This window comes from Hyperoodon ampullatus (genome assembly GCF_949752795.1).
Source record: "Hyperoodon ampullatus genome assembly, chromosome: 14".
NCBI classification, from domain to species: domain Eukaryota; kingdom Metazoa; phylum Chordata; class Mammalia; order Artiodactyla; family Ziphiidae; genus Hyperoodon; species Hyperoodon ampullatus.
The window spans coordinates 78,973,839-79,118,017 of NC_136927.1; the positions used below are offsets into that span (position 1 = coordinate 78,973,839).

The 144,179-nt window shown below is 42.7% G+C and overlaps 1 protein-coding gene and 1 pseudogene across 7 annotated transcripts; both read right to left on the reverse strand.

Moving 5' to 3' along the window:
* Positions 1-11,730: 11,730 nt before the first annotated feature.
* Positions 11,731-12,259, reverse strand: LOC307062897 (large ribosomal subunit protein uL30-like; annotated as a pseudogene). The gene has a single exon. The product of its transcript is annotated as a large ribosomal subunit protein uL30-like (transcript).
* A 28,660-nt stretch (positions 12,260-40,919) lies between these two features.
* Positions 40,920-114,679, reverse strand: ZFP64 (ZFP64 zinc finger protein; the record flags this gene model as incomplete). Of its 6 annotated transcripts, XM_079719337.1 has the most annotated exons (9): positions 40,920-41,629; positions 44,725-44,976; positions 55,974-56,036; positions 56,208-56,357; positions 93,416-93,667; positions 96,710-96,772; positions 97,756-97,917; positions 111,528-111,767; positions 114,634-114,679. In XM_079719337.1, 9 exons carry the CDS (start codon positions 114,677-114,679, stop codon positions 40,920-40,922), a joined length of 1,938 nt encoding a protein of 645 aa, XP_079575463.1. The 6 variants fall into 6 exon arrangements, 5 of the variants coding, with proteins under 5 accessions (XP_079575463.1, XP_079575465.1, XP_079575462.1 ...); XM_079719336.1 differs by lacking the exons at positions 40,920-41,629; positions 44,725-44,976; positions 55,974-56,036; positions 56,208-56,357 and adding an exon at positions 85,351-86,779 and having other exon boundaries at positions 111,528-111,761; XM_079719335.1 differs by lacking the exons at positions 40,920-41,629; positions 44,725-44,976; positions 55,974-56,036; positions 56,208-56,357 and adding an exon at positions 85,351-86,779.
* Positions 114,680-144,179: the final 29,500 nt, after the last annotated feature.

A 144,179-nucleotide genomic window follows, 5' to 3' on the forward strand; every position in this document is an offset into this window, starting at 1 on the left:
CTTGGAACTCTCTGCTCTTTCCGGTGTGAATGTCAACAAAACTAAACATATTTATGGCTTTATTTCTCGGAGGGGATCACAGACAGAAGGGAATTTGAGGTGATTGAGTGTCATTTTCTCCAGAGTCCTGGACAAAAGCAGAGGAAATCGCTTGATTTTATGGGGTCTTTGATAACACAAGTACAGTAAGTAAACGGCAGGTCTTTGAACAGTTGGAGTACACATCTTGGATTTCCAAAAAGTGCCAAGAAGCCATCCCCTCCCCTTGAAATGGGGAAGGATGAAGACATTGCCTGTGAACACACGTCCTGGTGCAGCTTCGGAAGGTGATCCTCGTTAGGCATTAGCAACAACAGCTCCATTCTGGTCAGAGACGCAGCTTTGCAGATCATTCTACATAAGACATTTGTGGGGGTGTATTTGTAATGTTTCCAGCTTCCAGGACAGGAGGAGATGAAGAGGTGGGACAGGCAGATGGACCAATCGGTCCAAGAGGAAGCGAGTCTGTGAGTAGGGCCCCAAGCCTCCATCAGAGGGGGGATTCACTGTGGTGGAAGGTCTGAGTTTGGGGAACCCTACCCCCTCTCCAAGTCTCCCTAAAATGGACCAGAAAGCCTCTTGGACTGCTTTCTGTATTTTTTGGTGGTATAATACACATAACATAAAATTTACCACTTGATTTTAAAGTGTAAAATTCGGTGGCATTTAGTCCATTCACAATGTTGTGCAACCAGTAACATGATTTAGTTCCAGAACATTTTCATTAAATGAAAAGGAAACTCCCGTGCCCATTAAGCAGCCCCTCAGGCCTTTTTTTAAATAACAATTTTACTCCTGGTGGGCACAATGCAATAAGCCCATCAAAGATGGTGGGAAATTGCTTACTGGATTTATTTATGGTTCTATTTCTCATGATAGGATATAAAGTCAGGCATGAAATAAATAAATACAGATGCATACGTATATATTTAGGTAGCTGTGTGTGTATATGAGAGAGAGAGAGAGAGACAGAGAGAGAGAGAGAGAGAATAGATCAGGAGCTGGAGAAGGGAAGAACCATTTCACCACTGCCTGGTCACATGCAATTTTATGTTCCGCTGACAGTGAGAGCCACACATGTCATTCTGGCTATTTCACCACATGTCATATTAAAACATCACCTTGTAGGCCGCAGTTTCTCAAGGAACCAAAAGTTTATGAGAATGATTGTGACTTAGAACATGAATAAAAGTTAAAAAAATAAAATAAAAAAAGGAGAGAATTAATGGCAACTACTAACTATGTGTCAGGAATGGTACTAGGTGCTCTTGTACTTTATCTCTTTAACCCACCAGAAGAGTGAATTTGCAAAAATGATAAGAGTGGTCCATTATCCCATTTTACAGATTAGGATAGTGAGGCTCCTAGAGGTGAAGGCACCGTTGAAGGTTATATAACTAATTAGTGCTGGAACCATTGGGTCTAAACTCTTAAATATGAAACTCAGTGCCATGAAGTATAAATTTAATATAAACCATATATTCAAATAACAACAAAAAAATAGATACAAGTACTTAACAATACACATCTAATTGTAATGTGAACTCAGATATATAATCTGAGTTCTTGGAAAGTGTGGCAGACATTCTTGCTTGTCTCCTGGACAACCATTTTCCTCTCATTCCTTATAACAAGACCTTGATTTTGTGCAGACCAAATGGTGTCTATCTCTTGGATTCATCTAAATTAGCAATTCTCAAATTGATTTATCTCAATATACCAACTTAGAAATGAAAACTGAGAAAATTTAAAATATTTGTTTATTACAATCGGCCCTCTGCATGGGTGAGTCCTGCATCTGCGGATATTGAGGGCTGACCCTACTACACCATTTTACAATATATAAGGGACTTGAGCATCCATAGATTTTGGTGTCTGTGGGGGCCCTGGAACAAATCCCCAGAGGATACCGAGGTACAACTCTAATTCATTTAAAACAATAATAATCCCATTACATGGTAATAAAAAAATTTATGAAATATGAATATTTTTCAAAATTAAAAAAATTTACTGAGAAGAGTGGCACTCAGTCTTTTACATTTTATGCAAATCTCTTCAATGACTGGCTTTAATAGAAGACAGCAGGATTCTCATATCTGCTTTTGCGCCATTTGTGCAAATGTCCACACAATGAAAACAGGCAAGTATCTTTTTACTGTTATTATGAAAATCATTTTGACTTCACAACTCCCCTGACTCAGAGGGTCTCAGAGACCGCAGGATTCTGTGGACTACACTCTGAGGACCAGCTGGTCTGTATCAATCAGAGCAATTCTGTCACCTTTCCAGTGATTACTATGGAGGAGGTCACGTGACCCAGTCTGGCCAAAGAGATGGACACCAGCTGGGGGGCCTCTGGAAAAGATTTCCCTCCCTGACAAAAAGAGGAAGCCACAGGAGGAACAAGCACTGTTGCGCCCACTCCCATTTCCCTTTGCTCTGTGAGAATATGATATTGCTTGTGGTGGCAGCCATCTTGGGACTATGAGGTAAGACGTCAGTAAAATGCTGAGAAAGGGGAAACAGACTGTAGGAAAAGCCTGTGTCCTGGATGACATCATTGAATCATTATGTCAAATGGAGATGCAAGACTTTTGTTTTCTGAGATAATTAAATGTCTTTGTCTAAACCAAACTGAGTGACCTTTGTATACAGATGCATCCTACATGATACATCACATTATAGAAATACCAGAGACTAGCAGTAGATTTTGGAAGATACAAGGTTGGAAACTTAATTTAGCACTTTTACCAAATTAAACAAAGCTTGAGAAAATGCTTTGCCAAATGCAAACCCAGGAACGTAGGTACAAACTTTCTATTCATTTAGTCAAGAAATATTTATCGAGCTCTGAATGAGTTAGGATTAGGTCTGGCTGTGCAGGATAGAAAACCTAAAGTAACAGTAGTTTAAACAAAAAGACACGTTTACTTCTCTCAAGTACATACAGGCAGTAGAGTGCCAGTATGGTGATTTCATGATTGTCAGGAATTGAAGCTCATTCCATCTAGCTGTCCTACTATTCTCAAATTGTGATTCCCATTGTCCAATAAGGAAGCAAGAGCTCCAGGAACCATATCAACATTTACCTAATAGAAAAGAGGAAGGAGAGAGACCACGTTCCTTCTCTAAGGCCATTTCTGGGAAGTTCTGACTATGCCAGAACATAGTCACATGAGCACATCTAGCTGCAAGGGAGGCTGGGAAATGAGTCTTTATTCTGGACACCAATGTGTCCTACCATCAATCAGGGTTTCTGCTTTTATGGAAGAGAAGAATGACTACTTGAGGACAAGGGCAGTCTCTGCCACAGGTACCTACCATGTGCCATTTCTGAAACGCAAATGTGCAGTTTACTAATGTGTCAGCTTGTATTAGGAAAAGTATATTTTTTATTCACTTAAATATTCATTTATTCAACAATGATTGCTTGAGGGCTATTTGTGCAACCTATGAGATATAAGACACTGGTGATAGAAGAACAATCAAAAGGAATTGTTATCCAGCAAGAAATAGCCTGGTTGGGGAGAGCAGTTATGTGGAAAAAGAAAGCTATCACGAATATTTTTTCTTAAAGAAATAATTAGGAGCATGTGCAAAGTTCTAGCTATAAGGAGGCTCACTGTACTTTTCTGTAAGCCCATGAAAAATGGAAAGCAACTAAATATCCAGCTATTGTTAAAATCAATCATGGTACATAATTAACAGCAATGTTATAAAACAATACTGTGGTTAGCATTTGCTTACCATTTACTTTATGCCAGACATTGCACCAGCTCTTTACATGCATTAACTAAGGTAATCTTTAGCTAAGGTAACTAAATCCTGTGAGATAGATAATTATTGTTCCCCTATTTTACAAATGAGGAAACTGAGGCACAGAAAAGTAACTTGCTCCAGGTCACGCAGCTACGTGGCAGAGCTGGGATTCAAACACAGAATCCAAGCTCTTAATCACTATTAATTTGTATGTCAGTGAATATTTCACTGAACTCTTATTAGGTATATAGCTGTTCATACAATAAATAGATATAACAATCAATTGTATGCCTGAGGAAAAGCATACAGGCAGAGGGAACAGCCAGTGCAAAGGCCCTGGGGCAGGAGCACATCTGAGATGGTGGACAAAGCAAAGAGGCCAGCATGGCCGATGCACAGTGAGTCAGGGGGAAGAGTGGTAAAAGTGACCAGACTTTAAGAGGGTTGGGGGTGGGAGACTGGTGCCATCATCATGGCCTCCTAGTTCACTGTGAACTCTGAGTGAGGTGAGATCCCCTTGGGAATTTTGAGTAAAGGAGGGCTGCCATCCCCCTTAGATTTTAACTGAATCCCTCTGGCTGCAGCGTGAAAACTAGACCGCAGAGGCCAAGCGTGGCACCTGGGAGAACAGAGAGTAACACACAGAAAGATGTTCGCATCAGAGTAGTAATTTTCTTAAAAAGCTACACAATAGTATGTACAGACATTGTACTATGGTCATGTGCACCGTGACCACTGGGGGAAGCTGGGTGAAAGGAACATGGGGCCTCTCTATGCTCTTTGCAATGTGCTGGGAGTTTACAATTATTTCCAAAAAAAAAAAAAAAAAAAAGTATATACAGAAAAATCCCATTTTGTTTAAAAAGTATCTGTGCAAAGAAATGACACTGAAATCTTTATCTTAAAAACTGAACACAATTTTTTCTTGTGTGTATATTTTATAAGTTTTTTTCAATGTTCCCTTACTACTTTTGTAATTTCAAGAAAAAGCTTTTATAAAACCATCTAGACTCATCCAAACTTAAGGGATCACAGACAGTAAGGAAATGAAGTATGAGGGCAGTTCAGGAAAACAATTCTTTCTACAAAGGCTGACCCGGGGCCAAGAGTAAGTGGTTTGACAGATTTGGAGACTGACCTGACCCAATGATGGCACATTTGAACATCGTCCGATTTACGGCCACGGCTTTAACACTCTGCATCCAACTCCCAGTCATCACATGCCATGCTTGCTTTGGAGGAGGCTGTCACCCCCCTGGTGGTTCCATTTGTCACCGGAAACTGACATGTTTGGATAACACACCAGCCCTCACCATGTTGTCTAGCGCTCCTGGGCACTCTGCCCCCCGTCCCCCGCTCCCCCGCCCCGACAGCTCTGTAACGACCTGTCTCTGAGTCTGAGCCGCCCTCCAGCATGTGAGCTGCTTGAGGGCAGGACCAGGGACTTGCTGGGCCCAGAGTAGGAACTGTGATGCCACCTGTCAGAAGAATGACTCCGAACTTTGCTCGTACAGAAAGTGGCCACTCACTTTTGTCGATTCTGCTTGGTCTCTTAAAGCAGGAACCGCTTTCCAAAAATTCCCCTCAAGGGAATAAATAATAAACATATAAGCTAGCAAAATAGGAGACATAGCGCTTTACAGTGAACCTACCAGGTGTCCCTCCAAACCCCAAAAGGAGCCTCAATGCATTATTTAATATCTTTTCAAAAAACAAAGCTCTGGATATAATTTTTTCCTCTCTCCCTCCCTCCCTTCCTCTGTCCGTTCTCTTTTATCTAACAAATATATACAGGTCATCTCCTGGGTTCTAGAACACATGCCAAGCAATGCAGTACAGTGAAGAATAAGAAAGACAGGGTTCTTGCTCTCAGGAAGCTTGCAGGGTAGGGGGCAGTCAGATGTTAAACAAAGGTACAGATAAAACAATTTAACTACCGTGGCAATGAGCTCCAGGAAAGACACATTCTCAGCACAGAGACAGGGTTGAGGAGGATGGGGGGTGGGGGGCAGTGAAGGCTTCCCAGTAGAGGTAACTTTTTGTTTTCTAGACAAAAATGTTAATATTTATTTCCATATGGAAGTGCTTGGGATACTAGGCTAGGAGACATTTGAAAGAAGCCTGACAATTATTCCAACCAATAATGGCCAAGTTTGGATTTAGGAGCCAATCAGAATAGGAAAAGAAAGAGCAAAGGGCATGCATGGTCATCATTACAACAAGAATGCATAGGTCAGGCTTATTTGTATCAGATAAGAGAAAATGGAAGTTGACCTTAATTAACACCATGATAACAGGCCAAGGCCAATTACAGATAAGCACAGAGGACAAAAGAGCAAGAGTGATGTTCTTACAGGTGAATATCTTACAGATGTTCCTACAGGTCCTACATGAATGCTCCACAACAGAAAGCTGGAGAGGGTAGTATCTCTTTGTGGTGTGGGGCTATCCCACATACTGAGGACATCTGTCATCCCTGGCCCCGTCCACTAAATGCCAGGGGACAGTCCCTAGTTAGTGTAACAGCCACAAACACCCCACCAATGTCCAGTGCACCCTTGCTTCCTGCCTAATGTCTTTGGGTTAGCTTAAATGTCACTGCCTTGCCTCCTTAGGGGGCTCCTTCTGTAGACCAGGGCTGGGTAGTGGCCCAAGGATGGGGTCGGGCGGAGGAGCTTAGGGAGGAGAATGGATGAAATGGGGGTGCAAAGACTTGCTAAGGTGTGGGGCATTCTGAGGAGACAGCAAGCACATTTCACAGTGGGGAGGGGGTTCACAATGATCCCACAGGACAGCCTCCTCTTAGAATATGTGTGCCACAGCCATCCTCCCTGGGACCCTGGGCTGTGAACCCCAAGCAGTGGACACTGGGTCTGCAGAGGGAGAACCTGAAGGGGGGGCCCACGATGGGTGAAGGGCACATGGTCGAAAAGACTGTAGTCAGGAGGTCAGTACAAGAAGGGAGGAGGTCCCCATCCAAAAGGGGCCACCGTTTCCTAGGGCAGGGTCTCTCAATCTTGGCACTATTGACATTTGGGGCTGGACTGTTCTCTGTGGTAGGAGCTGTCCTGAGCCCTGTAGGATGTTGAGCAGTATCCCTGACTTCTACCCACTAGATGCTGTTAGCACGTCCCAGGTGTGACAATCAAAAATGTCTCCAGACATTGCCAAAGGCCCCTTGGGGGGCAAAACTGCCCCCAGTTGAGAACTGCAGTGAAGGCTTCCCAGTAGAGGTAACTTTTTGTTTTCTAGACAAAAATGTTAATATTTGGACCAAATAATGTTTTGGCTGAAAGATGAGTTTGTCTTCCCAGAGGCCAGTAGACTTGCTTATGGGCAACGGACTCCACAAAGCGATGTAATCACGCCCTCATCCTTCAGCTAGCGGATGTAGGACCCAAGCTGCTCCAGTGCCCCTTTCAGAGATCTCCAGGATTAAAAGGACACTGGGGTGAAGGCTGGGCTGGGGGAGGGTGTCAGAAAATGGATTTGTGGAGGTGAGCTGGGCCCAGGTCATTGGACTTTATTCAAGGGACGTGGTTAGGTTTTTTATTTTAAATAAATAAATTTATTTATTTATGGCTGCTTTGGGTCTTTGTTGCTGCGCGCGGGCTTTCTCTAGTTGCGGTGAGGGGGGTCTACTCTTTGTTGCGGTGCGAGGGCTTCTCTCGTTGCAGAGCACAGGCTCTAGGCACGCGGGCTTCAGTAGTTGTGGCTCACAGGCTCTAAAGCACAGGTTCGGTAGTTGTGGCGCATGGGCTTAGTTGCTCCGCAGCATGTGGGATCTTCCCGGACCGGGGATCAAACCCGTGTGCCCTGCACTGGCAGGCGGATTCTCAACCACTGCGCCACCAGGGAAGTCCCATGGTTAGGGTTTTATTTGTTTGTTTGTTTGTAATTCTGCTGTGATGGAAATCCTCTGACTTCATTTTAAAAGCTTGCTCTGGCTGTTGGGTAGAGAACACAACGTTTGAGTCAGAAATAGAAGCAGAGACCAGTGAGGATCGCCTGCTGGTTGCCAGGTGGGAGATGACGGGGACCGGGGCTTGGATTCAGCTGTGGTGGTAGAGGTGGAGAGAGGCAGATGGGTTTAGAGTCCAGGATGATGGCTGTGACGTTGGACCAGGTGGACTGGGTGAGGAGAAGAGAAGAATCACTTCTAGCAGCTTGGTTTTAGCCTCGATTGGTGATACCCTAACATGAGATGGGGAAGACTGAGAGGAACAGGGCTGGAGTGAGGGAGGCAATGTGGAAAGCAACAGGACCATTTTCTTTCATTTATTTTTAAAAATTTTGTTCTCAGCCAGAACCCTAATCTCTCTGAGCATCAGTTTCGTCAACTGTAAAATGAAAAGAAGAAAGCCTATCTCACAGGGATGCTGTGCCCATTAGGATCTTTTCAGCTACAAGTAACCATGGCTTAAATACTAAGGATATTTAATGATCTCACATAACAAGATGTCTTGGAGGTAGGTGGTTCCGGGTGAGTTTGGTGGCTCATCAAAGCCACCAGGATTCAGGGTCTCTCCATCCTTTTGCTGTCTCTCCTCTTGCACTGGTTTTCCATCTTCGGACTTGTTGCCACATGCTTGCCAGAAGCTGCCATAGCCATCACATTCTCACTCAGTCCCACACAAAGATAGGAACAAGTAGAATAAACAGGGAGGCTCTCTTCCAGTATTGAATGTCCCTGGCCACACTGACTGTATCAAAGGTGGGCCCATGACCCATCCCAGGCCATTCAGAAAAAGCAAAATGGAATTCTTATTTAGAACTCCTGATCTAACCCTGAGGATATACCCTCTTGGTGTTGGACTGGAAGCTGGGAGGATGTAAGCCTGGAGCTCCTTAGGATCCCGCACATAGAGCCTGCCTAAGAGGAAGGCAGGCCCTGTGGGACAGTATCTGAGCACCTGGATGCGGCCATGCCTGAAGCGAGCCCAGACAGCAATTGCCTTTTCAGTTACGTAATCCAGTATATTTCCTATTTTGTTTAAGCCAATGTGAGCTAGGTTTCTCTCACAGTTGAAGGAGACTTGACTGATGTAGCTTGCAATAAGAGTTTTTTCCTTCAATTCTAGGGTCTCTAGAGATAAACAAGTGTATGAAAGTCTTAGTCAATGCAGGCTACTACAACAAAAATACCATACGCTGAGTGGCTTAAAAAATAAACATTTCTCACAGTTCTAGAGGCTGGAAATCTGAGATCCAGGTGCTGGCTGATGTGGTGTCTGGTGAGGGCCCACTTCCTGGTTTGCAGATGGCTGTCTGTCTTCTCACTGTATCCGCACATGCTCTCTTTGGACCACAGCGAGAGGAAGCAAGCTCTCTGGTGTCTCTTCTTACTAGGGATTGAACCCGCACCCTTGGTGGTGAAAGATCCTAACCACTGGACGGCCAGGGAATTCCCTGCCCTACCTCCTAATACCATCACATCGGGGGTGAGGATTTCAACATACGAATTTTGCAGGGGACACAAACATTCAGTCTGTAACAATGACTTATCTTAGTAAATACAAAGCTTTCCACAAAAGTTAGTTTAAAATAATAATAATAATAAAAAATTCTAGAGCAGCTTTTTAATCTGGGGTGCAGTGCAGAGGGGTCTTTCTTAATTCAGATGGTGCGGGTGGTATTCAGGTAGTTGCTACATTATGCTTTTGTATTTACAAATAACCATTGTGGCATTGTTGTTATAGAAAAGAGTAGAACCATGTAAATGGCAGTAAGTAGGTCAATGGTTAAAAACATTAAGTACAGCTGCATACTGAAATACTAGGCAGCTATTTTTAAAAATGTGGTAGGTAGCTTTCTCTAATACTGATGATAGGGGTCGATGTCCAAGATGCATATATAAGTGGAAAAAGCAGATAAAAATCAGTGTGTCTAATATGCTTCATTTGTAGCAACCAATAAAAAAGACAGTGTGAAAACCTTTGCTTGTGAATGTATACAAATCTCCAGGAAGATAAACAAGAAACTCACAGTGGTGCCTGAGATGGGATGGGAATCGGTGCTTGCAGAAAAAGAGAAGCAAATGTTTTTATTGCACAGCCCTTTGTACCTTTTGAATATTCAATCCCGTGAATGGACTACCTCTTTTAAATAAATAAATCACATACATGCAAATGACAAAAGCCGACAAGCAGAAATCGCAGACACCAAAACAACACAGGATTATCTAAGGTATTCTGACCCAACAAAATTGAAACATTGGCTTGGAATTTGGCTCAGACTTTAAGTCATGTTAGGGAATTAGGCCTTCCTAACAGAATCCACTTAAGGAATATAATGCCTTCCACGGATTTGGTGTTGGCCCCGATGTTCCAGAATCAATTCTGAGCCCTGCTCTGAGTTTCACCATCATAAAGGTGTGCAAAAGACAGACACATCCCAATGTCTATGTGGCTTTCCCTGTGTGTTGGTAGTCACAATGATTTGTTTTGTTCCTTTGTGCCTTTTTAAAAAAAATAACATTTTTGTGCTGCCTATTTGGTAATGAAGAGTGGGAAAAATGAACGTTGTTTAGAATTAATGTAATGACGAATAAATCCCCATAAGAAAACCCAGAAAAGGTCTTTAAACTCAACGAAAAAATAAAAAATAAAAAGAGACTTCCGCCTGGCTCTTGAGACTGTAAGACGTCTTTTCTTTCTTAGAAATATTAAGCTCCCAAGAAGTAGATTAAAAACTTTACCCTCCATTAAATCCGAAAACAGTGAAAGTGAATGATCCATCTCCCCAGTGTCATATTTCCGGAGGGGACAATGATTATGAATGTCTCTTGGATCTGTGCGCTCCATTAAGTCCTGTTAGGAAGAATACTTTCCAGCTCCCAGACACAATTAATATCTTACTGGCAATGGCATTCTTGAATAGATGACTGGGATTTTAATTACACTCAAGCAGAAAGTAATACTTTCTAGGGCTGGGTAAAAACACTCTTCGGAAGTAAAGTTGGGGGCCATAAAGACTGGGGATTACTTTAGCTAGTCATTTGTAACAGGTAAATGGTTGTGTTTTAACTTCCTGGAGCTAGGGCTGGAGAAGCAGAAGAGGATATTTTAGGAGGAGGAAGGAGAGTCCAGTTGAGGGAGGTGAAGGTCTTTAAGAATTTTTCCATGGTTGAGAATTCATAAAAAACAATAGTATTGATTATAAAAAGGACAGGGCTTCCCTGGTGGCGCAGTGGTTGAGAGTCCGCCTGCCGATGCAGGGGACACGGGTTTGTGCCCTGGTCTGGGAAGATCCCACATGCCGCGGAGTGGCTGGGCCCGTGAGCCACGGCCACTGAGCCTGCACGTCCAGAGCCTGTGCTCCGCAACAGGAGAGGCCACAGCAGTGAAGGGCCCGTGTACCGCAAAAAAAAAAAAAAAAAAAAAAAAAAGACAGAACTTCAGGATTAACATTTCTACAAATGTGTAAGTTATCCATTCATGTTGTTTACCCAGTGCATTAATCGTTACTATAGGAAATGCAAGCATCTCCCCAAAAGTTGGTGAGATGAAAAACTGGAAAACAGTCACCAAATCTTCAGATGACCTGCACAGTCTAGCACAGTGGTTCTTTTTTTTCTGGCCTCACCATGCAGCTTACAAGATCTCAGTTCCCCGACCAGGGACTGAACCCGTGCCCAGGGCAGTAAAAGCGTGGAGTCCTAACCACTGGACTGCCAGGGAATTCCCTAGCCCAGTGGTTCTTAAGCAGGGATGATCTTAAGCAGGGGATATCTCACACTGTCTGGAAATATTTTTGGTTATCACAGCTGGCGGGGTACCGCTGGCATTTAGTGGTCCAGGGATGCTGCTAAACCTATATGCTTTTTGTTATACTATGTACACCATTTTATTTTATTTACTTATTTCATTTTAATTTGAAAGCAGTCACTGTTTATTAACTGACCAGATTACAAAAATAATCATGGTAGATACCTTAGTTCATCCTTCTAATAAGCCTGTTGATCTGGTCTTCCCTGTTGGGAGCATCTCCACCTTCTACAAAATGAGTTGTCTTTTTCTTAATTCCACCTCGTGGAGAAGACAATTTGAAGGGCCACAGGAAGTTGTTTGCTTCTTTGAAACGTTTTCCAACAGTACAGATCTCATGAATCAGATCCTCCACGCAGATAATACCATATTTGCCAAGAGGTGGAGCAATCAACGCGTTATCTGTTAGAGCAATTCGCTTCTGGCTGATTTTGCCATAATCACGCTTGTAGATCAGTTCATTTACTGACTTCAGGTTTGGGTGCTCCCACGCAACGTACAATTCTCAGCATGTTAAATGAAGCCTTGTTGAGCTTCACAAAGGTGCCACTGAAGATCTGATGGAGGCGAAGAAGCTGTAACACCTTTCGAACCTTTGGGCTCACACCACTGATACCTCTGATCCTGATGACAAATGCCAATTTGGGTTCAGTGGGTACATAGAAGTTGCTGTCTTTTCTTGCCATCCTAGCCATTCAAATTTCAGTTCTTATGTACACCATTTTATACCTGGATTGGACTTCCTTATTTACTATATCTTCAAGTTTGTTCCATATCAGAATGGACCACACTATATTATTTAAGTATGTTATAAATACATACTTTGTATGTTACAATTATGCAAGAAAACCCACTTATTGTCTTCTCTTTTAATGTATCGATCTCACTAATTGCCTTATATAATTAAACTTCTTTCCGTAAAGCACCACCTTTTCCTTGAAAATCCATTTCTCAAACACCGGAAGCTACGTTTGTTTGCCAGGTCACATGATACAAAAAGAAATCTTGGAAGAACTATACTTAATTAGTTCTCTATTTTAAAAACGTGCACGCCTCCTTTCCTACCTCACTGGGATTGGTAACGTATCTAGAAATGGCTGGATGGACCTGGCGAGACCCCCAGGTAAACTGAGTGTCCTAGAGGGCACATTGGCCTCCTCAAGTTACTGGTCACTGCTAATTAGTTTAGAGAGTATAAACCCTTCATATTCTCAAATTCCTTTTTCAAAGAAACAGGAGGCTTAAGTCGCCACAGATGTGAATGATGTCACGGAGAGGGACTTCAGGAGGTGCAGTCGAAACCGTCTGAAGCTCGCAAGGCAATGCAAAGCCACTGGCGTGGCCCACCGCTAATATAATTTAGCCAGGACAAGAGCCATCCAGCTTGTTCCACCAGGAGCTCAGTGCCTCTAATAGATTCTGAAAAAAAACATGCCTTTTGTTGTTTCAGTTCGAGCTTAAGAAAAAAGAAAGTGAAAAATAAAGTTGGAAATACATCTTTTGTTGGAAATTTGACCAGTATATTATCATAGGGTATTTTCCTTACCGCGTTAAAAGCGGTGATTTCGTAAAACTTATTTTGTGTAATTCCCTTCATTGCTTTCCTGGTTACATATTTGCTATATACATTCATTCCACAAAAAATGTATGGAGGGTCTACTTTGTGCCTGGCATGCTTCCAGGACTGGTGATATAGGATGAAGAAGGCAAACAAACAAAAAATCAAGCGTTACAAAATACATTCCATGGAAAGGAAAGACCATGAGCCCACTCACTCCAGAGACCATGGGTTTCTCCAGCGTTTTTCCTTCCATGCCTATGCTAACGTATAATATTTTACAGTGATGGGGATTTCTTGTATGGATATGTATATACTTATACAGACATACAGATATTCACAGTAACATCTGTGAGGGGAATAAAAATCTCCCAAATAAGTGATTTTAAAAATATTCCTGTTTATCTTTAATCTGTACACAGATCAAAATTGCTGATGACCTGAACCATATTCTACATTGAAAAGAATTCTCTGCCTCTGATTGTGGGTCAATGTTGTCACATTTATAGGCATAAAAATGACAGCGATTATAACCATCATCATAGAAGTGAAAATGCTCCATTACTGAGGTCTGGCTGCATGACAGATACACTGTAAAGCATGTTTATAATGTACTGCATTTGGGCTGGCTCTGGTAATCACACAGCAGCCCTGGGAGGCTGGGTGAGATCCAGCCCCAGGTGGAGATGAGCACAGGAGGGGGGTGCCGGTGGGGAGGAGGAGGGGCTCAGAGCAAGTACTTAGCAGCTCCCAGCACAGATCTGCTTGGCTTCTAAGCGCCACATTTCCCACTCTCATACCATCTAAGCAAGCAAACAAGCATCCACAAAACCTGTAAATCGACACGTAGAAAACTAGGCTGTTGTTTGTCATTCTGATGGAGCAAGCGCAGTAGAGAAAAGCAGGATTTCTAAGTCTCTCGTTCTGTGCTGTCACTAGAGGGTGACTCTAGGTGAGTCGAGTCCCCTCACCTGGATAGAAATGAGATGAATATTCAAAACATGGATCCCAAAGGGGTCCTATCCTATGAGGATTAAGCCAGACAGTGCATGTTAAAAAATAGAAGAAAAAAAATCTGTAAATTGTAAAGTGCTTTCCAAATCTTAATTATCCTGTTGTTTTTTTTTTTTTGGTGAGATTGTCTCATTTTATTTTTTATTGACATGCAATTCACCTAACATGAAATTAACTGTTTTAAAGTGTATAATTAAGAGGCATAGCTCACTTGTGATGTTGTGCAACCATCAAACTATACTATCTTCATGAACATAAATATATACGTATGTCGCACGTGACAATGTTGGGCATCATTCTTTGATCATTTAGTAATTTAGTGTCCCTCAACGACACTAGGCTCCTGAAAGAGTCTCCCAACCCCTAGGCCTCTAGCTCACACAGGGTTTCCTGCCTCTTCTCAATCCTGTCATTGAATTTCAAAGCCTTACAATTGCACCCAACAAATTGCTATGGGTATTTATTCATGGTCTTTGTGATATTTGCTGTTTTACAAAGCCAAGTGAATGTCTGGGTCTCTGATTGGCTACAAAGCCAAAAATAGATCCAGGTAACACGATAAAATTTTAATTATAACCATCCTTGGTTTTCAAGACACCCAAATACTGGGTAATTGTACACAAACGGAAAACAACACCCCTCCACTCCCAACCCTGTCTGGTTGCTGGAAAATTCTAGAAATAAAGGTAGGGCTCAACAACATTTAAGACCTTTGTACAGAAATACAGAAGCCAGTTCAAAGCCTTTTCCATATCTGATAACTGGAGCTATCATTTCTTTTTAAATGCAAATAAGTTACTTCGGGTATTATTAGAAAAAAATTAAACTAGATTATTTGCAGCATAGTGCAAGAAGATTACTTTTAGCAGTGATGCATGTTTCCACAGGGATCAGTCCTGTTTTAATTTCTAGACTGGCAGTTCTATAGATTCACAAATAAAGAGAGGCCCTGGCAATTTCTATAAAGCCACAAACAAGCCCTATGTTTCTGTTTCTTCTGATGAAATGCTCTGGGTCAGGCAGTGTGTTTGTGATCACACCAAAGTAGCAGCATCCAGTTCAAAGTGGAGGAAAAACAATCTTAACAATGTAAGAATTTCCAAAAGTCCAAACATCCCTGGCCTCACCACTCCCACAAATGGAAATGGTGTCAGATCTGCATCATAATTGATCCTCCAGATTTCCATCCACAAAAGAAGGATGTGGTCAAATAGAACAAACAACACCAGGGACAACAGAGGAGCCTTCTTGCTAACGTTCCCCTCCCCTCCGCCCACTAAAGTTTAGCAACCGACATCAATTTCAGCATAATGCTCAAGATACAATCACGGTAGAGGCTTATGGCACGTTAGGAAGAGCAGGGGACAAGCACATCTGCGCTATTTTCCTCCTTGAGATGTGAGCTGCTGATAAATATTCACTGTAGAGGTTTTTCCATAATTCTTTGATTCTTCAAAAGCAAAGCCATTTTGGGAGTCTAAGCTTTTTGCTCCTGACCCCACAAACGCGAGGGGGAGGGGAAAAAGAGTGAAAATGAGGGAGAGTAAGAGAAAAAAAGAACAAAAATTTTTGATACAGATAAAAGAAATTAAGCGAGCCATAAAGTCTGGGCTTTGTTTTAACTGGGTTGTAAGGTCCTGCTGTGCTGCCCATAATCCAGCTGGGAGAGAGGCCCCTGCTGGGTGGCTAATTAAAACAATTATAAATACAAAGAAGGTATCAATGGCATTCCGAGACTCAAACAAAGAGATAAAGCATTGAAGATTTAAATTGTCAATGGTCAATCTCTCTTCAGGGGATTCTGAAGAGGAGTCAGTGTCCCCAAGACCCCCCAACTCCTTTTTTATACTGACTTACATCTGGTTACTGGGGACCCTTCCTTCTGTTGGGTTTACAGACATCAAAATATGTCAATGATGGAATTAAGGGAAAGTATAGGCACGAAAAGACTCCGATGTCTTAGCATGTCCGAACAGTGGATCTGAGTTTAAAAAATAAAATCCGATATGGGGAAAAAGGCCCCTGTCCCTCCTTTGGAATCGCTATTTTTCAAAAACAAGAAAACAGAAAAGATCTTGAGACTTTTTGCCCCAATTCAAAGTGACAAAATGAAAGTCAACGTGAAATGTGATTAGAGGGTTTTTTTTTTTTTTTTTAAAGTACTGTGGGCAATTTTAGGAATGTTGAAAATGTAGCAAATGTGCTAGAATACTACTTCAATGTATTTTTTGAAAGTGAGTTACAGAATTAAACGTACTCCCCAGCAAAAGTGAAAATCTTTCTTAATTTCTTAGACCAAACATTTTTTTTTTCCTTTCTGGCTTTTATAGGTTGAACCCTAAAAGGAACACTCAGAAGTATAATAACCCAGAGTTGCATAAATTAGTTCTCTGATTATGGTAAAGATCCTAAAAAGGTGTGAAACTGAAAGCCACAGGCAAGAACTAATTTATGCAACTGTAGGAAAATGTCTGAGTAGTTACAACGCAGGACAAAATAAGCGTCAGATGTAGATTCAAATGTGGGATGAGCAACGTTCCTGATTCCTTTAAGGAACAGGATCCAGATACGGCTCTGCACGCGTCTGTAGTGCTGAGACAGTCCCTCACTGCACTTTCAGAACCTCTCGGGACTCAATCCCAGAGCAGAACAGGTCGCAAACGTTTTCAGGGGCGTCCCTCGGGGAGGGTGGTCTGTTTGCTCTCATGAGTGGGGTCTGACCACTGACAGCCTGCACTTGGGGGTCGGTCAGCGGGGCTTCAGGAGAAAGACCCCAAAGCTCCGATTCGCTAAGGCTCACCCTTAAAAGGAGCAATACCTCTTTCCACCCTGAAAGAAAGTAACCGGTGTAGCTGGTGAAAGCGTTAAGGAGGAAGCAGTTAAGGTAGAGGCAGCTGATAAGGACCCAGTGGGGGTCGGAGCCCAGAGGCATCCTCTCTCACTCTCCCTTCCCAGCTCCTCCCCTACCATCCCTCTCCGCGTCCCCCTTCTCCGTCTGTCTTATTTTGCCTCCAGTGGCGAGGGGACTGAGTCTTTCTTTGGGGTTATCAATGCCCTCCCATCCTTTGACTTAGTGTTATTTCTTCCATCACTTAACCGGAAGATGTGTCTCTTTCCTGGTGTCAAAATAATATCAATAAAAAGGTCTGAGAGACTGAATGGAAACATTGGCCCAAAGCATTTGCAGCACATGATGATGATTAGTAAAAAGAAAGATAGGATTTGACCAAAATGACTTTTTTTCTGGGATAAGAATGTTGCCTCAAAAAAAAAATGTTGCCTTATAAAGCACTTTTGCTGCTTCAAGTATTTTGAACTTATTATGTAACCAGGATATTAATACAAAGCACGGAAACTCCTCTAGTTATGTGTTCAACTCCGAGCTTTTCTGGATTTGAACACAACTCCACGCGGAAGCAAAAGTGTGACAACTCTGCTCAATGCCAACAGAGGGCGATAGGTACTGGGATCTGTCACTTGAGTTCTGGTCAAAATTTTTAGGCTAAGGCAATACTGAAACTCACATGCACTCAGGGGGCAGAGGAAAACAGACAGGCAGATCTGCCAACAACATTTGTGGGTCATGGCCCGCACACCGTATGCCAGGAGGCGTGCAAGTCATTAAACAAATCTCAAAACATTTAATCTTCCTGCTTTGACACGTATACATTCATAATGACAAAAGAAAAACATATGTGTCAAGTTATTGTTTATATATGATTCAAAGTCTGCAAACAACCACAGAGCAGAGAATTTACTTATTACTGCACATGTCTGGGTGTTCTGTTGATGGGCCTGTGATATTCATATGAGTAACAAACATAATTCATAAGTTATTATTTATCCCATTTCTTTTTGCTGTTTCCATTTCAGTAGACTCATAAAATGTATAGTTACAGTCAGGGTTTTACATAATTTATATTCTATTGACCAAAGACTAAAATATTTTTGTAAAGATTCAGATAATAAATGTTTTAGGTTTTGTGGTCTGCATATGGTCTCTCTCCTATATTCTTCCTAGTTTGTTGTACAAACCTTTAAAAATATCAAAACCATTCTTAGTTCATGGGGTAAATATAGCCCTTAGGCTGTTTGAAATAAAATCCTGTCATTTTTTGACCCCTGATTTTGTCAAAAATCATCTAAAAAAATGGAAAAAAAATCAAATACAATTATCAAAGTATAAAAAATGTGAATACTCATTAAAAAATTAGATGTTATAAATACTTCACAAATGTTTTAAAATATTTTTCTACCAAAACGTTCAAAATTATTTAAGATAGAAAGGTAAAATACAAATGATAATTGAGATCAAGCTTTACATAAAAATTATTTAAACATAGCTGAAATATATATATATATATAGTTAAAAGAATTTGTTAAATCCCATTAAATATTTATTATAAAAATAAAACTACTTTCAATTTTAGCATTCAGTGTTCGTCTAGCTGCCAATGTTGAGAATCTAAGCCTGTTACATCAGGACCAAGGTATAAGCAAATTGAAGAGTTATATGAATTAATATTACAAAATGTCCTCTGCTGCCATGTGTAACTGGTACAAATACTGTGCTCTTTGTAAGAACCTCTAGAATAATGAATTGGGACAATGAGAAACAAGAAAGGGGTTGCTCTGGTATTGCTATGGAGATGGGCTATACAAGTATCTGATGCATTTATGGCATGGGAGAAGGCTTCGACAGTTAATTCAGTCGTCTTTTCTCTTTCCTAAGTGCTTTCCGTGCTCAAATCCTCCATGCACCGTGAAGCAGTGTTGTCTGATGTTGGCAGCAGTATGACAACAAACCTTCAAGGCATTCAGAGGCAAGTGCCTTTTGCTTTGCAGAATAGGACCAGAGATGTGAAGTGTTTCCCGGGGTCTGAACGGTGTCAGTCACAAGCGTGCCTGTTTAATGCCATGGGTTGCACAATGCCATCGCTGAATACCAGATGTGGAGGGGCAGACTTGCCCATGACTTTTAGCAAATATTTTTTTTGTGTGTTTTATATTCAGAGCCACAAAAGTGAGGAGTCCAGGGCAGAGGTTCCTCTTGCCCAAGTCTAAAGGGAGACTGCAGGCTAGATTAAACAAACAACGCCAAGTGGGAAGATGAAGGGCCGCTGACACTAAGGGGCAGAATCAGAGAGATGACAGGACATGGTGGAGATGCAGTGATCTGGGGAGCCCATGCCATGTCTAAAGAGAACTGTCAACATTTGCCTTTACCAATTACTGACGTGTAGGAAAGTGGACCTGCTGTTGCTGGACGGTCTGATTTCTCAAGAGAATGCTAAATTCTGGGTTGTTTTTTTTTTTTGCAGTACGCGGGCCTCTCACTGCTGTGTCCTCTCCCGTTGCGGAGCACAGGCTCCGGACGCGCAGGCTCAGTGGCCATGGCTCACGGGCCCAGCCGCTCCGCAGCATGTGGGATCCTCCCAGACCGGGGCACGAACCCGTGTCCCCTGCATCGGCAGGCGGACTCTCAACCACTGCGCCACCAGGGAAGCCCAATTCTGGGTTTTTATATGAAAAAAAAATCGATATTACAAATAATCCAAGTTAAAAAACTAAAAGGCACATTTGGAAGGATTAAATCTTTAGGCTGGATTGATTACTAAAGCCAGCATGATCAGCCTTCTGGTCTACCGCATTTTCCTATTTGTGCTTACTTTTGAAGGGTTTATGATCATTCATTCTTCATTTTTGATAAATACTAAAGCAATGACAGAGTCACATGTGGGGAAGAAGAGGTATGTGATTAGGTTAGAAAAGAAAGTGAAGGTTATAGTTACACCTTCACTTCACACCTTAACAAGGGTTACCTGTGTTCCATCACTTAGACTTTGCATAATATGGACTCAGCAACGTCCTGTTTACAAGTAGAGAAGCCTCCATACCTGGACATGTTACTTTGTTTCTGGTTCTGTCACTAAGTTCAGATAATTTTTGAGAGATCTTCACTGTACTTCATTTTTAGTAATAGGAGAGTGAGTGGCAAAAAAAATGCGAGATAAGAGAGTAAAAGGATGAAGTTAGAGATCTGCAGGGAATATTTCCAGATGTGAAGACTCAGGACATGGGGTTACATCCTGTGGTTCTGGAAGGGCAAACAGAAGATATCTGGCCTAGGAGTTGGGGAGGGAGAATGCAAAGGGAAGGTACCAAGTTCTGTGTCAGGCATTTTGGAACAAAGGTGAGGTATCCACAGAGAGGTTAAGAGGTCAAACTGTCCCAAGTTCAAAACCCAGTTTTAATTGCTACAAGCTGGAAAAAGTTGCTTCTCCCTCTGAGCTTCTGTTTTATCATTTGTAAGAGGGTGATAATGATGACCTATCTCAAAGGGCTACTCTGGGCAATATATGAGCTAATCAAAGTCAAGGTCTAGTGCACATTCCTCAGTAAGTACTCAGTAAAGCTGGCCACTGTTAGGAGAATCATTGGGATTAGTGATGGGAACTTGGGAATCATCAGCAGAAAGGCAGGCAACCGAAATCTGAAGAGAACGGGGCAGGAGGCATATGTATTGGGGAGCATAGGGATTTGGGGGAATATAGGAAGGAAGTGAAACCCTCAAAGGGATCAGAGGAGGAACAGTCAGGTAGCAGAAAGGCCAAGACAGGGTTTAGGGAAGGCCCCAGTGTGGAAATAAAATAGAGACTTTATTTTCTGAACAGCGTGAAGAGTGAAAGTGAGTTAGAATGGCATTTTATAAACTTTAGGGTACCGGGGAGAGGGGAGATGTTTAAAGCACAGATTCCCAGAAAGCCTGACTCAGTGGTTCTGAGCTGGGGCCCAGGAATCTACAGGGATTCCAACTGCAGGTAGAAAAACCACTCTTGGAAGAACACTGTGTTAAGACGGAATATGCAGCCAGGGAGGAGAGACAGAGAGTGGCCACCATTCCTTCAAGGTAGTTGGTTAGAGTACACATGTGTTTCACCCTCCACTATCCATGCATTGAAGAAAGTAAAAAGTTTTCAAGAGAAAACAGGTTGCTTTCAACAGGTTGCTTGATAAGTAAAGGAAGGGATGGTGGCTAGTGGTGTTTATTTCTATATATATACAATGGCCAAGGAGACTTAAACATCTGTGACCCTAGGCTTGGATGGGGGAATTAAATTGGTTGATTTTCAAGTGTTAAACCAACCTTGCATTCCTGAAATAACCCAACCCAGTCATGATGGATAGTGGGAAAGAGACACATTGATCAGACCTCAATCTCAGGTTCCAGGTTCCCTTTGCTGTCTCAGGGTTCAGGCAGGCATGAACTTCTATCCCATCGACACAACAGCTCCCTGAGACTTGGAAATAAACATCAGGTCTTCTAGAGCTGAGATCTTCAAACTGTTTTTCTCTCATACTCTATAAAATAATTTTTTAAAAGTATGTACTCCCTTACATGTTTTAAAGTTCATATCTAAATCTTCCTATGTTTAAACAGCTTAAAAGGATTCTGGCACTATAATTATTTGTTACATAATTTCTTTAAATGTATTGAAAATAATCTAAATATCATGTATCCTTGACCTCCACTGTCACCCACTTAAATCATACATGAATAAGCTGTTCTTTAATAGCTGAAATTTTATGTCATTATTTAAGGAGTTTTCTCCTTAAATTTGCACTTCAATTCCACATCCTCATGGAATTTTATATTAATGTAATAAATATTTTTTGCTTAGAAGTCTTTTATTGATCACCTTATCAAAATTCTCAGCAAGGAAATTTATACATAAGTTTAAAAAATTTAACTTCCTTTGGTCAGAACTGAGTCACTATTACAATTATTAATTTTTGTGTAACTGATGAAAACAATGTGACTATACTACAAAATCAGAGCAACAGAAGTTATATCATTGTTGAAGCTGGGTCATGGGTGCAGGGAGGATCATTATGATTCTCACTCCTCTGTATATGTTTGAAATTTTTCACAATAAAAAGTTAAAAAATATATTGAAGAAGTAAGTATGTTATAAATTCTTATATGTTATAAGTATGTTAAACATTCCTAAACAAAAAATGTAAAATTTTATTGGCAGCAACATTTTAACAAGATGAATGTTACTTTGAACAAGATAGATGGTCCCTTTCTTTGGTGCAGATCAAGTAGCAACCACTATTACCAGGTTCTTGCATATCTTTCCAGAGATACTGGATGCATATACGAAATAAATACATATACTCTTTTTGATATATAAATGATAGCATATTGTGTGCACATTCTACACCCTATTCTTTTTTGTCAATGTATCTTTGTGTGTGACTATGTCATTTAAATATATATGTATATATACAGACACTTGCTTTTTATTTTTAAAAATGTCTTCAGAGAATTCCATGAAATGGATGAACCATAAGTTATTTAGCCAGACTCTTCCCTACTTGGTGGCATTTACGTGGTTTCCAATCTTTTGCATTTATAGTCGGTGCTGCAGTGAATAACCTTCACAAGTACTGCTTTGTTCATCTCTAATTTTATCTTTGAAAAAAATCACAAGTTTTTAAGACCAGTTTTAATAGAAAAATGCCTTTCAACAGCTTAAGAGATACTTTTCATAGATTTAGAAACTGACTAAATGTGATTCTTTTGGCTCAATTTCAGGTGGGGCACTCATCCCCCTCCTGTTTTTCTAATACAAAAGAGCCAACCTTGGTGACCGAATACAAATCTCACCTCTTGTTATTTATTTTCCAAATATTTAAGCACAGCTGATTGCTCTTTTTTTTTTTTTTTTCTGAAATGCCAGAGAAAGGAGAGCTAGCATTTATTGAGAATTTATGATGTGCATGTACCATACTAGGAGATATTATCTCATGGAGCCCTCACAACAACCCAATGACATGGACATTGTTTAAAAATAAGAAAACTAAAACTCTGAGAGGTTAAGTCACTTGCTTAAGGTCACACAGCTGGTAAGTGGTAGAGGTAAAGATTCATCCCAGGTCTGTTCGATTTCAGGAATTCACTCACTGCCTCAGGAGCCTACAAAATATATCCCTGCTATCCAAGCCAACACTGCCTTGTACACTTCTAAAACTACTTTTAGGTTTATGGAAATATTTCAAAGATAGTACAGATATGCTTTATCTAGCTTCCCCTAGTTAACAAACTAAGAAATTAACATTGGTACAAAACTATTAACTAAACTAGACATTCTGTTTGTATTTAACCAATTTTCCCCACTCACGTTCTTTTTCGCTGCTTTGGGATCCAATCCAGAATACCACTTTGCTTTTAGGATTTTTCTGTTACTTTTAGTTCTTTCTTTCCTGTATTTATCAGCTCCCCCACTACTTCCTGAAAGCAGAAATATTACTGAACATGTGAGTCCATCCTAGTGGCCTAGGAACAGGTATGGACCCACGACCATGGAGTCAGTGGTGACATGACATGATTTATCTGGCTTGGCCTGATTTATTAAAGTTCTGGCTGTAGAAGAAAACAGGTTTCCAGGGCTCTGGAATATCAGGTGTGCTAATGAATGCCCCGTAAAGCAGGAGGGACACATCAGCACATCGTCACCTTGTCTGCCAGGACCCGGAGGAAGTGGGAGATTTGCTCATGACACCAGGTCACTTCCTCCCTCCCTGGCCTGACCTCCCAGCTCTTCCAGCAACAGCCAGTGGAAGCCACGGCCAAGTCACTTAGTGACATCTTAAGGTGAGGCAAAGAACTGACAGGGCACGCTGGTCCCACGCTTGGAGGGGACCTTCCAAATCCAGAGTTCCCCTCCTTGGATGGGTTGCCACATGAAAACATGAGAAGTCTAGACACTGAATGGACATCAGAACATACTTAATAAAAAGAAAATTTTGCTATGTAATTTTACCTGATCTCCATGATTATCTAGTATTTACTATCCACAGTAAGGTTTTTTAAATGTGTGAGATTCATCCAACAAATATTTACCTAATACCAACTATGTTCCAGGCACTATTTTAGGGGCTAGGTATAAGCAATAAATGCTAGAGTCCTAACCTCTGCCCTAAAAGAGCTTATATGGATATAGAAAACAGATCAACAATCAATCAACATAGTATATAATAAGGCAAGTGAAATGTTAGCCGTTCATGCTAAGTGTTACATTCATTTAGTATGTATCTGAGCACCTGTGTGTGCCAGGCACTGTTCTAAATCTTGGGGAGGTGACAAGGAACAAAACTAAGGTGCTAAGGTCCCTTAGCTTTGAGATAAGACAGATTCTACTAAAAGGGGAGGTGATTTTAAATAGAAGGGTCAGGGAAGGCCTCTCCAAGAGAGTACCCTTTCATCTGAGATCTAAAAGATAAAAAAGATCAAAAAGCTGGTGGAAAGAGCATTCCAAGCAAATGGGACAGCATGTGCAAAGGTCCTGAGGTGGAAAAGAGACTGGCAGTTTTGAAGAACTGAGAGAGAAGAACATAGTGGAGTGTGTGCAGTGAGCAAGGGGAGAAAGCAGCCACGGTATGGAGGGAATTTCAGTCCATGGGAACGTGAAAGCCACTGGGCTAATCTGTCTGTTGCCATTTTGACATTTCCCAGAATCCCCTTCCCCATGGGTTCCAGGTTCTGCCAGTCTTCATTGCTGTGTGTGGGCTTTCTCTAGTTGCAGCGAGCAGGGGCTATTCTTTGTTGCAGTGCGTGGGCTTCTCATTGCAGTGGCTTCTCTTGTTGCAGAGCACGGGCTCCAGGTGTGTGGGCTTCAGTAGTTGTGGCATGCGGGCTCAGGAGTTGTGGCTCATGGGCTCTAGAGCGCAGGCTCAGTAGTTGTGGCGCATGGGCTTAGTTGCTCCGTGGCATGGGGGATGCCCCTGGACCAGGGCTCGAATCCATGTCCCCTACACTGGCAGGTGGATTCTTAACCACTGTGCCACTAGGGAAGCCCTCTATGCCTGCTTTTGTGGTACAACAGCAGAGCTGAGTGGACTGCAAAACCTAAAACATTTTCTTTCTGGTCCTTTACAAAAGAAGTTTGCCAACCCTGTGCTAAGACATGGCGGGCCTTGAGCAAGGCTTCAATTCCCCCTGTGTCTGAAGACAGAGTGATTTCAGTTATTCTGACCTAATCTTGACACCCAGCAAAGGTTTTATGCAAGGAAATGATGGTGTCCAGCTAATGTCTGAAGATTCTATTTTTGCTACTGTTTGGAGGATGGCTTGGAGGAAGGCAAGACTGGAAGTAGGGGGATCCATAAAGAGGCAGTTATCCAGGTGAAATACGATGATGACTTGTACCAGGGGGATGGTGGTGGGGATGGAGAGAGGAGGGAAGATGCAAGCTAGATACAGTCTAGAGACACCCAGTGGCAATGGATACACTAGTGTGCAGATCACGATTAAATACTATTCTCCAATAAAAAGAACCAGAGCTCCTTTGAGAAACAGTTAATCTCAGAGCTGGGGCAGGTAATACACAAGATGCACCTGGAACATCTTGTGATAGCAGAAAGGAAGGAAGTGCTTTAAAAACTATGGGGCCATGTTGAAAGGACACAGGAGCCAACTTGAAGGACCTTCGAATGGCCAAATCTAGAGTGATTTGAACAAACTAAATAAGCAATGAGAATAATAAATGATATAAGTCAATAAACAAATGGGGGGAAAGGACAGAGCCTTCTTACAGAAATTCCAGGTAACAAATGTGAAAGGAATGATAGAATTTGACAATCACCATTTAGCAAACACCACAGGGATAATTGTTACAGCCAAGAACGGCGGATGGATGCTAAAGTCAGTGAGCAAAAGAATGATGAGAAATGGAATATTTGCAGAGTCTCAAAGAATCTCCCCACCAGGGCTCTTATGAAGGACAAAGGGAAGAAGAGTCACTTCAGAATGAAGAAACCCTATGGACACCAACTTCACCAAGTGACCACGGTTACCATCATCAGTAATGAGACATATTGACTTCAGGTAAGTCCTGATATGACGCACTGAAAAAAGCCACGGGTGGCATTCCTGAAAAAAAAAAGTTGCATAACTGCAACCTAATCGTGGGAAACATCAAAGAATTTCCAATTCAGGAACATTCTACACAACACTGGTCAGTACTCTTTAAACGTGTCAAGGTCATGAAAGACAAAGGAAGACTGAGGATCTGTTAGAGGACAACTAAAGGAACGTGGGATGCGGAACGGGATCCTGGACCAGAAAAGGAACCTGAGTGGGACAACTGGCAGATGTTGAATAAGGTCCGGAGATCAGGCTGCCGCAGTATTGTAGCAAGGTTATTCTCCTCATTTCCATAGTTGTACTGGGCTCATGTAAGATGCTAACATTTGGGGAAGTTCAGTGAAGGGTATTTCTGGGAACTACTATTTCTGCAACTCTTGTCTAAATCTAAAATCATTTCAAAATAAAAACGTTTAAAGCTCCGGGGAAAAAAAGATCTGGTTTGGAGAAATGATGAACAGGATTGTTGATCAACAGGTGTGTTGGGAGGAAGAAAAGGGAAAAAAAAGTTACATTCTGCTTTGCATTGTTATCAAGTAAGATATAGATACAAGTAAAAATGCCTAATACTTAAGATGAACTGTATAATCATCCCTGAGCAATCTGTCTATACACCCATTTATTTGTACACAGTAAAAATCTATTTTATATGTCCAGTAGGAGTTGTATTATTGGGCATCACTTCACTCCTGAATTTCCAGAAGGGAGCAGGGGACATTCCAGCAGGGGAGGCCACGTTTATGAATGTATACCAATGTATACATCTTGAATTGCATACAAGATATATAAATGTGTATCTTGATTTCATTATTATCTAAAATGAGAATCTCTAGTGAATATTTGAGGCAAAACACTAGAATTAGCTAGTATTTATTTTGTGCCTGTCCCAGAGTCTATTGTCACAGGTATTGTACAATGTATGGGGGATCGAATACAAAGTTCCAATTATAGCTGTCATTAAGTGAGTACCTACCCTGTGTCAGGATCTGGGCCAGGGGCCAAATGCCTTATCTCACTTCATCCTCCCACTAACCCTGCGCCCATCATTTAGATGCGGATGTTGAGTTTCTGGGAAATTAATGAACCTGCTCAAGATCTTACAGTGTGAGGATGAAGTGAAGGTATTTGGGGGTCGCTGCCCCCAGCCTCTCAGCCAGTAAGTGGCAGAGCTGGCCTGAGATGTGAGTCTAGGCTTCTAACCGCAGTTGCAGGGCCTCTGCTTTATACTCTGCTCTTTCCACAATTAGCAGAGGGCAGGACCAGGCATGGAGGGCTTACAGTTTTGTCCAAGTCAGTGTGTTTGCTTAAGGCAGCAACATACAAGTCGTATATTACAAGGACTGGCCCCTCAAGTCCCATATTTTATAGTTTAGCCACTCTTACCAACACTTGGTATCACCAACTGTAAAGGTCTGCCGGTCTTACAGTTGGAGACTAGCTCACCTATCCCTTTCAAGTCCATTTTCTTGAGTCAGCCCCTTGCAAATGGTCTGACCACATGTCTGTGCTTTCCCACCATCTTTCTGTCCTTAGCCCTTGCCATATTCTCCTCTGTTGGATTGTCTTTTTCTTAGTGATTTGAAAGAGAGCTTTGTGCATGCTGGATGTTAGTGATTTGTCTAAAATAGGTGGCAAGCATCCTGCTTGCCTTTAAATTTGCTATTTGGTGCCTTATTGCTATTACTATTATCGGTGTTTTAAATTTGGAGCTGTCGAATCTCTTTTCTTTCAGGGTATTTGTGTCTTTTGAATAAACTAAAAATGTATTCCTCCGTATTTTCTTCCACAACTTTTTTGTTCAGGTTTTGTTAATCAAGGGGATTTATTTTTGTAACTACAGCAGGGAATCTAACTTTATTTCTTCTAGCTTGATAGTAAATTTCCCCAGCCACATTTATTGAATTGCCCTCCATCTTTCTTTTTAAATTACATGTAAGATTTAAATCTATTTCAGATGATCATGTATTACTTTTATAATAGCAATAGTTGAAATACAATTACTTGAAAGGAATAAAGTCATATATTGATGTCCTTCTCTCGTGTCTCTCCATGGCTCACACAATGCCAGGAACATAGTATGTGTTCAGTAAATATTTCTGAACTGAAGGTGTCAACTTTTCTGTTTTCTCCTGACAGTATTATGGTATATAATCTGTGATATAATCTTCACGTTAGATATGGCATCATTACAGGCATTTGGGGGTAAGATCATATTATTAAAGATTTTGTTCTTTTGGTGCCAGTTTTTCAGTTAGATTTTACAGAATCCCATTCTACAGGTATAAAAACAGGAATGTGGGGTACCAGGATTTTCTGCTTTAAAAATGAAATCAACATAGCGAGTGGGAAGCAGCCACATAGCACAGGGAGATCAGCTCCGTGCTTTGTGACCACCTAGAGGGGTGGGAATAGGGAGGGTGGGAGGGAGACGCAAGAGGGAGGAGATAGGTGGATATATGTATATGTATAGCTGATTCACTTTGTTATACAGCAGAAACTAACACACCATTGTAAAGCAATTATACTCCAATAAAGATGTTAAAAAAATGAAATCAACAAATGGTATATAATCTTCATGCCCTCTTAAACCCTTAATCACTGAAGGATTATTCATATCACCCATTTTTGGCTATTCTTACACTAAGCTACTTTGCAGCAATCCTGAATCTTTTCCCAAATGACTAAGTGATATAGCAATGAGGGCACAAGGAGTAGCCCTTAAGAGACACTGGATAAGCATTTCTTTTTCCTTCCTTTTAAATATGTCCAATTTTAAGGAGTTGCTCCACCTCCCCACCCCATCCCAAGGCTCCCATTCATTTTCTGACGTGGGCTTTTCAACTGCAGCATTTCCAGTTTTTAGGTTGTCCTCAGTTACTGAAAATCCGGCAAAGCTCTGCATTTATTTTTTTTGTGGTGCCCGCCCCATCCCCTTCCTTGATCACGGCTATGTTCAGCTTTCAAGAGTTACATTTAAATACAGGAACAGAAACAGTCTGTGAGGCTATTAGCAGTGAAAGATAATCCATTGGAAATGGTTCCCTGCCCGGCAGTTTTCAAGCAGACTCATCACCAAAAACTAATTATGCTGGGAGCTTTGGTCATCACAAACATCATTGTCCAATTAGAAGTAACAGCATTTGCTGAGTCCTACGATTTATATACAACTGGTATTTCATATTGATTACACTAATCAAGGCACATGGTATAAATTCCTAACACCCCTGGGCAAACAGTCCAGATTTTTAATAATTCTCCTTTTTGCTGGTTACTGCACTAATTATGTGCTAAATAATGACATTATTATTATATATATTATTATTAGTGGTGAAATTTCAAGTGATTTTATGTCTATACAGGGCCTACTCTGATGTTGGATTAAGGGGTTGGTGGATTTTATGCTTGCAAATTGATACCTGGTCATCAGGACACTTGTGATATTTTTTGCCATTTTAAAATTTAATACACATCACTTAACTAATGCAAAAATACGATCATGGATGGATTTTTAAAAAGTCCTCCACTAATGCGATAATGATAATCAGCTTATCTAAATTAGCATTGTACTTAACAAAATAACACACAGTTTTGGAGAAGGAGAAAGTCAACTTGGCCTTTCAGCATTGCTGATGAGGGTAAACTGGTACAACCTTTGTGGAAAGCAATTTGGTAACATTTAGCAAGAGCCTTTATACTGTTCATGACTTCTGACCACGTAATTCAATTTCTGTGAATCTAGCTGAATAATGCTATATATGGAAAGAGCTTTATGCATTATGATAAAAGTAGCATTATTTTTAAGAATAAAAAAATGAAAAGAAACCCAAATGTCCATCAAGAGAGTAATAGTAAGTAACATTTATACGTAGTTTTGACAACGTGGAGAAATGCCATGTTAGGTTACAAAGAGGGGAAAATAAAAATTTTGAATTGTGCAGACATTAGCATGTATTACACAATGATGTAAAAACATACTAAGCAGAGCAAAAGACTAAGAAAATAGAGTACAATGTTAGCAACTGTTGCCTATGGATTTGGGACTAGATTATAGGTAATTTTCTGTATTATTTTGTATTTTCCAAATTTTCTATAAGCATGAATTTAATATGATAAAAATGATTGACTGTATTGCAATAGTTTTAAATTAAAACATTAAGGTCAATATATTCTTTTGGAGTGAAATATCAATAGTGCGTTGTATTACCCCCAGCACAATATTCCCTGTTCTTCAGAGGTGTGGTCACGTTCTCTGAGAATATTTTGTTAAAGGAAAGCACAGGTGTGCAAAGTGAGTTACAGATGAAATCAGGGAATAGATCTACTCTGTGACTGAATTTTTTGGGCAGAAACAAGGTCAGCTGCTGAAATGACTACTGCTCTAACTGGGTAAATAAAAAAAATATTTTATCCTGAAGTTAGAATGCCAGAAAATAACAAAGAAACCCATGAAGGTGATCAATTCTTCCATGCTCACGTTTTGAAAGACGTTCTGTGCAATTCACAAACTGCATTTAAAGAACTCTTTTCAGTTGGTTACCCAAGTATTTTCCAGAAAATGAGGTTAAAAAGTGTCCAAAGGTGGGTAGGAGGCTAGAGGTGCGGAGGAAGAGTGTAGAAGAAGCAAAACACAAGAGATGAGATGCTCATAGAATGTTTAAATTCCAAAGGACTTTACACATTTAATGTATCATTTTTTTTTTTTTTTTTTTTTGTGGTACGCGGGCCTCTCACTGTTGTGGCCTCTCCCGTTGCGGAGCACAGGCTCCGGACGTGCAGGCTCAGCGGCCATGGCTCACGGGCTCAGACGCTCCGCGGCATGTGGGATCTTCCCAGACTGGGGCACGAACCCATGTCCCCTGCATCGGCAGGCGGACTCTCAACCACTGTGCTACCAGGGAAGCCCTCACATTTAATGTATCATTTATATTTAGAACTGGGCATCAAAGTGAATAAACTGGCAAAGTGGATGAGAACCTCTAAGATAAATTTAAAAGTTATTTTTATTTGTAATACTTGCTTGTTGTAAAAAGCCTAACAGAATAGATTTTATTAAAGTAATAAAAGCTCTCCTCTCTTTCCCACGCCTGCTTCACTTACCAGAGACGCCACCATTAAAGTTATTTCATATCCTTTAAGACAATATTCATGTATATAACTTTTTTAAAAAAACACCAATGGAGATTACACTGTACAGAGTACTCTGCAACTTAATTTTACTTAATAATTAAACTTCAACCACTTGTATCTCAACACACATGGGTCAACCACATTTTTTTTTTTTTTTTTTTTAGTGATGCGTGGTCAGGACTGCATGGCTGTATCATCATTTGACCAGCCCTATTCTCATGGACATTTGGTTGTATCCTGCTAACTGTTCTTGTGGACAATGCTGCTCTGAACATCCTTGAACATACTCATTTGCATACTTGAATTAATTCCACAGGAGAAATTCCTATAAGAATAATCGCTGGGTCAAAGGGAACTCACATTTTAATATTTTGGTAGATATCACCAAATTGGTCCCCCTCAAAATCTCCCCCTAGCAAGGCATAAGAATACTCCTTCCCACTATCTGGCTGTAGAATTAAATTTTGTTTACAACGAATAGGTGATTTCTATTCCATTGTGTTCACTTATTATGTCCATTTATTTTCAAAGTACAGGCATTTTTTTACTTGACCAAAGAGAAGAGGATAAACGGCAAGGTCTGTGTAGGTTTGTCCTGATTCAAGTAGGTGCATCAGAAATTACTATTAAGGAAGTAAATCCAATTCATAAAATATGTAATTAATTCCAAAGTCACACATACCAATTTGAGGATTAAGGAAACTCCTGGGTAATTGAGAATTGTTGGCAGTATTAACTACTCATTAAAAACTATAAATTATGATTAGCTAGTCCAATCTGGCGCTTAGCATGTTCCAGGCACCGTTCTAGCTCTTTACATAGATTAACTTATTTAACCTTCATGACAACTCTATGAGGTAGGTACTACGATTATTTTATAGATTTAAAAAAATGAGGCACAGAGGGTCTTAATATGACCAAGGTCATGCAACTAATGAAATGACAGAGCCAGAATTCCAACCAGGTACTCCGAGTGCAGCCTCTGGGCTCTTAACTACCATGCTACATTCAAAGCTCATCTTCAGGAAATAAGGAGGCATTCAACAGTTCTCCACAAAGCTTTTCATCATAGCACTGACGAAGGAAAACTTCCTTACCTGCCTTGGGTTGGAGGTGTCCCCAACGGCAAGATGCTGTGATGGCTAAAGTACAGGTTAATTTATTTTTTTAAATAAATTATTTATTTATTTATTTATTTTTGGCTGTGTTGGGTCTTCGTTGCTGTGTGCAGGCTTTCTCTAGTTGCGGCGAGCAGGGGCTACTCTTCGTTTTCAGTGCGCTGGCTTCTCACTGCAATGGCTTCTCTTGTTGCACAGCATGGGCTCTAGGTGCATGGGCTTCAGTAGTTGTGGCACGCGGGCTCAGTAGTTGTGGCTCGCGGGCTCTAGAGCACAGGCTCAGTAGTTGTGGCGCACTGGCTTAGTTGCTCCGTGGCGTGTGGGATCTTTCTGGACCAAGGCTTGAACCCGTGTTCCCTGCATTGGCAGGCAGATTCTTAACCACTGCGCCACCAGGAAAGCCCCTACAGGTTAATTTTTAGTTTGCTTTTCTACATTTCCTCCAGTGACCACATGTTGCTTTTGTAATAAGAAGACAAAGTCACTTTACAATAGTGACAGTTCTTAAGAACTGAACGCTTTCAATACCGGAAGGTAGCTTATCTTTCTGATGTCTCATCCAACCTCCATACCAACAGCCACTCAGCATCAGGAGGGTTTTGTTTCATCAAAGCACAAAACCATGCAAACACCATGACCCACTTGTGTCCGATGACTCTGCCCTTCAAGAGCTCAATCTGTAAAATGGGGCCAGCGTCACCTACTCTGGAGAGTTGCTGTATGGAGTCAAGGTGTTTGTGAGGTTCAGGCACCATTTGGCACTGGCAGCTACTATCATTATGATTTTGGGGAGCCAACCCCAAAAGACAGCCATGATGACAAATTTTAAACCAAAACGTTTATAGATATAGACACCGACTGCTAATGGTGACTGCCTGTTGAAAGGGAAAATGAGGGGTTGTGAAAGGAGAGAGACTTTTCACTGCACATCCCCTGGTATTGCTTGATTTTTTTTTTAAAAAGTCAAGATTATTATTTTAAAAGAAAACATTTTAGGACTGAGGACTTCTTATAAATGACTTTCATATTTCAGAGAGAGGATATGCTGAGCTTTTTAGTTAAGTGAACATTTGACAAATGTAAATTTACTTAGTATCACTTAGATACTTAAGCCACACTAGAATCTTTAATTACAACAGCTACATGGCTAAGGTTTTTGTATTTGAACTGTAATATAAAACCAATATTTGGAGACAGCACACGTCAGAAAAAAATCCTATTCAAACATTCCATTCACGTCAAAAACAATCAAGAAATAGGAGAGCAGTTTAAAATTATGTATCATATTTTCATAAGCTGTTCTGGCTGGCAGCGGTAGTAAACTACAGCCTGGGGGCTAAATCTAGCCAACTACCTGTTGGTTTATTTTTCTAAGTGAAATTTCTACTGAGATAATTGTAGATCCACATGTAGTTATAAAAGTAACAGAGATCCCTTGTATACTTTGCCCTGTGTTTCTCATGTAACCTATCACCTGTTTTTGTATAATCCACGAGCTAAGGTTTTTTAGATTTTTAAACGGTTGAGAAAATTAAAAATATTTTGTGATGTGAAATTACATGAGATTCCAATTTCGGTGTCCGTAAAGATTTGCGGGAGCACATGCACATTCCTTTATGTACCATTTCCAGCTGCTTTTGTGCTGTGAGGCCAGAGCTGAGCAGTTGCAAGTGACCGTACGACTCGCAAAGCCTAAAATATTTCCTACTAGCTTTACAGAAAAGTTTGCTGGCCTTTGGGCTGGAGACTGGGCTAGGGTCAGGAGAGAAATGAGTATCTGGAATAAAGATTTTTCTTTTAAAGACAATTTCTAAACGATGTCTGTACCATTGATTCCCTCAGATATCGATGTTAGAAATGTCTTCTTGCAATGAGGGACAAATGGACAATTAAATAAGAGGCAAATATGTCCAGTTTTTTTCTCAAAATCTAGAGATGTCTATGTGTTTTGAAAGAATTACACACAGGACGTGAATTTCTCTTAAATATAAAGGGATCATTTATCACAACTAAAAGTAATGAAGGTAGATTGTTTCAAATCCACAAGTAACCACCAATACAATTGAAATAACCATTTCCCTCCCAGGATGCTTAAAATGAACAAGAGCAGATAACCCTGCACTGAATACTAGAATTATCTGCTGTTATTCATGTGTTACTCTCTCAGCCTTGGGTAAAAACCCTACCCTTAGCTTTAGGCTGAAGCCAGTCCGTTGTGACCTTTCCAGAAATAGGTGGTGCAGTGTGAGAGCACGTGAGTATGTGTAATGCCTCGAGAATTTCAGAATTGTTTGACAAACATACACTGTCTATTTTCTATAGGCCAAAGTCCCTCAAACTAACAGGTGAGAATTGAGCCATCTTAAGAACAGTTTATCAGAGAAGGGCTGTACGTAGGCATTACAAAGAGCCTTGTTTGGTGAATCCTTCCTAATGCAAGGTCTTTTGGGGGGTGGGTGAGGGAAGGCAGGGGTAAACATTTAAGTGCTGGTGCTACTAGATCTAGTTATGATGGAAAGAACTGCAAGTTCAAATTCTACCAAGAAAACCAGACCCCAGAAATACCATTAGCATCAGAGGTCCTAACCTAGCAGCAAAGGGACCATGGATAGAATTTAGAGGGTCCAGGGATTTGGATGGGAAAGAAGATGAATCTTATTTCACTCGCCTCTAACTGAAATTGAGCATTTGTCAGTTTGGGATGCAGGTACCAAACCACAGAAGCATTAACAGGACCAGTGATTCAGTCAGCAAAAGAAATCAGTTATTTTCATATAACATTCTGGTTGCTGTAGCTATCTTGAAATAACATTTATGCGCATGTCTCCTTCAAAATTAAGAGTATGGCTGACCCTTGAACAACACAGGTTTGAACTGCCCTGGTCCACTTACACGCAGATATTTTTTTTTTCAAAAGTAAATACTACAGTACTACATGTCGTGGCTGGTTGGATCCACGAACATGGAGGAACTGCGGACATGGAAGGCCAAAGGCCGACTATAAATTAGACTAAGATTAAGCCCCGCATTGTTCAAGGGTCAACTATGGTTACTAACTAGGTCTGCTGCTACAGCCTTCATTTGATATTATGCTAATAAAAATGCCCATAATCCAAGAAATATTTTGATAATTATTTCAATATAACTGTTTTCCTTGGCAAACCTATACATTTTGTTTTATTCTTTTAAACATCGTGCAGAGAAGGGATTCAGAGATTCCACTAGACTGACAAAGGGGTCCGTGACTCAAAAAGCAATGAAGAAAACTGGCCTCAAGGCAGGTCTCCCAAGCAGGTGGCGCTGGGTATGAGAAGGAGCTCCACTTGGAGGACGCAGACACTGGTTCTAATCCTGACCAACTGCTGGACTTGGGTTCTTTACCATCATTTCCTTCTCTATTAAAACAGAAACGTCTCAAGGTGGGGCATATACGAGATCCTAACCACGTGGCCCCTGAGAGTGGCTGAGCACAGGCTCAGGTGGCCGCTCATACTCTTGGGAGTTCAAGTGTGGTTATCACCAACGATCAGTATCGAAGCAAAATTTGCTCAACCATTTTGTAACCTGCCTGTTGGGGGAATGTAACATGGGTCATTCCAGCAATACTTGCCCCCAGCATGTGGGCAGACAGCCTAGGGACATTTTCCGATCATCCAACAACACCCATATTCAAAATTTTTTCCAATCCAACTATTGACCTCACCATTCGTGCAAAAGATCTTGTCCTTTTCCTGCCTCGACACTTAGAACTCAAATTGCTCCGTCCCCGATTCCCCTACTTTTGCCAGTGGAAGACACCCTAGTCTAAGTGGAGAGTCAGGCTGCAAATAACACACAGGCACGGGAGTCCAGCACACGTGGGTCTGACTTTCCTGTGTTAGCTGCACTGAGCAGGTTAACTTTTCTGAAGATTAGCTTTCTCTTGCAACAGCAAATATAAATGTCATTCATTGTAAGGTTTGAATGGAATCCGGCAGGGAAATGTTTGAACTTCATGGTTCACGGCGCTCCTTCCTCCCACCCAGAGCCCTGGCTGGCCAGCCCCAGCCAGTAAGTAGTCTTGTTTTCAAAATTTGAGACCTTTTCTGTACCAGTGATGCACACAGGCTCCCTTCTTAGGCATGTTTTCTTTCCTCAGAGGACTGGCTGCGTAATTTGCAGGGCTTGATGCAAAATGCAAATGCAGGAGCCCTTGTTCAAAAATTAAGAATTCCCAGACAGCAAAAGCAGAGCATGCGCCCGAGTGTGAGGCCCTTCGTGACTGCATAGACGGCAAGCACCCGTGAAGACAGCTCTGCTCCTACACTGGAGCAGCTCCTCCCACCTGGCTGCACAACAGAATCACCTACAGAATTTTACAAAGTACTGATGTCCAGGCCCTTCCCCACAGAGACAGATTCCAAATACCTCAGAGCTTTCCAGGTACTGCAGCCCAGAGCCACAGTTGAGACCCACCGGACTAGAGTGACAGGAAGCCTTGGAAGAACGCCATGGGCCAATATGCACAAAGAACAGACAGAGGGTGCCCCAACAAAGCCCTGATAAAACAGAAACGTTCATGTACAGAATACCCTGGGTGTTCAGGACCCGTGCCAGGTGTTTCACAACAAACTCATCTCCAGCCTTCAAGAGCCTGCATTATTGCTCAGGGGCAGAGAATACTCATGACTCAGCATCTCCTTGCGGGGGTGGTGGGGTGGTGGGAGGGGTGGTTAACTCAGCAAGGCTACTCCAGAGCCACGATTTCCCAGCACCCTTTGCAACAGCCATGGCATGTGACCAGCCATGTAGCCAGGAGAGGTGAGCATAAGTTTATGTGCAACCTTCCAGCAGTGCTAAGAAGAGGGAGGATGGCCTCCCCCTCCTATCTTGGCTGGAGCTTAAGTTGCCACCACCTTGGACCATGTGTTGAAGATGCGGGGCGGGGCTGAGAAGTAAGATAGAAACCACGATGCCCAGTGTCATAAGGTCACAGTACTAGTTCTTGGTTGTCCCCATCCCCTGGCCCCAAACAAAATAAACAAGAAAAAGACACACAGGTGAGCCAATTTCTGTTTTGGTGTTTTAAACCAGTCGACTTTATCATTAAGCCAAATGCCTGAAATGGCCCATTTTACAGACGAGCAAACTGAGAATCTGAGGTAAAATCTCTAGCTGGACGTCAGCCAGACAGTAGTGCCAGAGGCAGGGTTGTTCTTACCTCCTTCCTCCTCAACCCTGTTACCTTTTAACAAAAGAAGGCTCCTTTTGGATGGTTGTGTCATCACCTTACTCAGATCAACTTATTACTCTAACAAAATAACAGAAGTTTCTTCACCTTCGTATCTGAACAAGAGGCAGAGACCAGGGTGAGGTGGTTGAGGCAATCCCCTCTGATGCAAATAGAAAGTGGCACCAAAAATCTCACTGATCAAGGTGACTATTTTAATGCAATTTTCCTAAAAACCAAACATAACGCGGAAGAATCCACAACGAACAAAAACATCACACTCGGGCTTCCCTGGTGGCGCAGTGGTTGAGAGTCCGCCTGCCAATGCAGGGGACACGGGTTTGTGCCCCAGTCCGGGAGGATCCCACATGCCGCAGGGCGACTGGGCCCGTGAGCCATGGCCGCTGAGCCTGCGCGTCCGGAGCCTGTGCTCCGCAACGGGAGAGGCCACGGCAGTGAGAGGCCCGCGTACCGCAAAAAAAACCCAAAACCAAAACCAAAAAATCACACTCTTAAAGATAGGCCCAAGTCTGCCCCTGCATGGTCCTGCCTTAATTCCCAGGCCAACTTCTAATAAAACTCCATTTACAAAAACAAAGCAGCTGACCTGTGGGCCACAGTTTGCCAGTTAAAAAAATATTGCTTCAAAACGAGTGATTACTGAGTTTTGAGTGCCCTAGGCACGTGCCTCCCTTGTCTCACCCTAGTTCCAGCTCTGGATGGCACCCGGGAGAAGTAGGTGTGTTGACACAGGTCACGTTCTCAGCACAGTGTCTGGCTCAGAGTAAGGACTCACAACAACATAGCAACAGGAATTGAGGCGCATACTTTTTAAGAAATTAAACCCAGGAACAAACAAAAAATTCATGTTCTACAATGTTTAGAAGGCAGCAAGAAACCTTAATCAGAGGAGAGCAAGAGGGTAACATCTTGATTCCTGGACTCTTCCCTGGAGATTTTATAGCTACACTGACTAAGGATCAAAAGGACGCAGCTTGTCCCCGTGCCTAAGCTGGAACTTGCCTATCTCTTGCATGAAGCTGTACCTTGCTTAAAGGGATCCCAGGAAACTTGGCATTCTCAGTATTTCTCCTGTGTTTTCACCCATCATCAATTACCCAGTTGCTTGCACTCAATAGCCCAGCTCAGGGGTCAGCAAAAGATGGCCCTCCAAATCATGGCCTGCTTTTGGTAAATAAAGTTTTATTGGCACACAGCTATATCCATTCACTTACCTGTTATCTACAGCTGCTTCAGTGACAATGGCAGAGCTGAGCGATTGTGCCACAGAGGTGAACAGAGTTGAGTAGTTTCAACAGAGACTAAGGCCAGCAAAGCCCCCCAAATTTACTATCTGACCTTTTACTGAAAAAGTTCGCCAACCCCTGGTCCAGGTGATGTCAAACTGCAAACATATTCATTAATCAATTTCCCCTTTCAGATCCATATTGACCTTGCGCAACAGACCTGGGTGCAGAAACCATGTCAGCGGCCTCTTACCTACTATGGCTGCTTCCCAGCTTTATTTGGTGATTAGCTGTATATTTTAAGTCTCATCCTCATTTTATAAAGTTTTGTTGGAACACAGACATGTTCTTTTTCTTATAGTCTGGCTGCTTTTGTGCAGAGAGTTTAGTCACAAAGGCTCCATAATGCCTCAAATATTTACTATTTATATTAAATATTATCTGATCCCAAACTTCTTGCTGACCTCCGCTCTACTGGGCAACCAAATTTGCTAGGTGATACCAGCGTGGATCCAAGACCCTTCATGCCCATACAGCTATGAAAAAATGTCTTCTAAAGAGGCTGATATTTTTCCTGTGTATCTGAAGAGCTATAACACCAGAAGTACAAGCAACGTCTATACGATTTCGATCTATCGGTTCCCACTTGAAAGGTCAACAGCCCTTCTGTTACTAGAACAGAAACACAGATAAGACTCTTTGACAAACGGCAGAAAGGTGACAAAAGAATCTGTACAATGCACCAGCATTCAGTAACAAAACACTTCTGAACAACCAAAAATAGCTCTAAAGCAAAGAAATGATTAATTCTCTCTGCTATCATTTCCATCTCTTCTTCTCACAGAAAGATCCAACAGTGCGTTATAACTCGCCTGAAGTCAGACTTAAATGGAATCAGATTCGTTCAAACAAAATTTCTAAAATAAGTTCTGTATCTCTGTTTCATAAGTGACATAGTCCCCTGCATACAATCTATAAAAAAAATGTTTTCACATCCTTGTTTCTAGTTTATCAAAAACAATGGATCTATTCAATGTTTTAAAAGCACAGATGTTTAGCTTGATGAGGGCACGCAAGAATTTGTATTAAACAAAGACTGTATTTGAAGAAAAGAACAAAGCAACTTTGGATAAATTATATATCCACTGGCATTCCATGGCCTCCTAAGTTTCCGTCAAGTGAAACGTCCATTTACAAGAAGTTTGGGGTTTCTCATTTGTTGGTTCAGCAAACACCAAGGGCTTACCGTGATGAAAGACACTAGTCTCAGGCTTTCCCACGCATCATATGTCCCAGAACCAAGCCCAGGACCCACTGGGCCCCTCATCTCTTTTTATAAACACAAGTAGGCCAAGGTTGAATTTCACAACACACACAATTACAGGCTGAGCTAGCGTCAGCTTGATCTTTGGCGCCACCTACAGATCAAACTGCATTTCGCTTCACTACAGCACTAAGACACAGACCTCCTACGTGCATTTATAGAGAAATTACTACGGGGCCGGGGCAGCACCGCAGAACCCCACACCATAACCTGTCTATGGGAGACCATAAAAATGGAGTGGCCCTCTGACACCATTCTACAGAGGAGCTTGCCTTTTTATTATAAGACAACAGATAAAAGGAACCACACAAAAAACGCAGAAGGCGAATACTCATAAACCACCACCCAGGTTAAGAAATAGAACTTTTCCGGCCACCCCAGGCCCTCCAGGTACCCCGCCATCTCCTTCACCTTTCCCGCCCTACAGATGAGTGTAGTATTAGTTTTTCCATGTGGTCTAATTAGTTTCATAATTCCATCGGAGATGGATGGATTTTAGAACTGGAATCCATCGCGAAGAAACTATCCCTATGGGAGGTAGCAGTGCTCGATGGACGCCCACCACCTTGGAACCGAGACCACCTCTTGGACGATTCTTGGAGGGAAGACAGGGACACGGATGGGGGAGGGTCTCCACAGCGTTGCCTTGGTGCCTGCCTGCCCTCAGGCCACGGTGACTGGGGCCATGGCCTCTGCGGGCCTATTAAGCTGGAGCAGGTGTCCCCGCAGCTGGTGACTCAAGTCTGGCTCAACGGCCTGAGTGCAGAGGGCCGGGCAGGGGTGCGTGTCTGGCATTCCGGATGGCCGCCCACCCTCTCCGGTGGAACTAGAGGCACTGGCTAGGCTCCAGGGACGTCTCGAGCTGCCCCACGGAGACCAGGGTGCCCAGCTGCCCCGAGGCACTGCTCTCGGGCGGGAAGGTGACCAAGCCCGAGCTCTTGTTCTCACTGTGGTCACTGTGCTGCTTCTTGTGGCACCGCAGAGAGTCGCCCCTGACAAAGGAGGCGCCGCAGGTCTCGCAGCGGAAGGCCCGCTGGGTCACTATCTGGGCCACATGCTGGCCACCGCTCTCTCGGGGCCCTTCCCTGCCCGGCGGGGCCCGGTTCTCGGTTTTGGCCTCGTCCCTGTGCACCTTGTCGATGTGCTTGGCCAGGCTGCTGGGCCGCTTGGTGTCAAAGCTGCAGAAGTCGCACTTGAAGGGGCGGTCCTTGCAGTGGACCCGGCTGTGCACGCGCAGGGCGGCGGCGCTGGAACAGGAGTAGCTGCACTCGGGGCACTTCTCGGGGTGGTCGGCCTGGTGGAGCCGGCTGTGCTCCAGGAGGTCGGCCCGGTCCCGGCCCTGGAAGGCGCAGTGCAGGCACTTGAAGGTGTGCTTGATGCGGATGTGCGACTTGAGGTTCGCCTTCATGGTGCAGCGGACGTCGCAGAACTCGCACTTGAAAGGCTTCTCCCCCGAGTGCACGATCATGTGCCTTTTCAAGTCCGAGCTGATTTTGAACTTGGCGCTACAGAGCCAGCACTGGAAGGGGGTGTCCCCTAGCAACGGAAGGTGTGTTTCCATTAGAGCAGGCAGGCAACACAGAATTCCCCCCAAACACACCTCAGAACACCTGGCCGCAGAGAGGTAGCTGGGTCTTTGAACTCCAATGACTTGTCACCTCGTAACACCACCACTTACCACGTATATTAACTTGCTTAATCCTCACGACAATCCTACGTGTGGGTACTACTACCCCCATTTTAATAGATGGGGTAACAGAGGCTCAGAGAGGTCAAGTTATTTGACTGTGGCCAAACAGCAGGGATTTGAAGCCAGGCATCATGGCATCCAAGTCCACACTCTTCATGATACTTCCGTTTCAGATCTAAACTCACTTAACTTGACATCCCAAATTTGGACATGGAAGGAAGAGGTGTGGTTTATGTTACACACAACTGTTCCAAATCAAGCTAAGACTTATAAACGTGCTCACGTTAGTGTTTAACCTGTATTATTACATCAGTTAACTGGCTTGTATTATTAAAGTTTTGTAGTTTCACAATGGCAGAATGAATTTTATTTATAAAATTAACCCATGAATATGGCAGCAGGAGAAGACCAATCATGAGATGCCACAGCCTCCTCTGTACTCCCTGGAGGCACTGCTAAGGGTTTAGTTCTTTTGGAGGTTGTTACTTTAAATATCATTGTCAGTTGACTATATGCAAAGATGAGATTCTTGCTTATCCTACATATCCATCCTTTCCCCAAACTTCTCCTGCATTGTTGGTTGTGATTTTGACTCTTCTAGCCTTACTTTCTAAAATGAGTAATAGCTTCAACTTTTAGTCCATCAGCTTGAGAGGTTTAAGGATTCCTTTCTCTTTGTCACACTACCTTCTTCCTGCTTGAGAAATAGCTTTATTTTTACATTTAAGTTCGGTTTGCATTCTGACTTAATTCCCATGCTTTAACTAGTTGCTTTAAACTTTAGACACAAACCACAGGTAATGTATATTATGACTGGGTATGTGATATTCACCTGAGCCAAATTCTGCACTGGGATTACGTCCACTTCCACCTGGGCCAGTTGATCATGTGGCTAGTATCAAGTTCACCTCGATTCTCTTTTTACATTGAAGTATTTTGATTTACAATATTATCTTAGTTTCAAGTATACAGCATAGTGATTCAATATTTTTATAGATTATACTCCATTTAAAGTTATTACAAAATAATGGCTATATTTCCTCATGCTGGACAGTACATCTTTGTTGCTTATTTTATACATAGTAGTCTGTATCTCTTAATCCCATACCCCTATCTTGCCCTTCCCTTGATTCTCTTTTCTTACATGCTCACTTGGGGGTCACATTTTATCCTGCTTCTTGGCTTGTGCATCGAGGGAAAAAGAATCTCACCATCACCTCAAAAGCCATCCAGTCTCTTAATTATGTAACATTTTACATGGAATTTCTTATGGATTTTGAGTTTCTGATTTGCTGAATTTCCTCTTAACCTTCTATATAAGTATCATCCTGATATTTCCCTTTATTACAAGCCCAGTCAGCTTCATTCAGATCTTCACATATCAAATATCTCATGCCAAATTTTGTTTCCTCCCTTGTTTTGCTAGAGTTTATCTTCCAGTAACTTCCACTAGCCTGGTGGCTGTGAGTGAAGTCTCAAGTCCTTGCGCATTGTTGTCTAGTCTATGGTCACACTTGAGATAGTTTGGCTGGGTATAGAAGTCTACATACCAAATCATTTCTCAATTTTGTGGGCACTGTTCCTCTATCTCCGAGAAGCCAGTATTACTGAAAAGTCTTTCTAGGTATGGATCTCTCCAGCCATTCCCTTTGTCCTGTGTGGCATCTTGTAAGCCCTTTCATCTCTCATGGCCCCTGAGAATTGAAAATTTTTTCTCATTTGATTTTCTCACTTCTCTTTTCTTCCTAGACCTAGTCAGAAACCAGACTTCTATCTTCTTATCATTAGTTCTCCAACTTTTTTCCTGGTCTCTGGAAAGTTTAACTTTATAGCCAGCAACCCTAGTTTCATTTCATACCTCTTTGTTCTGACTACCTTTGCTCATAAAACTCTTCTTGGATGCAACATTTCTGCCGGTGGGTAGATACCAAAGAAAACTGAAAAATTCTTGTAAGTTACCCAAGTACTCTGTTATCTCCAGAATTTGTTATTTGTTAGATTTGGCATATTTCATACCACTCATTTTCTGCAGATGATGAGATAATCCATAGTTGACATTTTACAGTTAGGAAGAGTAGACTGGTTTAAGGATTAGACATAGGTGTCATGGGTTTTACCTGTTACTGGATAGTTTAGACCATTTTGCTAATAGGCTTCAGCTTATCCTCTGAACTCTGACCTTTGCAGCCTACACACCAGTTCCAAGTCCAGAAAGCTCAACGCAGACAGAAATTGGCTGGAAAGATTGGCTCCCAACACTATAGCTACCTCCCATTTGTCTGCTGGGACACAGTTTTCTTTACTCAATTTTAGATGTCAGTATATGCCTGTCTGCTTACCATTTTCCATGAATTCACTGGAAATTCTCATTTTACGACTCTCCTTATGAGCCTCCCAATCCCCATTTTTCTGTGTCATGTTGGGTTGGTTGGTTCTATCTTGTTATTTCAACAGAGTCTCACAAAGAAGGGAGGGAAAAGCTTTTCTGCAAAGTCTAACTTCTAGAACTAGAAGTTTGTGACTTGCAGTTACATTCAGGTGATTTTGCTACATGTTTCTGAATTAAGCCACGCAATCAGAGTTTAAGTTAAATGACAGAAACACCTAGTTTATACATCAGACTTTTATTGAGATACATCCTTTGCTTCCTGACTGCTGAATTGGATTATCATCCCCAGTGGTATTCTATGTAGTCAAGTTAGAGAACCCAGCTGTCAGACTTTCATGTTTTACTGAAAGCTGTTGTCCCGGTAGAAGAAACCACAAACTTCACAATCAACACAGAAGTTCCAAATTTCTTTACTTATACCCTGAAGTCATTTAAGTTGCTTGTGCTTTCTTTTTTTTTTTTTTTTTTTTAAGTTGCTTGTGCTTTAACTAAATGAACGCTAAGGAATTAGAGAACAAGGGAGACACCAAGGTTTCGAGGTGTGGGACTTACCTGTGTGGGACCGGAGGTGTACGGTGAGCTGGCTGGAGTTGCGGCTGGCGTAGGGGCAGAGCTGGCACTTGTACGGCCGCTCGTCGGAATGTATCCGCAGGTGCTTCTTGAGGCTGCTGCTGTCCACGGCAGCGTAGTCACACAGGTGACACTTGTGGGGCTTCACGCTGGTGTGGCACCGCATGTGCATAGTCAGGTTGTCCTTCCGGCTGAAGCACTTGTCACAGAACTCACACTTGTGGGGTTTGTCTCCTTCAAACACATAAGGAAGAGTCAAGGTTTTAAGGGTTTTCTCTACCAAGATGACTGCAAAGGGATGTGACCAAGGTGGTAGCCTGAGCATAGCGTCTGCTTCTTCCTTCTCACCAAATGCCCAGAGATAGGAAGACACTGAGGTCTAGATTAGCACATTGGGAAACAAGTCGGTGTGCTATTTATTCATGGCTCAGGCTTTTGAAGGCTCCTAAGGAACAGAGATAATATCAGACTGAAAGAAAATCATAGGCCAAACCTTGTTTGGGAAAACAAGAGTGGTCATAGAAGTATTCAAGATCAGAGGGGGCAGGTGGAAGAGTATTAGAACAGCTTCCTGGCTCACTAGTTGATAAACCACATGGAGAATGGTGAGGTTGACCCTTCCCTTACTTGTACTAAACCACAAGCAGCAATGGTATCTACTTCCCAGGCTGTTAGGAAGTGAGCGTGCTTAGGCTGGAGAAACAATGTTAAAGGCCCCAAGTACCTAGAGGTACCCTGGAGAGCAGAGAACCCCAAGCCCAGAACATTGCCACCACATAACCACTCCAGACTGATCACATCCAAATAAAAATCTACCCAATAACCAAATGCTTGGGGAAAGCCAGAACAGAAAGACATGCCCAACTCAAGAACCTGAAGTTAGAGAAAATAATTATTTCAACACTAAAAACAGACATGCATTTTTTTTTTTTTTTAATTAAAAAAAATTTTTTTGGCCGTACCACCCAGCTTGTGGGATCTTAGTTCCCCAACCAGGGATCGAACCTGGGCCCCCAGCAGGGAAAGGGTCACATCCTAACCACTGTATCTCCAGGGAATTCCCCAGACATGTGTCTTAAGATGGCTTATGTAGAGCCATGGTGGTACAGTGTCAGAAGCCTAGGAATGACGAGATCTTAAAGCTTTCAGAAAAAAAAAATGCCCAGATGAGCACACAACTCCTCAGACAACACTGGATGGTAGCAATATGGGAACAGTATCTGCAAAGTTCCACAGAAATTATATCCTGTACTTGAAATAGCATTCCATGGAAGAAAAAATAAAGCCAGTTGACAGATGACGCAGGGTATCACACATGAACCGTGTACGTCAGAACAACAAAAAGGTAAGTGGATAAGATGTGGGATATAAGTAATGAAATGGAAAATACTGCTTCCAAACCACCAAAGAGAACCAATCATAAAAAAAGGGATACAACAGAACACAAAATGAGGTAAAAATCAAACTAAACATCACTTAGTACAAGAAACAAATGGATTAAATTTCCTATTAAAAATGTCAGTTACTTTTTTTTTTTTTTGCGGTATGTGGGCCCCTCACTGTTGTGGCCTCTCCCGTTGCGGAGCACAGGCTCCGGACGCGCAGGCCCAACGGCCATGGCTCATGGGCCCAGCCGCTCCGCGGCATGTAGGATCTTCCCGGACTGGGGCACGAACCCGTGTCCCCTGCATCGGCAGGTGGACTCTCAACCACTGCGCCACCAGGGAAGCCCTGTCAGTTACATTTTTTTAAAAAAGTCAGCTTAATGCTCTTAAGATACCCAAATAAAAATGGCAGAGAAGTAGAAAACGATAGAAAACTTCTCTAGGAAAATCTAAAAGACATCAGAAATATCAATATTAGGCAAAACAAATCATGGTGAAAGCCACTTAAAATTTTATACTGAGGAGACAGAACTCACTAAGTAGATGTGAATCAAACTTATGAATCTAACACGGTTTCACAAAAGGTTTTTCAAAGAAAAGCTTGCAAATTGTAGGACACGTTTTAAAACAACTTTTGCTCAAGAATCAAAATCCAATTACAAACTCCCAAGAGATGAACAGGGGGAGCTCCATGTATCAAAGCCCAGAGCCTAGCCACTTCTCAGAAGAATGTCTGTGAACTTCAGTTCATTTTAAACAAAAGGCTGAAAGCAAGCGAACCATATGCAACTCAAGAAACCAGAAGAAATGAAGATGAACAGCACTTGATCAATAAAAACAAAAAATGGCTGTTAAAAAGGGAGGTTTGCTCAAAGAAAAGGTACCAATAGGCCAGGGTTTTCAATCTCGCCACTACAACCATTTGGGGCCAGGTGATTCTGTGCTGTGCCCTGTCCCGTGCACTAAGATGTTTAGCAGCATCCCTGACCCTTTCCACTAGATGCCAGTAGCACCTTCCTCCCCAGTTCTGAGAATCAAAAATGTCTTCAGATATTACCAAATGCCCTGGGGGGAGGGGTACAAAATTGTACCTGGTTGAGAACCATTTTAATAGACATTGGAAAGGAGAAAGGGGGCAACAAATAGACAAACTCAATCATGATTATCAAGCGGGACTTTACCCCAATCGGTTTAGAAGGCTCAATAAAATGGCGATCGTCCAAGACGACATGAAATCACAGTCTGAATCAAGAAAGAAAACGGAGCACTATCAATGTAGAAAAACCGCTATGTCAGAGATGTACCCCCAAGGTAAACTGTGTATTGTTCAAATAGTCACTGTCCTTTCCAGGAGAATTATGCTGCATGGTCCCATCACTGCAGGCTTGGACATGTGACTGGCTCTGCCCAATGGAAGAGGAGCAAAACTGATGAGTCACTGTTAGGCAAATGATTTTAAGAGCCTTGGGAATTCCCTGGTGGTCCAATGGTTAGGACCCCTGTTTGATCCCTGCTACAGGAACTAAGATCCTGCAAGCCACTCGGTGTGGCCAAAATAAAACAAAAACAAACAACAACAACAAAAAAGAGCCAGTGTCTGGTTGGCTACCCTCGCTTCTCTTGCCCAAGATGACCTGTAACATTTCAGATCGGGGTTGTTTGGTTTTTTTTTTTTTTTGGTAGTATAGTTGATGTACTATATATTTCAGGTGTACTACATAGTGATTCACAATTTTTTTTTGTTTTTTTGGCGGTATGCGGGCCTCTCACTGCCGTGGCCTCTCCTGCTGCGGAGCCTGTGCTCCGGACCGCAGGCCCAGCGACCATGGCTCACGGGCCCAGCCGCTCCGCGGCATGTGGGATCCTCCCGGACGAGGGCACGAACCCATGTCCCCTGCATCGGCAGGCAGACTCCCAACCACTGCGCCACCAGGGAAGCCCTGATTCACAATTTTTAAAGGTTATATTCCACTTATAGTTATTATAAAATATTGGCTTTATTCCCTGTGAAGAGCAGGGGTTCCTTTTTTTTTTTTTTTTTTTTTTTTTGCGGTACACAGGCCTCTCACTGTTGCGGCCTCTCCCGTTGCGGAGCACAGGCTCCGGACGCGCAGACTCATCGGCCATGGCTCACGGGCCCAGCCACTCTGCGGCATGTGGGATCTTCCCAGACTGGGGCACGAACCCACGTCCCCTGCATCGGCAGGCAGACTCTCAACCACTGCATCACCAGGGAAGCCCGGGTTCCTTTTTTTTTTTTTTTTTTTTAAATAAATTTACTTTATTTATTTTTGGCTCTGTTGGGTTTTCGTTGCTGCGCGCATGCTTTCTCTAGTTGTGGCGAGCGGGAGCTACTCTTCATTGCAGTGTGCGGGCTTCTCATTGCGATGGCTTCTCTCGTTGTGGAGCATGGGCTCTAGGTGCGCGGGCTTCAGTAGTTGCAGCATGTGGGCTCAGTAGTTGTGGCTCACAGGCTCTAGAGCACAGGCTCAGTAGTTGTGGCGTATGGGCTTAGTTGCTCCGCGGCATGTGGGATATTCCTGGACCAGGGATCAAACCTGTGTTCCCTCCATTGGCAGGCGGATTCTCAACCAGAGCAGGGGTTCTTATTTTGGGCCTCATGGATACAATTTAGGGGATCCAAGACCTTACATGAGAAAGGATTGAATTTTTATCTCCATTACCTCTAACTGGAATTTAGCATTTCCTCCAATTATGGATGGAGTCAACAAACCATAATAATGGTACCCGAGACCCCCATTAATAGACATGAGCCATGTTCAGACCACATTCTACTTGCTGTAGTTCTCAGTATCCTTTATGCTCATCACTACTTCACAATTAAGATAGTAGACCAGCCACTGGATCTGAAAATTAACTGCAGAGCTTCAGTGCTTCTGTGCCAACGAATCATCTGGGGGTGAGGAGGTCTCATTAAAATGCAGATTTTTTCACAGCTTTGAGATATAATTGATACATGAAATTGTGTAGGTTTAAGTTATATGATGTGATGGTTTAATACATGTATATCATGAGAAATGATTATCACAATAAGGTTACTTAACACCTCCATCACCTCAGTTACCATTTTGTGGTAAGAACATTTAAGATCTAGTCCTAGCAACTTGCAAGTATATAATACAGAATTGTTAACTAGTCACTATGCTGTACATTTGATCCCTAGGACTCATTCCTCTAATAACTACAAGTTTGTACCCTCTGACCAACATCTCCCCATTTCTCAAGCAGAACTCATAGAAACAAAGTAGAATGCAGTTTCAGATTCAGTGGGCCTGGGTGGGGACTAAGATTCTGTGTTTCTAACGAGCTCCCAGGTGGTGGTGACCTTTCTGGTCTGTATCACACTTCAGAAAAGCGAGGGTTTAGTGTATTAAAATACCACACAATGAACACTTTGATAGCAATTGTACTTAGATATAGTTTAATGTGCTTTTATTATGTTTAAAACTACTGTTCTGCGAAGGGTCCCGTAAGCTTCACAAAATTGCCAGGAGTCCACAGCAAGAAAAAAGGTCAAGGGCTTCCCTGGGGGCGCAGTGGTTGAGAGTCCGCCTGCCGATGCGGGGGACATGGGTTCGTGCCCCGGTCCGGGAAGATCCCACGTGCTGCGGAGTGGCTGGGCCCGTGAGCCATGGCCGCTGAGCCTGCGCTCCGCAACGGGAGAGGCCACAGCAGTGAGAGGCCTGCGTACCGCAAAAAAAAAAAAAAAAAAAAAAGTCAAGAAAGCCTTTATCTGGCGCATTCCAGACCGGTCGCTCCAGCAGCCAGGTCCCAGAGAGAAAACCACAAGCAGCAGAGCTGCCACTGACTCTGGGGACACAGGGCTGAGCAGAGCAGGCTTCAGTGGCCACTGAGATGGACACTGTCATCACAGCCTAATCTACACCCTCTCCAGCCTCTGGAAAAAAGTCATAAATGGAGTACTGTGGGCGCGTTCTAGCCAATTTTCCAGCAAAAGTGTTTTCATGTTCAATTGTTTAATCACAGAGGGAAAGAAAAAAATGCCTCAACTCACTTCATGATAGATTAATCCTGATATCAATACCAAGTGAAGAAATATAGAGTGGGATAAAAACACAAACATTGGAAGTCACTCTCTTTTATGAAGCTAAATGCCAGAGAACCATCTTAAGTGCAGAACATTTGAAATTCAATCATCATTCTTGACGAAAAAACCCAAACCCAAACAAAACAAAACATGCCCCCAAATCAACTTCAGAAGGCTTGGAATAAAAAAAAAAAACTTCTTTAACATGCCAAATGATCTCGAGAGAATTCTAAGGACTCGAACCACAAATGGTGGTTAAGAAAATAAATAAAAATAAGGGAATTCCCTGGCAGTCCAGTGGTTAAGACTCAGTACTTTCACTGCCGAGAGCCCGGGGTTCAATCCCTGGTCAGGGAACTAAGATCCCATAAGCTGCGCAGCACAGCCCCTCCCCCACCCCCCAGAAAAAAAGAAATCAAGATATTTCATTAGAGTAAGTGGTAAGATATGGATGGTTTACCTTCACCACTACTCTTCAACTCTGACCCAGAGCACCAAGGCCAAGGCACTCCAGATCAAGTAGAAAGAGAGGAAAACTCACTCTTTGCATATGATAATCTACCTGGACAATTCAAAAGAATCAACTTGAACTATTAGAATAACTAAGACAGCAAGGGGCCTGGAGAGAACACACAAAATTCTTCTGAAACTAGTCCTGCTCCTTTCAGCACTCTATCCAGTTCCTACGCCCCGCCCCCCGCTCCCCCATCCTTAATCCCAGTTTCCTCCCCAAAGATAAGCACATCCCCACTTGGAAGGTGGGGACGCAGGGTGTGGTGATGACTGAATTAAGTGCCAGGTGATACATGATGCTCTGTGACTCACAGTCTTAATTTAGAACTTTCCAGCTAGCCGACTGAGGAAAATACAGTACTTGTTTCTTTTGGACTTTACTCCTTGTGGGCTTTTCATGTGAATATTGGCACTTCTATTTCTTAAGTGATTGCTTGTTCAAATCCTTTTCCGTTGGAGTGATCTTTGATGTGCAGGCATCCTGTGTGTTCTGAAGATGAACTCTGCCCCAGGTTGCAAATTTCTTGTAGGCCACTTGTCTTAACTCCTTAATGGCATCTGATTGTAAGTTTTAACTTTAGTCATATTTAATCTGCCTTCTTTGTGGTCTTTGCTAATTGTTTTTGCCTGTCTATCTCCCCCCATAAATTTGTCCTCCTATATTTGCTAGTAAGTCATATACTTTAGTATTTAACTTATTTAGTATATTTGAAATTTGAATGGTAAATTTCCCTATTAAAAATGTCAATTATGGGGGCTTCCCTGGTGGCGCAGTGGTTGAGAGTCTGCCTGCCGATGCAGGGGACACGGGATCGTGCCCCGGTCCGGGAAGATCCCACATGCCACGGAGCAGCTGGGCCCGTGAGCCATGGCCGCTGAGCCTGCACGTCTGGAGCCTGTGCTCCGCAACGGGAGAGGCCACAACAGTGAGAGGCCCACGTACCGCAAAACAAAACAAAAAACCCCATAAAAATGTCAATTATATTTTTTTAAAAAGTCTGCTGTAAACCAAAATACGCTAGTTGGCTTGAGAACAAGCACTTGTGGGACGATTGCACTGAAAACTGGGTGCTTGTCTCATGCTGCACCATTTTGACTTGAAAGAACTGAAAAACCATGATTATTTTCAGATTTGGTATTTGGCAGATGTTTTCTAAAATATGAACTAAGTGAGGCTGTCATGTCAAGGAACGTTACTGATGATACTGGGAGGTTAACTTTTGGATTCTAAAAGAAAAGTTCGGATTTTAGAACATATATCCCCATTAACCTGGGCCCACAGCATCCTAGTTCTTAGATACTTCTGATGAGATTGGTAATATTAAATGTGATTTTCTCCTATGGTTACAATGAAATGGGTCAACGTTTAGAACAATTATAAAAGTTAGTAAAACCTACATTTTCCCAAATGTCCAGTGTATGACTGTCAAATCAAGCCTGGGAAGGAGCCATTTAAAGTGGAAAACAAACTAATGAATGGATTTTAACTTAAGAGTTTGAAAATTTTATGGATATGACTGCAAATTCTATACAGCAACTAGTCTTTAACAAACTATCATTTGTTGTATTTTGGTGTAGTATTATCTGAAAAGGTTATCAAAATACTCCTCCATTTCCAATTACATTATATGAGAGGCCAGATTTTCTTCATATCCTCCAAAGAACACATGGCAATAGACTGTATACTGGAATAGAGGGATGAGAATCCAGCTATTAAGACAGGTTTGCAAATGTGTATACAATGTTACTTATCACATTTTGTTTTGGAAAATAGTTACTTTTCATAGAAGTGTTTATATATAATGAGCTTACTGGTTTTTTTTTTTTTTTTTTTTTTTTTTTTTAGTTTTACTTATTTTTTTGGCCACGTGGTTCAGCATGTGGAATCTTAGTTCCCTGACCAGGGATCGAACCCGCGTCCCCTGCACTGGAAGCGTGGAGTCTTAACCACTGGACCACCAGGGAACTCGTCCACTGTTATTTTTAAATGAATAATGTTTTAAAGTTTTCGTTCTAACTTTTAATGCAGTAACTGTCGATAAAAAAAAAAACTCTTTGGGGATCTTCAGTTTTGAAGTGTAAAAGATCTCAAACAGTGGCTGGGAAATCAATGTTCTACCCATTTGGCAAAGGTCCTTAAGTGATCAGCCACACATATACTGCCATCCTTGCCTCCCACTAACAGCTGGGTCAGAGATGTCATTTGGTCTATATTAGTTCTTTTTCTTGGTAATAGAACCTTCTCTTTGTAGCTGGGCACTTGTCACACAGATTGAAGATTTCAAGCTCCCGGCCTTCATTTCCACAGCTAAGAGTGGCCATGTGACTTAAGTTCTGGCCAAATGGGTGTCAACTTAAATGATGTGTGTAACTTCTAGGATGTGCCTTTAAGGCGCAGTAAGCCATCTCAGACCACACCAATGAGAGCTACATCACTGGGATATCAAAGCAACAAAAGAAGAGCCCGAGTACCTGAAACCATGGGGCCCGGCCACCATGCTTGGACTGTCACAGGACCGAAATACTTTTTTTTTTTTTTTTTCTTCTGCGGTACGCGGGCCTCTCACTGTTGTGGCCTCTCCCGTTGCAGAGCACAGGCTCCGGACGCGCAGGCTCAGCGGCCATGGCTCACGGGCCCAGCTGCTCCGCGGCATGTGGGATCTTCCCGGACCGGGGCACAAACCCATGTCCCCTGCATCGGCAAGCGGACTCTCAACCACTGTGCCACCAGGGAAGCCCAATACTTTGGTTTTATGCAACCTTTAGTTGCTTACTCACTATTCCATGAGTCACAAGGGATACTACTTCTGGGTCATGCCCAGAGGGAAAGATGCTGTGAGCCGCCCAGGCCCCACTCCTATCTTCCACTGGGTAAGAGATTCAGAGAAGTAGAGCAATTGCCTTGGATCCAGAGAAGCAGCTCAAGTGTACACCTACCAGAGAAGCACGGGTCTGCCCTACATATGCACCCCTGACTCAGTGAACCCCACCAAGGACAGGGCCTTGCCTTATACGTTCTGTATCCCCATCATGCTCTGTATCACCTCAATAAAACATTAATCCAGCCCCTGCCTAACTCTCTAGGTCCACCTGGTACTGTTGACATTGGGGCCTGACAGTTCTTTGTACGGCCTATCCTGTGCACTGCAGGATTTCGGCAGCACCTCTGGCCCCCACCCACTAGATGGCAGTAGCACCGCCCCAATGGAGGATGGCTCAGTTATCCTCAGGGCAGAGTCACCCACTTTGAAGTTGCCTAGCCAGGCCACCCTGCTGCGAAGGAAGCGGGGGTCATCTTTGTTCAAATGGCTCCCACAGTCTGCATGGTCTTACCGACAACATCCTGGCAGCCTTGTCTTTCAAGGCTTCACTAGGAGGCCTTTCATGATCCACCCTTCCCAGGCAAAGTTGACCCTTTGTTCTCTAGTTTCATAGCACGATGCCCATTTCCAGTAGAGACTGGTGGTCCAGAAAGCTGTCTATTTTTTTTTTTTTTTGGTGGTACGCGGGCCTCTCACCGTTGTGGCCTCTCCCGTTGCGGAGCACAGGCTGCGGACGCGCAGGCTCAGCGGCCATGGCTCACGGGCCCAGCCACTCCGCGGCATGTGGGATCTTCCCGGACCAGGGGCACGAACCCGTGTCCCCTGCATCGGCAGGCGGGCTCTCAACCACTGCGCCACCAGGGAAGCCCCAGAAAGCTGCCTTCATAACGATGGAGCTTCAGGGCTTTAGCTGGGCGTCTGGCGGCCCTTCTTGAAGCCATTTTCCAGCCCCCTTCATGCCTGATGTGGCCATGACTAAGTTCTGCTCATTATCCCCCTAAGTCACAGGGGATGCTGCTTCTGGGGCATGACCTGAGGGGAGGCATGCTGTGAGCCCTTCCTCCTGCTTCTTTCTTCCACTGGTTGAGAGACTGAGTTCTAGAGCAGCTGCCTTGGACCAGGAGACGAAGCTGTATGTTTAGGCCGCCAGTTATTCCACCAGCTGTGGACTATTTACTTCTTAAATTGTACTTGAGAAATAAATCTGATTGTGTTTCAGTCACTTAGTTTGGCTTCTGAGAGCAAAGCCATCAGTATCCCAACTCACACAGGCTACTACAGAGTCTACACTGGAGACCAGAGGTTGGCGAAGTTTTTGTAAAGAACCAGAGAGTGTAATACATCTTAGGCTTTGTGCAGTCTCCGTCTCCAGCAACTACTCAATAACCCCACTGTAGGGCCAGAAAAGTTATTTTTCATAAAATTGTTAATATGGGGCTTCCCTGGTGGCGCAGTGGTTGAAAGTCCGCCTGCCGATGCAGGGGACGCGGGTTCGTGCCCTGGTCCGGGAAGATCCCACATGCCGCAGAGCGGCTGGGCCCGTGAGCCATGGCCGCTGAGCCTGCGCATCCGGAGCCTGTGCTCCGCAACGGGAGAGCCACAACAGTGAGAGGCCTGCGTACCGCAAAAAAAAAAAAAAAAAATTGTTAATATGTAATGGACTTACTGTTACATTATTGGTAACAAAGCAGCCACAGATAACAGTTAGACAAGTGGGCATGACAACAGGCCGTACGCAGTGTGCAGAGCCTGGTTCGTGATCACGCGTTCCTTTGCTCCAGCATGTGTGGTTTCTCTGTATTCTTAGCAGCTGGTTGCTCTGAAGGCACCTTCGAGAAGCAACTTCACTGCTCTTATCTAAGGTTCCTATGGCCACAGGGCCTCTGTGCCCCCCTCCCCTCCCTCTACCCGCCTCCCCAACTTCACCTCACACCCATCCTGCTTCTGCTCCCTCCAAGCCTTTGCACCGCGGTTCCCTCTGCCTGGAACCCTTGTTTCTCCTCATCTGGTTACTCAGCCATCTTTCTGTTTTTCTCTTTTTTCTTTTCCCCATGCGGCACGCAGGATCTAAGTCCTGGATCAGGGATCGAACCCGTGCCCCCTGCAGTGGAAGCACAGAATCTTAACCACTGGACCGCCCGGCAAGTCCCTTAGCCACCTCTCATCATAGTTTAACCTGAGAGTCTCTTCCTCCGAAAAGCCCATCATGACCAGCCTGGATCAAATCCCCTATGACAGTCCCGGTACTTTCTCCCTCGCCTGTTAGTTACCGTTATTGCCTTCATGAGTTTTTAGGTCCCAGACCCTCCCACTAGACTACGTTTCATGAGGCAGAGAGACTGTTTCTGTCCTGCTCGCCACTATACGCCCAGCACTTCGTTCATATCCACATCCTTGGGTTTTTTCAACACTCAAGTTGTGAACAAATGAATGGATACCTACCAGTGTGGATTCTTAGATGGCGGTCCAAATCTTTCATGCCATGAACGGTTTTGAAGTGGCAACCTAGAAAAGAAAAACAGGTTCCCTTCATATAGATAACCTCAAAGAGGAAAGCTACCAGCAATCTGAAATTCTGGCCAGTCACATGCTGAGTCAGTGAGCGAACTGATGCTGAGCTCCTGTGACCGAGCCCCGTACAGAGAAGGGGCTCAGTGCCTCGAGTTTACGCTTTACCTGGATAGCAGCAGTTGAAGGTCCTCTCCCCAAGGGTCGCTGTTTGCTCCTTTGACTCAGAGGGAAGAGCTGTGACAGGGGCTTTCTGGGTATCACTGCTGTCAGCGGAGGGACAGGTTGGTTTTGGCACATCATTATCTAGTTCTGAAGCTGAAATTGAGACAATAATAAGTGTTACTTAATTTCTCAAATATGAGCACCACGGTAAGTCTTAGAGCAGGTTTGGCCTTATTTCACCTACCACCCTCCCCACAAACAAACAAAAACAAAAACCCAAACATCACAAGTTAGAAGCCACGCACACTCTGGTCTTAACAATCCTCTTCCTCTTTACCAATTTCCAGGAAGTACAGGGGACAAAGGAACATGGTATCGTGACAGGGACTCAACTGCCAAGATCCAGACTGCAAAACTTTGCAGCAGTGCTTCTCGAACAACATGGGGAAGACCTGGTACATAGAATGATTTCCGATCTGTCAGACCAGTATTTTTTATAAAATAAAGACAAATTATGAGAAAAGTGGAATAAGACAATAAAAGCCCAAACATTATTAGATATGACAGAAAGGTGGATGTCAAGCTGTTTTTAAGTGCTTACTCTCCATTTCTGAATTTATGTTGACTCAACTCAGTAACAGGTCACAGACCACACTTCAAGTGCCACTGCTTTCCAGGACAAAATGCCACTGTTTCAACTTGAAAGATGGAGGAGGAGAAAGAAAAATCAGAGAGTAAAAGATTTGAGATGGTCTGTAGTATCAGGACCTTTTTAGATCCCGATTTAAACATACTGTAAAAGCCATTTAAGACCATGGGAAGTGCAAACACTAACTGAAAGTTTGATAAGGGAATTTTTTTTTTTAAAGGTGTGGAGATTAAATTAAAGTTTTAAAAAGCATTCTAGTAGTTTACGGATGGCTATTTATCAACTGTATATGTCTGATGTGCTTCAAAATAATCCAGGGGGGCTTCCCTGGTGGTGCAGTGGTTGAGAGTCCGCCTGCCGATGCAGGGAACACGGGTTCGTGCCCCGGTCCGGGAAGGTCCCACATGCCGCGGAGCGGCTGGGCCCGTGAGCCATGGCCGCTGAGCCTGCGAGTCCGCAGCCTGTGCTCCGCAACGGGAGAGGCCACAACAGTGAGAGGCCCGCGTAATGCAAAAAACAAAACAAAACAAAACAAAAACAAAATAATCCAGGGATGGGAATGGCTGCACAGAAGAAATAAGATTGGCCACGTGTAACTAGTTGTTGAAACTGAGCATCTAGTCCACGAAGTTCATTGTATCATTCTCTCTGTTAGTAAGGCTAAGCTAGGTGAAACTGCTGTTTTTGTGGGCCAAAATGATCAGATAATTTCATAGGGTTCAATCTAATATGCAGGTTTAAAAATTTCTAAAACAAAGCCTAAGTACTCCTAGAAGATTGTAAAGTGATTTCTCTCCAAATAGATTTAAGACCAAGGTAAAAAGAGGTGCTGTCAATAGCTTAAGTCTTAAAAAATATATTAACTAGTTTATGAATTACAGGCCAGGGTCAGGGACCTTTGGCCCCAGTTATAGGAGGTGGATTCCATCTTTCTTGCTAGGTTTGTTAAGGTAAACCTTCTTACCATGAGAAGCTGTAGAACACGTTGACAAGGGCTTCAGTTCCAGGCATAGGGTTTGCTTAGCCACGTGCTAGCTGTGTGACTATTGGCAACTTAAGTAAACTGAGGCTCAGAAAGGTTATCTGTAAAAAGGTACCACTGACCTGCCTCAGAGTTAAGAGATGAACAATGTAAATTCTTGATACAGTGCCCGGCCTCCACTGAGTCAATGCTATTACAGGGCTTCAGGTAAAGGACTGCAGCTATCACATCCAAGTAGCTGTGGTGCTTGAAGCCTCTTAACAGGGTCTGAACTGACCTAGTCCCGTAGCTTTCAACTGGGGGTCATTTTGCAATACCTGGGGATGTTTTTGATTGTCATGATCATGTGCACATGTGTGCGATAGTGGCACCTAGTGGGCAGAGGCCAGGGATGTTGCTAAACATCCTATGATGCACAGGACGGCCTCCACACCTACATCAGAATCACCTGAATTGCGGGTTAAAAGTAGTTTCCAAAGCCTCATCCAGACTTAACTGGGGGTGGGCCCAGGAACCTGCATTTTTAAAGCACTCCAAGTGATATCCTCATACTACTCTTTAAGCCTTTGCTACTCAAAGGGTGGTCCTCAGAGCACTAACATCAGCATGACCTGAGAGCTTGTTAGAAATGCAGAACCTCAGGTCCCAGACCTACAGAATCTGCACTTTAACGAGATCCCCAGGTGATGCCTATGCTCATTAAAGTGGCAGAAGTATAACTCCAAGCCAGCACTACTCAAAAACCTGTGCATCACAATCACCTGGAGGGCTTGTTAAGGTACAGGTGGCTTGGGCTCCACCTCTGCAGTTCCTGACTCAGTAGGTCTGGAGTGGAGCTGGCAATTCTTCATTTCTAACAAGGTCCCAGCTGATGCTGTTGGTCTGGGGACCACATTTTGAGAATCTCTGCTCTTCGAGAAGAGATACTGGCTCGGAAGAGATGCTGCTCAAGGCCGCAGGGCTAGATGGTGTCAGCCAATTAGAACCCACACTTGCCAGATCTGAAGTCCATCACTGCCCCTCAGAGGAAGACACAAAACCTTGCCTTGTTTAGCAATTCACATGTTAAAGAAAGCCATTAAACTACTGAGGGTTTTCAATCCCACAGAAACCAAGGAAGACTGAAAAGCTGAAATCTAAGTGAGAGGCTGTAAAGCACAATGATTTAGCAAACTGACTGGGAAGCCAGGTGATAAGCTCCAAATTCCAATTCTACCCTTTACTAGCTGTGTGACCCTGAGTAAGTTACTCAACTTCCCTGTTCCTCAGTTTCCACATTTGTAAAATAAGGATTATGGCCCCCATCTCACAGGTTTAGACAAAGATTAAGTTCTTTAATGTATATACGTAAAAGAACCTTATACATAAGTCAGCACTATATAAATGTTACTGGTTTTATTCACTGATGTGTACACACGCGAGCCACCAGATTCTCAGAGTGGAAAACACACTGAGCAATGCAAGTTTGAAGACAGGTAGAAGGGAGATGGATGGGTTAAAGCTATCAGAAAACTGTGCCCAAGGCTATAAAGGGTCACTAAGGCAGACTATGGCAGAGGCATGCAGAGCCTCTAAAGGCGACTTCCTCCTTCAATTTTAAGCATCCAGGAAAGCAAGGAAGGTCAGAAGCCTACTCTCCTGAGAAAGGTACAGCTGGGGCAGAGGCCCTTCTAGTCTGAAAGATGGGGTTGGGGCCACATCTGACAGAACTCAGTTTAGCACAGCGGCCATTTTAACCCTCTGTTGATGTTCCTTTGGTAAGGTTGTTTTCCTGCCCCTCTTATGATTGAGGTGATTGAAGTCTACCAACTGACCTGCTCTGTTCTGTCGCCTCCAAAAGCTAGGTGAGTTGCAAAGCCATCTGCAAATTAAGAGTGGCCCAACCTTAAAAAAAAAAAAAAAAAAGGCGGCGGGCTTCTAGCTCAGCATCATAACAGACCTAAAACGCGTGGAGGGGGAACGTCAGTTGCAAGGCTGCTTTTCCCCCCAGCGGCGGCTGGTGTTGAGGTGCCCTGGCACCCACAGTGCTGCACAACACAGAGCACCCTCCCCAACCCCTCCAAACACAGGGCAAGGCTCCAGGAGGTGCCCTCCAAGCGCTGTCTGCAGGAAGAAAAAGCAGCCCATGGCACTCACTTGGAACAGCCCGGGTTTACTCAGGAATTGTCTTTTATAATCGCTTCCCCCAAAGACTCAACATCCCCAATACTTCCCCAATTCTTTTACAGAGGATCAGCAGAAGCCTTGCTCCCACCCCAGGGTTAAGGTTATGGTGGAACCCCACAAACCCCACTCCGGTTCCACCCGCCTATCGCCACTCTAGACCTTGAGCACAAAGACAGGATATTTTGGTTATAGTAGTTCCATCCAGCCAAGCTTTAGGTTTTTTTTTTTTTTTAAAGAAACTTTATTCATTGGAATAGGTAATACATCGTTAATAGGTATAATCCAAAAGTTACTGTGAAAAGTCTCCAACCCCACTCCCCAGCTACCCAGTTCCGTCCAAAGGCCATGTTAAGCGTTTCTTGAAACATTTTGTTTAATTAGCTATTTATCTAAAGGGTTGGTTTTCTTTGGTTTTATTTCTAGGACTGTATTTAAAACTAAAGCGTGATGCCAAACTATTAGTTTAGGAGTGACTTTGTTAAGCTTCGGCTTTCCTCCACTACCTCCTTGGGAGCGTAGGGTCATCAAAGCCCACCAGACACACCTGCTGCTGGAAGTCTGGTCCTTCTGGCAGAAGAGACTAGATCCCCCTTCTCCCTTTCCGAGCCAGGAAAATGCGCGGGAGGGAGAGAAGAGAAGAACGTTCTGCTACAATTCCTCTCACTACCCCCTTGCTAAGCAAAAGGCAGCAGCGACCCACGGGCGGGAGGGAAGGTGGAGGGCTGAGGGACCGTCAAGTAGGAACCTACATTGTCTTACCTGAGTGCAAGATAATCGGAAGGGGAAGCGCCTTGGAAATGCAGAGTCCCCGGCTCCACCCCACCCCGGAGATTACAGCAGCGCAGGGGGTGGTGGGAGCCTGAGAACTTAGCGAGTTCTCGAAGCTCCCCACCTGCAGGCTCTTCAGAAGCAGAGGTTCCAAGGCCCACCGGGTGAGAAATACTGCCCCGCGGGCCTAGGGTAGTCCGGGGTCCCTAGGCTTCTCCCGGACCCCCTCTAGCCCGGCGGCAGCCGGGGTGAGCCTGTTAAATCCCACCGCGGCACTGCCCTGCTCACTCCCCGCCCCCAACATGGCTCCACTTCGCTTACAGTAGAAGTCAAAGTCCTTATCGGAGCCCGGGGCTCCCGTCACTTCTCAAAACCTCAGTCGGACGCGCCTCCAAGCTCCAGCCTCGCTGACGCCCGAGGCCTCTGCACTTGCTGTTCCCTCTGCCTGGAAGCTCTTCGCTCGGCCATCTCCACCGCTCGCTCCCTTACAACCTCCAGAGTAGAGTGTTCCTCGACGGTGCCCTCCACGGAGAGGCCTTCCCGGGACAATCCCCTCCCAGCTTGAGGTTTCCCCCGGCGCTCCGCGCGAACACACCTCACGCTCCACCGCTTTATCTCATGTGCCATCTTTCTCGCCTCCACTGGGCCAGAAGCTCCAGGGGGGTCGGAATTCTATTCTCCTTGTTCGTTGCTGTGTCTCTCTCCAGCACCTAGCCCCAGGTCCCGGCAGAAGCTCAGACATTTTTCAGACATCCCCCCACCACCCATCCCTCAGGAAAACGCCTGGGGCGCGGGTCTGGGAGCGCCCACCTTCCAGGCGCTCAGCCCTAGCCCAGCGCCAAGGAGGTCGGGCACCCGGGTGCCGGCGCACCCCGAAGACCGCCTCCAAAGGGGTCTCAGAGCATCCTTCCAACGTGTTCGGGAGATGAACCGTCATTTCATAGCGCTTGGGGGGAGGGGGAGTGGATGCAGGAATCCCCTCGGGGAGCGACGTAATTTACCCGAGGAGGGTGAATTTACGAAGGGGGGGTGTAATTTACAAAGGTGGGGTCAGCAAGGCCCGAGCCCCAGAACTCCGGTTGGAAGCTTCACCCACCCTTCCACGCCCGGTGGCCGGGACCTCGCACCCGCGCGGCTCTGGGGAACGTCCGAGAAACTGCCTCCAGCCCCCCGGGCCGGACGTCCGCAGCACTACTCACCCGGCTCCCCCAGCACCTCCGGGGCCGCCTCGGCGAACTCCTGGCGCTCAGGCTGCGGCTCTTCGGAGCCGAGATGCTGGGGCCTGGCCTGCTTGCGCCGCGACATGGCGTGAGGACCAGGGCTGTAGCGAGTCCCTACGAGTGGCCAGCCTCACACAACCAATTCCCGGAGTTCGGAAATTACCACCCGCTCCCCCACCTCGGCCGGAGCGCGCATGTCCCGGCAATTCTGCTCCTCAGCCGAGCAGGACGATTTATCAAGAGCCCTGACGGCGGATTGGCCCGGAGCCAAGACCTCGGGACTCCTGGGGAAGCGCGGTCCACACCCGGGAAGCCCGCACCACCTGGGAAGCTCGTTAGAAATGCAGACTCTCGGGCTCTACCCCAGACCCGCTGAATCAGAATCTGCATTTTAACAAGCTCCCCAGGTGATTCGCATGCACATTTAAGTTTGAGAAACCGTATCTGCATTTTAACGAGATCCCCAGGTGATTTCGTTTGTCCATTAAAATTTTAGAAGCACGGCTCTCCTCCAATTTAATGTGCGCGCGAATCACTGGGGATCTCGTTAAAATGCAGATTCTGACTCAGTGGGTCTGGGGTGGGGCCTGAGCGTCTGTATTTCTAACGAGCTCCCAGGTGATGTCCTTGCGGCTGCTGCCGCAGAGGCCGCGCTTTTAGATTCTGGCTTAATTGGTCTGGACTGAAACCTGGGCATTGGTGTATATATATTTTAAAAAGCTTCCCCAGGTTATTCTGAAGGACAGCCAAGGTTGAGAAGCACGACCTCCACTCGTGGCTGCATATTCGAATTTAAAATTTAAATGAGGCTCGTGCATCTCCAACAACAGGGTGAACTTACTGGTCCTGGAAGAGTTGGTTAAAAATGCAGATTCCGGAAGTTTTGGCTTCAGGCGGCGGAGCCCAGGCATCTGCATTTCCATGCAGCGTCTCTCCCCCGGCCCCCTCCCCCGGCCCCCGGACTCTGGCGCCCGGGGTCTGAGACCACACGGAGGAAAGAGGCCTGGGGCCGACAGGGGCGTGGGCCCCGCCCAGCAGGCAGCTGAGGCGTGGTCCTCGGGGGGTTGAGCTAATTGGCGTTCGTGCTCAGACTGGCTGGGCCCTTGATGAGACCCGAGGGGACTCCTCCTTGCACCAGGTAAACGACATCCAACAGGGAGCAAGAAAGCCACCTACAAGCCCCAGATATTTACTTTCTTCCATTGGGGAGTTACTTAAGGCGGGGCTGTGCCGCAAGCTTGCCCGAACCTGAGAGTCACGTGGGGGCCTTGGTTTAAAAAGACCCGTGTTCAGCTCTGAATCCGTGGGGCGGGGACTGGGAATCCGTATTTCTAACATCGCCGCGGTGAGCTTTTCTGCCGTGGCTTGCTCCGGCCCTGTGGGGTTTCGCAGCGTCCTGTAATTCACCTTCTGTGAGGTTACCCTTGACAAACCCTAGGGGACTGTCTGCAAGAAGAGCATTTTTATATTTCTTTAAAAAGGAGCAGTTTTCCTCAAACTTCCCGTTGATTTTCAAGTTGTGAATTGATTGTAGGGATGTTTGTGTAAAGCCAGGTGAAGTCACTCAAGGTTAAATTTTCGAGATAAATTTTTAAAAAGCAACTTTTAACGTTTTCTTTGGGATGTGTGTATATGTGTCCTGGTACACATATATGTAAAGCTATTTCAAAACATACGTGTGTGCTTCTGTTTATCGTGTGACCTTTTGGAATGTCTCAGAAGGATCTCTAGGGGCCAATGGTTGCCTCTGGGGAAGTTGAAGAAGGAAATGCACCCAGCCGGGAGGTTGGGAGGCATCTGATACTGCTTTTTACTACTTGAGGTGTGTAACTGTGTTTGTATTTGCTATGGATAGAAATAATTTCTTCAGCTCAGGTGCACACAACTGGATTAACCAATCTTTGGTACAAGACCCGTTGTCATCCCTGATCTGTCGCTGACCTGTATTTGTCTGGTTGGTTGTTTGTTGCTTGGCTTATTAAGATATGATTAATACCAGGGAACTCACTGACCCAAGCTAGGACCTTAACCATAACCTGCCTTTCTCATATATTCCCCTTCCTCCCCTCCCCGAATTTAATAGCCACCCACCTAAACCCTTCATTCTTCATTCCTTTGCTTTTTTTTTCTTAGCAAGTCTTTTTTGCACCTACATGTATTCCTTAAATTTTAATTTTTAAAGAACTTCATGAAAAGGGTATGTAATCTTCCAGTAATTACTCCTCCCCCGCATTTATTATATTGCTAAGATCATCCAAATTATCAGTTGTTCAACCAGTTTGACTGATGTGTAATATTCCATGGTGTGAAAATATCACAGTTGGTTCATCTGCCATCCTGTTGATGGGCACTTGGGTTGTTTCCCAGTCTTTGCCACGTGAATAATGCAGCTATGATCTTTCTAAAAAGTGTCAGTTTCTTAAATGAATGTATACATTGGTTGGATTGTAAGTGACTATGTAAGAACTGATGCCACAGTGGAGGCACCAATCTACACTTCCCCCAGCAAGGTAAGAGGTACCGTGGAGTCACATCCTTTACCACACTCCGTATTGTCAGATGTCTTAATTTTTGCCAATCAAACTGACATACAATGATATTTCACTACTGTTTTGATTTGCATTTTCCTTGAATATATTTCAACAAAAGGCAAAGTAAATTATCAATATTTTCTACAAATATAATGACAGCAACAGATTAAAACTTGCTTCCTTTTTTGAAGGCACCGTTTTAGTATTTTATAATACATCCATTCAACGTTATGGTCCTAAATTAAGTTTATTACCATGTTTGGTTTTAATGGCTTGATTTCAAGGGTTATCACTGAAAAACTGAAGAGAAAAAAAAACCTCACAGGATATATAGAAAAAAACAAAGTATCATTGGCTATGCTTAAATCATGGTTCTCCCTTTTTAATCCCATTCACCAGTTACACAAACTGACTATTTTCTTTGAAATCCAGCTCGTAAATTTTCATTTCCCCTGATAATCAACCTGGGGCTTCTACAAATTAACCTGAAGAGGTTAACCTAAACTATATCTTTAACAACTGGATTTCAAACCCACTGAAGCTCTTTATTTGGAAGATGTTTAAACAGATTAGGAAATTCTGTTGCCAAATTTAAACACGCAGATAGAGGTCTTTCCAGGTGACAACTTTTCATTATTTTCAGCAACAAAATCACCTAACAAGGGAATCATGGCCAAACATGCATTTCAAATACTCACTCCATAGCATGTTTCTCTTGGAAAGCATTTTCTCATTCTTTGTATGTATATCACCTGTATCCTGATTTTTTTTTTTTTAATGGTTGTTAGGTAGTTCCCTTTCTTCAAAAAGAAAGTCAATAAATTTTCAACGCTTTTCCCTTTGTAAAAGAAAAACGGAGTATATTTGTAATTTTGATAACTTAAGTATTTTGTCAAGAGGTGAAGTGTACCTCTGAATTATAAGACGATTCTCCTGGTCATTCGACATCTTACAAAGCATTACAAAGATTCCAGAGGCAGTATCATGTCATTACGAAGCACATGGACTGGGGCCAGCCTGGGTGAGAATCCTGGCTCTTTTACCATGTGACCTTGAGAAAGCTGCCTTGTGCCCCAGTTTTCTCTTCAATAAAATGGCAATGCTAATACAGCCAGGGTGGTTGTGAGGATGAATGAATACATATATATAAAGTACATGGAACAATGTCTACTACAGAGGCAGCACTCCCTAAATGTTAAGTTATTTGTGAGAGTAGGGTAAGAGTTACAGTTATCTGTAAAAATAGCTAATGCTCATCTAGAATTGGTGGTTCCAGGAATTCCCTGGTGGACCAGTGGTTAGGATTTGGCGCTTTCACTGCTGAGGGCCCAGGTTCGATCCCTGGTTGGGGAAACTAAGATCCCACAAGCTGTGTGGCGCAGCCAAAACAAAAAGCAAAAAAACAGAAGAATTGGTGGTTCCAATGAACTTGGGACAGATATTCTGTTTTATGTGGGAATAAATTGGAAGCACACAAGCCTGTATTGACATTACTCAACTCTTCTGAGCTGCAGATTTCCATGCCTTTATACCAGTTTCTCTCTATATACTAAATGAGTACTACAATATTATTTAATATTGGTCAAGTAATTGCTTTCTTTTTCAAGAGAAATAGATAAAAACATAATTGTCTCTCTGTCCTGGGCTTCCCGTGAGGCTGAGCACCTTGCTTGGGTCGTGTTCTCCTAAAGCTACCTCACTCGACTTCTGTCGTTACTACCTAGTATTTTCTGCTGTGGATACAGGAATGAATCAAGAAATGTTTATCCAGGTAAAAGTGATGCCCCAGTGGGGCGTAAAGCTGGACAGGAGCAAATCTCACTTCTTCATCTGCCGAGAGTTCATGTATTTGTTCATCTGATGATAATTTGAGTCCAGACTGTTGCCTGACTCTGTTCCAGGTGCTGGGTATGGAGGGATAGGCAAGGCAAACAAGATCCAGCAGGGCAGTCAGAGAAGGAAGGAAAGACTGAGTGCGCAGGTCATTTCAGACAGGGGTGGGGGCCACAGTCAAGGTGAAACGGGGTGGCGAGATGAAGAATGGTAGTAGGGGCGGTACCTGAATTTCGCTAGAAGTGACCTTTGAGCTAAAACCTGAATATAATAGGCAGCCCTGGGAAGAACCAGGGAGAGAACGATCCAGGGAGAGAAAACCATAACAGCAAAAGCCCCCAGGAGATCAGCTTTCGTGTGTTTGAAGCAAAGTAAGAAGATTCAGTGACTACCTGGTTTCCAGAGAAGAAAAATATGCCTGTAAGAATTTGAAAAAAAAAAGTCCAAGCTCACTTATGATTAAAGAAGTACAAGTTAAAAATACATTGAAGTACTGTTTTATATCCTGTCTGAATATAAAAGGTAAACACAACCCCACACATATTAGTAAAAGTGAGCGTATGCTGTGATCCAGCTATTCCTCCTCAGACTGTGCATGGGCATCACTGGGGACCTTGTTAAAATGCAGATTCTGACTCCAGTGCTTCTCAAACTTTAATGTGCAGAAGAATGACCTGGGGATCATGTCAAATGCAGATTCTGGGCAACAAACTTATAAGAGGCGTTCAGCATCACTAACTATAAGGGAATGAATACTCACCATAAAGTCCTCCTTTTTTTCGCCTATCAGCTCAATAAAAATTAAGACTGCTGATAACATCTATTTTTACTAAGAGTGAAGGGAGATTAGTCTTCTAATGCATTGCTAGTGGGAGTGTGAATGGCTATAGCCACTTTGGAGGGCAATCTGGCAATCAATCTTTAGATATGCCCTCCCAATGGTTTATCTCTTCTTCTATAGAGAAATGCTTGCACATGTGCACAAGGGGACGAGTCCAGGGATGTTTGTTGCAACACTACTGTCATCGCAAACAACTGGAGAAACAACCTAAGTGTACAACAATAGGGGAATGGTTAGATTCAACTGTGGTTTAGCCATACCAGGCAGCAAATAAAAGTAATCAGCCAGTTTTATGTTTATAGGGATAGCTAGAGCTCCAGCTATACTGCATTGAAGAGGAAAAGTAAGTTCTACGTAGATATAAACACATATTCAAGTCCACATATGTTTTCAGTGGTGAAAATGAAAATCCAGAGGACAAAAGTCCTGGCAGGATGCACACTGGCTGAGTTAAGCAAGGTGGCGGCAGGGAGTAGATTCAGAGGGGAAGGATTGGAGAACCTAAAATTTCCATAGGTATGCGTAAGAGAACATTATCCTTAGTAACATTTTTTAAAAATAGGGAGTGTGTTCACCTACTACTTTATGGTTAAAACTTAATAATTAAAATTACTAAATTATGGTTCTATCATAAAATAGAATAAATTCTTTATGACTCTAAAAAGAATAATGTATTTCTCTGTGCACTGATGGAATATTTTCAAGATGTATTAGGTGAAATATTCAAAGGACAGAAAAGAACACAAATAATGCTGTTGTGTGTATGTGTATATATGTATGTAAATACATATATGTAACAGTATCTCTCTATATAAAATTTAACATATATACATATATACATATACACACATACACACATAAACTTGTGAATGCAGAGGAGACCAGGTTGCTGGTAACATGAGTTGTCTCTGGGGACAGGACAGCAGTATTTGTGATGCAGTTGTCTGAGTGACGGACATCTTGCCATATACCTTTTTACAGTCTTTTAAGTTTGAAAATTTAAAATTTGGCACACATACAAGAATGTATAAAACATAAACGTGCAATTTAAGGAATAACACCTGAGTAACCATCAGCACCGTAAGATACAGAACATTCCTAGTACTAAAGAAGCCCTTCACATATTCCTATCCATCAGCTTCTCCTTCCTTCTGCCACCTTCTTCCAGGATCGCTAATTTTGTGTAATAATTATTTAAAAATAGTTTTGTCCCCTAAATACGTTGCTTAGTGTTGCCACTTGTTGAACAGTATGACTAATTTTCCTTCACTTGCTCCTTTAAGCCTGTGAGAGTCAACACGTTGCTGCAGGCAGCTGTGGTTCATTCACTGTCACCCTGTGAATATATCACACGTCATCTATACCTTCATTGCCAGTGGGTGGTCTCCAATTTGTAATTATGAGCAACATAGCTATGAACATTCTTGCACAGCTTTCCTGATTCACATGTGTAAGTTTCTCTAAGCCTAGAATCTGCATTTTAACAAGATCCCTTAGTGATTCTCATGCATGGTAAGTTTGAGAAATGCAGTATGGGAGGAATGCCTGGATCAGAGCATATGCTTATGCTCAAATTTCCTAGGAAATGCCAAACTCTATCCCAATGTGGCCATATTAATTTATATTCCCATCAGCATATATAACTTTTAAAATTAAAAAAAAAAAGCTAGTTAAAAAGTCACTAGGGCACAGTCTTAGTTGAAAATGGAAATAACCACGATACAGATCCTCAGTTCTTCCTCCTCTTTCCTTTCTCCTCCCCCAGTGCAGCCCCTTCCCTTCATGGATTAGAATTTGAAATGATGAGATGAAATACTGGAAGAGGATACTGTATAAGCAACAATGTGGATCAGGACCTTTATAGTGAAAACAGCCTCCAATTCACCTGCTAACACCTACAGGTTTGGAAGTTCCTGAACTGTAGAGGAATGTTATCCAAGAATAGGAATTCTAAGCTTCTAGATGTGCAGCTGGGTGTGGCAGGCCTGAGCTGGTCAGTTGTCTTACCTACTCTTGAGAAAAATGAGTTTCCAGTCCTTTTCTGGTGACACTGAAATCTCCCAGACCAACTGTCATTTTCAGGTTCTTTTCGTGTTCCATATCTTACGGCATACAGTCTCCCTGACTGACATATTCTACCAGGGCTTGTTCCAGAACCATTCACTTGTTTACAAACATTAACTGGGTTCTATCTGGGTGTGAGGTATGATACTAACATCTAGGAATGCAACAGTAAGCCTTTAAGGAAGTCACAGGGTAATCAAGAGGAAAAATAAGTAAACAGACAGTTACAATACAGTGTGATAAAGACTCACACATGCTGTATTAAAAAAGAAAAGAAAAAAAAGACACAGTGGTCAGGCAAAGCTTCCTGCAAGAGGCAGATTCATAACCCCAGAGGTGTAGGAAGAGCAGGTCTTGGGCAGACAGAGAAATGAGGTGAAAAGGGTTCCAGGTAGAGGGAATAGCTTGTGCAAAGACCAGCTAGGGCACTTTTGAGGAACCTCGGTCTGGCTGGAGGTGGGCGGAGTGCTGGAGACAGGACATGGGTAGGCAGTAGATGCAAGGGCTTTGTATAGCAAGCAGGGTATAATTAAAGCATTTCCTATTTCTCCTTTCCCCTCTCTCCCTTTTAAACTTGGACATATCCAGAGGCAGATCCTAGGCCTGGCTTGGGAAGGTTACTCAACCTCTCCTAACCTGAGACGCAACAACAGTGGTGGTAGTGATGACTATGACGATGACAATGAGAAGAATATTCACAGAGGCTCATCAGGTGCTAAGTAGCTTTTAGAACATATTTTACGTATATTATCTCACCAGAGTCCAGCTCTTCAGAGGTGTGTGATTTTGAACAAGTCTCTAAACCTCCTCAAGCCTCAGTTTCCTCATCTGTAAGATGAGGATAATAATTCTACCTACCTCAAATGGTTTTTCTGAGTATTAAAATGGAAATATATGTAAAGGGATTGACAAATAGTAAAGAATCAAGTTTATTAGTTATTATTATTTATTATTGGCAGCCATCTACCTACTACCCTTACACTATAATAACTTTAAAAACTATTTAAAAATGTAATAACCATTATTCTATATTTTATTGAATACCTACATTGTGCCTGACTGGTTTGGGTGATTGATATACCCATCCTTTGGACCAGGATTTGGCAAACTATGGCCTGTGGACCAAATCTGGCCCACTTGCCTATTTCTGTAAATAAGGCTTTATTGGAACAGAGCATCATGCATTTATATGTTATCTATGGCTACTTTTGTGCTAGAACTACAGAACTGAGTAGCTACAACAGAGATGATAAATATTTACTATCAATTATTTCTGTTGAAACCAGCAACTCTTTCTGTTGCTTTATAGAATAAACTTGCTAACCCTTGCTTTTGGACTTATAACTTTGACCAAGGTCACGGGGTACTGTGATTGGCCAAGCATGGGATACGTGCCCTCCCCTCATGAAGGGGGTGTGTTAGCCCCATTTGAAGCATATAGGCTGAAAGAGGGGGTGGAGTGGATCCCCAAGGAAAATCTGGAAAATGTGCAGAGAAGGAGATAGTTAGCAGAGGGATCCGAGGCTCAGGGCCTTGGCAATGAATATTCATGGTTTTGTCTAACCATGCTACCCTCCTTTCTTTGTCCCCTACTAGTTCTGGTAGGGGTGCCACTTATGGAAAGCCACTGATGGCCAGATGAGTGGGCCACTGACCAGGATGGGCTCAGCCTAACCCACTGTATCTTCCTGACCACAGATGTGCTCTGGCACTGGGCACACCATTCCTGGCGTGTTTATGTACAAAAGCAGATACAGAAGGACTGCCCTCTGGATTTGCTGCATTGGGCTGATGTTAAGTTGGGGTTGCCAACTGTGACCATAACTTTCTAGCAAGTTTACAAAACCCACTTTAGGAGGAAAGAATAAGAACAAGCAAAGGCCAGCAGTGAAGAGCATGATCATGAAAAAAGAGGCTACACACGACCATCTCCCTGGTTTAGGTTTCAGGGTCCGGGGAGCAGCCCTGAACCCTGTGCTTCTTTCTTCGATTTTGGAAACTACCTAGTATCTGTCCAGGAAGTCTTCTTACTTCTGCTAGTTTTAGTGTGTTTTCTGTTCCTTGTAACCAACAGAGTGCTGGAAATATGTGGTCAAGATACAGACAAAGGCCAGAGAGGAACTCCCCTCACCTAAAGTCAGGAGGAAGCAAAAACCCTACGGAAGTAGAAACCATGAGGTGTGTAAAAGATACAGAATAGAGGGCAAGGTGCTGAACAAAAGAAGCCAACCAACCAACCAAATGTGGAATAGCTGAGTTTCATTTATAGCAGAGAAAATACCCAAGAATTCTCATAACTAATACATTTTAGTTCCAACTCTGATCTCCTGCACACCTGGTGGTCAAACGTTTATTGTTACATCATAATTTTTTTTTTTTTTTTGGCCTTGCCATGCAGCATGCGGGATCTTAGTTCCCCGACCAGGAACTGAACCCATGCCCCCTGCAGTAGAAGCACAGAGTCCTAACCACTGGCCCACCAGGGATTCCAAATGTTTATTGTTTTGTGTTGCAGATACCTTCATACATTTCTGTTATTACCTGGGTCTTATAGGCATTTAAGCCCTGGTTTAAAAGTCCCTTTAGGAATGAACTAGTTTTGGACTTTCCTGGTGGCGCAGTGGTTAAGAGTCCACCTGCCAATGCAGGGGACATGGGTTCAAGCCCTGGTCCGGGAAGATCCCACATGCCGCGGAGCAACTAAGCCTGTGCGCCACAACTACTGAGCCTGCGCTCTAGAGCCCACGAGCCACAACTGCTGAGCCTGCGAGCCACAACTACTGAAGCCTGCGCACCTAGAGCCTGTGCTCCGCAGCAAGAGAAAACACCGCAATGAGAAGCCCATGCACTGCAAGGAAGAGTAGCCCCCCGCTCACCACAACTAGAGAAAGCTCGCATGCAGCAACGAAGACCCAACGCAGCCAAAATTAAATAAATAAATTTATTTTTAAAAAAAAAGAGTTTTGGACTTCCCTGGTGGTGCAGCACAGTGGTTAAGAATTCGCCTGCCAATGCAGGGGACACAGGTTCGAGCTCTGGTCTGGGAAGATCCCACATGCCGCCAAACAACTAAGCCCGTGTGCCACAACTACTGAGCCTGCGCTCTAGAGCCCACAAGCCACAACTACTGAGCCCATGTGCCACAACTACTGAAGCCCGTGCACATAGAGCCTGTGCTCCACAACAAGAGAAGCCTACACACGGCAACGAAGAGTAGCCCCTGCTCGCCAAAACTAGAGAAAGCCCTTGCGCAGCAACGAAGACCCAATGCAGCCAAAAAGAAAAAAAAAAAGAACTAGTTTCACATGAGGTGACATGGGATGATTTCTGAATTTTTGGCCCTGTGGGAGGAGAGCAGAACTACTCCACCCATTCAGGGTGCCTGGTTTATGGAAAAAGTGCCTGGTACAGAGTAGGTGCTTAATAAGCTTTATGAATGAATCCTGAATGAAAGCTATATTGTTAAATGAAAGAAAAAAGAAAGAAAGGCAAATGACAAGTCGGTAAGTTGAGTAAGGGGCCATTAAAAGGAAATCAGGAAAAAGAAGAAACAAAAACTATACATATAAGCATATGTAAACACGTGATTGCTTTTGGGGAAATTAGTTGGGGATCTGATGTGGAAAGGAGAATAATTTTTCATCATATACCATGTTGGAATGTTTGAATTTTTTCACTCTTTGCATGTATTAGTTTTTCAATTAAAAATATCGTAATGAGATATATGATAAAGCAAAAAGAGTAACATGTTAATGACAGAGTCTTTGTGGAAAGAATGTGGGTGATCACCAAACATTTTTTTTCAACTTTGCTGTATGTTTGAAATGTTTTATGCAAGAAAAAATTGTTGGACATTTTTCCTGTAAGAAATTCCCCTTCTATAATGAAGTCAAAGGCCAGCCCTGAAGCATTGGTACCCATCAGGCTCTCAGAAGGAAGGAGAATTCCCGTGGTGGTGGTAGGGGCATCTTTCTGCTTAAAGGTGCCAAGCGTTGCACTGTTAGACTGAAAACATCTGAGCTGGCTTTTTGTTTTTTGTTTTTGTTTTTTTTTGCAGTATGCGGGCCTCTCCTGTTGCGGAGCACAGGCTCCGGACGCGCAGGCTCAGCGGCCATGGCTCACGGGCCCAGCCGCTCTGCGGCATGTGGGTTCTTCCCAGACCGGGGCATGAACCCGTGTCCTCTGCATCGGCAGGCAGACTCTCAACCACTGCGCCACCAGGGAAGCCCCTGAGCTGGCTTTTTAGCTAAGTGCAAAGGCTGAGTCTAAAGCAATGACTTCTACGCTGATATGGCTCCCAATTCTGCCCAGTTGGAGTCCTCACTATTGGTCAATGACAACAGAGCCCATCAGAGCTTCCCTCTTTGGGAGTGTATCAATCAGAGTTCATTGATTACAAGCAACAGAAACTGCTGGCCAATTGAACCAGAACAGGAATTGATTGATTGGCAGCTTGTGAGGGACCTGAGAGCCCAGCTCTGGGCAGGAAGTGAGGCAGGCCAGAACGAGGTGCCCTGCAAGGACGTCTGTTTGGGATGCTGCAGGGGAACATCTCTGATGCTGATGCTGGAAACCCCTAAGCTGGGCCCCACTGCTCGCAGAAACCGCTGCTGCTGTCATCACACACTGTTTAAACCTCTGCTGCAATGCTGCTATTGTGGATGAATTTTAATACCTCCCTATGGTTTGTGCTGCTTGCTTGGTCTTAGGCAGGAATACCTGACTGGCCAAGCCCAGGGCTTGTGCTTGTCCTCCGGCTGCAAGGAAGTGGTGGGAGTAGCTGATGCTCACCAGCTTGTACAGCGGTGGGTAGGACACTGCCTTCCACCTGGATGAGCACAATGACAGATGTCTTCTACACAGGAAGCCGGTGGATCCCGAGCAGCCCTAATGATGACAAAGGTGAGCTATTGACGGCTTAACCAAAGATACAGAAAAACTGAGAAAGCAGATCGTTAGCGCTGCTACCTATATGGCTACATTAATTGACTGCCTACTATGTGCTATGTACTTAACCTGTATTATTATTTTTGTTTTTCTTTTTAAATTGAAGGATGGTTGGTTTACAATATTGTGTTAGTTTCAGGTGTACAGTATAGTGATTCAGTGTTTTTGCAGATATATTCCATTATAGGTTATTACAATAGAATGGGTACAGCTCCCTGTGCTATACAATATATCTGTGTTGCTTCTCTATTTTATTTTGTATCTGTTAATCCTACACCCCTAATTTGTCCCTTCTCCCTTTCTTTTCCCCTTTGGTATCACAAGTTTGTTTTCTATATCTTAACATGTATTATTTTATTTAACGTGTTATTTTATTTAATCCTTCTTTACAAAACTATAAGGTAGGAACTGTTATTATCCCCATTATGCAGAAGAAGAAACTGAGGTTCAGAGAGGTTGGGTCACTTGTCTGGGTCATATCTCTGGGAAAATATGGAGCTGGGATTTGAACCCACCTTCTTCTGACTCCAGAGCCCTTGTTCTTAACCACTACCATCCACTGTTCCACTTCTCCATGGGCCTGCTGTACAACCCAGGCTTGCAAGGTCTTTGAATGACAGTACTTACTCACCTGCTTACAGGTAATCTGGGTGTATCTATGCTGTCTACACTGGATTAGGTGGAAAGAAGCTCTGTAAAGATGACTGCCGATTTGCTAACTTGCAAGAACTTTAATACTGAAAAAAAATTTAAGTTCTCATTGAGCCTTCAGCATACCGATCTTTCAAATTAATCTGACCTCTGCGAATCTTTCTGAAGACACATGGTAGCTTAGAGTTAGCTCAAAATGAATGGAATCCTCTTTAAGAAAAGGTGTAAAGTCTCTTAAAAGCTGAGGCATCTCCAGCACTTTATTCCTCTCATGTATGTTCTCTTGGAAGGCACTGAGTCTCAGAGCCAGTGAGGAAAATGTTGCCTTATGTTTTGACCTCTTAGACCAAGCACAGCAGAATAATGTGGGACACAAAACAAATATTTTGGTGTGTATAAGAAGCTCAGAGCAAAGATAGTAACTCTGAACTTCCCAAATTACAGTGGTAAACTGACGTGCAACAAAACAGGCCTGTAACTCACATCTGGGGGTGGGCGTGGCAGGCACCCCAGCAAGGCCTGCCCAGTCCCACTTACCACTCCAGGGAGATCCAGGGGTGGGTGGGAGTAGAGGGGAAATGAATTCCTGCAAAGAAGCCCAGATTTAGCAAGTTGGGTGAAGGTCATGACTAGAGAAAACATGCTGATTAGAATGAGGGCAGGTGATCTGAGTGCTGGCTCTTGGTTTAAACATCACCTAATCGCTGTGTGACCCCGGGTGGGTCTCTTACCTTTTCTGAGCCACTGGTTCTTTACTGTGGTATTTCCCATATTGTCTGGATCAGAAAAATAGCCAGAGGTCCTAGATTTAAAATACAGATTCTCAGGTGTCCCACCCAGATGTGCTGTATTGAGATTTCTAAAGCTGGGCTGTAGCTGTGGGCATTTTTAACAAGTTTTTCAGGTGATTCTTAAATCAGGAAAGTTGGGAAACATCTTTTCTGCACAATGTGGGTAATAATAGTAATCCTCCCTCATGGGATGTTGGAAGGATTACATGAGATTATTAGGTAGAGCATTTAGCATTGTGTTGGCATATCCTGAGTCAATAAATGTTAGCTTTTTATCATTGAAAATCATTAGTACTATTTACTTAATAAATATTTGTTATGTACCTATTATGTGCAGGGTCCAGGGCAAGGGTTGGCAAACTATGGTCCAACGCACTTGTTCTTATGTGGTCTGTGAGCCAAGAATGGTTTTCACATTTTTTTAAATGGTTGGAAAAAAACAGAAGAAAAATAATAGTTTGTGCCACTTGAAAATTTTGTGAAGTTCAGATGTCAATGTCCATAAATAAAGTTTTATCAGAACACAGCTACACCCACTCCTTTACTATTGTCTCTGGCTACTTTCATGCTACAATAGCAGAGGTGAAGAGCTGCAATAAAGACCATGTGGCCCACAGAGCTGAAAAGTATTGAATATTTTCTACCTGGTCCTTTTTTAAAATAAATAAATTTATTTATTTATTTTTTCTTTATTTTTGGCTGTGTTGGGTCTCCACTGCTGTGCACGGGCTTTCTCTAGTTGCGGCGGGTGGAGGCTACTCTTCGTTGCAGTGCGTGGGCTTCTCATTGCAGTGGCTTCTCTTGTGGCAGAGCACGGGCCCTAGGTGCGCGGGCTTCAGTAGTTGTGGCACGCGGGCTCAGCAGTTGTGGCACGTGGGCTCTAGAGCGCAGGCTCAGTAGTTGTGGCACACGGGCTTAGTTGCTCCGCGGCATCTACCTGGTCCTTTACCGAAGAAGTTTGCTGAACCCTGCTCCAGAGCAAGGGCCTTCAATTGGGGTTCTTGTATTTGGGGAATATACAAAGATTTCTCAAGAGGTGTATGGGTATGATTGAGGAAATCAGTTCTCAGATCCTCAACTTTGATGTGTACTTTTCCCTAAAACTGATCATCTAAGAGTACACCCAGAAGGCGACTCATGGTGCCGAGGTTGAGAAAGTAATCGCTCCATGACTGGGAAAGAAATCCCAGGTGGTTTTGAGTTCTTTGCTTTTAACGAAATTGACCCAAATAATTATGATTGATCATTGTATGATTTTCTGGCATTTAACTCAGAAGGAATTAAAATAATTGAGAAGCATTGCTGTAACAATACACTTTCTATGTCCCTATCCTTATTTATGCGAATGAGACTTCTCAGCATTTACATCAATAAAAAAAGAAAATTGGGACTATAACTGAAAGAGATCTGTATCTCATTCTAGCAGTTGGTAAAAAAAAATTTTTTTAAGTAATATTCATCACAGATATATAAGCTGATTAAAAACTAGGCCTATCAATCTCATTAAGATATAATTTTGCTTATTTTAATTATTTATCAAAATGTGTAATATATTTATGTAGTTTACAACATAACAACAACAAAAAGTTGTTTTGAATGATAATTTGATGTAAAATAAATGTTTAAAGCTTGGAGCCCTACAGTCAAAGGGAATAAAAAATGTGTTTCTATTTATAGAACTATAATTTTGTTGCTGAGTAGTGGGATGAAATGAACAACAAAAATTTTTCAAGATTAGTAATGTTTCCCATTTTCAGTCCCCTCCCTCTGTTCTGGAAATTTCAGAGATTGGTTCTCTCAACCTGACTGGCTGAGGTGAGGGACCTCCCAACTTTTTTTCCTGGCAACACTACCATTTTGTCTCAACTTTGCTGGTCGCTGGATTTAGGGCATTCAAGAATTGGATCAGATCAGTATCAAACTTCTCATCTCCATGAGAACAGAATTTAAAGATTACTGAAGAGAAAAGAATCCGCTGTGCAAAGGTATCATTCATCTGCTGGGACAAAAGAAATAACAGCCTATGTGCCCTTTCTAAGGAATATACTCAAGAAATTAACGGAATAAGGATAAACTCAGAGTAAAGATGTGAAATACGGGAAGAAGAGTATAAGAAATTATGGTGAACAACGAATGTTGTAATCTTTGGTTAAATCGCAGTTGATGTGGTGATTTGGGAATTAGAACATACGAGACATACTGTAGGGCAAAACTTAACAAAAGCCTGGAAGTAAACTCACAAGCTACCTCAGCAACACCCAGGATTTGGAGAGAGGGGTTGTAGAAAGAGATGTGGCCCAACGGCCTCCTCTTGTGAGGAGGAGACTTCTTAATGAAAGGTTTGGGCCTAGTTGATATTTATATCTGATATAGCAATAGAGGAATCGATTTAAAAATAATTGCTAGAGTTTAGAAAGTAACTATTAGCAGAATGGAAACATATAAGAACTTTCAAGAACAAAGTGAAAAGTTAGAAAAGAAAAAGGAGAAAATTACAAAGTTTAATAAATAGTAAATATTAAATAAGACAAATGAATAATACCAAGTATACGTTACTATGAGAAATGCAAACAGTTTGACTTCTCCAACCAAAGACAAAGACATGCTATTAAAGGAATATATTAAACCACTGAGTGGGAAAGATAAACCAAGCAAATGTAATAAAATATAAAATAAGACTTAGAATACTGTTATTAAATAAAGTGTAATTTAAGGCCCAAAGCTATTAAATAGAAAGATCAGGCATATACTAAAGGGTAAAATGTAAAATTGACGACGAACATATAATAGCCGCAAACTTACATGCATCAAACAACATATGACAAAATATAATAAAATGAAACACAGTAATACAAGAAAAGCATGATAAAAAAACACAGCCATAGTAAGAGGCTTAAAAATACTTCTTTCAAAGTTTATCAAGCAGACAAAAACTAAGAGAATCTGAATAACAAAGTCAACATGCTTGATTCATAGATCTCCTCAAACATTTACAAAAATTGGTCATGTACATGGCCATAAAGAAAACTAATAAATTACAAAAAGCGCGTATTTTACAGGTCATATTCTCAGATCAAAACTCATTAATATCAGAAACCAAAAATGAAAATATAGTTTCACAAACTGTAACTACTTGAAAAATAAGAAATAAAAACTTTATATAACTCTTGGGTTTTATCCCCCTGACTTACTGAACAAACCAACCAACCCTAAAACTGAAATAATGAAGTATCTAGAAATTTACAAAAGAAGGACACTTCATATAAAAATCTATAGGGATATGGATGTCATGAAAATTTCTGAAAGACTTGGAAATAGGCAAAAAAGATTACTGGTTGTCCCGTCATATCCCCGCTCTGGGTTATCTAATTCTATAGCGGTCAATGCCTTTTAGTGTTTTTGAGCTATTTTACAACTTTGTGAGTTACAGAAACATATAATAATGCAAAAATCATATAAGAATGTAAACACACTTTGTGGGTGGAATGCAACTGATGGTTGCCCTGTAGACCCTAACCAGTTTTGCATCTGTCTGTAAATTTGTTTCAGCATTCCTGATTGCCTGTGTAAGCATTCATTGAATTCTCCTTCAAACCTGTTGTAACAACTTACTGATTTCCTCATTAATTAATGAATTAAATAAAATTGCTAACACATGCTCACTTTATATTTGTATGGCAGTCATGATTTAACTTTGAAAAAAATGATCTTTTAACATAGGTGAAGTCATACTGGAAAATATACAGCTTTAAATGCTTTCCCATTATTAAAGACTGAAAATAGGTGAACTTAATACAGGAAATTAGACTAACAAAATAAACTGAAAGAAAAGCAGGGGAAAGAATTAATAAAGATAATGCTGAAATAAAGATAAATGCTGAAATGAATAAAATGGAAGAGTAGAGAGAGAATAAATAAAAGCAAAAGCTTTACTTTAACATAAATGACAAAACAGATAAACTCCTGGCAAACTACCTAAGGAGAAGACTGAAAATACAAACAAAACACAACCCACCCCAAGCCCTCTAAACTCCCCCAAAACCAACCCCCCCCCAAAAAAGTAACAAGAGCACTGTTAGATCAAAAAAAAAAAAAAAAGCCAAAGATTCTAAAATAATTTTAAGAGAATGTTAAGTGGAATTAGAGCAAAATGAATGATTTTTTCTTTTGCAAAGTATGTATTACCAAAATTTATCAGGTTGAGACATAAAGTCCAAATAGACCATTAATTACAGAAAAAAATGGAAAGTTTGTTAAGAATGTACAATGAAAAAGGGTATCAGCCCAGAAAATAAACAGATAATTCCTGAAATAACAGACTATTGCTGGTCACTGAAAAAGGAGGAAAGAGCCTCAATTTATTTTCAGAGAAACATAACCTAAAACAAACAAACAAGCAAAGTCAGAGAACAAAGAAGAAAACCAGCATTCAACTGCACTTACACATATGGTTATAAAAATTTCAAGGAAAATATTAGTAAATGAAATCTAGGAATGTATTAGAAGAATAATCCAACATGACCTAGACGGTTTGTTTCAGGAATGCAAGAGGCTTCAGTACCAGGCTATGTCCTACACTAATTCACATATCAACATATGTAAGTACAAAACCCAAATATTTATGTCAAGAGATAGTTAAGAGATATTTGACAATAATCAGCAACCCACCTTGATAAAAACTCTGAAAATGGGAGAAGAAAATGACTAAGTACTATAAAAACTGTCACCCAAGGAATAGCATATATTATATTAAATTGGGAAATTCTAAAGCCATTCAAGTTAAAATTAGAGATGCAACAGGGATGCCAGCTGTTTCAACATTGTTTGGAGGTTCTGACTAATACAATAGGACAAGACTGCAAAATAAGTAGTATAAGTATTGCAAGGGACTAGAAAAAAACACCTGGGAATGAGGTGACTATACCACAACCATCATGTCATATTTATCAGCGACCAAGAGTTTCTAATAAATACTGTCAATTAATAAAAATTTTTTTCTAAGGTAGTACAATATAGACAAATATACCAAATATAGCTATTCTCTATGCTTGCAACAAATAATTATTTTAACATAAAAAAATCCTATTTACAGTTACAATAGAATTCAAAACAACAATACAGGCCCTATTTAATAAGAATAGACTGTATATGAAGAAAACTATATATTACAACAGGGTTTAAATAAAGGTTTTTGGGTGGAAGATTTAACATTTATTTTTTATTTTTTTTGGCTGTGCCGTGTGGCACGTGGGATCTTAGTTCCCCAGCCAGGGATCAACCCCGTGCCCCCTGCAGTGGAAGCACGGAGTCTTAACCACTGGACCGCCAGGGAAGTCCCAGATTTAACAGTTTTTAAAGTCATTCTTTTCATGAGTTCATGTAACCATACAGATACAATTCTAATACAAATCCTCAAAAGGTTTACTTTTTATGGGGGGACGGGTAATGGACAAAATGAAGTTCCTTTAGAAATATGAATATTTAAGAATTGCTAAGAAAATTTTGGAAAATAATAGCTATGAGGAGGCTTTGCAAGTCTAAAAGATACTAAGGCTTACCTTAATGCTAATATAATCAAATATGTAATGTTGGCAACCCAGAGAAGATATAAAGATCAGTGAGACAAAACAGAGATTCTAGAGATAGAGCCAAGTATATTTGGGAACTTCATCTAAAGGTGAAATTAAGTTTTCAGTTCCAAGGAAAATAACATTTTGTTTAACACATGGTCCTGGTATAATTGGGCAGCTAAACTCCTATATCATACACACATAAATATGAATTCTGTCTGCAGAAACTGAAAACAAATAATGAAAATATTAAAGAGAAAAATCTCAAGGGAAGGGAGGACTTTCTTAGAAACTACAGGAGCCACAAATAAAGCACTAGAAGAATCTGACTGCATACAAAATGATTATTTTTATATGGAAATAGCACCATGAGGAAAGTCAAAAGACAAAGGATAGGAGGGGAGAAAACTCAGCACCATTTGACAGACATGGGGTTCACATCCCCAGGTGCCCAGCAACCCAAGGAGAAAATAAGAGTATGAGTTTAAAGTTCATAGATAAGAAAAATGCAGATAATCAACAAGTCTATGCAGAGATGTCACAGAGATGCAGATCAAAACACCAGCTCAGGAAATGCACAAAGACCAGATTACCATTTTCACACATCAGACCTACAAAACTTCAAAAGATTGATAACAAGATTCGTGATAGCTGGAGCCCGCACCACCACCGAGACTATCACCGAGACTATCGTTTTGAAAAAATCATCTGAATCTATGCAAGTACAAACTACAGAAACTCATTGAAACTCACTTTGGGGACTCTAACCTACAGAAAGAAAAGAAAGCACAACTGAATAAGATGAACTATGTAGGATGTTTACTGTGGCAGTTTGTAATGGCAAACAAACCCCCAAACAACCAAAATACCCATGAATATGGAGATGGGTGAATAAAGCATGGTGCTTATAACATGGTAAGTCATAGTCTACCATTTGCTTAAAAAAAAAGTTAGGCATAGCTGTACTGACACACAGTACTGTTAATAAACGGAATAATAAGACCAAGGTAGAGAGAAATGTACATAGTGTGATACAATTACTATAAAAATAAGGGAAAGCCTTTTCTAGGTTATCTTTTAAGTTGGTATGAACACAGAGACCTTGGGTCTCTTACTTACCTTGGGTGGGGTGAGAATAGGCTGGAGATTATTGGATTGGTTTTTGTACAATTCTCTATATAGTTTATCACAAGGAACAAGTTTTGCTGTTGTAGTTTGTTAAAAAATCCAAATATGCATGTGTGTGTATGTGCATTATATGTACATATGGAGGGCAGAAGTTCCGTGGAGATATAATGATATAAAGAGAAATATAGTATATAAAAAGAAAATAGTATGCTCAATTCAACCCCAACTCTGTAACTGGAGTAGAAAAGATACATATGGGACTCCCCTGGTGGTCCAGTGGTAAAGAATTCGCCTTCCAATGCAGGGGACGCGGGTTCAATCCCTGGTGGGAGAACTAAGATCCCACACGCCGTGGGGTAACTGAGCCCGCGTGCCACGACTACTGAGCTCGCACGCCTCAATGAGAGAGCCCGCGTGCCACAAACGACAGAGCCCGTGTGCCACAACTAGAGAGAGAAAACCTGCACGCCACAACTAGAGAGAAGCCTGCATGCCACAACTAGAAGGAAGCCCACGCACCACAACAAAGAGCCCGCAGCACAATGAAAGATCCCACATGCCACAACTAAGACCTGATGAAGCCATAAATAAATAAATAAATTTAAAAAATAGAAAACATACACAACCATAGAAAAAAAAGATTAGAAGGAAGTCCATTAAAATGGTCACAATTTTTACATCTGGATAGTAAAATTATTAGTGACTTTTAAATTTTTCTTAATAATATACATACAGATGGCCCCCAACTTACAATGGCTCAACTTAACAATTTTTTGACTTTACGATGGTACAAAAGCAATACACATTCAATAGAATCATACTTTGAATTTTGATCTTTTCCTGGGATAGCACTATGTGGTCTGATTCTTTCTCCCGATGCTGGGCAGTGGCAGTAAGTCGGCCATGGGATCACAAAGGTGAACAACTGATACACTTACAACCATTCTGTACCCCTCCAATCTGTGTTTTTCACTTTCCGTATTCATTAAATTACATGACCTATTCAATATTCTCTTCTAAAATAGGCTGATTTTGCCCAACTGTTGGCTAATGTAAATGTTCTGAGCACATTTAAGGTAGGTGAGGCTAAGCTATGATGCTTGGTAGGTTAGCTGTTTTAAATGCATTTTCAACTTAATGATATTTTCAGCTTACAGTGGGTTTATCAGGACATAACCCGTTCGTACGTCGAGGAAGATCTATAACGTGTTTCCCATATTTTGTATCTTGAATACACATTACATTTATAATCAGGAAAAAAATCATTTAAAAGTTGAAACTAGGGGCACACTGGGAAAAAAGATGTAGAACACAGGTTCATGACAACAGAAGTTTCCCAGGTAAAATCCAATGGCTGAATAGTTTCCTAAAGAACTGCAAGCAATAATTCTAAAGTGATAAAATTACTAAAATACTAACAGAGTAAGCTGCAAGCTTTTTTGATTTCTTACCAAACCATAGTTATGATGCATTATCATCACTGCTGATACGAAAATAATTTCTGGCAAAGAAGAAGGATCAAAAATAAAAAGAAAGAAGACAAAGCCCAGCTTGAGGATATATATGTATGTATGTGTTTTCTTTTTTTTCTTGGCCACGCTGCGCAGCAATGTGGGATCTTAGTTCCCCAACCAGGGATGGAACCCGCGTCCCCTGCATTGGAAGCACCGCGTCTTAACCACTGGACCACTGGGGAAGTCCCTGTATGTGTATCCTAAAGGATGCTGACTTTCTATTTCCAAAAGGCAATTCTCAAGGTTTTTAGCATCACCATTTTCCATATTTCCTTAGTTTGTTATTACAAAAAAAAGGGAAGGGAATAATATCTTTATGTAAAAGTGAATTGATATGCATGAGAATTTTAATAAGTTTGTGTGTTAGGGAATAAAATGTTGATTACCCTGGTAAAAATGTATCTAAAGTGTTCTCACATTTTAAATATGCTTCTCTCACAAGAGTAACCTCCCCTCCTCACCAATCCTTGCTCATGCTCTGTGACAGCACGTTTCACTTATGCAGTGTTTATTTAAGAGCCCACCCTGAGTTGAAGATAATGCTAGAAGCTGGAAATCAGAGATGAAGACCCAAATTCAGGTCTTTGGAGCCAAGCACGGGTAATTTGAGATCGCTGTCTGGCGCCACCTACTGATCACACAGCATTTCAATTCAAAACAGACTGAAATTTGAAATTTCCCTCTTCTCAATACAGCCCATGCTTTGGACCTAGGTGCTTTTCCAATCCCTCTCATCTGACCCCTGGGACTGCACGTATATTACTGTCTAAAACAATGCCATCCTAGAAAACTGTCCTAAAGGTTAATATTATAATTAACCTAACCTAAAGGTTAATTATATTAGCATCTAAACAGAAACGTCAGGTTTGTCACTCTGAAGTTTCAAAATAAAAATGATAGTTGGGTCACTTTAGGCACCACACATATTTGACTGTGAAGAAGGTAAGGCATTTATATACTATTTATGAGAGAGGACTAAGAAGCTTTGCTTCTTCAAGTTCTCTTTAATTATATAATTCAAACCCCAATAACCCAAATCATACTGTGACTCTAAAGAATCACTAACACTTGTTATGTTTTAATGATGTATCAATTTATTAGGAAACCATTCCTTTTTTTCCCTCATTTACGCTAAACTTTTTTTTTTTTGGATCAAAAATCCATGTAACATTATGTAGAAAATGGTCCTTCATGCCGATAGATTTGTATCCATGTATTAAAACACTATTACCCCAAACATTGGGGGTATTTCAGAATGAGGACTTAAGAGAGGCTGAGAAGCACCATCTACTACACAAATTTAATGAGATGGAAAAAACCTTTATTAGAGTTGGCAAATCAAGTTGGAAGCAAACAAATGTATTCACTACTCAATTCATTTCATTCCAACCCGTAATCGGGATCCTCTTGGTAGTATTTAAGATTCTACAGCACTTAGAACACCGCGATTCAGAGGTCTCACAATTATCGCAGCATAAAAAAATTTCAGTAAGCAGTATAAAATTACAATTTATTATGGGGGCGGGGTGTTTTCACAACAATCCTTAAAAACATTAAGGGCAAACCTCTTACAGAATTCCATTTCTGCCTTCTCTTTTGGTCACTCCTTTTCCCCCCTTTCTTTTGTTTTATAAGCACTAGTCTGGTATGGAATCCGCTGGACAGAGCAAAGCTGGGTGGGCGCCTCCTTGGATGATGGAGTAAGTCTGCTTGGGTAATTCTTGCTGAGAGGTGGTGGAGAATATGGGCGGAGCCGTGGTGGCCACGGCGATGTTCTGGCCTCCGTCACTGACCACAGTCACTTCAGCGGTCCCCTCCTGAATCAGAGCGTTCAGGCCTTCGAAGTCAGTGCAAGTAATGCCCGAGCTGGTGATGAAAGTCTGGTTGCCAGAGCCTTCCTGGGGGCCGCCCGGGGCCGTGGGGATGAGGGTCTGGTGCAAAGTGCCTCCGTCCGTCTGGTCGTGAGTGGTCAGCAGGACAGCCGGCTGGGGCATCGCCGCCGCCTCGCTCGGACACCCCGAGGAATGAGGAGGGGCGATCAGATTGACCTGGCGTAAGATCTGCAGCCGGCTGTTCCCGGGCAGTTCCTCTGGGTTCTGCGCCACCAAGGCGGGCTGTACGATGTTCACTGCGGCCGCCGCAGCCTGGACGATGGTGTTCGCCTGGGGCACCTGATGGCCAACGATGATTTTGACCCTGCCCTCGCTGAACTGGGGCACTTGGCTGGGCTGGAGGGGCACCTGGAGGTGCCCCACAGTGAGGGGCGCGGCGGGCTGCTTGCTGGGGTCGATCTGAAACTGCAGGACGGTCACATCCGAGCTCTTATTCTCATTATACTCACTGTGCTGCCGCTTGTGGCTGCGGAGCGAGTCCTCGCGCATGAAGGAGGCATCGCACCGATCACAGTGGAAAGTCTTCTTGGCGTCCAGCTTGGCCACCTGGCGGCTGCTCTGCCGGCCCGTGTCTTTCCTCTCCGAGGCCTCGGTCTTGACCACGTCGCCGTGGAACTTCTTCACGTGCTTGCTCAGGTTGCTGGGCTGCTTGGTGTCGAAGCTGCAGTAGTTGCACTTGAAGGGGCGGTCGGTGCAGTGGATGCGCTCGTGGATGCGCAGGGCGGCCTTGCTGGAACAGGAGTAGCTGCACTCGGAACATTTCTCGGGGTGCTCGGACTGGTGCACCCGGCTGTGCTTGCGGAGCGTGGCCTTGCTGTCCCCCAGGAAGTCGCAATGCGGACACTTGAAGTTGTTCCCGCTGTGCTTGATGCGGATGTGCGACTTGAGGTTCCCCTTCATGGTGCAGCGGACATTGCAGAACTCGCACTTGAAAGGCTTCTCCCCCGAGTGCACGCGCATGTGCCTTTTCAAGTCCGAGCTGATTTTGAACTTGGCGCTACAGAGCCAGCACTGGAAGGGGGCGTCCCCTGTCAACACAAGGTGAGTTTCGATAAGAACAGGCAGGCAACAACCATAGCGGATCCCCCCGAAGCACACACCAGAAAATCGCTTATACCAGGGCAGGCGGGTGGAGACCTTCTAACTGCAGCTCCTAGCAGCCCCTGGGAGAAAAAAAAAGAGGGGTCGGGGGCTTCTCTCCTTTTCCCAAACTTAAACCACCACCACCATTATAACACCCAGAAGAAGAACGGAGATTGAAAATCAAGCTATTTAACTGTCCCCAGTAAAAAACATAAGATTTGCGAATACACTTAGTATATCCTTGAAAACAATCAAGCTATCGTTCCTATGGTTATTGTGTTCGCTCTGCTAGGGAACCATTCACAGTTGCATAATTTTGCATAATCCGTTGATTTTGGTTGAGTTACATGTTGTAACAGATTCAAGGGCACATTTTCAAATCAGTCAGCTCCATGCTCACTCATCAGAATATTCTTTTTACAATGATTGAAACGCCCAGCTTACACTTCATGCAGATTTTTATTAATAAAGACGTGTTTATTGCGCACAACTTATTTATCCCACATTGCCAGCTGCGTTCTTTACTTGTGAAGTTACAAAATCCAGCTGCTTGATTTTTTTTTTTTTTAATTCATGTTCGGTGAAAGATGAACAGGAAAAGCGAAATTGCAACATCTGAAAGGACATGATATTCCAAATGTATTTCTCAGTGAATGCCAAGTCCCAATCATCTGATAATTCAAGCGAATTGGTGACCCCGCCCATTGCAATATTGTTTAAGCAAACAAAACAACAGCAGCTAAGGTTCTTCAGTGGCTTCCCGGATGGCAGGCGCCCTGCTGAGCATTCCACAAGAACGGTCTCATTTGAAGATCCCGATATTCCCATGAGGTGGGTACTATTATCAATCTTATTCTCAACACTACTGTACAAATGAGGAGGCTGAGGCTTGGAGCGACTCTATCACTTGTTTCCAGTCACTCGGTAGTACATGGCAGAGCTTGGATTCCAACCCAGGCTGATTCCAAAGCGGGTATTCTTTTTTTTTTCTTTTTAATTAAAATACTTTACTTTTTTAGAGCAGTTTTAGGTTTGGGGAGATTATACAGAAAGTACAGAGTTTCCCATATGCTCGCTCCTTCTCTCCCCTGCACGTCGTTTCCCTATTATTAACATTTTGCATTAATGCAGTACATTTGTTACAACTGATGAACCAATATTAATAGATTATTATTAACTACACTCCATAGTTGACATTTGGATTTACTCTTTGTTTTGTATATTTCTATGGGTTTCAACAAATGTATACTATTACATATCTACCATTACAGTAGCAGACAGGATAGTGTCACTTCTCTCAAGATGCCCTGTGCTACACCTATTCACCCCTAACCCCACTCCCGGCACCCCTGACATCTCTGATATTTTTAATTGTCTCTATAGTTCTACCCTTTCCAGAATGTCATATACTGGTTAACATCTTAGAGTATGTAGCCAAAGCTGGTATTCTTGGATGCTAGGTGATTATCTGTACATATGACCAATGTTTGCTTTCTTACCATAAGCTCAAAAGAGTGGGACTGTGTTCTGGCTTTTTGGTATAAGACCTATAACATCACAATGAGCTGTTTAATAAATGCAATTAATGATGGAGCAAATTAAACAAGCTTCGAGAAAAGGAAGAAGCCCCAAACTAAACAATGCTTTGCAGGACTAAATGCCACTGAGATCATTCACGTGAAACTCTAGAACAAGGAATGGTAAGCTATACAGACTGTGAGCCAAATCTAGCCCACAGCCTGTTTTTGTAAATAAAGTTTTATTGTAACACAGCCATGTTGTGTGTGTGTGTGTGTGTGTACATTTGTTGTGTGTTGTTTCTGGTTGTTTTCACGCTACAACTGGCAGAGGTGAGTAAATTGTGATGGACTCTGTATGGCCTGCTAAGCCTAAAGTATATTTACTACCTGGCTCTTTATAGAAAAAGTTTGCTGACTTCTGCCTTAGAATGTTGCTCTCAACCTTTTTTATGCCATGGACCCCTTTCTGGCGGTTTAGTGAAACCCATGCACACTTTCTCGGGGTAATGTTTAAATGCACAAAGTAAACTAAAATAAAAATCAAAAGGAATACAAAAGAAACTAATTATATTGAAAATTATTAAATAATTATAAAAAATTGTGATTTGGCAATGTGTGTGCATTAAGTAACAAGCTCTAGCGGTGGGTCTAGTGACTACACCAATTTCTAAATAGAGAAGAGTGTAACTGATGTTCTGATCTATCAAAAACACGTTATAAAAAGATCTATGATTTCTGCTGGCGACAAGTTCACATGCACTGTAATCAGACTGGATGCCTATTTTCATAACTGAAGGACATATCACATTTCAGTAAGATGAGTGAAAATGAAGATGTAATTTTTTTCCTTATCCAAGTTCAGGGTCCTCCTAAATTCTACTCATGGATCCCTGGGTGGAGGTATCTGTGGACTCAGAGGAAGAATCACTGCTCTAGAATGTTCTGTTAGGTCTTCCAGTTACATCACTGCCCAAATTAGTGACGATCTGTTTGCCTTTTTTTTTTTTTTTTTTAAAGCAATTTAGCAGAGGTCAAACCCAGAAAAACAGATAACCAAATCTCACAGCTGAGTCGCAGAGCTTAACAACACTTTTTGACGTGAAGGCAAAGGGTTTAAATCTTTTCATCATAATTATCTTCTTTCCTTCTTCTTTTTCCTTTTCACCATAGATTTATTTCTTAAATGAGGCAGACTGGTCAGTACCAGTGCCACTGGACCATAAGCTCCCCAAAGCTAATGACTCTGTTCCTTCCTGCCCACTACCTGACCCTCGCAGTGTCTGGTACCTGGTGAGGACTTAATGAATGTTGCTCTGTGAACAAGCAACTGATATATTTAAGTTTACAGATCTTTCTTGAGTTTAGGTTGCTACCGAGACAATATAGTCGATCAAAGTGATGGAAGGGTAAAGACAAAATCCTATTAATTTTACAATTTGTAAAATTTTACAAGTGCCACAGATTTATAAAAGGGAAATGAACATTCCATGGAGATACTGCATAAATGGCATATATTTAAATTTTAGAAAATACACTTTTTCTAGACCAACTTAAAGATGCTATTATAGGGCTTCCCTGGTGGCGCAGTCGTTGGGAGTCCGCCTGCTGATGCAGGGGACGCGGGTTCGTGCCCCGGTCTGGGAGGATCCCACATGCCAGGGAGCGGCTGGGCCCGTGAGCCATGGCCGCTGAGCCTGCGCATCCAGAGCCTGTGCTCCACAACGGGAGGGGCCACAACAGTGAGAGGCCCACATACCGCAAAAAAAAAAAAAAAAAAAGATGCTATTATAAATGAAATGGTTAAGTTTACCCTCCTAAGTCAAGATGATTCTGAACAACTTCCCTAAATCAATCCTTCAGCGCCTCTAACTTAGGCTGAGGAGATTTCTGAAGAAAATCAGATGGGCGCCAGTTATGCCAATGTCTTAACTTGCTGTAGTAGATTAATGTCCCCAGACCTCCCACCTCCTATCGCTCCCTGTAGCCATGGCCTCTGCCATGTATGTAATTATGCATGCTCTCCCGACAGGGGCAGGATGACTTGGCATGACCCCTAATAAAATAGGCTCTATCATGTCATTGGATGTGGCTGATGGTATGTTAACTAGACTTGATACAAGTAATGGCTTGAATGGGCTTGTGAATCGGGGTTTGCTCACTTGTACCTCTGTCATCCATCGCCAGGAGAAGGTCAATCCTGTCCTAGCCCGCTGATCCCAGGAGGAGGACGACAGACGTGGAGCACAGCTGGATTGTTGCAGCCAAGGCCAGTGGACAGCCAGCCCACAGCCAGCAGATTCTGAGATTTGTAAGTGAGCCCAGCAAAGACCAGCAGAGTTGCCCAGATGACACCCAGCTGATCCCCAAACATGAACAGAGAAGGCACGTTGTCGTATCCACTGAGGTTCTGTGGGGTTTTTTGTTACACTGCATTATTGTGACAACAGATAACTGATATACATACTGGCATCGAGAAACAGAGCGCTGCCGTAACAGAAAACTAAAATACGTAGCTTTGGGTTTGGGGGTGCAGGTAAAGGCTGGAAAAGGGGCAGTGCACACATTTCACGACAAGCACTTGGGAAAACTGTCACCTGTCGTAACTTAGAAGATAGAAAATGTACCCACTGAATTCTGGACTTGAGCAAAGAGATTCATTAGTTCTAAGCAGAACGGTGAAAGTGTCTTACAAGCTGCATATGATAAGGTCCCACAAGAAAGTGACAAATTCAAAAAAGAACTGGCCATTTTCAAAATGGAATTTAGCGAGAATACAGAAAATCAAAGATGTGCTGGGTTAGATGAAGTTTCCCATCTTCAACCAGCAAAAGATTTTCAAAGTAAGACAAAATCCTGGGGACAGAGATCATATCCAGGGAACTGATCGCAGAGGGAAGAACGAATGAGAAACGAAGGGTGTAAGCATAAGGTTCTTTGTCGAAATCTCCAAAAGAATAAAGTTGGTGCCAAGTAAGTCCTCTCAGCTGGACAAGGATTCCTAAAAGTCTCACCGGCTTCAACCTACAGAACGTTATTTGCCGAAAGTGCCTATAATTGAGTTTAGAGGAAAGGCAAGTCTCCAAAAGAATTATGGGTGTGGCTTTTGGCACACAGATACACAGGAAACTCACAACGTTTTTTAAGATAGCTCTATCAGCAAAGCTGTCAGTCTAGACTAAACTAAAATCTAAAAAGATCCCAACTTTCGGTAGGCAGGAAGCAGGCTGAGAAAGCTTCTCAAAGGCACGTTTTCCAGTCCTTTTCAGAGGCGGTTAAGGGAGGTGATGAAAGGCTGCTCCAGGGAGCAGAGTCAAAACGCAGGCAGCCTTGGGCTTCCCTGGTGGCGCGGTGGTTGGGGGTCCGCCTGCCGGTGCGGGGGACACGGGTTCGTGCCCCGGTCCGGGAGGGTCCCACATGCCATGGAGCGGCTGGGCCCGTGAGCCATGGCCGCTGGGCCTGTGCGTCCAGAGCCTGTGCTCCCCGGCTGGAGAGGCCACAGCAGCGGGAGGCCCGCGTACCACAAAAAAAAAAAAAAAAGCAGGCAGCCGGGTCAACGCCTGACCAAGAAACACTCCCTGTTCCCAGAGCGGGGGGACCTAGGAACACCTGCCCAGAGGGATTTCAGAAATCTGTGCACCAGTGACTGCCAAGCGCCTCCTGTTCTTCCCCTTTGGAACAGCAGGAATATTGTAAGTATCCTGGCTGCGTTTCACCGCTGCATGTTGGGAGCGTGGGGACAGACAGCTTGTCTTTTTATTGCAGGAGGCTCTAGGTCAAGAGAAGCCATATCTATACCTGATGGAGAGTGCAAGTTCCTGATCCTATGATTGGCTAGACTTGTGTGGGTCTTGGGAGGCCATGAATGCATCTGCATGTCAGAGAGATGTGAATGACGGTGGGGTGAACTGGTGAATGATGGTTGGTGCAAAAATGGCGTTTGCGGGCTTCCCTGGTGGCGCAGCGGTTGAGAGTCCGCCTGCCGATGCAGGGGACATGGGTTCGTGCCCCGGTCCAGGAAGATCCCACGTGCCGTGGAGTGGCTGGGCCCGTGAGCCATGGCCGCTGAGCCTGTGCGTCCGGAGCCTGTGCTCCGCAATGGGAGAGGCCGCAACAGTGAGAAGCCCGCGTACCGCAAACAACAACAACAACAACAACAACAAAAATGGCCTTTACCATGTAACCCTGGGATGACCTTCCACTGTGGGTGAGCTCAGCCCCACCCCTTGACACCAGGCCCAACCATTTAACTTTAGCCAAGGGGATGCAAGTAGAGGCTTGAAATGAGCTTACACATTGGGGCATACTTGTTTTGTCTTCCATGCAGAGGTCTGCCCTTGTCATGAGAAGGACAAGCCTGGAGTAGCCCACTGGTCCCAGAGGGAGGCTATGAGACATGTGGGCAGAGCCAGACTGCCCCAGCCAAGGCAAGGAGACAGCCAGCAGATCCCCAGCCAAGGTCAGTGGACACCCAGCCTTTCCCACACATGTGATTAAGCCCAGCCAAGATCAATGGAATGTCTAGCCAACTCCCTGCTGACCTGAAGTATGTGAGCAATAAATGCTTTTATAATATGCTGCTGAGATTTTGTGGTGGTTACACAGTACCACTGTATCAAAAGCTAAGAGACACACTTGCTAAAAGGAAAACATACATCATTTGTTAAGTTACCTACTCAGCTGAGTTTTTTCATCAAGCTGTCCCATGCTGAACTGATCAGAGTAGTCTTCAAAAGACTGAAATGCCTAACCATACGTTATGCAGACATCGATTAAAAATGCATTGCTTATATCTATATTTCATTTAGCGCACCTCCTCAATTAAATACTAGTGAATAGGGTCTAAAGCTACATAAAGATGTGTATAAAGTTATAACCTTGATGTTTTTCCCTATTTTACAGAGAAAGCAACTTCTGAGCAGATGAAAAGCAAAACTGCAAACCACGGGATGAACTAACGTGCCCAGGTCCTTTACTTAGGTTGTGACTCAGTGCTTGAAGGTGCTGGTGATTTAGGCAACAGGCAGTTGGGAGCGCAGCGTAAGGACCACATGAAGGACGTACCTGTGTGGGACCGGAGGTGTACGGTGAGCTGGCTGGAGTTGCGGCTGGCGTAGGGGCAGATCTGGCATTTGAAGGGCCGCTCGTCGGAATGTATCCGCAGGTGCTTGTTGAGGCTGCTGCTGTCCGCGGCAGCATAGTCACACGTCTTGCACTTATAGGGCTTCACGCCCGTGTGGCACCGCATGTGGGTCTTCAGCTTATCCTTCCGGCTGAAGCACTTGCTGCAGACTTCACACTTGTGGGGTTTGTCTCCTTCAAACGTGCACAGATGGCATCAGGAAACAAGATGAAAAGGGAAAAAGGCTTACTTCCCACTGCCTTATGAAAAGCGTAAGACACAGTCACCCAAGGATATTTAGAACTCCCCCCAAAACTACACAGATGACGGGCAAAGAGCTAACATCTTGGGAGAGGAGGAATTGCTTCTTCTATGTTGTTTATTAGTATTTTCTAATTTTTCCTACATTGAAGATGAATTCTTTATCAATTTAAAATAGAAGGCAACTCATAATTTAAAGTACAGCTAAGTAAAATAAGAAACATTGTCTCATACCCATTAGTTCTTTTTTCTTTTTCATAACAGACACACCCTAAAACTCAGAATCTCTAAGTTTTAGTAGAGCTCACGTCTGACCAGCCAAAGAATACATTTCTCGGCCTCACTTGCAGCCAGGGGTGATTCTGTGATGAAGTCCTCATTAATCAAATGGCAGAGAAGGTAAATGTGTCCCTTTCGTAAAAGGAAATGGCTTGCCTTTTACTTTTTCTCTTTCCACCTGTCTTGCCAGCTGTTACCAAGACATGAGGGTGAACAAGCAGGTGAGGACAGCATACCTGCGGATGGTGGATATGTAACCTAATGTACTGTAATACATAGAGAGAACTTAAATCCCTGGATGATGGGGACAGAGCTGCCTACCTGCCTAGACCACCTGCTTACCTCTGGACAGCTACGTGAGACAGACATAAACCCCTACCTTGTGTGAGCTGGTGCTGGGCTGTTTTGCTACAGCAGCTTAATCTGTACTCACTAACGCACATTGTCAACTTGCCACCCGTGAACAACCGCTAATTTTTTGATGTATACTTTTCCAATTATCTTGTATGTGTGTGTGCACATTTTGGGGTTCAAAAACCTTCTTGGCCAACATCAATTTAAACACTTATTTTTTGGAAGGTACTGTGCCTCTGAATGATTTTACTTAATTCTCTCAACAACTGGGATTAGAACCCAGGACAGTCTTGCTTTCTTAGCCAAATGCAACACTGCCTCTCCACTGACTACTTTCTTGCACTTAAAATAATTTCAATTATTTTCACATCATTAAATTTCTACAACATGATTTTTAAGGCTGAAGTATTTCACTATATGGATGTACTATAAATTATTGAACCAATTTCCTACTTGGCCATCGAAAAGAATGAAGTAGATACATGCATACGGACTTGGAAAGACATCCAGCATTAAAGGAGAAACAGAAAGTTGCAGATAGTGTATATATTATTAACTTAATAAGAGATGGAAAAAGTAAATTGTGTGTTTTTAAGCCTGGTATAGACATGCCAAAATTTAAGAATGAGACACACTGGACTATTAAGACTGGTGACTTTTGGGCATGTGTCAGACAAGAAGGATGTGGGCTGTGAGTCAGGATTTTCACTCTTTACATATCAAACATGTATTTTGGCCAAATCCTAAATAGCTAAGTGCTAAAATCAATTGTCAGCCAAAGTTGATCACTATCCTCATAGAACAAATATCTGGGATTTAAGAATACATCTAGAAGTATATTAAAGATTGTAATTTTATTATTAAAAATAATAATAGTCACAGTCAAATTAAAAAATCCAGGAACAATAATTTCTCATTACTGTCAGCTGCTAAACAGCTTCTGGGGGCGCCATCCTGTGTACGTGCAACACCGAGCAGATGCCGGATGTCGGTGGAGCTGGATGGTTTTCGGCCAGCTCTGCTGGTAAAGAGCCCCACTCTTGTTGCTCCTGGCCATGACCTCTTCTCCGAAAGTAACTAAGGTAAGTACACCTTGTCAACTCTCTGACTTGAAGATGTTGACAGAGATGCTGCAGTTATGCAGAAATCATCCTACAAACCCAAGCTTGGCTAACTGTGAGTAGAGGATGCTTCCTGAAGATTTGCAGCGATGGACTCCAGGTTGCTGTCCTCACTTATATTTTTATAATGCTTCCCCAATTATCATGCATAATGACAGCACTTTACTCTTAAAATGATGAATATGCTACGTGCGACTGTTGGAACTTCAACACAGGGCACCCACCAGGAGAGATTCATTGCTTGTTCCATTGAGAATGCTTCCCAATACCTAAAACTTAATAACTTCAGATTCTGATAACTAGAAGAAATCCAAATGACATGGCGCTGTGAGGCTGATTAGATATGATGGTGATCCCAGTGCAACAAGGCAATCGTTGGCCGTGGCCAAGGAATATCAGAGATAACTGCTGGATATTTTATCTTCTTTATTTTATCTCCTGGATATTTTATCTGAAGCTAAGTAGCAGAATTTGGGCAATTAGGGATGCCCATGCCAAATTTCAGTGTCCCTCCCTTATACACATTGACACTCGCTGAATTTATATATGACTGTATCATCTGAATTAGGAGCATCTAATACTTCATGAAAAATAGTCTAAAAGCAATTCCTTCTCCATGCAGAAGGTCTGGGAGACATAAAAATAATACATTAGAGAAAATTAAAATTACCAGAAACAATCACAGTTTTCTTTTTCCATGCAATCCTTTTCTCTCCTTTAAAAAAAGTATTTATTAAATTCCCCTTTCAAAATTGCAAAACACACTCAGGTATCCAATGATGCAGTGTAAAGATACATGAATGAAAAGTCACTATTCTCCCCCTTCTTCGTCTGTTTACCAGTCATTACACACACCACACACACACACACACACACACACACACACACACACACACACACACACTTACTTACAGGATCATCTCCTCCAAATGAGAAGAATATGTGCATTTAAATTTTAATTAATTCTGGCAGATCAATTTCCAAAATGTCTGTACCAGTTCAAATTTCCACTTCTAAGTTTTCTCATATCTGTTCCAGCACTGGATTTTATTGCTCTAAACATTTTCTGCCAAAATCATGTGTAGAAACAGCATCTCGTTTTTATTTCATTTGTGTTTGTATTCCCATGATGACCAGTGAGTTTCTGCAATATATCATGTGTCTGACTTGTCTGGATCCCCAGCTCCCAGCACAGAGAAGGCATGTGTGTGAACCACTTACCCGTGTGGATTTTTAAATGACGCTCCATATCCTTCATGCCATAGGCAGTCTTGAATTGGCAACCTTAAGAAGGCAAGGAAAAATCAATGACAGAGGGAAACACAGTCACTTTAGAATGGAGAAGCCTGGCAGACACTTCCTTAACCAAGTGATGAAAGTTAATCCCACAGTAACGGGACCAACAGGTATCAGTGTGCTCCTGATACCAGGTACCAAGTACATAATATCTCGTCTGTGCTTCCTGCTCAAATTGCTTCACCTAAATCTGATCATGAGGAGACATCAGACAAACCCAAAGTGACGAACATTTTATTCAATATGAAATAACTGGCCCGTGCTTTGCAAAAGCACGTCATGAAAGACAAAAGCTTAGGATTAAAGGAAACTAAAGACACATGAAAACTAAATGCAATGTGTGATTATGAACTGGATCCTGGATCAGTTTCTCTTTTGATACAGAGGACATTAGTGAGACAATTGGTAAAATCTTTTTTTTTTTTTTTTTCGGTACACGGGCCCCTCACCACTGCGGCCTCTCCCGCTGCGGAGCACAGGCTCCGGACGCGCAGGCTCAGCGGCCATGGCTCATGGGCCCAGCCACTCCGCGGCATATGGGATCCTTCCGGACCGGGGCACGAGCCCGTGTCCCCTGCATCGGCAGGCGGACTCTCAACCACTGCACCACGAGGGAAGCCCCCTAAAGGTTTTTTCTTCTTTTTTTTTTTTTTTAAGTAAGGAAGGAATAATATATCTGGGTGTCTTCCTAAGTTACAGCACAGAAAGAAAAATTCACAGTAATCTGAAATTTTCACTAGTCCCATTCAAAGAAAGGCCCATGGCTATTAAAGTCTTAGAGCCCAGTGCATGGTGACCAGAGACAGTGAGAGACAGGTCGTATGTGATGATGCAAATGCTGTGGGTTGATTTTTTTAAGCCAAGCAGTTTGGAGCACATCTACGTCCAGTTGTCAGGAATTCACGAGTTCGAGTCCTGGACCTGTTAAATGTCACATTCTCTACAAAAGTAGGACAAGATGCTGCCTTTACCTGGATAGCAACAGTTAAGCCTCTTCTGAGCAGTTGAGGCCGTGGGCTTTTTGGCTCGTGACTTGGCAGGGAGAGAGATGACAGTGGCTGTCTGGTTTTCATTGCTCTCCGTGGGCAGATATGTTTGATAGCCATGTTCAAAAACAAATTCTGGAGCTGAAACTAAAAGATATGATGATTATTAATTTTCATAATATGAATACCCAATAGATATTCCCTTTGCCCACCTTCCTTTGTAGAGAATGAACATGTTAAGATTGCTTTCCCAGTCTCCCTTGCTGCTTAGGAGTGATCATGTGACCCCGTTCTAGCCCATGAGACACTAGAGAACATCTGCTGCAGGGCTTTGGGAAAAGATTTTCTCCCTGACTTGAAGAAAAGTGGGGGCAGAAAGAGAGGTAGTTGAGGAAAGCTCATTTTTGCTGCCCTAGTTGCCCCACTTTCTGTCTTTGGACATGCTGGAGTGAGGATGTGATGTCTGGATCTGTGGCAGCCATTCTGTAACCATAAAGGGAGAGCAAGAAAACCAGATGTTGAGCCAGAGCCCTGAAAACCATTCAAATCTAGACTTACTAAATAAAAAAGAAATGTCCCTACCATTTACCAGGTAGGTTTTCTGTTAACTTCAGCCAAAAGCATTAGTTACTTTCATAAGCTTTATCACAAAATCCTAACAAACAACTGGAAAGGAACTGATTGAAGGAATTCTGGGCAAAACTACAAATACTCTCTAAACATAAATACTTTTTAACACAAGTACTCCTAAAACAAACAAACCAACCTTGTATTCTTACTGAAATTTTGAGGAAAAAAGAATAAAAAGGAGACCAAACATCTTTATCATCTTTGTCTTTAAACTTGTCATTATAACAGGTAAAATAGGCAGTCTCAAATTTCTTTTTTTCAATTATAATTTTTTTGACTACTTTGTTAATTAAATTTATGGTTTGGGAATATGTATTTTCTTTCTTCCTTTATTACATATAATTGTCACATGGAGATTTGGCTTCAAATAGGAGTAAATACAACCATGGGGACTTGTTCATTAGATGAACTTGTCAGGTTGAGAGGCCCTAATGATGGCTTTGAGAGCCAATGTCATATTCTGTTTCCAAACTTCAGTCACTGAGGCACCACCTTTGACGTTTCTGCCATTGTACTTACAGAGTACTCTTCTTTAAATCAACATGGGCCTGACATTACTCCCTATTTTGGCTTTGCCTGAAGCAGTAATACTCCCTCCACAGGTTTGAGGTGTTAGTTACAGTTTCTCTTAAAACAAACATCATCTTTCTTTGAATCTAAGATGTTACAGACTGTACGATGCAGCATTATTTTGTACACAATAAATTTTTAAAAGTTGCCTATTCAACACATTATAATGCAATGTTTTCATATTCCTTAGGTATTTATATATGTATAGATATTCCTTAGACATTTTATAGTATTCATTGAATGAATTCTTTCAGATTTCTTTGGATACTTGATAGGAAACTCAGGTTCCTGACCTGTACTCCTTGGGCACCTCTGGCAATGACAACTTCATTCCAATGCATGTCAAAGAATAGCTGGGTTCTATCAGCATTTGGTATATGAGCAAAATCATGGTTTCCATTTTCCTCAATTGAAATATGTCAGGGGAAGTGGCTTTTGTTTAAAGCTGGCCGAAAGAGTCTGACAAACTGATGTTCCATCTTCATACCAAGTCTCTTTGATGCATTAACCAACCACACCTGCCTCTTGTTGAGATGTTTCATCTACTCTGCAGGATTAGCTATTGCTCCTGCTTCCTCTGCTCTGCTTGGCTCTCAAAGCATTGTCCCCAGCCAGCAGCACTGGACTTACCTAGGAACTTGCTACAAAGGCAATTCTCGGGCCCCACCCCCACCTACTGAATGAGAAACTCTCAGGTGGACCCAGCAATCTGTTCTAACAAGCTGCCCACGTGATTCTGATACATGCTCAAGTCTGAGAACCAATGGTGTAAGGGATCCTTTTCCACGCATCTCAGCAGCAAACCTTAACCCAGCTTTGTCTAACTGAGGGACTCCATCTTTCTTGGTTGTTGCTTTGCAAAAACTACAGTTTTTCCTCCAACAACAAATATTTGCTTCATTAATATCAAATTGACCCCCTGCTACTGTTTCCAGATATTTCTGGGCACGGTTACTTTTCATCTTCTATCTGAATCATCCTGAAATATCGCAGAAGACATTTCAAACAGCAATTAAACACAACAAATGTAGCGCCAAAAAATGCACACAACTCTGCCAAAGTGACAAAAAAAGTGATCAATGACAATGCAATCAAGGTTGTTTACCAGCGCGCAAAGACAACTTTTTGGTGACTGCCTCTTGGCTGGCAGCGATCTCATTGATTCCAAGGTGCACCCCCATTTCAGATGTTACAATGTATCTTTGAACTGATAAAAGTCTAGGTTCAGCTACTTCCTAGGTGTGGGACCTCAGGCCAGTCACGTGACTTCTTTGAGCCTCAGTTTCCTCGCCTGTAAGTGGGGATAATCACTGTGCCCACTTCATAAGGTTATCGCAAAGTTTCATGAGAGCATCAGTAGCACAGGATATGTCCACACCTGAGTCTTAATAAATGTTAGTTACTACACTTGAGCAGAACTGGACACCAAACTCTCAACAGGAATGATCAAGACTCAGGGAGACCAACTGCCTTCGTTTGCCTGGGACTGAGGGTTCCCCGGGATACAGGACCTTCAGTGCTAAAACTAGGATGGCTGTTCACGCTACCATGACTTCCCAACTTTCTGCTCTACCACTTTTTGAACAAAAAAGGCTGGAAGACGCTGGGGTGGGGAAGGGTTGTGACAGTGGCCAGGCCCTCCCTGTGGCTCAGCTCAGCCGTGAAGTCCGTAACCCTCCTGGGAGGTAAGTGCTGGGTCCTGAATGATCCTGAGCCTGGAATTCCCGCCCTCCAGGGAGATTGATGGGGCTTCGTCCCCTAACTGTCCACCTGCCCCTCCACCGTAAGCCTTAGCATCCCTTTCGTGGTGAGTCACAGCAAAGGGAAAACACGAGAGTATTCTGGATAGTAACCCCTTCTCAGATATATGGTTTGCAAATATTTTCTCCCATCCAGTAGGTTGCCTTTACATTCTGCTGGTTGTTTTCTTAGATGCACGTGTCCATTTTTGCCTTTGTTGCCTGTGCTTTTGGTGTCTTGGGGGAGGCGGCAGGAAGCATAGGGAGTCAGGTACCCAAATGCAGGGGTCATTTGGTGGGGGGGGTCCCTTGTCTGTCTTCAGATTTGGCATAAATAGTGCCAGTGGCCTTGGGGAATTTGAGTGTCCAGCAGAAGTGAAGGCAGCAGGGACAACCCCAAGCACCCAGATCTGCTGAGGGGGGAACTGCTTCCAGCAGAGGCATGACCTATCCCCAGGGAAGAATGTTCTCAATGGCTCTTATAATCAAGCCCAGTGCTTAGTGAGATCAGCCCCCCCCCAGCCCTCCCCCAACAACCCCCAGCAGCTCACAGCCTCAAGCCTGCCTTTGGTTTTGTTTTTGCCGCCGGGGATCTCCCTGGCTTGCCTGTGTGCCCAGGTGCGCATCTGAAATGCGCGGTTTGTTATATGCAGTCCCAGTCTGTAGCAGGAGCACCTTGGGTGTTCAGTTATTCACTCATGTTGTTGTTTAAAAAGTAAGAATGTCACAGGGAACCAAAATCTCTCTCCGTGGTTAGGACCCACTGGGGTCTTAGACCCGCTGGGCTCACATGGGCCAACTGTAGCTCCTCCCACAAAACTGTTCTTCAAATAGCTGAAGGTTTCATGTCTCTGAAGCCACTTTGCTTCTCGCTTCTCTTCTTCGACTTAAAAACTCCACTTTTTAAAACCTTTTCTTTTTTAAAATTAAAAATGTATTATTTTTTCAAAACAAAAGTAAACACCAATTGTAGAAAATCTAGGGAGTACAGAAAAGTGTAGAGAAGAAAAGAAAACCTGCCCAGTGCTGTCCCCATATGGCAGTATACTCCCTTGCGATATGCTCATTAAATACTGTACTTTTTCCCCGAACTACTTATCTCTACTGTAATTAAATAGTTATTTGGGAAAGTATTTAATGACCATCCTCTCTTCCTTTGGTTGGATGAGTGAGGTGAGGACAACACCTGTTTCTCTCCATCACTGTTTCCCAGAACCTCACACAGACGCTGGCAGTGCAGGGGCTCAGAGAACACTGGTTGAATTAATGATGGACCAAATGGCTAACGTAGCCTTTGTATACAGATTTTAAAAGTGTAAAACTGGGGTCGTGGCTTAAATTGTTTTGTATTCTTTTTTATTAAACAATTAAGCAATTTTATTAAACAATTTTGCTATGTGAAAGCATTCTGCCACGTTTTCATTCACCCAAAACACAATTTCTTATGGCTACATAATATGCCATCATGTTGGTTGTCACAGTTAAATTGACCATTCCCCCTTTTTGGACAATGAGTTGGTTTCTAGGTGTTTACCTTTATAAATAATACCTATCCAAAACTTTTAACTTATCTCTAGTTTCTCTGGATACCTTCCTGTAAGCTGAAGAACCAGGTCAAAATGGAATGGTCATTTTATTGCTTGGTGATTCATAATTATGAGATCCTTCCAGAAAATCTAAATCAATGTACATTCTCCCCTTCACCTTGGCTATCACACAGACTATTTGACAGGACAAAATGAGATCATTTTAGTTTAATTTGCATTTCATTAATAATTGGTGAAGATGAATCTCTTTTCCACCATAATTTATTCATCCATATACCTTCTTTATGAACTGCTTATTCTTGCTGTTAGCTCTTTCTTTTTCTATTGAATTTTTACGTTTTTCTCATTGACTTGTAAATGATCTTTAAAGATTTATTTATTTATTTACTTATTTATTTATGGCTGCGTTGGGTCTTCACTGCTGCACGCGGGCTTCCTCTAGTTGCGGTGAGCGGGGGCTACTCTTTGTTGTGGTGTGTGGGCTTCTCATTGTGGTGGCTTCTCTTGTTGCGGAGCACAGGCTCTAGGTATGCAGGCTTCAGTAGTTGTAGCTCGTGGGCTCAGTAATTGCAGCACGTGGGTTCTGGAGGGCAGGCTCAGTAGTTGTGGTGTGTAGGCTCAGTAGTTGTGGCTCTCGGGCTCTAGAGCGCAGGCTCAGTAGTTGTGGCACCCGGGCTTAGTCGCTCCACGGCACGTGGGATCTTCCTGGACCAGGGATCAAACCCGTGTCCCCTGCATTGGCAGGCGGATTCTTATCCACTGCATCACCGGGGAAGACCCGATCTTTACAGATTAAGGAAATTGCTTCATTGTCATATCGTCAAATCTATCGTTTGTTTGTTCCTGTTTCTTCCAATATAGGCCATGCTTAGGACTCACACTTAAGGGTCTTGATTCAAATGCAAACTCAGAATTCACCTGCTGGGAGAAAACTCCACCTCTCTCTGTAAGGAAAAGTCTCATGTTCTTCCAAAGGGTTTTCCCGAATGTGGTCCACACCTGCCCCAGCACATCAGCCTATCTGTCCCCCGTCCCAAGGGTGACCCTCACGCCCTCCCTCTGTCGCAGCTGAATGGTCTGGAAGCAGACACCTGCCCCAAAGCTGGACCAGTCAGACCCCCTTGCCCTGGAATTAGGAATTGGGGCCAAGATATGTGGCTTGACGTGGACGTTCATTCTGAAAAAAGCAGCACCCATGTGCCTGACACTGCCACTGAAAGATTTCCATCCTTTCTTGTCTTTCTCCTCCCGGTCCAGTGCTTCTCAAAATTGATCATGTACCAAAGATTCTGATGCCGAGATCTAGGTATAGTCTGGGTATATTTATAGCTGATTTTTAACAAGTTTCCCATGTAATTCTTCTGCATAACAGCTTTGAGAACTCCTGCTCTAGACTATGCTAACAAGGTAGTGGCAGGAGTGTGGCTGTCCAGAGGGGCCTTGGGATTGGATTCCACTGCCAAGCCCCTCCACCTTGTCCCTTGCTGGCCTAGCTTCTTCCAAGACAGTGGAATGGGGCATCTTGGCCAACGGGATCTAGAATTTCTGGAGAAGCATTTCCTCTCTGGTAAAGGGAAGCCGCCCCTTTCCCCATCCATGGGCAGGGCTGAGTGAAGACTTGAGGCTGAAACCAGCAGCAGCAGCAGCCACCTTGTGGCCATGAGGAGGACTACTGCCGAGGACAGCAAGAAGATGCAAAGACCCTGGGTCTGCCCTGCCGTTCTTGTCCTGAGATAAGGAATGTTTTACAATCCAGCCCTCTTGTAGTTTAGTGCTGTTAAGAGCAACTGAAAGCACCTGAACTGACCCAAGCCCTCACTGGCTGGTCCAGATTCCCAGGACCCTGCTCAGACCCACCCAGATGGTACGCTTAAGGGAGGGGGCTGGGTGTCTGCATTTTTCACCAAAGCTCCATGTGGTTCTTTTGAGAAACACTGCAATGAGGACTCTACTAAGGGGTGATGGGGTGCAGTCAAGTGCAGACTCCTCGGCCAGGTAGCCTGGCTTTCAGGCCCTGTTCTGTCCCTTTCTGGCTCTGTCACCTTGGTCAAGTTATTTAATTCCTCTGTGCTTCAGTTCATTATGGGTAAAATGGGGATAATAATTCTTAGTACATAATTTATGTTGTGAAAATTTAATTTTTAAAATGAAATGTTAAATTTAAATTCATAACAATTTAAGTCGTGAAAAACTACTTCATATAGAGTACTTAAAAAGTACATGGCCGGGGCTTCCCTGGTGGCGCAGTGGTTAAGGATCCGCCTGCCAATGCAGGGGACAGAGGTTGAAGCCCTGGTCCGGGAAGTTCCCACATGCTGCAGAGCAACGAAGCCCGTGAGCCACAACTACTGAGCCTGCGCTCTAGAGCCTGCGAGCCACAACTACTGAAGCCCGCGAGCCTAGAGACCGTGCTCGGCAACAAGAGAACCCACCACGATGAGAAGCCCGTGCACCGCAACAAAGAGTAGCCCCCGTTCGTTGCAACTAGAGAAAGCCCGTGCGCAGCAATGAAGACCCAACGTGGCTAAATATAAAAATAAATAAATTTTTAAAAAAAGTACATGGCACATAATGAGCAGTACATGAGAATTAGCTATTATTATTGCCAGATTCTCCCGGCAAATCATTACATCGTTTGCCTTACTAAATCACTCACACGCTCGGCAACCTTCAATGGCTCCCCAGATTCTTCACAATAAAGGCCACATCAAAGCACGGCTGCTACCCCATACTCCCTGTGTCATCTCCTGCCACTGTTATCAGATCTCGCCTTCAGAAGCAAGATCAGCTTCTCCACCTCCAGACCACCAGGAGGAAATCCCCGCCCCCCCCGCCCCGTCCCCCATCTTCTTCCCCAAGGCAGGTGAGATTTTCAAGGCCTATTATACATTTGATCTCACTCATCATTTCTTCCCTTGGCTTTCCCCGTTGGGACCAATCTACTCCATGAACTCTCTGCACAAGGCTGTACTTGTCACAGATGGCTGGGTTTGTATGTCTTACAACTAAAATCTCCTCCCCTCCCTGATGAGCTTGGAATTCTCCGAGGGAAGCATCTCCATTATCTCGGCTCCAGCATCTGGCACACGACAGTCCCAGAGCTGCCCTCACTGGGCCCTGATGATGGGGCAGGCGCCTGCCATGAACTTCCTGCACATGAATGAAGTTAATCCTTATAGCTGCCCTTTCCTGCATTCGCTTGGTAACTGTTTGATTGAGTGCCTAGGATGGGCCAGGCCTGGTGCTGGGTGGCAGGAAAACAAGACTGATTAGTTCCTGCTCCAGGGAGATTTACAGTCTAGTAAACTAGATATTAAACTACTAGTTGGGGGCCCACAGGCCAAATTGAGCCTTCAGAATTTTTTTTTAAGGCTTTCAAAATCAACAAGGTGGGCTGGGTCTTCCCTAGGTCAATGACCTCTGGCCAAAGACCACCAAGGACACACCTGTAGTTGGATAGGTTGATTAGTCATTATAATGAAGGAAACCTCATACCACGGGAGCCGTGGAGGGTCTCAGTAAAGAGGGTGCTAGAAAGGACTTAAAGAGTATTAGAGGTTTGGGGCTCATGTTAGATGATTTTGGGGGGACAGTTCAAGGAAGCCTGCATTGGAGGCTGTCAGGAAGTGGGGACAAGTCTATGATTTGATATCTTAGCAACCATTACCGAGAAGCAGAGAAGGCTAAAGCTGTGATAGGTAAAGCAGCAGTGTCACTCAGATCAGTGGGGGAGGAGGAGATGTCTGGTATTCTGTGGCTCAGGTATGATGACACAGGGGTTTTGTCTTCATCCTGTCCCACCACAATCAGAGTGGCCCTGTCTCATGCAGACATTCTGTGAACCTGTTTGCGTTCAACAGGAGAACAGCACGGCCCACCAGCAGAGTCAGCCCAGCTCCCAGCAACACCAAGGCCCAGCTGATGCTGCTTCCTGGCTCTCAGGGGCTGCTTTCCTCCTCCTCCACTTATTGTCCAAAGGCCAGCCCACTCTCCATCACAGTGGATCTCCTGTTGCATTTGCTGCCACTGCCTGATCCCCAGGAGCACCTGAATTCACTTTTCTGGCTAAAGACTGCTTGTTACGAAATAACAAATTAATTGCAACTGTGATACGTGCTGGGTGAGGAAGCAGTGAAGAACCTAACCTTGGGGGTGGGGGGGTGGGAGAAATCATAGCTAGCTTCTAGGTGGAGGTGACTTTTAACCTGGGACCTAAAAAAGTGGGAATTAAGCAGAAGAGGTGGGAAAGATCATTCTAGGTCCAGTGATAATTCAACTCATATTGGCTGGGGGCTTGCCATGAGCCAGGCCCTGTGTAAAATTTTCCGTGTGCTGTTTCATTTAATTTTCACAGCCCCTGATTCGGTAAGTAATGAGAGCTAACCCTGACAGCTCTAAGTGTCTTCCATGTAGGTGCCCATGGCAGCCCGGCTAGGACCCTCTGAGGTGAGAACCATCATTACTTCCATTTTACAGCTGGGGAAATGAAGACACTGAAACCCTGTCACCTGCCCAAGGTTACCTGGTTAGCAAGTGATGTAGCTGGGATTTGAACCCAAGCAGTCTGGCTCAGGACCTTAGACTCTTCACTACCAAATTCTGTGGCCTTTCTATTTATTCTTGTCCCCACTTTAAAAATGAGACACCAAGCTATTATAACTTGCATCGGTCACACAGCTCCTAAGGCCCTGTGCAGCCAAGACCAAACCTGGGGACCTGACTCCAAAGCCCCATGATTTTAAGCCGTAAACTTAGAAAATGCATGTAGGATGTTAATTTTTTTTTGCCAGCATCAATATCTAATTTTACTGCTTTTATAGAAAAGTTTTTAAATTAACTGCCAAACAGTAGGCAACTTTCAAAGCTAGCAGACAGAGAATAAATTTTACTTTACATCCAACTACTATTGGGCTGAGACAAGACATATGAGCTGAGAGAGGAAGGGTTTGGTTTAATCAAGGACTGAAGAGGGACAAACTGCCCTGGACAGTAACTGGGTGTGGGTATCTGGAGGAATCTGCCAGGGTGAGGGGTCAGACTGTGGCTTTGGGCAGTGAGCGACTCTCCAACTGGGTCGAGGCCCAGAATCCCCCAGGAGCTTGTTAAAAATGCAGATGCCTAAGCCTCGGCAATTCGGGTTCAGAGGTGCAGCCCAGGCACCAGTATCTTTAACAAGCTCCCCGGGGATCCTGGTTCACAGGTAGGTCTGGAAACTGCGGCTAGCGCAACATTGAAGCCCAAACCTGGGGGAAGTTGGGCCCAGAAAACCAAACTAAATAGTGTTAAAGAAAGGGAAAAAAAGCAAGATTCTGCTTGTTTTATGGCAGAAATGCAGGCGCAATCAGGGAGAGCAGCTGGATCAGGCAGAGACCCGGCATCCTGCAAATCTCATCCCATGCGTTAATCTCTGCATTAATAAAAGCGGTTGTTTATTGAGATGACTGTCCCAGGTCCTTTATGTGGATTATTGCAGAGTCCTCACAATAACCCAATGACATTAGGTATTAGGAAACTAATTCTACTACCTAATAGTATTAAGTACCATTATAACCCCTTTCTACAGATGAGGAATATTAAGCAGAGTAAGCGACTTGTCCACAGGCCAGGATGGCAGACTGGGATAAATGTCCAGCAGTCCCCCTCTGGAGCTTGGAGCTCCTGTCAACTCTGTGCAGTAGGTACCACCATGAGCTGGGCACAAAGAGGGCTCCAGGCCTGGCCTGAGTGTAGAGGGCAGTTGGCAAAACTGAGGCATGGCCAGAGTGAATGGCGGCAGGGTAGTGGAAATGCTAACAGGAGGGTGAACATCCCTGAGCAGAGAACTAGGACAAAAGAAGGGGCAGTTGGGCTTCCCTGGTGGCGCAGTGGTTGAGAGTCCGCCTGCCGATGCAGGGGACACGGGTTCGTGCCCCGGTCCGGGAAGATCCCACGTACCGCGGAGCGGCTGGGCCCGTGAGCCATGGCCGCTAAGCCTGCGCGTCTGGAGCCTGTGCTCTGCAACGGGAGAGGCCACAACAGTGAGAGGCCCGCGTACCGCCAAAAAAAAAAAAAAAAAGAGAAGGGGCAGTTATTTGGTGTGGGGTCAGCTTCACTGATGGATGTGAGATTTGGGCAACTGTGCATTCACTCCACAAAGAATAAGTGCCTAGACTATGGTGCCGGGGATCCACGGTGAACACGAGGGGTGCAGCTCCTGACTTCATGGTGCTTAAGGTTCAGCAATGGGACAGACCTTGAAATTTGTTCTGCAAATAATCATTTAAGTACTGGGACTTGACCTGGTCTGGGAGAACCGTGTGCATGCACGTGTGTTGTCAAAGAGGGGCTCTTTGAGGAAATGCCTTTAAGCCCAGCTCTGACACACGCATAAGAACTGAGTCAGTTCCAGGCAGAGGGAACAACACATACAAAGGCTCCCAGGCTTGAGGAAATGTGGCACATTTGGAAAACAGAAAGGACATCAGCAAGGCTATTGCAATTCAGAGGGGAGGGGAATGTCCTGAGATGAAGCCTGATCCTCTGTGGGCAGTCTGTCATGAACCTTAAAGTTTTGAGGTTGAGTTGGTGTCAGCCAGGCAGGAAAGGTATTTTAGGCAGAGGAAACAGCATAAGCAAAGGCTCGGAACCAGAAACATGCAATGGCCACCAATAAAGTGTAGGCCTTGAGGTCTCCTCACGCTGGGGCCTTGTGTCCCAGGCTTTACACCCAGTGTGTGGGGTTACTGGGAGTTTGTGTTTGAGGACAGGGAACCCAACACGGAGTCTTTAGGGAGAAGACCACGAGGTTAAGGGCCAAAGCACTTAAGTCCCAGGACCGTCTTGAACCTGTGGTGGGACCTTGGCCGTGCCTCATCCCCACTTGCAGCATTACTTTGTCCAGCTGTAAAATGAGAAGGTTGTACCAGGCTCATCCCTAAGGTGGTTTTCAGTTTTAACGTTTTCTTGGTGACTTCCTTTAAAATGAGAATTAAAATAAATTTGGGAGAAAGTGGGAAGACCTCAAGGTAATCTTATCAAAGTTTGTGAGGTGATCAATTATATTTCAATGCTTAAGGAATTCAGCAGAAACATTATTTTGGAGGCATTAAGGAAACAACCACAAAACTTTGCTTGTTGCTGAAAAATTCAGACACCACACCAATGTACAACTGATAGGGCTAAAGTTAGTACCCCCACTTCAGATGTTCTCCACACCTCGGCACCAGACTAACTGCTTGCAAAACACTGAGAACAAGCCAGAAGCTGCTGGTGTGCTCAATCAGGCTCACAGATGTATTCTGTTTGGCCAATAAAGTTTTAAAATTTCAGAAGTTTTACATTTTTCAGTTTCTCAGAAAAACCCAAATATCTGACTGGATCCAAAGAGCAGCTTTCTCTACTTTACCACAGTCCTCACCATTCCCTAATGCCTTATGCACAGCTTACTTCTCTCATTAACATTACTCGCTTCATTCCTGTTCTAGCAGCTTTCCGTGAATATAATACTATGTATGTATGCATATATATGCTTTTTTACACTTACCTTGAGAATCTATGTCTGTACAGAGATCTAGCTTCTCTTTTCAATGCTAAGTCACATTCCACTGTCTGAATTTATTCATCTAATAAATTACTAGATTATTATTCACTATTCATCTCTGGTATTTATTCATCTAATTTCCTCTTGACATATACATACAAAGGTTCCATTTTCTTTACAGTATATAAGCTAAGCAAATACCCATGTACATTTGTTTATCAAGTTTTATAGGATAAATACCTAGAAGTGCACTTACTGGGTAAACGTGTTTCTGTACATTTTAAAATTTGGAAGATTTTAATGTAAGACTTAAAAATTGAAAGGTATCACAAAATTGCCCAGTTTATATGAATTTACATCTCCAGAAAGTAAAGGAAAGCAGTATTTGATTTTCATTTCTTTAACTACTAAGGCAATGGAGCATCCTTTTATGTTTAGTGGCTCTTGAATATCATCTGCTGCCCTTTGCTGACTTTTCCGCTTGGTTCTTTTATTGATTTTTAGGAGTTCTTTATATATGAGGGACATTAGGCCTTAGTCACACACGCGCTGCTATTCTTTCCCCAGTTGTCTTTAGACTTTTCATTGTTTTTCCTTTGGAAAAATGGTAGCTTTATTTGCAACCTCATCACATGATTCTTTTTCTTTTGGGGGAGGGATCCCACAACCTGTCTTCCTTGGCAGGCACAGTATTAATAAATATATTTTTTAATTTAAAAATTGGAATGCCTTTAGCTAACAAATACATTCTCCATTTCCCCACCAGATCCAGCAGTGTGTCTACCAACTATCTCAAAAATGGCTTACTTCCTATTTTTAAAGTAATCTGTCTGGTCCCGTAAGACAGATTATATAGGTATAAGTATAGGGGTGTGTGTGTGTGTGTGTGTGTGTGTGCACGCGTGTAAGTGTTTGGGTCTCTGTGTGTGTATAATTTTTACTCTAGAACTTTTGTGGTTTCATGCTGCACATTTAAATTTTAGATCCATTTGCAGTTTATTTTGGACACAACCAAGAACTAGGATGAACTTTTCTGTTTTCCTGGTTGGTAGCACAAGGGAGGGGAGGCATCAACGCCTGTTTATAGATTTAAAAACTAAAAAAAAAAACATTTAAAGGTTTTTTTTTGTCCCTTTAGACAAATAATGCAAATTCAGGAATCACACACATACTCCCACCACCCCAAATTACCACCTTTTCCTTTTTACCATTTCCTGCGAGTACTTTTTTCGTAGTATGTAGGTTTTTGTTTTAGAAACCTGGTTTTTGTCTGTTTGTTTTGTTTACCACATGACAACAATTTATAACTGCTACCACTTAATGTTTTAACCTAGCGGTTCCCAAACCTGGCTGGGCAGCTGGCTTCCCAATGGAGCTTGTTAAAAATAATGAATCAGCAACCCTAGGGGGTTGGCCCTGAGTATGTATGTATGTATGTATGTATGTATCTATCTATCTATCTATCTATATTTTGCTATACGCGGGCCTCTCACTGTTGTGGCCTCTCCCGTTGTGGAGCACAGGCTCCGGACACGCAGGCCCAGCGGCCATGGCTCACGGGCCCAGCCGCTCCACGGCACGTGGGATCCTCCCGGACCGGGGCATGAACCCGTGTCCCCTGCATCGGCAGGCGGACTCTCAACCACTGCGCCACCAGGGAAGCCCAGTATCTATATTTTTAACAAGTTCTGTGGAGGCGTTTGGGACATAGCCAGGCCAACTCTAAGTGACTCCCCCATCCCCCAGCCATACCTGTGATCGTCTGGGTCTCAGAGGTGATGGTTCGTGTGGTGGTCTGAGTCTGGGTGGCAGGCACCGTTTCCTCTGATACAAACTGTACTGTGCTGGGCGCCGAACCAGACGTGCCAGTCAGCTGGCAGCCGCTCTGCTTGTGAGCTACAAAGGCGTCCAGGTTGTTAAACTGCTGCTTGCAGATGCCGCAGATGTGGATGTCGGGAGTCAGCTCAACCAGCACTGTTGTGCCACCTGGAACTCCATGGGACATAGGGGAAGTCACAGATTAATTCCAAACAGCTTGAAATTACAACACAAACCAGATTCATGGTAAAAAAAAAAAAAAGGGCATGGTGGCAGACATAGCTAGTTGCTGGCCCAATATCTATTCCACTCCCCTCTTCTTGCAAACAGAATCCCAGTTCTGCCCTAGCAGCAATGTACCCAGACCCAAGTGATGCTCCTGATCATTGCCTACAGGGGCACTAGTGGTATTTTATGTGAGAAGGTTCTCCAATGTGCAGGGCTACCCTACACGTCAAAGGACCAGCAGCCGTCTCCTATCCCAACTAAAAGGTAGCTGTACTTCCCAGTCACTGTGAAAACTAATGTCCCCACTATTCCAACCCCCTACCCCATTATGAGAACCACTAGTCTAAATAATCTTGGTCCACTACATACTTGGGAACCCCTCCAGCACAACGCTGGAGGAGCTTCTGGGAAAAGTGTGGCTTTCATGATAAAAAGGGATCTGACATGGTTAACACTGTCCACCTCTTCTTCTGGCCTTGAATGCAGATGTGATGCCAGGGCCTTCTGCAGCCACACTGTAACCATGAGATAAATGCTAAGATCTCTACAAAAGCTTACTTCACGGATCTCCTGAATCAACCCTGGAATCAACCAATTCTAGACTTCTCATTAGGCCAGTGTAGTTCAGTTTTGTTACTTGTAACCAAAATTCATTCCTAACTGACAGAGGCGTTATTTCACAATAGTAATAATACAAAGAGTTAAGACTGTATTAACATTTGCAAAGCACTTACCACAGTCCTGGCACTATATTAGAAAGTGCTATATAAATGTTTGTTAGATAAAGAAATACAATTAATGTCTCTAACTAATATGACTACCTTAATTTTTATTTTTAAAAATTTCTTTGCCTTATTACAAGGAAACTCATGTTTATAACAGAAAATTTGGAAGAGGAGAAGCAAGGAGGGCAATCACTCACAATCTTTCCACCCATGTGTACCATGAACATTACAAAATATTTTCTTCCATTCATTTTCAGTTAAAAATTGTTTAAGATCCTAGTGCATTGTACATTAATCTTTTTCCCACATGCTATCGCACAAGCATTGTGCTATATCACTAAAATCTCTATAAAATAATTATTTAATGACAACACATTATTCCATGTTTTCCAAGCCTCATAATTTCTCAGTAGCTATAAGGTTTGTATATTATTCCCAATTTTCCCCAGTCTAAACAGTATGAGAACTACCTTTGTACACATATGATTGGCATCCATGCATCATAATCTTTTTTGGAAAATTTATAAAATATTTGCTTTACGTCCAGTTTCCCCCTTCCAACCAAGATAAGACATCTCTGTGCAGAAATACAATTTGGTTGACTTGCTATGAAGAGATCCTCTGGGCTGAGCATGGTAATGTTTTATAAGCCATCTTGCAAACACCGAAATCAATGGATGGAAGGAATGGACACTTTTCTTCTCCTCTGGAACACTGCCTTCCTGTAGCTACTAAGGTGCCCAAGCTAAGAGGAAGACAAGGAATCAAGAGATGTAGTGATTGCATCGCTGGGGATTCCTTAATGATCAAATAGGACTGATACCCAGGAAGAAATGGGGAGAAGTTTCTGCTTCATACGATGGTTATGAGGATTAAATGAGATGGTGCTTGTAAAAGGCCAGCACAGGATCCCCTCCCCCAGCATGTCACCTGGTGGGGTTATTACTGAGGTGCTCTATTTGAATTTGAAAGTATTCCCTCCGAAACTTTGTATTAATTGAGACCTAGTAACAAACAATGGGCACAATTTGTGCGTATCACCAACAGAAAGAATTCCTTTATCTTTGCAAAGTTTTCCAAACCTGTCTCCGCATCAGAATAAGGGGGCGGGCCGGGGGTGGGGGGTTGTTTAAATATGGCCACGTCTGAGCGCCACTTCGTAGATACTGAGTCATAATGGTGGTGGGCTGAATGCGGGCTGAGGTTTAGGGAAATCTGCGCTTTTCACAAGTTATGCATGGAATACACAGCCAAGTTTGGAAACCAATGTCTCCAAAATTGTAAACAGTAACAGCTAACAAGCTAAGCGCTTACTAGGTGCCACGGGTTCTCAAACTTTATGTGCATCAGAATCGCCCAGGATAAGGCCGCCCTCCTCCCCTCAAGCCCACCCCGCCACCTGATGGGTGGGGCGCAAAGAGCTTTTTTTTTTTTTTTCCTTCCTTTTTTCTTTTTTTAAGTAAGCGCTCGAGCTCCCAGGTGGCTGGTTTGCGCTCAGTCTCTGGTCCACACTTTGGGAAACAATGCTCCGGGCGAAACCATGGACTTGAAAAAGGCTGTCTTCAACAAGAAAATTAAAATGAACCCCAAACTCAAAACGACCACGGCCCTGTTCCCCATTCAGATCTCCACCTTTAATGTGGAAAAGGCTTTGCAGTAAGCCGGCAGACCTCGTGAAAGTCCCCGAGCCCCAGACTTCCAGAATTTGGGGCCGCCGAGACAGAAGTTTTCCCATCAGCGTTGCCGCGGTTACCCCAAATCTACCTTCAAACTCCGCCGGGGGGCGGGGAATGCCCCAAGCGGGTGACGACTGTCTGAACGGCACGCCCTCCCCCACCATTCCCTTCCAAGTGATCTCCGGAGGCTGGAGAGCGGCCCCCCCTCGCGCCGGCTTGGGCAGCCCCCGCAGCCCTCTCCGGCGCCTCCCGCACGGCGCGCCCGCCGCGGTCCCCGAGACGCCGGCTCCGGGCCGTCACCCTGATTTCGGGGCCCCGGGCCTGCTAGCTGCGTCGCAGACGTGCTTGGGCCCGGGCCCCGGAGCGCGCACTGGGCCCCGGAGCGCGCGCTGCGCCCGGAAAAGCACTTACTTTGCACCGAGCCCGGGAAGCTCTCGCCCTCGCTGCTCGCGTTCATGGCCGCAGACTGGGAGGTCCCCGGCCGGCCGGGGTGCCAGGGTAGGGGGGCGCGGGTCTACATGGTGCAAGGACTTTTCCTTTTATTTTTCCACACCCCCCAGCCTTCCTTCTCCCAACTCTGCGAGGCGGGGAGGACGGATGTAAAGCAAGCTCCACTTCCGCTGCCTAGAGGGCGCTGGCCGGGCTCGGCCGCCCCAACCTGCCTTTGCATCAGCGGCTCCCGGGGGAAGCAGCGGTCCAATCCCGATGCCCGGGCCGCGAGGCCCTGCACCGCGCCCGCGGGAGCCGGATGGCGCACACGCGTCTCCGCGGGTTGGGCGACCACGGGCGGCGAGGGATGCGCACCCCGGGCTGCGGCAGCCGGCGCCCAGCTCACACCCCTGCGGTCTGGGCCGGCGCGTTTGGCCTCCCCGGCTCTGGCGCCTTTGCACCTGCAGCCCTGGGCGTCTGGCCCCCACTGTGGCCGGGCAGCCGTGTCGCCCCCGGGTCGCCCGGGTGGTTTGCAGAGGTGACCGAGTCGGGCTGCAGTTGGGTGGGTGCGTGGGGCGCCGCGGGCTTGGGGTGAACCCTGGCTGAGCGTCAGCGCCCGGCAAATCAGCAGAGCGCTGGGCGGGTCCCCTGCCCAGCTAATGAAATAAAGAGGACCGTGATCACGTGCCTGAGTAACAACTGGGATCAATCGCTGTAAGCCCCCTGCTCCGGGGGTCTGCCAACTTTTTTGTGCATCACAGTCACCTGGAGAGCTTGTTAGGACGGAGACTGCTGGGCCCACCCCAGAGTTTCTGACTCAGTGCGTCTAGGGTGAGGGCCGAGGATGAGCATTTCTAAGTTATAAGGTGAAGTTCCTGCTATTGGTGGACGCTGCTTTCCCTGATCTGACCGGTTGCCTGACTTCATCTCTTTACTACTCTCTCCTTCCCTCAGGCGGCAGCCCCAAGCACTCTCCAGCCTCAAGGCTTTTGTGCTTACTCTTCCCTCTGTATCCACCTGCCACCTTCCATAACCCCTTCAGGTCCTGATTTCAAATTCCCATCCTTAGAGAGGCCCCCCTTGGCTAGACCATTCTAATCCTGAAGTCCCTCCTCCACCACCCAATGGCTCCCCGTTTCCTTCCGGTCTGCTTTATCTTCTTAGAACTTATCAAACCTAACATTGTATAATCTGGAATATCTCTATCTGTATCTATCTATCAATCCATCAGTCTATCTGTATATCTGTCTATAGAGATAGATGACAATTTACTTGTTTATTACCTGTTTTCCCTTGCCCCTTACATTCAATAAATCCTAATGAACGTGGGATTAAAAATAAAAATCTCTTTGCCTCAGTGGGCACTCCAATCTGGACTTGAAATATCACATGGGAGCGCTTGGCTAGGTCTGAGAAGCCGCTCCTTTGGATGAAGCCTGACTTCTCCAGTTTACCCCAGTCTCTACTCCTCCTTATTACTTCTTGATATCAAGACTGACTATCAGTTCCCCTAGATCACTGTCCTTGTGCTGCATGTATTTGAATTTTTACATTCATATAAAATGTATTTATACAAAATTTCCAACATGTTTCTGATAGAAAAAGGGATTTACCCCCACTATGGTTTAAATATTCCTTTTGACTAAAAATCTCCACCAAGGAATTACCTGTATTACCTGTGCTATGTCATGTAATCCTCAAAACAACACAGAGATAGACACTATCATACTAGTTTATAGATGTAGAAACTGAGCCTCTTAAAGGTTAAATAAATTTCCTCCAGTCAAAAGGCCAATAAAGGACCAGCTCAGTTAAGAATCCTTGAGGGCAAGTATCAAAACTGTAGAAGAATAGAGATTTGCATATGTTTCAAAGTCAATCAATTAGAATTATATCCTTCATTAAATGATTCCTGGCAGGAGATTTCCAGATACTTTCTTCAATTATTAAGAAAATACACAATATTTGAAAAATTCTGGTAATATTAATCATAACGAGAAAGATGAGGCCATAGTCACTGGGTAATTATCATAAGTTTTGGAAGCAAAGATATCCTTCTCTTTTTTTTTTTTTTTTTTTGCGGTACGCGGGCCTCTCACTGTTGTGGCCTCTCTCGTTGAGGAGCACAGGCTCCGGACGCGCAGGCTCAGTGGCCATGGCTCACGGGCCTAGCCGCTCCCAGCATGTGGGATCTTCCCGGACCGGGGCACGAACCTGTGTCCCCTGCATCGGCAGGCAGACTCTCAACCACTGCGCCACCAAGGAAGCCCAAAGATATCCTTCTCTTAACAAAATCATTTATAATTTCAAGTGATCAAAAATTTTTTGACAGTAGACATTTTAACAAATTTAGTTTCCTATGGCAACATGCACAATTGACTAAAATTTAAGTTCTCGAGGCAGAAACTTTTATTTTCTTCCTTGTTGTACACCAGCGTCTATAAAAGTGGTATCTAAAAAGTGATGGATGGATGGGTGGGTGATTAGTATCACGGTTACTTTGGAAGATAACTATTAAAGCAAACCTTTGACTATTACAGAAAAGCATTTTTCCCTTTTCAGTAAACATACAGACAAAAGTGTGGTACAATGACAGAATCTAGAAAAATTATAGATTCCATTTAAGTTGTGTGGTAACTGGTATGCAAATATCTTTTTAGTCTCCTTTATTTTCCTAGACAAAGGCTAACAAGAATGACTAGCTTTGCATTTTTCAGAAGTACTTGTGTCAGCAACCTCTCCACTCAGTTTCCTCAAAAGTACTACCAGAAAATTCTGGCCTGAAGTTTCACCTATAAATTTAACCGAGGCTGGTGAGCTGACCCTGAGTCTGTTGCCCTTTGATCCGTTCCTTGCCACCCTGCTCAGCTCTGCATGTCAGGGGAGCTGACCTCTGTCTGTAATTTCCAGGCTCCTGGGGCTTCTAGCTTCCTGTTGGGTTTGCCTAATGGACGGAAGGGAGAAACCAGAGTATTTCTCCACCACTCTCCCTATCTGGGTGGCAGTGGCTGTGTCTCTGCTATGGCCCCGGATCCCAGAAGGGCCCAATGTGGCCTCAGCTTCTGGCAGGTGACTGGTTCCTGGTGTCTGAAAACATGTCCTCCTCCCTTGGTCCCCAGCCTTCTCCCTGGGGAGCAGGGGTAGTGACTTCCAGCCGTTACTAATCTCTGGTTGCCTAACCATTCCCATTTAGCCTTTCAGCTCTTTCATCACCTGTGAATCAATTCCTGACATCAACTTTACTTAAATCCTCAGAGTTGCTTTCACTTTCTGGTTGGGCTCTGGTTTAAGGTTTGGATTAAGGTTTGTGGGGCTTATAATTTTCTTCTTGCTTTTCTGGACGTGGCAGGTGATTCTTAACTGGAGAGTGCCTTAGAGTCTCCAAGGGAACTTGCTGAGAACACACATGCTCAGGCACCACCCAGATGCATTGGAATAGAATCCTGGGGCGTGGGCTCCAGGCACGTAGCATGGAGAGACGTCGTGGATGACACTAGCAAGCCCCTCCTGACCTTTTCACTGAAACCTGATCTGAAATCTTGGAGCAGACCAGGGGAAAATTTTTTATATTCCAAAATTGATTCACTAACAATATTTAACAACTGCGTGCAGTCCTCACATAAAAATGAAGGTCAATAAAGAAACACTTGAAAGTTAAATAAGTGCTAAAACCTACTGTAATAGGATATAATCAAGACTCAACCTGTCGGGCATTAAGTGGTGATTACACAACCAATTATTTTGATGAGAGCTGGCTTTGAGTCTTGCCTGGCATCTAACTGAGGGTGGCACACCTGTGTTTTAATAGTATATTCACTTAGATAATTTCATATGAGCAAGCATACACATGCTTGATTTTTTCACTCTTTTATGTTAATATCTTAACATGAAAACAAACAGTATAAAAAGGTATACAGTAAGAAGTGGGCGCCCCTTCAACCTCTCACAGCCCCCCAGTTTCCTTTCCAGGAAATAGTCACTATTACCAGTTTCTGGGGTGTTCTTCAGAAAGGTATATGTATATCCATCCATTTCTTTTTCTTCCAAATAATACCATAATGCAAACAACACTCTACGGCCTGCTTTTTTTTTGCATAACAATGTATTTTGGAAAATATTGCTTACAAGTGGATCTAGATTTGCCTCATTGCTTTAGGAAGATTTCAGGTTTCCATTGTGTATATACGTATACTAAAATTTACTTTAACATTCCCTGTTAATGAACATTTAATTTGTTTTTTTGTTACCACAGACAAAGCTGCAATGAATATATATCTGTATCTATGCCTGTACAGAAGAGAGTATATCTGTAGGATACGTTCCTAAAATAGAATTGCTAGGTCAATGGGTATATGCATTTAAAGTTTTGATGTTTTCCAATGGCACTTAGAACTCCCATCAATAACTTGGTAGGACACCTCTTTCCTACATCCTAACTCACACAGTGTTATCAAGTTTCTGATCTTTGTCAATCTGGTGGGTAAAAAAAAAATGCTATGTTGTAAATTTAACTTGCATTTCTCTAATTATGATACAGTTCTGAATTTAAGCAACAAAACAAAACAAACTCCTAACACCTATCTCCAACAAAACAGAACAATGTAGTTACAAAATGTGTAATTATTGATTCAGAAGAGGTTCAAATATAATGCATAGATGGCTAAGAAGACACTTTGTTCCAAAGTCTGAATGTCAAAGAGCTAATGTGACAGTTCATGTGAACTTGTGGGGGTACCCAATGTGTTAAAAGTTAGCATCTAATGCTTTGGCCTGTGTGTCTTCAAATAGTTTTAATATGTTAAAGACAAAATTCAAATCAGATATTTTCTGAGCTTTTGAAACACCCTCAGTGACCCTATGGTTTGAAAACCACTGCTGTAATTCTCATTTTACAAAATGGGAAACTGAGGTCCTTCCCTTGTGGGAATCCAAAACTACCGGTGGAAGCTTGAAAATATATATATTTTTTACCTTTTTGAATACTTTTTTTTTTTTTTTTTTTTGCGGTACGCGGGCCTCCCACTGTTATGGCCTCTCCCGCTGCGGAGCACAGGCTCCAGACGCACAGGCTCAGCGGCCATGGCTCACGGGCCCAGCCGCTCTGCGGCATGTGGGATCTTCCCGGACCGTGGCACGAACCTGCGTCCCCTGCATCAGCAGGCGGACTCTCAACCACTGCGCCACCACGGAAGCCCCTTGAATACTTTTTAATATCTTTTTATTTTGGAATAGTTTAAGACTCACAAGAAGTTGCAAAAACAGTACAGAGTTCTCACATTACCTTCCCCCCCACACTGATAACATCATATTCTTTTTGTGTTGCCAAAAAACTCTTGAAATGTTCGTTACTTTTACATGCTTTTGACCCATCCAAGTTCACAGCCAATTCAGAAGGTAGTCATGTCACAATTGTATTGATAATCCAGATTTTCATTACAGTGTCCCAGTAAGTATTTTAGTTAGGCCACACTTGCTAACAAAATCAATAGTCCCCAAAATACAAAGGCTCAAAGTCACAGAAACTAATTTCTCATTCTCCATTCTAAGATGGGTGTTGCTGTCAGTGGAAGGAGGTCTCCTTGAAGGAGATGTGGACCTTCTAGAGTGGGAGTGGGGCAAGTTTTGATGGGTGGATAGCTGTCTGCCACAGAAAAGGTTCTCTACTTTTTCTCAGATGATGTATCACCCAGGAGATCTGTAGACCTAGGTTTTAATTCAGTGTATTATTATTTAGCTAACTCTATTGGACTTTTTTGTTTGGTCTTCCGAGTATCCCTTTCTTACTTCTGATAACAGGATTGCTTCTTTCCAAGACTTCCTTTGAGAAAGGTTCCTCTTACTCCACATAATGTTAATCGCGCCCCCCAGCCCAAAGGTCACAAAGGCTGTCATGTGACGCAGACCAAGCCAGCAACTCCTACCATACTGAATTATCTGAAGCTCATCCAAGTTTCTGTACCATATACGTTCTATTCTGTTTCCCAACTGAAATTCTGTTTCTCACTTTATCTACCAGGATCATATCTCCTTATTTAATCTGAGCTCAAGGTCCCCTTCTACGGAACCTCTTTCAGGATCTCCTAGGTAGATTTAGGAGCCTCTCCCTAGATCCTTCTGTGTGGCCATATCCTAGCACTTACCACAGTGTTTTGTAACCACTGGTTGACTTGTTGGCCTGTTTCAGTTAGGATGCCTTTGGCTGCCAACATCATAGAGTTTTTCTCAGTTATGCCTCAAGGCATAGAGAACATCAATCCTCTCAGTAGATGGACAGGAGTGGGTTTACTGGAGCTGCTGGACTGGTTACATTGGTCAGGACTAGCTTTTATCTTGGGCTGTGTCCAGCCTCCTTCTAAGCTATACATGAAAATACTCATTTCCTTTCACTAGTGATTAGTCCACCAGTGGACATGTATGATGTTATGATTTATAATGAGAAATAGGTGTTTGGTTTTCCACCTTTCTTGGCATGGAGCTCCTAAACCCCCTTGGAATTTCCTAAGAGATGAGAGCAGATTAAAGTGTTTGTTTGTTTTTTTAATTTTATTTATTTATTTATGGCTGTGTTGGGTCTTCGTTGCTGCACGCGGGCTTTTCTCTAGTTGCAGTGAGCAGGGGCTACTCTTCCATGCAGGTTTCTCATTGTTGTGGCTTCTCTTGTTGCAGAGCACGGGCTCTAGGTGTGCGGGCTTCAGTAGTTGTGGCACGTGGGCTCAGTAGTTGTGGCTCATGGGCTCTAGAGTGCAGGCTTAGCAGTTGTGGTGCATGGGCTTAGTTGCTCTGTGGCACATGGGATCTTCCTGGACCAGGGATCTAACCCAGGTCCCCTGCATTGGCAGGTGGATTCTTAACCACTGAATTAATGACTTCCGCTTCAAGGATGGTATTATCAGGAATGGCTTTCTCTCTCTCTCTCTCTCTCTCTCGGGCCTTACATAGAAAAAAAATATTTCATCAAGTTAAATTTTTAAGTTTAGTTTTAATTTTTATCTATGTTATAAAGGCATGTATTTTAAAGAGTTAAATAATTCTGCAAGGCTTGTTATGAACGAGAGTGATCTCCCCATCCCTATTTCCCAGGCCCCAAAGGAATTACAGTGTAATTATGTTTAGACAAATATTCAGTGGTCATAGTTGCACCACAGGGTATTCTGATTACTTTTCCTGTTCTGCACACCTTTTTGTTTTCATTAGAGTTAATAATTTTCCTTTTCTGCTTGTCTGCTTACTTTTCTGTGTATTAATTCATCTGAATTAGTCATCACCAGTTGTGTAAATCTCAGTGTATTCAAACACTTTACAACTTCTATCAATTTCATCTTCTGAAGAACTTTCTTCAATGTGGATTGGAGCAGCTGAAGAGCTATTGTCTTAAGACGTTGTCTTCACCATCATCCTGGGGATTTCTTATGTTTCTTCCTTATGGCAGATCTCCTGGTTTTATAGATCTTATGTCTTCACCTCTTGGTTTATTCCCTAACTTCTCCTTTTTGTGTGTGTGTGTGTGTAGTAGATTCCTGTGACAAAGTATAAGGAAGGTACATTTTAAGATCTGTGTATCTTCACACTTTATTGATTTGAGTTTAAAATTCTAGGCTACGTAGACTATTACTCAGCAGTGAAAAGGAACAAATGGTAGCTACTTGTAAAACCTTGGGTGAATCCCAAAACATTAGGGTGAATGAGGGAAGCCAGTCTCAAAAGGTTCCTTACTGTAGCATTTCATTTATATGACACTCTGTAAAAGACAAAATGATAGAGTGATGGAGAACAGATCAATCATTGCCAGGGTTTAAGGGTGAGGGGAAGCTCTGAGTACAAATGGGCCACACCAGGGTAATTTTGGGGGTGATGGAAATATTCAGCATCCTGGTTGTGGTGGTGGTGACCCACATCTATACATGTGTTAAAATTCATAGAACTGTACACTGATAGAAAAAAGTCATTACCTGTATTATAAAACAAAAACTAAAGAAACATCCTAGGTTATAATTCTAATTGATTCTTGGTGTTTGAGTTAGTTGTGTCCTGCAGTCACCATGACTACCAAATTAGCGAAAACCAAACCACTGCTTCTGGAGGAGATACAGAGTTGGGTTCCTTTGAGTGCCTGGTCATGACGTTTTCATCAACACATCAATACATAACTTTATTTTATGTGTGTTTCTGTTGAAAGACAGCTTATTTAATATATATTGTTTATTCATCAGCATTGAACTCTCTGCCAACAGAGCTCATAGTCATGCCTGAGCAAAGCTTACCTACCACACCAATGTTCTCCGCAAGGCTCATGGCAGGCTTCTTGTACTTAGAGCACTAGACAGCAGTTCAGCACTAGGCTTGGGGGCTGTTTTAAACAGTTTGAAATCTCTAACAAAAAGCACACACAAAATGTGGCCCTAAACAGACTGTGAAGAGGCCACTTGCTTAGGTATGAGATCTGAAACAAGAAGGTAGAGCATTGCCTTGGTTGGCCTCAGCTGGAAATGCATGCTTCATGTGACTCAGTTTTTTTTGCTGCTCTGCACGTCTTTGAATGACCCCAAAAGCTTCTCAAGTATTGATTTTGGTGATAAAAATAAATTGTAATGAGTTGATAAATTCCAAATACTGAATCCGCTAATAATGAGGATCAACTATAATTGTCCCTTGGAAATTTGAAGGCCTTGCTCCACTGTCCTTGAGTTTACCATGTTGTTGATGATGTGTCTGATGCCATTCTGATTGTTGTACTTTTAGATGCAAGCTTCGTATTTTTTTCCACTAGCTTCTACCTTTCCTTGTCCCTTTGTAATCTGAATTTTAATGATGATATTTATTGGTTGGGTCTATTTCCACCCATTGCATGGATCCCTGCTGTCTAATAACTCATGTCTTCTGGTTCTGGGAATTTTATTGGATTTTTTTTTCATCCCTCTGTTTCCTCTGTTCTCTTCCTAGAACTCCCAGTATTCGGCATTGGAACTCCTGCACTGGTCCTCTCCTTTTCTTTTTTTTTTTTTTTTTTTTTTTTTTTTTTTTTTTTTTTGTGGTATGCGGGCCTCTCACTGTTGTGGCCTCTCCCGTTGCGGAGCACAGGCTCCGGATGCGCAGGCTCAGCAGCCATGGCTCACGGGCCCAGCCGCTCCGCGGCATATGGGACCCTCCCAGACCGGGACACGAACCCGTATCCCCTGCATCGGCAGGCGGACTCCCAACCACTGCGCCACCAGGGAGGCCCTCTCCTTTTCTTAATTATCATTTCTCTCCAAGTTCCACATCTTATTATTATTTTTTTGCTCTACTTTCTGGAATATTTCTTCAACTGTGTCATCCAAGCTTTCTACTTAGTTTTTCATTTCTGTGCTCATATTTTTTTTTTTTTTTTTTTGCGGTACGCGGGCCTCTCACTGCCGTGGCCTCTCCCGTTGCGGAGCACAGGCTCCGGATGCGCAGGCTCAGCGGCCATGGCTCACGGGCCCAGCTGCTCCGTGGCATGTGGGATCCTCCCAGACCGGGGCACGAACCCGCGTCCCCTGCATCGGCAGGCAGACTCGCAACCACTGCGCCACCAGGGAAGCCCTGTGCTCATATTTTTAATTTCCCAGAACTCTTCCTTGTTATCTGAATTAAAAGAAAATGAACTCTGATTCTTATTTTGTGGCTGCAGTATTTTCTCTTATCGACGATGTTAATGTTTTAGGGAGAGAGAGTTTTGGTTTCCTCCGTGCGGGCTGCCTTTGGCTGTTTGGTACTTTTAGCCTGTGTCTTTCAGTTTTCCTCAAAGGTCTCGTACTCCTTGGCTGTCCAATTGTCTTCTAGAAAGAGGCAGCCTGAGCATCGCTGTGGAGTGACCTGGCTGGGCTGTGTCATTGCCGATCACCCACCTCCCTACACTCACATATCAGTATCTTTAGGTTTTCTTCTTTATGGGCAAAATTTCCAGAGAATTCTTGTCCACTCACCTGCCTGGAGGAGTTCAGCCTTCTTGCCTGGTCTTGGAAAGAGTGGGGAGGAAGGCCGGGGTCTCAGCAATCAGAATGTCACCTTTCCCCTGTCCCCTCTATTTTCAGTTTAGTCCCTGTCCAGAGACCTTCTTCCTCTTTTATCCTCTCAAAAGCACAAAGTCCAGTCACTTAACCAGGTTTGAAGGGAGTCGGATGCCCAGCATGTGGCATGGGGGAGGGGAGAAGGGACGTCCGACTCTTTCTTAGATTTTCGCGCACTCTTCCTATTTTTGGTCACACTTTCACCTCCAGCTTGCAGAGGTATCTGGTGCCTCTAATTCCTGAGCATCTCCAGGGCTCCGCAGGATACATGGACTCCTTTCTGGCCTTTCCCACTGCCGGCTCAGGATCTGGCTTTCCTGGATCTGCTGATCCAGTTACCACTTGTTCACTGCATTCTTAGTGTCGCAAGAGAATTCTCAGAAAAGCTAAAATCGTGACTCTCATACTGGTAGAAAAGTGAACACACTTTAAAGATTTTAAGATTTTAAAGGGTGGGGGGAAAGTGTGACTACCAGGGGGCAGCATGAGGGTCTGTTTTGGACAGTGATGCAACTGTTCTGTGTCCTGATCGTGGTGGTGCTGACACAAATCTATATATGGGTTAAAATATATAGATCTGTACATTTAAAGGAAAAAGATCAAGTTATCTGTATTGTAAACTAAAACAAATTTTAAATGTATGGATTAATGAAAAAATTAAGGGAAGGCTTTACCCTTGGAAAGGTATATAATCTGAACCCCTAGAACTGGGCTCTGTGGAGGTGAGATGTGAGTTCAGCGAGGGAGTGTGTGTGTTGATGGAGTTCTACGCGCCCCTCCTTTGCTGACACCGTATTAGGGGCAAGTTGGTTTCAAATTTCCTGTCTCTCCTCCTGTGTAGTCAGAGTAATGCTCTCTCTCCCGTTCCCGAGATGTTCAAGTCCTTATTCCTGGAAACCATGGACCGGTTACCTTACTTGGCAAAAAGGACTTTGCAGACGTGATTAAATGAAGGATCTTGAGTTGGGGAGATGACCCTGGATTGTCTGGGTGGGTCCAGTGTAACCACAAGGGTCTGTGTAAAAAGGAGGCAGGGGGAGATGTGGTGATAGAAGAAGAGGTCAGAGAAAGAGAGAGATTTGGAGATGCTACACTGCTGGATTTGAAGATGGAGACAGGGGCCACGAGCCCAGGAAAGCAGGTAGCCTCTAGAAGCCGGAAAAGACCAGGAAATGGATTCTCCCATTGAGCCTTCAGAAGGAATGCAGCCCTGCCAACACCTTGGTTCTAGGACTTCTGACCTCCAGAACTGTAAGCTAATAAGCCACTTAGTGTTTTAAAGTCACTAAATTGTGTTGATTTGTTATAGCAGCATTAGGAAACCAATACACCTCTTTTCACCCATTCATTCAATATCCCTGGTCTGTGAACGTGTTTGTTCTTTGGATCCTCCTTTGAACTGGTTCTAACACCTCCACAAGGAACCAGACCTGCTAACACCTTGAATTTAGCCCAGGGAGACTGAGTTTGGACTTCTGCCTCCATGACTGTAAGATAGTACATTTGTGTTGTTTCAAGCCACTAAGTTTGTGGTAATTTAGTACAACAGCAAGAGGAAACTTCTCTCTGCTTTGGGATACAAAGGGAATTTTATTGCCTGTGCCTCAGATGAAAAGGTTGGTGTGGAAAAGTGCTTGAAAAACTCACTAACATAATAACTCAAAATGAAGCCTGCAGCCTGAATTAAAGTAAGCTTTTATTATATCAGGATCACTTATGTGGTTTTCAAAATGCATTCAAATCCCCAAGTTCCTATTAATGTAACAGAAATTCAACTAAAAGTATGAGAAACAAAGATTGTGTTGGGTCAGCATTTCTGTTTGACCATAGTACATAAAAGGTTCCTGAGACCTCCTGTAGTTGTAGGAAATAAAGTTGGTGTTAGTGAGGCCACGTCCAGGAGGTGTCAGAGACAGAAGAAAGTTATACAGTGATAGTTACTGACTTTAATCTCTTTTACCACATTGCAAAGAGGACTCGATGGTTGAAACATCACAACTGACTTCCTTTTTGATTTTTACCAGAGATTTCATTGTCTGCTTTGTTTTTTTGTTGGCAGGGATGTGACATTTTTTTCCCAAAAAACGTATTCAGCACTTCAAGGTGTCATTACTCTTTAGTCTTCTGTCCTAGCATATTTGGCTCAAGTTAAAAAAAAGAAAAGGATGACTTTGGTGTGTACACCTGGCTGACCAGGCCTAGAGTAAAAAGGACAAAGAAAAGTGAGCAGAATTGATCAAGAAGATTTCAATAGGGTCTCATAACAGCCCATTTCTGGCACAAGTTGCACATTTTTTTTTTTTTCTTCAAGGCTTCCCACCTGGGAAATGCTTAAAGAGACACACAAATAACTTAGTTTAGGGCTCAGCTTCTGTTGTGGGTTGAATTGTGTACCCTCCAAAATTTATGTTGGTTGAATCCCCCAGGGAGCTCTGGGGACAGTGTTGCTCATACTCAGCTGTTGTCTTGGTCAGCTTGGGCTGCTATAACAAAAATGCCATAGACTGGGGGGCTTCAGCAACACAAATTTGTCTCTTACACTTTTAGAGTTTGGGAAGTTCAAGATCAAGATGCCGGCCAATTCAGTTTCTGGTGAGAGCTCTCTTCCTGGTTTGCAAATAGCTGCCTTCTTACTGTATTCTCACATGGCAGAGAGAGAGAGACAGAGAGAGAAACGGGAAGACACAAACATTCAGTCCATAGCATCTGTCTAGATCTGTTCTGTTCAATATGGCAGACCCCTAGCCACATGTGGCCGCTGAGCCCTAGAAATATGGCTAGTCCAAATTGAAATGTACTGTAAGTGTGAAATACACACTAGATTTTGAACACTCAGTACCAAAAAAAGAATGTGAAATACCTCATTAGTAATTTTTAATATTGATTATATGTTGAAATGATATATTTGTACTGTAATGGGTTAAATGAAATGCACAATTAAAATTATTTCCACCTCGGGGCTTGCCTGGTGGCGCAGTGGTTAAGAATCCGCCTGCCAATGCAGGGGACACGGGTTCGAGCCCTGGTCCGGGAAGATCCCACATGCAGCAGAGCAACTCAGCCCTTGCACCACAGCTACTGAGCCTGCGCTCTAGAGCCCGCGAGCCACAACTACTGAAGCCTGCGTGCCTAGAGCCCGTGCTCCACAACAAGAGAAGCCACCGCAATGAGAAGCCTGTGCACCCCAACAAAGAGTAGCCCCCGCTAGCCGCACCTAGAGAAAGCCCGTGCGCAGCAACAAAGACCCAAGGCAGCCAAAAACAAACAAATAAATAAATAAAAATTATTTCTACCTGTTTATTTGTGCTTTTGTGAAAAGTAGTTACTAGAAAATTTTGAATGACACAGGTGGATGGCATTATGTATTGGATGAAGCTGGTTTATACCCTTGCACCTATTGGTCATTAGTTAAAGGCTTGGTTAAGGCATTTCTAGCTCTGCCTGATCCCAGGCAGAACTGCCTTTGGCAGCTTGAAGTGGACAAAAAACCCAAGTACAGGGCTATGGGAAGTAGGTACGAGTTGAGAGTCTGTGTGCAGGAAAACGGGAAAGGGGTGCTCAGAGACATTATATACTCACATCATCTGTTCTAGTCTGTGTAGTACTTATACAATGACTTAGTTTTATTTTCATTTATAAGAACTTTTTTTTTTATAAGAACTTCTTTTAAAACAAAAGTTCATCATAAGCAATACTACTGTGGCATCTCAGGCTTGGCACATTAGTCATATTTCTAAGATAAATTAAAATAAACACAGAACAATTAAAATAGAATCATATTTATCTCCTGTCCCACTGATGGTGCAAATTTTGGAACATTCTGGCAAAAACCAAGTTTTTTAATCTTCAGCAAAGGAATTCTGTAGAAGGAATAGTCAATCATTCTCTGATATGTGTAATTATGACTTTCCTACTCTTCGATTTTATGAAGCCATTTGAATTCCTCCAGTGTGTTACTTTGACACTTAATGCAATGTTTATGCAACAATCATAAAAGTTAATTGTCTTCCTTCTCAAAACTATTTAAAATCCTCATCCTTGGTCTGCCTTATTGACATGTGCGCATTAAAGTATGATTATGTGACAATAATAATTTTACAACAATGAATAAATGTCAAATTAATTATGTTAAAACAGTAATTTGTCTGCTTCCTTCCTAATATGTATAATTATTAATTTGGGGGAAGTGTGCAGAAAATATTAAGGATATTGTCAGAGCTGAGGTTCAACCTCTGAGGTGATGTTTACTTTTTCTTCTGAAATGTATTATTTGGGAGTTTCCTTTTGGTCCATATCTGTTACTTGGTGGTCAATAAGTTTTAGGGAAATTCCAGACTATGTCTTAGATTGCAGACCAGTGGCTAGGAGATGTCAATGGCCACATCACCAGAACTTTCTGTTCATGAAAACTTATTTTTTTGGTGGGAGAGGGGGCAGGGTTTTTGTTTGTCACGATAAGGATTGTACCGTCTTTTAATTTAGTTTGTTTGCCAGGATATCTATGCAGCTAAGAATGGAAAGCACATGTGCTTCTTTTCATTCTTTAAATATTACCTTAAATGTATATCCTCCAAGAATCCTTCCTAATTTAGGCTTCACAATTTTGGTAGTGTTCTTTGCCATCCTCTAAGATGATACAAAGAGATGAACTGAATCTCTCTTTTTGTAATTATACTTAGTTTATAATTTTTCATGTGTGTATTGACATAGTACTCAATTGGAGATGGATTTGGTGAAAAGCATCGTGGATGTAAACGGGGGCTCTGGCAGACTGACCTTTAGCTCCCACCCTCCTCTCTACTGTGATACGGTATCGATAGTACTGCAAGATTTCTTACTAGAAATTACCAGAGCCCAGAGACCTCAGCCTGTTCTCAGGGCGCCTCCCTAGTCCTTGGATGGTTTGAAGCCTGCCTCCCTTTTTGGGGGGCCGGCTCACCTCCAAGCTTCTGGGTGTGTTGTGGGCAAGCCCCTCCTCTCTCTCTCACACCAGGACCTGCCTCTGAGTACTGAGCCCTCTTTTCCTCACTGTCTTCATCCTCATTTTCCCTCTCCTCCACTCACATTCCCCTTTCTAACAGCTGGGGCTGGGACTAGGGTGAGTGAGTCTTGCAAGTAGAGGGATACATCCTGTCCTTATTTAATTTTTAAATATTCGTTCATCATGGGTTTTTTTGATTAATTAAAAAAAATATTGCATTAAAATGTTATTTATCTTGATTACTGAGCTTTTGGGGGCCTCCTTAAAGTTTTTCCCTGAGGTGAGTGCCTCACTTGCCTCACTCTAAACTTGGCCCTGCTCCTGAGCTCTTTCCTGATAAATTGAAGTAAATGCAGCACAGTCTTAACAATTCTTGATAATCCTTGAATTTGGATAATGAGTATATGGGGCGTCATACTACTGTGTATGTTTGAATTTTTTCAATACAAAATACAACTTTACGAATATAACACAAATAGATGTGTAATAGAGAAAGCTTTGTTGTATTGCTTTACATATATATTATATATATATGTATTAATTATAATTAAAAATTCTACATTTGTATTGTAAAAATTTGGAAAGTATTTTTGCAAGTATAATGAAAAAGATTAAATCCCACCTCTCAGAGGACCACTGATAATGTTTTTATGTATTGTTCTCCCATCTTTTGCCTTTGTGTGTGTGTGTGTGTGTCTGTATGCATGCGTGGGTGTGTGTGTTTGTGTGTATGTATAAGATATCAACCAGAGGCAGATGAAGACATCAATTAGAAAGGCCCACTGGCATGGGGATTTGGGGCTTCAACATTTGGGATATTTTATAATATGTGCAATTGGCATCTTCTATTTTTGCTTACTATGTCACTAAACATTCATAAAATGATTAAAAATAACTTCTTTTAAGTCTAATTCTGATCATAAAAGGGATATATGTTAATTTTAGAAAACCCTATGTTTGTATGTGAACGTGCACTTCCAAAGTATCATCATACTATACACACTGTTGAATTATATCTTTTCGTGGAACAAGAAATCATGAACATTTTTCCAGGTCAGTAACATCCCATGGTATTTAATGGCTCCCTTGTACTTCATCAGATGAAGACAGATTAACGTGTGGGTTAAGAACACAGGTTTTGGCATCTTGTCCGTCTGTTCTGATCCCGCCTCTACTCCTCACTAGCTGCAGATCTTGGGCAAGTTATGGAACAACTCATGTCTGTTTTTTTCCCCTATAAAAGTAGAAAGAAACAGTGTGTATCTCATATGATTGTTACAAGAGTACATGGCAGAAGGTCCATTAAACCCTTGGAACAATGCCTAGCACATTTCAATGCCTAGTATATTATAATCAATAAAGGTAAGATAATAATAACGACGATAATAATAAAATCATCTAATCCTCTCTGACCAGATATATAGGTTGTTTCCTGCTCTTTGCTTTTTAAAGTAGTGCTGTTAGCATCAACCCTTTTCTTAGGCTAAATTTTTAGAAGTTAAAACACTGGATTCAAGAGCACAAATGTTTGTGAAGTTTATGCTATATAATGCTGAGGTGCCTTCTATAAATTTGTGCCAACTTCTGTTTCTACCGTCCGGTGAAATACTTTAAATACCCTTTTTGCCAAGTTAGATATTATTATTATATTAGTTTACATTTCTTTCATTAGATATTCTTGCTTTTTCCTTCCCTAGTCCCTGTTACTCACACTTATTTTAATATTATCCCCTTATACCTCACATAAATGACATTTTTTTCATTCTTTGCTGAACCAGGGTATAGACAAAATGAGTATTGTTTAAAGCAATATGGGGTCTTTTGTTTAAAAAGAGTAATACGGACACACGTGAAGAGTGAATGTGTTTCTCTCACATCCTGCTCACTACAATAACTATTAACAGGTTTTTTGGTATCCTCTGGACCCTTTAAATAATCATTTGAAAAATAATACAGTGAGCAAAGAATATATTTTTGTTATAATAATACAAGCAATGTTCAAATATATCTATGAATGCTTATTTTAAAATGACATCTTGGGCTTCCCTGGTGGCACAGTGGCTGAGAGTCCGCCTGCCGATGCAGGGGACACGGGTTTGTGCCCCCGTCCGGGAAGATCCCACATACTGTGGAGCGGCTAGGCCCGTGAGCCATGGCCGCTGAGCCTGCCTGTCCGGAGCCTGTGCTCCGCAATGGAAGAGGCCACAGCAGTGAGAGGCCCGCGTACCGCTAAAAAAAAAAAAAAAAAAAAAAAAAAAGACATCTTACTATTCTTACTGAATGCAGAATGCTTTTTGTCTTCAACTCTGTGTCACGGATAAACTTCCACACTGGTATAAGCAGATCTGCTCAATTTTTCAAAGTGTCTGCAAAGCATTCTATATCTCAATTATATGACTAATTAAAATTTATTAGTCATTCCCTGTTGATGGACAGTTGTCTCCAATTTGTTAATATTATATTTTGGTTCATTCAACGTCTTTGTACCTATATTTTTGCTTATTTGATTATGGATAAATATCTCAATGTTCAATTGTTGCGGTGATTTTTAAAAAATGCTAATGCAGTCAGCAAGCAAAGATAGATAAGCTAGATCTGAGAAAATACAGTTGTAATCCCTCTTTCCCCCACCAGCGGTTGTCTGAGGTATTCCAACATAAATAATACATGTGCTTAATTAAAACAGAACAAAACAAAACAAGTCATTTCCACCCAAATTTCAGTTTTAAATTCTTATTTCCAAACATTAATTTTGTTTTGTTTTTTCCAGCCTTTACTGTGAAGTTTAATTTTTAACTGTAACCTAAACCATCTTTAAAACAAATCATTTATTCCAAAGGTTTGCAATGCCATAATTGCCTGGTTATTTGGATGATGGACGTGTCATATCTGAAAACAAACTAGTTATCGTGTGAAATTATTTCAACATGCATTATCTAAACCACCAAAGATGAGAACACTGCATGGATAAATATGATAAAAAATATGATGGATTCAGAAGCACAATGGTCAGGTTTAGTATTTAGTCATTTTTATTATATTGTTGGGTCAAAAATGTAAAAGAAGACCAGCAGAGGGACTGTTAATGCATCTTAGAATTTCTGCCTGTTCTCTTGCCTGGGAAGGAGGTAATTCTAGCCTATAAGCTCTTGAATGCTTTACAAGTAATAGAAACCAAGTGGGAAAAGCATTTCTATGTTTTAGTGCTGACATCCTCATAGGAAAAAAAATTAAAGATTCAGAACACTTGGCTGTGATTCAATACGTAAACACTTCCTGGTGTTTTTCAGAATTCCCTGGAGACCCATAAATGCTTCTGTGCTGGAGGTACCCACTATCGCTGCACACTTAGGCCAGTTTATCAAACTAACGAGCTCAAGAGTGATGCTATTTCCAGGTTCAACTCCATGAGGGAGGGACAGAGAGAAAACAAAACCAAAATTCAGACAGAAGAGTAATCCTAAGGGCCAGACTGACAAGAAATTTATTAACTCATACACATCAAAATCTTACCCAGTGTAATATTCTTGGTGGAGATTTTACTCTACAAATCTTATGCTAGTTCCTCCAGTCCAAGCATTATAGATAAAGCACTGTGGTTTTTACACTGGGTGATGTTTATTGATATAGACTTGAAAAACAGTACTCTACAGCTTTTTCCACTAGCATAATATTTTCAAATAACTGTGAAATGTATAGAATGTATTTTTCTCTTGTTAGGTGCCTAATGCCTTGAAAAAAAAATTAACAGAAGGGGAAGGAGGTCCTAAAATTCATTTAGAGGAACTTCTTCTTTGACTTGGAATTTGAATGATGGGTAAAATTGGGGGAAAATAGTGAGATTCTGTGTAATTTGTGTCATCAGAACAACCACTGTATTAGAACATGAGATACAGTATCAATAGATAATAGAAAATGGAACTTATACGAATGTGTACTTTTTTAAAAAACATCTTTACTGGAGTATAATTGCTTTACATTGTTGTGTTAGTTTCTGCTGTATAACAAAGTGAATCAGCTCTACGTATACATACTACCAAATATAAAATAGACAGCTAGTGGGAAGCAGCTGCATAGCACAGGGAGATCAGCTCAGTGCTTTGTGACCGCCTAGAAGGGTGGGATAGGGAGGGTGGGAGCGAGACGCAAGAGGGAGGGGATATGGGGATATATGTATACGAATATGTACTTCTTAAAAGCTTTTGTTATCTATTATTTTCTAGCTGTGTAGGCAAAATTTAGACACATGTTGGATATACTTCTATTGACAGTAACATATCATATAATTTAAAATAGTAAGTCCCTCTTACAGTTTTGCCTCATGCAATGCTGAATCATTTTGAAATTCAACTGGCGTTTGTTTAAATGGATTATTCAAATACCGTCAATCAAACATTAAAAAAAATTCTCAGAGGTAACTTACTTCAGTTTGGCTCTAATATTTACAGTGTAACCAAATATGAATTTTTGAGTTGCAAAGGTGTTCTTTTAGCATTACAACTTCGGGTTCTTTTTCATTTTCTTTCTTCTTTTCCCCTACCACTCTTCTTCCTTCTTCAACAAATTCACAGAAGTAGGAGGCCTTCTGTATTAACTTTATTGTTTCTTTAAAAAATTTTCTTTCGGGCATATTTTGACATATCATTTGGATGAAGCATGAAAAAATTTTTAATTGTTCTACATTTTTTCTTGTTTTATGGTAGAAAAACAAAACTAGTAATACATATGATCTGCTAATATTTCTTAACCTTTATATATGTGCCCAAGAGAAGACATTTTTTCCTGGAATGGCATTTAAAAAAAAAGGAAGTCAAGTATTATGTATATAAGTCTTGCATTCTTGGTAACATTTTTAACTTTAAAACATTATTATTTACATTAATGTTTGAAGTACTTCCCCTTGAGGAACTACCTCTGTTTTTTGCATAATGGCCTAGGTTTCAATAGTAATATTTTGTAATGATGATGGTAAAATTTATGTTCTTGGACTTTCAGGCCATGATTCATTCTCTTTTGAACCTAAAAAAGAACATTTCTTTCCCAACTGAATGGTCAGGCCTCACATTTATTCTAGCCACATGATCTACTATTTTTGCCTTAAAAATGCATGATCATATGATCATGTTTTTATCATCAGGAATTTCATACATGAGTCATGAAGCCCATGGATTTCCTCATGCTTAACATGCTCTTATTTACTTATCTTTTTGCTATTTATGGTTGATACTTTTGGGAAAAGAATTTGTATTTGTATAAATTGAAACTTAGAGCCTATGTTTGCAATTAAGTATATAAATTTTTGCAATAATGCTGGAAACAAAAAGAGTGTGAAGAAGTCCTTTAGGGAGCAAATACTGCCCCTCCCCAATCCCCCTCTGCCCCAAACGTGTAGAGCAGGGCTTCCAGGTAAGGATAAGAAAAATGGTAATATTACCACTACTTTACGTTTCTGTGACCGTTTATCTTATAGTCAACCCCAGGATTTTCCCCCTCTTCCAACAGTATCCTGTTTTCATTTTCAGATATTATCTTTCCCTCATGAGCATGGTTAATCAAAGGGTTCTCACTTCCCACTGTGGAGGCCAAAGAGGTCTCTTCCAGAAACTTCTAATTATTCCAGTGCAGCCAAGGGTGGACAAGTGACCTAAGGTCAGTAAATCAGATTCTCTTAACCCAGGACTTTGAATTGTGAATGAAGTGACTCAGAGATGGAAAGATGGTCCAAGGGTAATGACCCCTGACTCTTGCTCTGCACTAGCTCCTGTCTTTGTTCCTGACCTTTGTTCACGCCCCATTTTGCAGCCTTCCCATAAATTCGGGAGGCTCCCAAATCTCCTTCCAGTGAATTCCCTTTTTCCTTTTGCTGGCCAAATAACAGTGGTCCAACAGTTTCTGTTGCTTGCCACCAAATAACTCTAACGGAAAGAGCATATACATTTCTCATTAACCACACTGGAGTGGGGAGCAGGCATCCCCACCCCCATTTTATAGATTGGGAACTGTGGGTTCAGAGAGGCTAAATGACTGGCACCAGATCTCACAGTGAGTGCCTGACAGAGCTATAATTTGTTCCCACAGTTTTGATCTCTACTTCAGAGGTATGTCTTCAAAGGTAATTTTGATTTCCTTCTGTGGCAAAGCACGGCTTAGATACCAAACAGCTTTGTGTTTGCATCTTGGTCAGTGGCTGAAACTAAGCTTCATTCCCTCAACTATAAATGAGAATAATAATATAAACTCCAAAGGACTACTGTGAGGACCATATAAGATAATGATCTTGGAAAGTACTTATCACAGTGCTTGGCATGCAATTTGTGCTCAGTTAATACGATTCCAGAATGAGGAGTTGACAACATAAAATTCAGGATCTCTAGATGTTATATGGGCAAGTCTAGTACAATTAAAGCTCCTTAACAGTAGAAGAGTTGGTGAGGTGGAGAAGCACCCTCAGAACAACAGGCCTAACTGGGTTTAACCAGATTGCGTGATCAGGTGGCTGGGCTATTCCTACACCAGCTGCCTGTCCTCTGAGCTCTTCAGGAGTCATTAGGTGTATGCATCTCCCCGTCCTGGACTATGGGGACCATGGGAAAACTGGCACAGATTTTTTCTCTTGAGGATTGATCAGTCAAGACTTTGCTGGGTCGTGCCCTTAGCAAGGAGATTGAATGCACTGTAAAGAATATAAAAGGCAATGCAATGGAGTGGACAGAGCTGCGATCTCAGAGTTTGAATTCTGACTCCACCTCTCACTGGTTTTGTGACCTTAGGCAAATAGCTTACACTTCTGAGCAACAATTTCTTGGTGGCGCAGTGGTTGAGCGTCTGCCTGCCGATGCAGGGAACACGGGTTCGTGCCCCGGTCCAGAAGATCCCATATGCCGCGGAGCGGCTGGGCCCGTGAGCCATGGCCGCTGAGCCTGTGCGTCCAGAGCCTGTGCTCTGCAACGGGAGAGGCCACAACAGTGAGAGGCCCACGTACCGCAAAAAAAGAAAAAAAAAATGGGCATAACTCAGTTGTCATCGGTGGGCTTCCTTATCCCACATCTGGAGAAACTTTCACCTCAGTTCCTCAGGTTCCAGTGTTTGCGGATGTCCAGCTTTACCTTCAGTACTTTGCTGAATCCCTGAGAAACTTTGATCCAGATACCATCTGCCGGAAGATGAGAGAGGAGAAACCTCGAGAAACAAAGTTTACTCAGGAACTTCCTTTAAATGGGAAGAGACTGTCTTCAAACTAAAAGAGGCTAAGATACAGTGATGGGCGAGTTTGTTTGCTTTTCCCTCTTGTGTGCGCCAGACCTGGGTTGTTTAATACAGACCGTGATAATGGACACGATCTGTATCTTCATGTCCAATTTTAGTAGCCACAAGCTACATGGGCTATTGAGAGCTTCCAATGTGGCTGGTGTGACTGAGAAGCTGAATTTGTAATTTTATTTAAATTTAATTAAGTACAATTTGAATTGAAATAGTCGCATGTGGCTCATGGCGACTATATTGGAAAGCTAAGCTCTAGAGGAAGAATAGGCCAGTTATAGAAAACAACGATGCTCTATTTACATTGAGTGGTAGAGTTTAAATTAGTGACCTTGTGACGTAAGTGGTGTGGCCTTATTTCTGAGATTCTGGGGGGAGTGCATACATTCAGACCATGGACCATGAGGCTGGGATGGAAATGGTGGGTAGAGAAGGGTGAAGGGTGGCCCTCTGTAGCAAGAAAGAAGAGCCATAGAAAATGATCATTAGAGTCTGCTATGGGTCAAATTCATATATTGAAACCCTAATCACCAGAAGTTTGGAGATGGTGGCTTTGGGAGGTCATTAGGTCATGAAGATGGACCCCTCATGGTGGGATTAATGCCCTTATAAGAAGAGACATGAGGAAGCCTGTTTTCCTCTCTCTTAGCCATGTGAGGGCACATGGAAAAGGCAGCAAGCCAGGAGACAGGATCTCAGACAGCAGATATGCCAGCACCTTGATCTTGAATTTCTAGCCTCCAGAACCATGAGCAATAAATGCTTGTTGTTAAAGCCACTGAACCTATGGTTTGTTATAGCAGCCTGAATAGACTAAGACAGGGTCCCTTCTTGGGTTATTAATTTTTTTAGAGTACTACACCTTTTTGCAGAGAGGAAAGTTGATCTTACAGAGCAGGTGGGGGAGAAACCCAGAAAAATGCAACATTTAGCCAAAAGTGAGAGAAGGTTACTTGAAAGATACTATTTTGAACTCAAAGAGGCTGCATTTAAACCAGAGAGACAGAGATACCTTAATGAGCAAGCTTTAATTTTTATTTCTGCATGTCCCTCTCATCTGGCCACCCCACTGCCCCCTGGGGACTGAAACAGAAAATAAAGATACATTTTCCCTTGCATATCTGAACACAGCTTGCTGAATGTTATTTTTTTACCTCAGTTACAATAATTGCATATTTATTTGTGTAACTAGTATTCAATTAATGTCTATCTTGCCTTCTTGACTGTTAACTCCCCAAGGGCAGCGGTTGTGTTTGCTTCCCTCCCTATTGCATAAAGGACCATAAAGCGTGTGTGCTCAGTATGTATTTTCTGATTGTCCAATGACTGGCACCCAGCAGTTACTCAGTAATTGAAACTCACTCAGTAATTGAATCTTTCTGTCCGCATATAGTAAGGGTCCCCCAAATAGGGTAGCTGAAATGTGCTTGATATATGCTGCCTGATAGAGATTGTTGGATTCATTTGTCTGTGATTCTGACAAATAGGGATCCTTTTTCTTTTCTTTTCTTTTTTTTTTTTTAGGAATCCTTATTTTTAATAGATTAAGAGGAATGGTTACTTAAGGACAATTGATTAGTTACTTAACAGATTAAAAGACTGAATTTAATTTATCTAAAAAATTATAAATATATGATTTCTAGAATTATCTAGATAGCTCATTTCCCCAAACTTGTACAAGACTTTTTGCCATGGATATATAAAATGTGTACAATCATTTATTTATTTTTATTTAATGAACTCACTTAAGAAAGTAAATAACTATCTGAGCATCTTTGACATGAATGTCTATAAAATCACAGATTTACTGTGCTAATTTTCTCTAATACTTTTCTAATACACAGGAAAATAAACACATACCTAGTAGAGTATAGAATCGTCAATGATGCCACTTGAATATGTAGCATAACTTGAGGAACTCCAGATGCTTCATTACTGAAGTTATGTTTTATGGATTGTACCTATTTGTTACACATAGAAGGCTGGGGTCTCTAAATTCAGAACTGTAGCCCCCTCCACACAAAGGTGGTAGCTGACTAGGGTGACCAATGGGTCCTGGTTTGCCTAGGACTCTTCACTGCAAGGAACCCCCTGGGAACCCCCTGAGCCCTGGGCACCTTCTAACTGGCACACTCATGACTGAAAGCCACCATCTTTTTAGATTTGGCTCAGTTAGTCCAAAGACCTTGGGGCAAGGAAGCAATGGCAAGGAGGAGACAAATAAAGACCATCCTAGATGTGGAGGTAGGAAAACTGGGCTTAAGAAACAGGCTCTATTGCTCATTCACTACTTAATTGTCTTAATTTGGGTTTCCTAAGTAGCAGACCCTGAGATACAGATCCAAGTGCAAGTAGATTATTTGGGAGGTGACCCCAGGAAACACTCATAAAGGAATGGGGCAGTGAGACTAGGACTGAGAACAGCCAATAAAAGATGCACTACCAAGCAAGTTAGTTCTGTGAGTAAATGGAGCCACATCCCTTGTGGGAACCCCAGGAGCAAAGAGCAAACCCCTAGGCAAAGAGATGGGATGCTGGCAGTGGGAAGCTGCTCTAGAGAGCACAGCAATGGAAATGCCTGAGGGGCTGTGGGCAGACACTAGCCAGGTCCCTCCAACAGTCTTGGGCAAGGCAGTTTCCCTTCTTGAGTTTTATTTTTGCCAATCATGTGAGAAGCTAGAGTTTGAGGAAAGCTTCCTAAAACTGTGGACATGGACCACTGCCAGAATGAGAGATGATTTTAGTGCTACATGAACACAGCTTCAAATAGCACTGAATCCTGATTCGTTCAGTCCTTCTAGAAATATGGATGAGAAAGTCTACCTTGGGTGCTATTTTGTCCCAAACACTTTTTTCTCTTGCAACCGCCAATGCAAAACCCAGTTTCTAGAATGTAATACTACAGTTTTCTTTTATTTTTATGGTTAGTTTCTATTTATGGTATGTGATCTTGGTCTTTAAATGAAAGTCAAACTGATTAAAGACAAATATTAAGCTAATAACTGTACAGATGGGATGTTAACATGGTAAAAATCATGAGGGTGAGATACTGAGCAAAATAAACTCTAAATGCTCTCCTGATTCAAAAGTTCAGTGTTTCTGTGTTCTTTGAGAACCTTGTTGTTTTGGTGAAACTCTTATTGTTGGTTTTTTGGATCATATGTTAAACCTTCTCAGTGTTTAAGGGTTTAATATCTTTTCCCCGTTACTTGTGTGATGAGTTCTTTGGTGTACCGAATAGGGAAAAACTACGATTAATGGTTGTATAAAGATGGCCAGTCTTGGGTACTTTTCTGAAATATGCTGTGGTAGGCTTCCTCAGCACCTTTCATTTCTCCCTAAAGAGGGATTTTAATTTGGTCGTTATCACTGTCAGCATCAGGCCACAAGTCAGCATCAGCAGATTTGTACTGAAGGCCAAAGAAGAGAAGTTTTTAAGAGAGGCAAATGTGTCCTCATCTTATATTCATTTGAAGTCATGTTTGCAAGATTCAAGGATTTCTAAACAAAGAAGGGTATTTTAATAAGAAAAAGTGATTGTTTCCAATCTTGATGTGATTTGAGAAAGATATTTTAGACTAACCAATTGCATTTCATAGTTGAAGAGAAAAAGCATTGTGAAATGTAATGATTTTAACAAAGTATACTGTGATTTGAAGCAATATATTCTAAGCATAGTCTCTTTTATCCATAGCAAATCTGAGTTGCAACATTTTCTGGAAATAGGTCAAATTCTGAGTATTTTGTATAAACATTATCTCCCACTAGAGGGCGCTCTTTAGTTGCATATTTAACATTCTCTTCCTTTTTGAAAAAATGACTACAGTGCTATGAATTCTGATACAATTCTTCTTGAACATGTTATGAAATTTTCTCCCAGACATTGTTTTATTTTCAGCTTATATGTGTGAAATTCCACTTTAAGAAGTATAACATGATCCTGAGTCTTTCAATATGTATAAAATCCCCATGGTATTATGGTACGATAGCAGCAAAGACATAAGTCTAAATTACTGTAATCCCATAGGTCTTTTGACTATTGTTTCTCTATATATGTTACTGCACAAAGAAAATTTACTGTAAATATTAACACCGTCCGCTTAGATCCTTTGTGAAAAGACAAAGAGAGGCAGTGTGGTCTAGGTGGGTGATTCTGCTAGTTTTTCCAGAGTGATTTTTGTTATCTAAGCCAATTTTCCAGGACATTCTTTTAATTTGTTTTTCAGGATTTCAGTCTGTTTAGCTTGTATTGTCTTAGCTCCCTGATAATCATGGCTTACTTTTCTATTCTTCTAAATTCTTTCCCTTTCTCTTTAGATTTGGGCTTCTCAAACTATGCTGTATGAGATGCTAGTATTCTTGAAACCACACTGAGGTATGCCTCCTTTAAAAATAAGTTATGGGGCTTCCCTGGTGGCACAGTGGTTGAGAGTCCGCCTGCCGATGCAGGGGACACGGGTTCGTGCCCCGGTCCGGGAAGATCCCACATGCCGCGGATTGGCTAGGCCCGTGAGCCATGGCCGCTGAGCCTGCGTGTCCGGAGCCTGTGCTCCGCAAAAGGAGAGGCCACAACAGTGAGAGGCCCGCATACCACACAAAAAAAAAAAAATAATTATGACTTTCCCTCCTGATTTTCAGAGAAGTAAATTAATCAATAGGAGTTTCTCAATTTAAGTTGTTTCACTGCATTACATTTTTCTTAAACTGTTACAGTTTAAGGCTATAGTTTAATATGATATTGACATAATGCAGACATGCAAAATTTAGTTACTTAAAGTTTTATAAATTGATTTCCATGGTGTTCTACAAAAGACTTCATCTGCATATGCTTGAGAATTCTAACTTTGTCCTGAAATTACAATTCTTTTTTAATTTTTGTAATTACACATATAATGTAGGAACATGTTTTCATAAAAATTCAAACAATAATCATTTCATGACATAATTTTTAACATAGAGGTAAACATTATAGTCCCTCTTTATCCCTTCCTGAAAATCCTCTTCCCTCCTCAGAAGTAATCACCGTTCACATGTACATGTATAGACTGCAGACATTTCCTATGTGTATCTGTACTTTAAAAATAAACTGTTAGAATGAATAGATAAAGAAGATGTGGCACATATATACAATGGAATATTACTCAGCCATAAAAAGAAATGAAATTGAGTTATTTGTAGTGAGGGAGATGGACTTAGAATCTGTCATACAGAGTGAAGTAAGTCAGAAAGAGAAAAAGAAATACTGTATGCTAACACATATATATGGAATCTAAAAAAAAAAAAAAAGGTTCTGAAGAACCTAGGGGCAGGACAGTTTTAAAGATGCAGACGTAGAGAATGGACTTGAGGACACAGGGAGGGGGAAGGGTAAGCTGTGACAAAGTGAGAGAGTGGCATGGACATATATACACTACCAAATGTAAAATAGATAGCTAGTGGGAAGCAGCCGCACAGCACAGGGAGATCAGCTCGGTACTCTGTGTCCACCTAGAGAGGTGGGATAGGGAGGGTGGGAGGGAGAGAGAGGCAAGAGGGAGGGGATATGGGGATATATGTATATGTAAAGCTTATTCACTTTGTTATAAAGCAGAAACTAATGCACCATTGTAAAGCAAATACTCCAATAAAGATGTTAAAAAATAATAAACTGTTAGTTATTACTTCTACCTTATGTAATTATAGCCTATGTAATGATATATTGCTGTTTCTAGTTAACAATGTGTCTTGGTGACCTTTTTATTTTACTATGTGTAGACCTAACATAGTCTTTACAACCATTGGAGAATATTCCATAGTCTCTGTGGATGTTCTTTCATTTATATTCAAAGATTAAGGTTGAATCCAATTTTTAAAATATTTCACACAACCCTGCAGGGGACACCTTTGTTTATATATCTTTGGTGCCCATGTTGGTGGGTCTGTTGAATGGATCTCTGGTGGGGGGGGTGGTCCTCCAGGATCACCTGAAGCTTGTGAGAACTTGGGAAAGCCCTGAGCCTCCATATGTGGATTTTGTGAAATATCACAGCCTCTGGTTCCTCAAGGATATGACTGCGCCCAAGCTGATTCAGTTTCTCAGAGAGAAGTGGCATTTGAGACCATTAATCTGACGAGGTAAACCTTCATTAAAGAAAAAATGAGAATTCAACTCTGAATACTTGTTCAGTTCCTGATCTGTGTAAGCTGCTGTGCCAGTCATGGCTTTAAATTAAAAAAAAAAAAGTTAAATAGAGTCTGTGCTCACAGAGGGCAGCTAGCAGGCAGGGTAAATTGAGAATCCAGCTAAATCTAATCCCAGCCAGAAGAGTGGGAGACGGTGGAGCAGGCCAGGCCAGAGAGAGGGAGAGAGAGAGAGAGAGGGAGAGGGAATCACCCAGCTGTGGAGGCTCCTGAAGGAGGTGGCATCCCTGATGGGTCTTGAGAGGTGGGCAGACCTTTCACCTGTGATGATGAAGACCAGGGTGGGGAGTAGTTGGAGTGGATGAACTATTGTTTGAAAATGAAATGCATGCATCTAGTAGAAAATTTAGAAAACAGAAAACACTTTAAGAAATCCTATTCATTTGCCCTCCCAAAGGCAAACACTGCTATAATTTTGACATATTTCTTTTGGGTATTTTTTTTCCAATGCATATTTTATAATGGGGGGGCCACTCATCGCAGCTGTCGGGGTCCTTAGTGAGACTGACTCAGCTGACAAGAGCGGATGCAGAGGCCCCCCCACCGGCTAACCTGAGAGCATCTGGGAAGGGCCTGATTGATTGCCTGTTAAAAGGAGCTCCAATTGCGAACACTATGAAACTAGATACTCCTTCCTCAGGCTCAGTCTTTGGTATATACAAGTGGCTGATCACCATTTCTAGAAGGCACCATCCAGTGTAGTGAAGAGAAAGTCAAAAAAGTGGAATGTACCCATCAAAACATGTTACATCCTTCTACACTTGTTGAGATGTCAATCCACACTGTTAGGGGATTTTTTCCACAGGGCTCCATCGTTCTTGTGCAGGAATGGTGGTAAGGGATGGCTGGGAGGATTCCAGGCTTTCCAGGTTAAGGAAGAAGTTTCTGTTTGCTCATTAAGCAAACTTAAAGAAGATAACATAAGCATTGGGAGGACAGGCGCCTCTGCTTTAGGGGATCTCTTTATGGTGTTTGTCTTCCATCCTGGAGAACGTTATCCTCCCCAGAAGAATGGGCCAAATGTTTTCCTCCAAATGGAGCAAGAAAGAAGCAGAAGACAAGTTGATTTTTCTTCTTAT